The sequence below is a fragment of the Malus sylvestris genome, chromosome 9, assembly GCF_916048215.2.
Source record: "Malus sylvestris chromosome 9, drMalSylv7.2, whole genome shotgun sequence".
Lineage (NCBI taxonomy): Eukaryota > Viridiplantae > Streptophyta > Magnoliopsida > Rosales > Rosaceae > Malus > Malus sylvestris.
Window position 1 is genome coordinate 34,886,707 of NC_062268.1, and position 131,860 is coordinate 35,018,566.

Sequence of the window (131,860 nt, forward strand, 5' to 3'; positions counted from 1 at the left end):
AAAGAGAGCTTCTGAGGGTGAGAGGGCCCAGGAATTGGCCTCCTCTAATTATGAGGGTGAGGGGTTCTTTTATAGAATAAGGACTCCTCACTTATTACATATTTGCCCCTTCCTTTATCATATAATTACATTTAAGTCCCCCGAGTATTTGTATGAGATCTAAATACGAGGCCCTAAATATGGTATAAACAATACTTATCCATACTTGTGACCGGAGCAATCTAGCGAAGGTCACAAACTTAACACTTTCTGTTGTATCAAAGTCCTCACAGATTTTGTGCATCAATATTTGGCGCTGTCTGTGGGAACAACACTTATTCCCATTCTTTTCAGCTTTGTTAAGCTGGTTTCCACCATTCATACACTCTCTTTTGACCAGGCATCCCTTTCCAACATAGGGAGCGAAGGAAGCCACAGCACACAGAATGACATCCTTCTTACACCTAATGCGAAACAATGAAAGAATGAAGGAAAGAGGGTTGCTCTTCGAGCTAAAGTCGATGAGCTAGAATCTCAAAACAACAAGATAGCAATGAAGAATGAGGTAATGAGGAGCGAGCTAATCATCAAAACATTGATCAACATGAGACTTCCCTTAACCCAGCTGCTTCAACCCGAAGCAGGAGAAGTGGAGGAAGACACCTCCTTGCTGAAAGGTTGGAATGATCGAAAGCCGTATATCATGACTGTCGAGACTTTCTAAAGCAACGTCGAGAGAATCCCCTCCACATAAGCTCGAAGATCAATGACCCAAGGGTTTCTGAAAGACTCGGTCCCTTCCCACGTCCCAAGGTAGCTACCAATTTGGGGAAGGGGCAACAAGTCCTAGAGAAACATGAAGGTATAGGGGACTCAGAGATGTTTCGACAGACATACCTTGAAAGTCAGTACGGCAAGTTCTGGGAAAAATCACATGCTCTTGATCAAACATTCCTACTTCCAAGAGGAGATGGAGATTTACGAAAGAAAGCTCCAGTGGTACATGACTCCACTCAGGACCCTCTTGTCCTATAGCTTCTTAAGGAAGTAAACAAGTTAAAGGTTGAACGACAAGCTGAGATACCTGATTGGAACCAACCTAGGCCTGGCCCTCTTACAAGAAGGATCCTCGACACCCCCCTCAAAGCAAAGACAAAGCAGAAGCTTGGCTTGCAACTCTATACTGGAAATGAGGACCCGATTGAACACCTTAACCTCTTTGAGTATATCATGGCATACCAGATGCACACCGATGAAGAGCGATGTCTTCTCTTCCCCTTCACCCTCTCTGACGGAGCTCTAAACTGGTATTGCCATCTTCCACCTGAAACGGTAGACTCATTTGAGGAATTGAGGAAATTGTTTATTTCTCAACACATTTTCCAGACCGATCGCTTGCATTCTGCAGATGACTTGTACACTACAAGAGTATGCTGGTCGCTTCAGCCATGAGTATTCTCGTTGCGCTGAGGCAGATGACAAGATCGCCCTCAAGGCTTTCACGGCAGGCCTACGTGATTGTTTCTTCAAGTACATGATCAATGTCAACACTTGGAAGACTTACTCTGAGGTGATGGCACATGCTTACAACCATGCCTCCGCCGAGGCAATGACATATCAAGGGAAACCCCCCACAACCACCCCTTATCAGCAAGTAGGGAGTGGAAGCCAGATCCAACCAAATGAGAAGACCTCGACCTTCCAAACGGCAGCGGTGCCTCCCCCTGCCTTACTTAATACTTTGCCAAGTCAACAGACATATCAATCTCAGGGCAAAAGGAAAGATTTCCATCTTCACCAGTCTCATTTTAGTAAAAGGAGTAAGGGACACTACCGCGATAACCAAGGGTATCGCCACAATAATCCTTGACCCCAGGCAGTCAACACAGTGGGTCAAGCACATGTCAGGACAGCCCCTACCCCGAAGTATGAGGTATACACACCTTTAAATGCCACATGCGTGGCCATTTACCCCAGCATCGCACACCTGATACCGAAGCCAAAGCCGAGGCACCCGGATTACAAGTCCACGAAGAACATGGGCACGTTTTGTTGCTATCACAAGTATAACGGCCATGACGGCAAGAAGTGTATCACCCTTCGTGATCATATTGAAGCTTTGGCACGTGAAGGAAAAATTGATCAATTCCTCATTCACCTTCCAAGGGGTAGCCGTAACCAACGCCAGGTGAATGTGATATATTCCATAAGTGGTGGCACACCCATATCTAAATCTTCCAACAGGACCATGAAAAATAGTGAACGAGCTTTAAGGTCTGGCCACCAAGTGTTTCACGTGGAAAACATTAAGGGAGGCAAGTATCAAAAGCCTAACTAGGATCCAATATGTTTCTACCCTAATGAAGAAAGAGGTATCATCTACCATCACAACGACCCACTGATCGTGAAAGCTCACATAGCCAACTTTGAAGTACAATGAATCCTGGTAGACACGGGGGCTTCGGTCAATATCATGTTTGCTGAAGCTTTCAGGGCACTTAATGTAGCTGAACACTTGCTCGATCGCTCGATTTCCCCTCTAATAAGCTTCTCCGGTGATATCGTGCAACCTTTGGGGAGCATACACTTACCTTTCACCATTGGTACAGGCTCTTACACAGCTACCATTACCACTAACTTCCTGGTGGTTGATTGCCCAACGACATACAATGTCATCTTCGGACGCACATGCATAAATGATCTCAAGGCCATGGTATCCACACATATGTTGTTGATGAAATTTCCAACCCTCTATGGCAATGGTTACATCAAAGGAGATCAACTTAGTGCACGATCATGTTACAACACTTCGGTCAAGCAACATCACATGCCTGTGCCCAAGGAAACCCTTTCTATACATGACCAAGTCATAAAGACCAGCCCAGATGAAGCCAACTTGGATCTTCACGATGGCAACAGTCAACCCGACGATCCTCGAGATGACTCTTTCACCCAGTAAGCACAACCCGCTGAAGAGTTGGAGAAGGTCTCTATCTCAAAAGATTATCCGAATCGCATGGTGAAGATTAGTACCACCTTGTCACCACCTATTCGGTTGGCATTGATCTCTTTTTTGCAAGAGAACACTGAGGTCTTTGCCTGGTCAAACGAGGACATGCCAGACATCTCTCCCGATATAATCTGTCGTCGCTTAAGTATTGACTCCAAGACCAAGCCAGTGAGACATAATCGAAGATCTTATGACACTGAATGATAAGAGGTAATGAAGGCAGAAGTTGAAAAACTCAAAGGCATAGGCTTCGTCCGCGAAGTTAATTATCCAACGTGGGTAGCAAATGTTGTCCTTGTTAAGAAGAATTCGACCAAGGAAAGTCTCCTGCTCCAAAAGGTCTTGTGGAGAATGTGTGTCGATTATACCGACCTAAACAAAGGATGTCCGAAGGATAGCTTTCCTCTTCCTCTCAAAGACAGACTTATAGACTTTACGGCATGGTGTGAACTCCTGAGCTTTATGGATGCTTACTCAGGATACAACCAAATCTTTATGAACCCTTCGGACCAAGAACACACAGCCTTCACTACTGACAGGGGACTATATTGCTATAAAATCATGCCATTCGGCCTAAAGAATGCAGGATATACTTATCAGAGACTGCTCAATTCAATGTTCGCCGAACAGATTGGGAAGAGCATGGAAGTTTACATTGATGATATGCTAGTCAAGAGCAAACATGCTGACCAACACATCACCAACCTATCTGAAACTTTCACCATTCTGAAGAGGTATCGAATGAGGTTGAACCCCAACTAATGTGCCTTCAGCGTAGGCTCTGGCAAATTCTTAGGCTTCATGATAAACCAACGAGGCATTGAGACTAATCCCAAGAAGATCAAAGAAATCCTCGACATGAAGGAACCGGTAACTTCAAAAGACATCCAGAGCCTTACTGGCAAGGTGGCAGCCTTAACTAGGTTCATCTCTAAGGCCACAGACATATGTGCTCCTTTCTTTAAAGCACTTAAGGGAAGTAAGAAGTACATTACATAGACTGATGAATACGTTGAGGCATTCAAGAACCTTAAAGACTACATGAGTAAAGCCTTTTTGCTTTCCAAATATGAGGTTGGTGACACTCTCATTATCTATCTGTCGGTATCAGCTTCAGCAGTAAGTTCCGTTCTCATACGAAATGATGGTAATGTCGAACGGCCTGTCTACTACGCTAGCAAGGACTTACAAGATGTGGAGACACGATACTCCAACATTGAGAAATTGGCTCTAGCATTGGTCATGTCTGCTTGAAAACTTCGTCCTTACGTCCAAGCACACTTCATCATCGTGCTTACCAATCATCCTCTTCGACAGATACTCCAAAGTCCTGACACTTCTGGGTGAATGATCAAATGAGTGATAGCATTGGGTGAGTTTGACATCTCATACCAACTAAAGCCAGCTGAGAAGGGCCAAGCAGTGGCAGACTTCATCGCCGACTTCACATATCCTGTTGACATTGTTTGTACGCCTAAAGAAGTGGTTTCATTACCCTTGGAAGCTCAGAAAATAGAACAAACAGCCCCAGCATGGAGTCTATATGTTGATGGCTTGTCCAACCAACAAGGTTGTGGAGCTGGACTAGTCCTTACGACCCCTGACAAAGTGGCGATGGAGTATGCTCTTCGTTTCAAATTCAAGGCGTTAAACAATAAGGTCGAATATGAAGCCCTCCTAGCAGGCTTACGTTTGGCCAAACACCTTGGGGTTAAACGAATTGATATCTTCAGTGACTCCCAATTGGTGGTTAACCAAATCACCAACAACTTTGACGCTAAGGATAGCTCCTTGGCAGCATATCTAGCACAAACACAATTATTGCTCAAGCACTTCCATTACCAGATCACCCAAATTCCTCGAGTGGCAAACAATCATGCAAATGCTTTGGCTCGCCTTGCCTCAGCGGTAGAACACAAGATTGGGAGAAAAATTCAAGTCGAATTGTTGGCAGCACCAAGCACCATGGTTGCGGAAGTGTGCAACTTACAACAGGGGGATAGTTGGATTACCCTGATTTATAGATTTCTTGCTTATGGCACCTTTCCAAATGATAAAGTCCAAGCTAAGCAGATTCGATACAAGGCTACTCGTTACTTGATCATTAATGACCAACTATACAAGAGGGGTTTTAACCTACCATACCTAAGATGCCTTACGCCCGCAGAGGCGGAAACTGTCATTCGGGAAATACATGAAGGAGTTTGCGGAGTTCATGCTAGATCTCGATCCCTAGCACATAAGGCTTTTCGCCAAGGATATTACTGGCCAACACTCCACCAAGATGCCATCAGAATATCCCGCTCATGTGATAAGTGTCAATGCTACGTAACTATTCCTCACTCCCTTCCTGAGCCGCTTACTCCTATGATTAGCCCTTGGCCCTTCGCCCAATAAGGACTTGATTTGATCGGCTCAATGCCTGTAGGGAAGGGCAAGGTTCGCTATGCAATCGTTGCAGTTGACTACTTCACAAAGTGGGTCGAAGTAGAACCCTTAGCAACCATTATTGAGGTAAAAATAGAAGACTTCATATAGAAGAACATCCTTTGCAGATTCGGCATTCCCAATGCGATAGTCACTGACAATGGGCGACAGTTCGACAACAATAAGTTCAGGATGTTCTACTTTAAGTTCAACATCAACTTATGTTTTGCCTCCCCAACTCATCCCCAGTCTAATGAACAAGTTGAAGCCATCAACAAAATAATCAAGCGAACTTTGAAAACCAGCTTGGATAAAGCTAAAGGTTGTTGGCCAGAATTTGTACCCCAAGTTCTTTAGTCATACCGCACTTCGTATCGGACATCAACAAGAGAAACCCTATTCTCACTTGCCTTTGGTACAGAGGCAGTTGTCCTAGTTGAGCTTGAGCAAGCAACGTTTCGAGTCCAGAACTACGTGCAAAGCAAAAATGACAAACAACTTACCCTTAACTTAGATCTAGTCGAGGAACACAGAAACTAGGCTCACTTGAGGAATGTCGCGTACAAGCAGTGCATCTCCAACTACTATGACTCAAGGGTCAAACCTCGTTCTTTCAAAGTGAAGGACTGGGTATTGAAGAAAAGATTACTCTGCGACAGAGTCTCAAGTGAATGAACACTTAGTCCAAACTGGGATGGAAAGTTTGAAGTTGTTGGCATCAGTCGCCCTGACTCCTACAAGTTTAGAAGCTCCGATGGCAAGACCCTTGGCCATCCATGGAACGCTGATCATTTGAAGTACTATTACAAGTAAACTCACATTGTACAAGTGTTAAGCTTCAGCCGTTCAACATCCTATGTAACGAAGACTATTTGACATGAATTCAATAAAGAGGTGATTTAGACAACTCGGTCCTAATCCTCTTACATTCCTAGCAATGAAACACTCGGGTTCAAAGCTTTAACACAAAAGCTTCACCCATAAAAGCTTCACCAACAAAAGCTTCAACTCCAAAGCTTCACCAAGAAAGGCTTCATCAATGGAGGACAATTACAAATTCTCAAAAGCTTCACACTATCTTGATCAAGATAGTGTGAAGCAAATCAATTCATGGTACCCAATAAAATCTTCAACTCTAAAGCTTCATCTACAAAGCTTCAACTCCAAAGCTTCACCTACAAAAGCTTCAACACAAAAGCTTCACCCACAAAAGCTTCATCAATGGAGGACAACTACAAATTCTCAAAAGGTTCACACTATCTTGATCAAGATAGTGTGAAGCAAATCAATTCATGGTACCCAACAAAAGCTTCAACTCCAAAGCTTCATCTACAAAGCTTCAACTCCAAAGCTTCACCCACAAAAGCTTCAACACAAAAGCTTCAACACAAAAGCTTCAACTCCAAAGCTTCACCTACAAAAGCTTGACCCACAAAAGCTTGACCTACAAAAGTTTCACGTATAAAAGCTTCACCCACAAAAGCTTGACCCACAAAAGCTTGACCCACAAAAGCTTGACCCATAAAAGCTTGACATACAAAAACTTGACCTACAAAAGCTTTACCCACAAAAGCTTGACCCAAGACCCAAAAAAGCTTCACCTACAAAAGCTTCACCCACAAAAGCTTCACCTACAAAATTTCAACATAAAAGCTTCACATTATCTTGATCAAGATAGTGTGAAGCAAAATCAATTCATGGTGCCCAACAAAGCTTCAACCTCAAAGCTTCACCTGCAAAGCTTCACCTACAAAAGCTTCACACTATCTTGATCAAGATAGTGTGAAGCAAAATCAATTCATGGTGCCCAACAAAGCTTCAACCTCAAAGCTTCACCTACAAAGCTTTAATATATATATATATATATATATTTTTTTTTTCGAAAATTTGAAAATTCAAAAATTCAAAAAATCGAAAAAAAAAATTTCAAAAAAAAAAAAAAATTGCCTAGGCCTCCTCTTCTTTGGGCCTAACAACTTTCATAACAAATGTATGAAGAATGAGTTTTGGGCTACCATTTAAAAAGGAAATACCTCATTTGTCAACTCCCTCGACCGGAGACTTGAGGGACTCCTACCATATGCTACTGCACCTTGATACTCGGAAGTCTTACGACTACTCAGTGACTTGGATTTTTCAAGTCTCCAAACGAGAAGTTTTCCTCATTCGGGAAATTAAAGGAGCACTACCTCAACCTACATGCTTCACTCACAAAGCTTCAACATGCAAGCTTCAACAAAAGGAAAAATTTAAAGAACTTAGTGAAGAAGGCCTTGGTGTATTTAACACAATATGTTGAAATGAAGCAAAGCTTGTTTATTGATATCTTCGATAAGTTACAAATATGTACATATACATGAATCAAAATAAACAAACAAGAGGGAGCTTTCACAAAGGTTGCTCAGAAGAAGTCTCAGCAGTTGGCAAAGCCCCAGAAAGAAGAGGCACCAGAGGGTGATTATTCGGAGCCTCAGTACTAGGCAGAACCCCATAAGGAGGAGGCACCTAAGGTTGATCATTTGGAGCTTCATTACGTGGTACAGCCCCAGAAGACGAAGGCAATAAATGCCTTTGGAATAAACCCACAAACTTCTGATGATCAAATAAAATCTGACCATCAAATTCTTGCAGCTGGTCGAGCTTCCTCTTCATGTTTATAGCATATTCATGTGCGAGCCTATGCAACTGTTTATTCTCATGATTGAGCCATTTGATCTCTTGTTTGAGACTTATCACTTTAGCTGCCAATGATTCAACTTGGCGGGTTCGAGCAAATAAACGTTGGGCCATATTAGACACAGAACCTGCACACTGAACACTGAAAGCCAGAGAATCCTTAACAGCCAACTCATCAGACCGTTTGGAAAGTAGTCTCTTATCTTTGGGAGTGAGAAGGTTCCTGGCTACCACTGCAGCGGTCATATCATTCTTTATCACAGATTCCCCAACGGTAAGAGGACCAGTAAGGGATAAGAATGATGGGCGCCATATGTTGTCTTCACAAGGCATGGCTGCCTCTTCACCAAAGTTCAAGTCAAAACGACGGTCGGATGGGCCAGACATTCTCAGAAATGATGAAGGAGAAATGAGGTGCAATAAATCTCTGAAGTAAGGGGAAAATTCCTACAAGCAATAACTCTCTGAATGTACTTCTTGCACACAATTGGTGCTCTTATAAAAGAAAGGGCAACAGGGCCGTTGGTTCAAAAATTGAAGAGACACCCTCTCTGAATCTCGAGAGCCAAACTCCCAACAGGATTATTTTCTCAAAAATCGAAGAGACACTGCTCTCCGAATCTCGAGAGCCAGACTCCCAAAAAGATTGCTTTCTCAAAAATTGAAGAGGCACAGTTATCTGAATCTCGAAAGCCAGATCCCCGACAGGATTGCTTGTTCGAAAACCGAAGAGGCACCGTTCTCCGAACTTTGAGAGCCAGATTTCCTTGGATAAAGCTTATCTGCAATCTTCACACGCAACATCAGCTTTCCAGATACCACAGACCATTGTTTCAAAGTGCTCTGACAAAGTTAAAACACGCAACATCCCACTACATTGCTATGACCAAGAAGGGTAAAGGAATAACACTATTACTTGTTGTTAGGGAGACTCCTATATATGTCGACCTTCATCGTCCACAGCCAGGAAAACCTGCAATTAAAAAAAAATGCTCAACTTTTCTTCACATCCAAGAGGGCACTCTCAGCAAAGTCTCTCGAAATACTCATCTTCTTTTCCTCCCAATAATACCTCTATAAATAAGCCACACCAAAGCAAGAGTATCTCATATCATCAGGTTAAAAGCAAGAGTATCCTATATCATGCTTTTTCTCTGTCTTTTCTTTTGGCCTTATTCTTACCTGCAAGATAAGGAGAAAGAGAACAATCAGTCAGCACTTGGAATCAAGCTTCTAGTCAGGAATTGACTACCTGGAACCCCTTGCCTGATTACTTACCTGGCATTGCTCTCGAGTACTCATCTTCAACATCTTATGCTTCCAAAGAAGATACCACATTGCATGAAGAACAGATAGGGCAAGTGAAAAGGATACAAGGAAGCATGTGGAGACGAGCGTAACAGAACATGTGCTGATACATCCACTACTTTGTCAACAGCAAAAGTATCCCATATCATCAGGGTCGAACGTACTCTAGATTTGATGGACTTGTTTTGACCCTCAAATTCTTGAGTCGACCTTATACTTTGTAGGAAACTAGAAAACCCTCTAGCCCAGTTCAAGAATAAGCCTGTGGAAAGTTACTTCTTCAAAAGCAAAAGTATCTCATATCATCTCTTCTCCATTTGCTTCTCCTTATCCTTGTTGTTGTTTACGACACAAGAAGAAGGAGAACAATCAACTGGAAGTTGAAGTCAAACTTTCGATCTAGGTTGCTTGCTTGGAAGTCTGATTGCTTACCTTGTCTGTTACCTCATTCGGCAAATTTCCTAGCTCAGTGACTTGGGGGACTCCTACTATAGGGTTTGTATCGCACTTGATTAAACCTGAAACTACAAGTAAGCTTCAAGTGAAATTGATACATTACCTTGTGCATCTTCATCGGTTAAAGATACCACCCTTGGATGGAGGAAAAGTACTTCCAGAGAAGATACCACATCTACATATGAGACAAATAAGGTAAGTGAAAATGATACCACACTTTGGTACTTAGAAGTTTCGTGATTACTCAATAGCTTAGATCTTGCAAGTCCCCAACCAAGGAGCTTCCCTCACTCGGGAATTTAAAGGAGCACTGTTTGTACTATACTTGACCAATCCCGAAACTACTGAGCACCGGTCAACGTTATACTGTCAAGGACCTAGAAGAGTTTCCCTCCAACCAGGAGACCAATCACAACTCGACACGTGTTGACATTAGAAGCCAATCATAGCGCAACACGTGTCAACATTTGTTGATGCACAAAACCGGATGGTCTTGGAACAACGTAAATCCGACCGTGAATCTGCATAAAATGTAAATGACACAAGAGTTATCGTGGTTCACCCCAAGGTTTGGGCTACGTCCACACTGATTGTATTATATTTCTCTGTTGAAGAGGGAGAGAGAGCTTAGAGCTTAGGGGATGTGAGAAGGCTTTTCCCTTTGTGAGGGTGAGGAGGCCTTTTTATAGAATAAGGGCTCCTTCCCTAATTACATATTTGCCCATTCCTTTATTACATAATTATATTTAAGTCCCTCGAGTATTTATACGAGGTCTAAATACGAAGGCCCTAAATATGGTATAAACAGTAATCCCCCAAGTCTTCAGTCAAGAGAGTCTTTTGGCTGGAGACTTGAAATTCAGTCCATGTGTGGGCCGAAGTAACTAGATGTCGTCTTGAACTGGTACTTGATATGAGGCGGTGCTCAAAGTGAAATGATGCTCAACTATAAGTAGCACATGTTGCGAGGCTGCTCAGCTTGTGGCTTATGTTGCCTTGTTTGGCTCGGCTTGTGGCGTTTGAAGGTGAGGGAGTCCCTTTTATAGAATAAGGGATAATTCCTCAATACATAAGTGATGGGTTATGAGTGATGCTCGCGGCAAGGCGGCTGCTCAGCTGGCGGCGTTGCTCTCTAATGAAGGTGAGGGAGTCCCTTTTATAGAATAAGGGCTCGCTCCTCAATACATAAGTGATGGGTTAAGGGTGATGTTCGCGGCGAGGCGGTTGCTTAGCTGGCGGAGTTACTCTCTAATGAAGGTGAGGGAGTCCCTTTTATAAAATAAGGGCTCGCTCCTCAATACATAAGTGATGGGTTATGAATGATGCTCGCGGCGAGGCGGTTGCTCAGCTGGTGGCGTTGCTCTCTAATGAAGGTGAGGGAGTCCCTTTTATAGAATAAGGGCTTGCTCCTCAATACATAAATAATGGGCTAGAGTCCCCCAAGTATTTTTCATGAGGCCCAGTTGAGGCCCAATATATGGTACATAATGTAGTCCCCCAAGTCTTCGGTCAATAGAGTTTGTTGGCTGGAGACTTCAAATTGAATCCATGTATGGGCCGAAGTGGCGGTTGTTCGGAGGCGGTATTTGTATACCCTGTACTGAAGCTTTGTAGGTGAAGCTTTGCAAGTGAAGCTTTGAAGCTAGAGCTTTTGTAAATGAAACTTTTGAAGCTGATTGACATGAGTGATGCTCATGAATGTTTATGTTGATTGACATGAGTGATGCTCATGAATGTTTATGTTGATTGACATGAGTGATGCTCATGGATGTTGTCATGAGTGATGCTCATGAATGTTAACATGAGTGATGCTCATGAATGTTGACATGAATGATGGTCATGAATGTTTATGCTGATTGACATGAGTGATGCTCATGGATGTTGTCATGAGTGATGCTCATGAATGTTAACATGAGTGATGTTTATGAATGTTGACATGAATGATGGTCATGAATGTTTATGTATGATTGTCATGAGTGATGCTCATGAATGTTTATGTATAAATGACATGAGTAGTGCTCATGTATAATTTGGAGTACTAGGCGTACTTTTGATCACCTGGTTGGTGGCATGTAGAAGAGTAGGGGTTGTACATTTCATCACCTGGTTTGTGGTAATAGCGGCAGGTTGCCAAATAATTGTGGAGTACTGGGCGTACTTTTGGTCACCTGGTTGGTGATAATAGTGGCAGATTGCCGAATAATTGTTAAGTACTTAGCGTACTTGTGATCGCCTGGTTGGAGCTATTTTGGGCTTATGGGCCTTCGCCATCCACAACATGGCAGCCCATTTATTTATTTTTTATTATTATTACCCTCTGATGGGGTTTATACATATTACCCTCTGACAGGGTTTATACATATTACCCTCTGACAGGGTTTATACAGATGTCTCTAAAAGAGAAAATAAATTACATCATTCTGATGGGGTGTTTATTCCTTGCTTTTGCTTTATTTTTTTACTTTCTCTTTTCTCTAAAATGACAGCTGCTTTGGACAGCCTTTCCGACATCGCCCATTTGCTTTTCTCTGGCTTTTAAAAAAAAAAAAGGAACATGCATCCGTCGACAAAAGCAAAAGTATAATCTTTCTCTTTTAGCTTTTGCTTTTACTTTGCAGAGTGCAGATGGCACTAAGTTCTCTATTTCCTCCAATTGCAGCTGCGCACTCCTATCTGATTTACGGTCACGCCCCATGGTAGCCTAGGCTTGTAATGCCCAATCAGCGAGAACCCCTGCTCCCTCACCGCCGTGGATCCGCAGTCCCTGAACGAGATCGAGTCGCACGATAACAATTGCATCAGGACCGTTGACGCCTTCATCTTCCCAGTTGGACAGATCTTAGCCGTCTGGTTCACTGTCTCCTCCTTGTTCGCCCCGTTCGTGCAGATCAACATTTGGCGCCATTTTCTCTGTGCGGCCAAGATCATTAATGCCCACAAAGGTTGAAGAAGCTCTCAACCCAGCAGGAAGTGGGTTTTTTAGACTTTCAACAACTGGGTTATGTAGCCGTAGGTCATCCCTTTCTCTCATCTTTCTCACGGTGGAGGTTATGAGCTTTGTAGAAAACGTAGAAAATGGCAAAGCTGTTGGTGGAGTTGACCGGGGGGTATCCTGATCTGGTGGGGTGGGCTTCTAGAGGGAAGAGAGAGAAGGACGATGCGAGAGTCGGGTCGAGCCAAGGTGCTCCTGGACTAGGCGGCGATGAGGGAGTCGGGTCGGGCCAAGGTGCTCCGGTCCACGAGTTCGTACCAGAGGCGGCACTGCGAGAAACCATGACGAGAGATGGACGCGTGGAAGACCGGCGTGGCGATGGGAGGCTGCGACTGGGCGCCGACGGTCGTTTGAGAGTTGGAGATCAGGAGTGTCGGTGGGGCATCCATTGTTGGCTGTGAAGGGCATGACGATCAATGAGTCCCTTGAAGGCACAAACTTCACTCTCCCTCTGTACTATCCTATGGAAGTAGTGTGATGATGCCATCTCAACAGCCTTCTATAGTTTGATACAAATCAAGCTGCTTTTGTCTCTGTCGTTTTTTTTATTTTTATTTTTTCAACCCAGAGAAATGGGCTTTTCTGGTTTCCTGGGTTTTTTTTCTGGGAAAGCTTTGGGTTGTTGAGTTTTTGCAGATTCAAGGTGGGGATTGTGGTGAGGTTTCACGGTGGTGAGATGAAAAAATGAAAGATAACCGACATAGCTTTTTGTGTCGTTTCCCACAGACGGCGCCAAATGTTGATGCACAAAACCGGATGGTCTTGGAACAACGTAAATCCGACCGTGAATCTGCATAAAATGTAAATGACACAAGAGTTATCGTGGTTCACCCCAAGGTTTGGGCTACGTCCACACTGATTGTATTATATTTCTCTGTTGAAGAGGGAGAGAGAGCTTAGAGCTTAGGGGATGTGAGAAGGCTTTTCCCTTTGTGAGGGTGAGGAGGCCCTTTTATAGAATAAGGGCTCCTTCCCTAATTACATATTTGCCCCTTCCTTTATTACATAATTATATTTAAGTCCCTCGAGTATTTATACGAGGTCTAAATACGAAGGCCCTAAATATGGTATAAACAACATCAGAAGCCAATCACAACACGACATGTGTCAATGTCATAATGAAACTAGAAACTCTCTTCTATAAATAGAGATCATTCTCTCACAATATTTTCTAATGTCATTTGTACTAAATCATTCACTTGTACTCATTAAAGGAGAGCTTGAACCTATGTACTTGTGTAAACCCTTCACAATTAATGAGAAATCTTCTACTCCGTGGACGTAACCAATCTGAGTAAACCACGTACATCTTGTGTTTGCTTCCCTATCTCTATCAATTTACATACTTATCCATACTAGTTACCGGAGCAATCTAGCAAAGGTTACAAATTTAACACTTTCTGTTGTACCAAAGTCCTCACCGATTTTGTGCATCAACATCATTAAAATGAACAGTACCAAGAGCTTTTCATTAAAATTCCCTTTTACGAGGGGCAATTTTGTCCTCTCCATTTTGGGTGAGATGGGGGGTCATTGGGTAGGTATCATTTGTTGTCGTTCAATTAAGGTTTCGAGGAAGGTCTAAACAGAGAGAGAGAAATGGTGATGTAAGGAGAGCGAGGGGGAGGGGTAGGGGTCATCAACAAGGACTTGGATTGTCTATCCTCTCCATCCGATACCCTTTTCATCCCTTCCTATTTTTGTGGTCACGGTTAAGCCACGTCAACATTTTATATTGATTTTTTTATAAAAATAATAAGACAAAAAGCAATGGGAATATAAAATGTTGACTTGGCTTAACCGTGACTACATAAATATGAGGGGATGGGAAGAGTATAGGATGGGGGAGGGCAGACAATCTAGGTCCCATCAACAAACCCTTCTGAGAGTGATGTGTGCCAGATCTTAAGCTGCATGCCTCAAATCCAAAGATAAGTTCTTTTTTTAAATTGTATTCTTTAATGGTGCCTTAGATTTTCTAATTGTTTAGTATGTTAGTTCCGGTTTTGGGGGTTTTGTGATTTTATAGAGAAAGATGGATAGGGAGATAGAGATTGACAGAGAGGGGAGAAATCATGGCTGTGTGCATTTTTTGGGGTTAATTAATGGGTTGGTGCGCATGGTCAGTGAGGAGAGAGTGACAGAGGGGTGTATAGGAGGGTATGAGTTTTCAGTTTTTCCCTCTGATTCAATAGGTTATGCACTGTTTGAAAATTATTGTTTATTGTTTTGTTGGTTCTGTCTGATTTTTGGCTGTGGGATGATGCTCGCAGGTACCATAAAGCACAAAACCAGTTCTACTCAACACACACACACACACGTACACGCATGCACACACACACACACCCAGACACCTCCACAACTCACCACCCCACCTCCATTTCAGCTCAGCTCACCTTAGATTCCGGCCATCCAAATCAACCAGTTTTCCGACCCTTGAATGTCTTCAGGTACTTTTTTGTTCTTTTGGTTCCTTCTTTTGTTGCTTAAATTCATGTGATTAAAGTCTGGAAAAATACTATGAAAAAGATGCAACTTTTTTATGGTAAATGTGCTTAAAGATTGAACATGTTATTGAATATTAGCCATGTAGTTTGAATTGAATATGTGATTGAATATTAGGTATTTAGTTTGAATGGATTTGGAAATGTGGTTTATTGAGTTGGAATTTGGATATGTGCTAATTTGAATTGGATATGTTGAAACTTTATATTATTATCAAAGCAACAAACCGATCTGTGTATTTCCAGAATTGCATATAACAAAACATTTATAGCTTAAATGTTGGACAAGACAAAAAGTTATGCTTCTCAATTATCAAATTTTCATATCAAGTACCAAATGTTCAATGCATTGATGCTTGAAATATTAAATCTCTATATAACTAAAAGATATTGATAGAAATTGGTTTCTGTAATCAAGTTGTGCTCCTCCCCCTCAAAACATGTAAGGTTGAGGGTTTGATTAATAGGAGTGGAGACTCGGTTTTTGCCTCAAAATATACTCTCTTCTCTGTTGTGTGCTTGAATGCCTTGGATCTGTGACTCTGGATTGCTGAAAATTAGGTTCTTTGCACCCCAACTATGAATTTTAGCTTTTTTTTTTTTTCTACTTATTAATGCAATCACAGGATTATTTTGTTGATTTTTATACATATGGTTGTGGATGAAGGGTTTAGGTGCTCTTGAAGATGCCCACCCTGATTGTTTTTACACCAAGTGGTGATGGCAACCCAGGCATTCCAACTTGCCCAGGTACTTCAATCTTTTCAGTTTTTGGTAATTTTCGATTGCTGTTTGGTTGCTGAGAAAGAGAGGGAAAATAAGAGAAATCATTAAAATTAATATATATCATTTGTTTTTAGTCACATTGATTTTTATTGTGAGATATTATATGATTATAGTTTAGAATTACCTGTGGACTTGAATAATATTATCTAAAGCTCTCTCATTACTCAGTTGTATCTATATTTGTGTAGGTGAACTACAAACCTCAAATTTCCTATGTCTGTATATTTGCAGTCGCTTTTTCGTATAAATCTTCTCTTGCAAAGAAATTCAAAGGCCTCTAATTGTATTCAGGGACTATAACTGTAATTATACAATGTACATTATTATTTAAATATAAAAAGGTATAATTTATATATAAAGTCAATTTAAACTCTTTTTGCTTTGAGAAAGGAACGCGTAAGGGAGGTATGGGTATGGGTTTTTAGGGCCGGTTTCTAGGGAGGTGGTCTGGTGTCAGTGCCTTCACAGGATAGGGGTGTGATATGGGGGGAGGGAGGAGAGGGGGTTGGTTGCAGAGAGTGGGGGTGTAATTTGGGGGAGATAGGAGAGGGGGTTGGTTGCAGAGAGAAGGTGACGGCGAGTGCACGATTAGGGGACATAAAGAAAGTTGATTAGGTACAAGATTTGAGGGTAGGGTTGAGGGAATGAGTGTGTTGGCTGTAGAGAGATGGTGGGGTTGAGTTAGTATCTCTCCCTTTCTGTCGCTTCTCTCTTCCTCCATCTATGACATCTTTGTTTTGGGGTCAAAATATGTTCACCTTTACATAGAAATTTATTTATTTATTTGGGTTTTTGTAGCTGATGCATATTATGTTTTGTGTTTCTGGGTTTTATCACTAATTGTCAATTGGATTTTTTTGGTTTCAAAAATAGATGGAGGCATCGACTAATCAGCTGGTTGATCAGCAGATGCCAGTGTATAATCTTGCATCGAAGATTCTTTGTCGGGTTATCAATGTATCATTGAAGGTATTGTGGTGGCTGCTCTTATAAAGAAAACTAAGAATTCTGGATTTAATTGTTTAGCTGCTTCTTTTGTACTCAAGTTATTGGGCTTTGCGAGGAAATAATATGTTTCTTTCTGCTGAATTATAGGCTGAACCAGACACTAATGAAGTATTTTCACAAGTCACTTTACTTCCCAAATCAAATGTAAGTTGTTGGCTTGAGGATTCTGATTTATTGTGGGCGGGTAAAACTGATTATGGGTTGAGATTCTGATGGTTTGATGTTATAAATTTTAGCAAGATGAAAATGCAGTGGAGAAGGAAATAACATAGGGCGCGCGGCCTTAAACAGGAAAAGACTTTGGTTAGACAAAGCCAAATTAAGGAAGAGAATAGGTAGAGGCTAAAACATAATCAAGTGGAAATTTTAGGTACAAAATGTGGAGTGAGTCAAGAAATTATACAATGGTGTCCAACTGCTTTCCACCACTGCCACTTTAAAAGGCTTAGTTCTTTTTCCAAGTGAAGAAATAAAGTGGCACTTGAATCGTAGAAATATTAACATCTATATTTGAAAGGAAAAAAAACACACCAGCACACACTTGGAAATAGCTGGCAAACCTCACAATGTAAATGCATGCTTTAGTGATATTTATAATGAGGATATTTATATTAGCAAACCTCACTTATGCCCTGTACACATTGTATTGTTTAAGTAATGAAGAAAACTATTCTCACTGTCTCTAGCTATTCATTTATTATCTTCAATGATTTGGAAACCTGCTACTATAGTTTTCAGAATGGTTATGTCACACTTTGCTATTCTTCCTGTCAAAATGGGGAAGGTTTGCATGGTTGTCACTCCACCAAAAGGTTAGTGGGTTTCTCTGGATTTTCATTTTTCTCTATTGGGTTTCGATTAGTTCTTAAGTTTTTGCGTTTCTTGATTTGCTTTTTGCATTTGAACATAAATTTTTTATTTCCTCATGAATCTGATCTGCCTTTTTCAAAGATTTCTCTCGTTAGAACTTCAGTCTACAAGCTTTGTGTTTGGATTTTGTTGTTAAGCATAAAATTATATATATCAATGTATTAAAAGCGTGAGGAGTGGGCGAGGCATCCGAGGGATAGCCCCACCTAGCGTGAGGTGAAGCCTCACGGGACCTAAATTTTTTAATATATAACAGTAAACATACACATATATTTTTTTTTTAAAAAGAAGAAGATTATTAATCAATAATTGGTAGGGATAAAAGCACACCACAAAGTAGCCCACAAAATATCCTATTAATTTTCCTTATTAACACTAAAATTTGTCGATTGTAGCATATGAAAATAAGGGTCTTTCCCGCAGAAGATTGTTTTATCCAAATACTTAAAATGTCACAAAAACAGGGTGGCTGTCTCCACTGACCAGCCACCGAACAATAATTATTAGACTAACTTACACTTATCCAAATGCAACGAAATTTTATACACATAAACTAAACACACCAAGCTATGCTCACACAAATTTTTGGGATTTTTGGAGTTGATTAGCTATTTAAATTAAATCGGACAAAATAGGACCTCAACAAGTTTTAAATAATACCAATAGATTTTAATTCACAAGTTAAGAAAACGAGTTAGGGGAAATGCTATCCACCACCAAATAATCATGCAAACATGTTATGTTTCATTGAAATTCCTTTTATTTCCGGATGAAGATGCTCAAGTTGGCTTAATGTTAGAACACAACCTAGTACTCTTTCTTATGTAGTATGTTAAGAGAATGACGTTTTCTACTTAACTTAGTCCCTAGCATGCAATCTAGAATGACGTATTCATAGATTTAACAAGTAGAAATCATTAAGAATAAAAAGAGTTTGAGTCATCACAAGGCATCGTAAGTACTGGCGTTGTCTTACTTATCCTAGAAATCGGTTCACATGTTAACCACAATTAACAAGTGCTACTCTAGAACATATGTAGGTCCTCATTCAACAAGGGCAGGTAAACATATATTCATAGCATTAAAATCCTAGATATGCTCATTATGTATGCATCCATAGAAACACATAAAGAATTTATCAATGACATAAGTAGTGAAACAATTTTCATCCTTTCATAAAAGTCATTTAAACAAAATATCACAACAAACTTACAATCATATTCGGGGCTTTAAAACAGCCCCTAACTACTAAAAATTAGTTACACATTATTCTCAAATTAAACCAAAAGTAAAACATGGGTTTGAGAAGATAAAACCCTTTTCTTCTGTCGCTCTCTGCTGCTTCCGTCAGTCTCTCATTGCGCACCCTGCGCCTGCTATCCTCTCTTCTCTGCGTCTGCTGCTTGTCTTCCCTCTGCGTTCGCTTTTCTTTTTCACTCCCTGCACCTCTTTTTGTATTGCTCTCTGCTTCTTCTTTGTTATTTTTTTATTTTTTTATTTTTTCTTTTCTTTATTCCTTCTGTCTTCTTTGTCTGCCAGTCTGTTAGTCCACTCTCTCCTCTTTATTTCTTTGCAGTTTATTTTCTTTTATTTCTCTCTCAGTCCGTTTCTTTATTCCTCCACTTCCTTTCTTTATTCCTCCATCAGTCCCATGAGCATTCCACTTCTATTTTTTTTCTTTTGTTTTTCACTCAGTGCTCACCCATTGTCTCTCCACTCCCTTTGCCTTTCCTGCTGCTTGCGCACTCCACCTATATCCCCCTGCCGTGCTATCCCTCTCTCTATTTATTTATTTTTTTTTCTTTTCTCCATTTTTGCTTGAAATTAATCCTAAAACAAAATTAACTGCACATTAACACAAGGTAAAGTAAAATGCCACAATTTTAACACAAAAATATCACAAAGACTTTAGAAATGGATGGTATAAATGCATGAAATATATGAGTGATCAAATACCCCCAAACTTACATTTTTGCTAGTCCTCTAGCAAAACAAAACACAAAACAACACCACTCAACTAAGACTAGATTCAACAACTTAGTAGCCAACTTCTCAAACTCGATTTCAGAGATAAGTGCTAATCATGAAACAAACAACCAAGAAGTAAGTAACAAGAGCTCAAAACATCATCCAATAGTTAACCAAATTTCCTTCAAACAAAACGTTGAAAAGCCATGTGTGAGATAGCCATGTCAATGCAATTCCAAACTCCTTTAAATCATCATATGCAAACATGTGAGCTTCTCACAAGACATACACTCATTCACTCATAAGTTTTGGTTAATGTGTTTCACTCAAGTGATCTCATTGTACATGCCGCCATATGCTTGCTTGTCCACCTAACTCGCTATCAATATTTAAGTAATACCTTGGATCAATAGGACTTTATTACGGTTGTAATGGGGCTAAAGGTGATAGGCTAATGAAAGAAAGGATATGGAAATCAAAAATTTTGAGAAAGTACACTTTAGTAGTTTTCCAACACCTCAATATCACACCACCTCAAATTGAAAGCAAAATAATAAACTTCGAGCACCTGTTACTCCCCAAATTTAACTTCAAAAGGAAATTTATACTTTGCAGACATATTTTCAACAAATCAACACTCTCCACTTTTCATATATTTCTCTTTTTTTTTTCTTTTTTTTTTTCATTTACATTTTTTTTTTTTTAGTTTAATTCAAATGAAAGAAACAAATCTGCAAAAGCTACATCACCCATCAAATTCACATTTCATTGTAATACACATGCTCCATCCGTCTTTCTACATAAATGAAACCCCCAAAAGCATAACCCATGTAGTATTTTCTCAAAACAATACGGAATCGATTTTTGTGTATGGGCTCAACTCCAATATTGGAGCAAGGTAAAGAGATGTGGCTAACAAAGAAATGGCTTAGTTAAAAGCTCAATGAGCTACTACGGATAAACATAGCATATAAGGTAGGTATGAAAGGCTCAAACGATCCAAAGATGGCCTATATCACTTCCAAGTTATTACATGAATTGATTAATGAATCGAGTAGTATAAAGCAAGTTCTAGAGATACATCTACAGTGAGATCACACGCACAAGAAGGAATGAGATTGATGCATAATGGTTCAATCATGTATAGGCTCAAAAACTCACAAGGTTTACATAATCTCACATGATTCACATATGAAACGCTAAATCATGCTCAAGTTTCACATTGACAAGACTAGGCACATTTATTTTTCAAGTTGACTTCTGGAAATCACCGTTAACACAAAGACAACGAAAAGAACTTAGACTTCTTGAAAGTAAGAAGGAAATTAAAATCAAATCTCATCATTGAATTGAGAAGTAGCTACAAACAACAATAAAAATGCAAAAACTTTTTTTTTTTTTTTTTAAGTTTTTTTTTTAATAAATAAACTAACGAAATATATTTCCACCCCCAAACTTAATTATAGCATTGTCCCCAATGATAATGAAAGGAATTTTTGAACAATAAGACATAAAAATGGAAGGAAAGAAATATAAAATGAAATAAAGACACATAAAGAAAAGGAAAGAACACACCAATTTGTGTAGGCGAATCTCGGAGTCTGATTTGAAACCAAGGAACTCTGAATTGTGCAGTCTGCATTCTTCTCTGCTTGTTTCTTCTGCACGGCAGGCAGGTACGAGGTAAAGGTGTTGGTCTGTTTCTTTCTTCAATCTTTCCAAGTGCCCACCTCTTGCTTTCTTTCTCCTTGTCCCTAGCTGAGGATGAATTGGCAAATTGTCTCCACATGCTTCGAGGTATCATTTTCACTTCCCTTATGGTGCGGTAGACGAAGCGAAAGCATAAGATGATGAAGATGAGTACTCGAGAGCAAGGCTAGGTAAGCAATCAGGAAGGGGTTCCAGGCAGTCGGTTCTAGATCGGAAGATTGATACCAAGTGCTGGCTGATTGCTCTCTTTCTCCTTGTCCTAAAACAACGACAAGGAGAATGACAGGGAGAAAGCATGATATGAGATACTCTTGCTTTCAACCTTCATGATATGAAATACTTTTGCTTTGGATGGGTTGTTTGCAGAGGTACCCCAAGGAATAAGGAACACTGAGTGACTCGAGAGGGTTTGTTGGAAAAGCATTCTCGGAGATGATGGAAGGTTATGTATGTCTTCCTTGCCATGGAGGGTGAAGGTCGACATTTATAGGAAATAATAACCGGTACTATTCTTTTACTCTTGTCGGCAACCATTAGATGATGGAACAGTAAACTTCACATGTTTTCTACTTTATCAGAGATCTTCGACAGATTGCCCGTAATTGCCGCAAAGCAGACTCTGCATGTGACAGATGTTGACACGTCTGGACAAGCAGATGCCTCTCCGAAATCTGGAATTGCCTCTTCGAAATCTAAGCTCCGTCGAGTGCAGAGGTTGCATGTGACGAGTACGGACAAATCAGGAACAAAAGATGGCCCGTGATTTCTGAGCAAGCTCAGCTTTTGAGAAAGCTAGCGCCTCTTTGATTTTTTTAGTTGGCCTCTTCGATATCTGGAATTGCCTCTTCGATCTCTGAAATCCCATCGCGTGCTGCTTTTTATAGAAGTATGCAGGACGTTCAAAGCACACTTGAATTTCTGCCTGTAAAAACTCCCTATTTGCATTTCTACGATCTTGACTTGTTCGACCTCTTCTTTCTTTATCACCTCTGAAAAATATCTGGCCCTTCTGATCGTCATTTTGACTTGAACCTTGGTGAAGAGGTAGCTCCGCCTTCTCCAGACAACATATGGCGCCCATCCTTCATATCCCCTACTGGTCCCCTTACTGTTGGGGATTCGGTGATGAAGAATGATATGACAGCTGCGGTGGTGGCCAGGAACCTTGTCACTCCCAAAGATAACAGACTTCTTGCCAAACGGTCGGATGAGTTGGCTGTTAAGGAATCTCTGGCTCTCAGTGTGCAGTGTGCAGGTTCCGTGTCCAATATGGCCCAACGCCTATTTGCCTGAACCCGTCAAGTTGAATTATTAGCGGCTGAAGTGATGAGTCTAAAGCAAGAGATTAGAGGGCTTAAGCATGAAAATAAACAATTGCACAGGCTCGCACATAATTATGCTACAAACATGAAGAGGAAGATTGACCAAATGCAGGAATCTGATGGTCAGATTTTACTTGATCATCAGCGGTTTGTGGGTTTGTTCCAACAGCATTTGCCTTCGTCTTTTGGGGCTGTACCGCGTAGTGAAGCTCCAAATGATCAACCCCTGATGCCTCCTCCTTCTGGGACTCCGCCGACTGCTGAAACTTCTCCTAAGCAGCCTTTGTGAAGGCTCCCTCTTGTATTTATATGCTTAATGTTCATTTCGTTTTTATGAATGTAAAACTACCTTGCAAGAAGTTATGGTAGAGATTGCAAAATCATTACCTGTATAAAGGAACAAAAGTAGGACTTAAACACAAAAACCAGAAAACAAGAGAAAAACAGAACAAGAACATTTAAAATTATTCAAAATAAAGATGAAAGATAGAAAGCTTGGGTTGCCTCCCAAGAAGCACTTTCTTTAACGTCTTGCAGCCGGACGATGCCTCCAGTCACACTCCCCTAGGTTCCATGGCATGGAAGTGAACTTCGAATGGAAGGTGATACTTGAAGTGATCCGGCATTTGGACTAAAAACTTCCCCAATTTGCAGTGAAATCAAATGATGACCCCCAAACTATAATTCTGCAATCAACTCCAAGGGTGGACATAACCCAAATACAAAGAAAAGAAATAATTCAGTTTAGCACGCAAGAAAATTAAAAATGATAGAAAAAGGCAATGAATAGAAATATTGGGTTGCCTCCCAATAAGCGCTTGCTTTTACCTCCGCAGCCAGACGGTACCAAGAGTAATCATCCAAAGGGAACTGGTTCTTGGAGAGGTACAACCTCCACATCATGCTCCGCAAAAGACTCGTAATATGGCTTGAGTCTATGCCCATTCACTTTGAACATGTATCCGGTCTTTGCACTTTGGATTTCCACTGCACCATGAGGAAAAATATTTGTTATAACAAATGGACCAACCCATCGAGAACGAAGCTTACCTGGAAATAACCGAAGGCGAGAATTAAATAGAAGAACTTTCTGTCCAATGACAAAGCTCTTCCTTAAGATCATCTTGTCATGAAATGCCTTTGATTTCTCCTTGTATATTCGACTAGACTCGTATGCATCATTTCGGATTTCGTCTAACTCATTTAATTGAAGCTTCCTTTGCTTTCCGGCAACACTCATGTCCATGTTGTAGGCTTTGATCGCCCAATAAGCTTTGTGCTCTAACTTTACTGGAAGAAAGCATGGTTTCCCATAAATTAACCGAAATGGGGACATTCCAATAGGAGTCTTATAGGCAGTCCTATAAGCCCACAATGCATCGTTCAAGCGCATGCTCCAATCCTTCCTACTAGGACTCACAGTTTTCTCCAAAATTTGCTTCACCTCACGATTTGATACTTCTGCTTGACCGCTAGTTTACGGATGATAAGGTGTAGACACCTTATGTGTGACATTGTACTTCCTAAGCAACGCTTCAAATGTTCGATTGCAAAAATGACTCCTTCCATCACTAATGATTGCTCTAGGTATCCCAAATCTTGCAAAGATGTTACTCTTAATAAAATCTGAAACAACTTTTGAATCATTAGTTTTGGTGGCTTTTGCTTCCACCCATTTAGAAACATAATCCACAGCCAATAAAATGTAAAGAAAACCATTTGAAGATGGAAAATGTCCCATGAAATCAATGCCCCACACATCAAAGATCTCAACAACCAAAATAGGGGTTTGTGGCATTTGATTTCTTGGGCCCAAGTTACCTGTTCGTTGACAACGATCACATGTTGCACAAAACTCATACGCATCCTTAAACAAACTAGGCCAATAAAAACCATTCTCTAACACCTTCAGGGCTGTCCTCTTTGCTCCAAAATGGCCACCACATGCATAAGAATGACAAAAAGTTAGAATAAATTTAAACTCAGATTCAGGGACACACCTTCTAATCAATTGATCAGTGCAATATTTCCACAAATAAGGATCATCCCACTCGTAGTATTTGGCGGTTTTAACAAGCTTATCTTTTTGAGCACGTGTAAAATCATCCGGAATCTTTTTGATGACCTTATAATTGATAATATCTGCATACCAAGGGTCAGTAATCTTTAATGAAAACAGTTGCTCATCTAGAAAACTTTCACGTAAAGGGATGAGATCTTCCTCTGTGTTTGAATGCACAAGTCGGCTAAGATGATCTGCTACAACATTCTCACTCCCTTTCTTATCCTTGATCTCCAAGTCAAACTCTTGAAGCAGAAGTATCCATCGAATGAGTCGTGGTTTTGCATCTTTTTTTGTGAGTAAATACTTCAAAGCTGCATGGTCAGAAAACACAATAACTTTAGTCCCAATAAGATAAGATCTAAATTTTTCTAAAGCAAATACAACAGCGAGAAGCTCCTTCTCTGTTGTTGAATAATTCAACTATGCATCATTGAGTGTTTGAGATGCATAATAGATGACATGTGGCAATTTGTTGACACGCTGCCCTAGAACTGCACCAACAGCATAGTCTGTAGCATCACACATTAACTCAAAAGGTAAACTCCAATCGGGTGGCATGATTACAGGAGCCGTGGATAACAACTCCTTAAGCTTATTGAATGCTACCACACACTCTTCATTCATATCAAATGTTACATCCTTTTGAAGTAAACGACACAAGGGTCTAGAAATCATTGAGAAGTCCTTCATAAACCTACGGTAGAAACCTGCATGTCCAAGAAAAGAACGAATCTCCCTGACAGTAGTAGGGATGGGTAAAGAACTAACAAGTTCTACTTTAGATTTATCAACTTCAATTACCTTTTCAGATATGATATGCCCTAGAACTAATCCATGCGAAACCATGAAATGGCATTTTTCCCAATTTAACACTAGATTAGTTTCTTGACAACGTTTTAAAACTAGGGACAGATTATGTAGACATGTATCAAAAGAATCACCATAAACTGAAAAATCATCCATGAACACTTCAATTATTTTCTCAATCATATCAGAAAAGATACTTACCATACACCTCTGAAATGTGGCAGGGGCGTTGCACAGTCCAAACGGCATCCTCCGGTATGCAAATGTGCCAAATGGACATGTGAAAGTCGTCTTTTCTTGATCCTCCGGAGCAACTGCAATTTGATTATACCCAGAATAGCCATCAAGAAAACAATAATAAGAATGACCAGTTAGCCTTTCTAACATTTGATCAATGAATGGGAGTGGAAAGTGATCCTTGCGTGTGGTGCTATTTATCTTTCGATAGTCTGTACAGACTCTCCAACTATTTTGCACACGTGTAGGCATTAGCTCATTAGCTTCATTCTTAACAACTGTGACTCCAGATCGTTTAGGGACTACTTGAATAGGGCTTACCCACTTGCTATCCGAAATAGGATATATGATGCCAACATCAAGAAGTTTGATAACCTCTTTTTTTACGACTTCCATCATGAGTGGGTTTAAACGGCATTGAGCTTCCCTTGTTGGTTTTGCACCTTCCTCCAACAGAATCCTATGCATGCATGTAGCTGGATTTATACCTTTGATATCTGCAATGCTCCAAACTATGGCAGTTTTGTGATCCTTCAGTACCTGAATCAGTTTCTCCCCCTCTTCTGCTGTCAGTTGTGACGATATGATGACTGGTAATGTTTCATCCTCTCCCAAAAAATGCATACTTCAAATGTTCAGGAATTGGTTTAAGCTCCAATTTGGGTGCCTGAATCACATAATGAAGAGTTTTTTCGTTAGAAGTAGGAAGAGAAATAAAATAGGAAGAACACTTACCACGAATTGGTGAAAGAGACTCAAGAGAGGCCACTGTTTGGATTAATTCTTCTTCAATGTGCTCTGAATAATTAAAATTTCCATGTGTAATGCTATGCACTAATGCCTTCTCTAAATTATCTTGTCCCACGCCTTCATTAAAACAATCCTGCACAAAATAGTCAAATACATCAATAGACAAACAAGATTCTAATTCACTAGGATACCTCATAGCATTGAAGATTCTGAACTTGACGCTTTCCCCCTCAATTTCCATGGTTAAGGTACCATCGTAGACATCAATCTTCGTCTGTGCTGTTCTAAGGAATGGTCTTCCCAATATAAGAGGAAGTGCAATAGGCATAGGATCATGTTCCATCTCAAGAACAAAAAAGTCAGCGGGAAAAATGAGCTCATTCACTTGCACAAGTACATCCTCTAAAAGGCCTTTGGGATATCTATTTGAACGATCTGCCAACTGGATTACTACCTTTGTTTCCTTCAAGTCTCCAAGGTTCAATGACTCATACACTGAATATGGCATCAGATTGATGGATGCCCCCAAATCGCACAATGCTCTCCCAAACTCTTTGCCTCCAATTACACATGGAATGGTAAAGCTACCGGCAGCTTTCAACTTTGGTGGCAGCTTTCTCTGCAAAACAGCTGATACTTCCTCGCTTAATGCCACAGTTTCTTGATCATTGAATCTCCTCTTGTTCGTACAAAGCTCTTTAAGGAACTTTGCATACTTGGGCACTTGTTTTATGGCATCTAAAAGAGGTAAGTTCACTTGGACTTTCCGGAAAGTATCCAAGATTTCCTTATCAGTTTGCTCTTTCTTAGACTTCATAAACCTACGAGGAAAAGGAATAGGGACACATGAGTTAAATGAATTTTGAACTTCTTTACTTACCTTATCAGAATCTTTTTTGTTCAATTCTGTATCTTTAGGAGACTTTTCAGTTTCTGTTGAAGCCTCATCTTGCTTAAAAACTTCTTTTCCACTCCTTAAAGTCACAACATTCATCTGCTCCGCATTTGGATTCACCACGGTTTGGCTAGGCAACCTTCCTGGTTGGTGTTGTTGCCCCATTAAACTTGCTAACTGACTCATTTGGCGCTCAAGGTTTTCAATTGCTTTGTCTATTTTCTGTTAATGAGATTGAGTAGAGTTAGCTAAAGAAGCAATTAAATCCTCAAGAGACTTACTTGGAGTTTGTTGTTGTTGAGGCTGAAATGGTGCCTGCGGTCTTGCTTGAAAGAAGCCAAGCGGACGGTTATAGTTATTGGAAATAGATTGTTGTCCGTTGTCTTGATTGTTCCACTTTAAGTGTGGATGATCGCGCCATCCTGCATTATAGTTGTTGGAATATGGATCATACTTTTGCCTTTGTTGCCCTTGAAATCCTCCTAATGCATTAGCTTGCTCAAGACCACCTTGATCCATTGACGAAGGGAATATGTCCGTGGCATGTCCCATCATTGAACATACACCACACATCTATTTTGGAGCCACAATAACCTGTTGCACAAGATTAGTCAAGTTAGCTAATTGTAATTCAATACTAGAATTAGCACTTACCTCGTTAACTTTCTTAAAAGGTAGCTCATCTCTCCCTCCAAATTGTCGTGTATTGCCAACAATGTTCTTTAGCAATGCCTTAGCATTAGTAGGTGTCTTGTCCATGAATGCTCCGCCACTTGCTGCATCAAGCATTACACGATCAGTACCATACAATCCCTCATAAAAGTATTGTATAAGTAAATGCTCTGAAATCTGATGGTTAGGACAAGATGCAACCAAATGTGTGAACCGCTCATAGTAATCTCCAAATGGCTCTCCATGTTGTTGTCGGATTGCACATATGTCTTTCCTTATGCTTGCAGCTTTTGTGGCCGGAAAATATTGCTCCAAGAATGCTTGCTTCACCTGATGCCATGTGTTCATTGATCCCGAAGGTAAATTGTAAAGCCATTCCTTTGCCTTAGCTTCTAATGTAAATGGGAATACCCTCAACTTGACTTGCTCCTCATCCACATTTGTTGGTCTCATTCCTGAGCATACCACGTGAAACTCCATGAGATGCTTGTTGGCATCCTCTGTTGAGAAGCCATGGAACTTAGGCAAGTAGTGAATCATGCCGGACTTAAGCTCAAATCCTCCTTCTGCATTTGGATATGTGATGCACAATGGTTGTTGATCCGTATTTGGCATTGCCAACTCCCTCAATGTACGGTTATCAGCCATGCCTTCTTGTGGTTCCTCCTCCTCTTCCGAACTTAAATGTGGTGGAGAAGATGGTGGTAAAGACACCGATGCACACTTTTGTTTGATTTTTCTCTGAAGCTTTCGAAGTATTCGTTCAATCTCTGGATCGTAGGAAGCTAGATCAATGCTCTTAGACTTTCGAGTATGCATGTACTACAAAGAGTACCTGAAATAAAAACAAAAACACTAATTGGACAAGAAAAGAAAACAATAGAAAAATAAATAATTTAGAAATAACAATCCCCGGCGACACGGCGCCAAAATTTGGTAGGGATAAAAGCACACCACAAAGTAGCCCATAAATATCCTATTAATTTTCCTTATTAACACTAAAAATTTTCGATTGTAGCATATGAAAATAAGGGTCTTTCCCGCAGAAAATTGTTTTATCCAAATACTTAAAATGTCACAAAAACAGGGTGGCTGTCTCCACTGACCAGCCACCGAACAATAATTATTAGACTAACTTACACTTATCCAAATGCAACGAAATTTTATACACATAAACTAGACACACCAAGCTATGCTCACACAAATTGTTGGGATTTTTGGAGATGATTAACTATTTAAATTAAATCGGACAAAACAGGACCTCAACAAGTTTTAAATAATACCAATAGATTTTAATTCACAAGTTAAGAAAACGAGTTAGGGGAAATGCTATCCACCACCAAATAATCATGCAAACATGTTATGTTTCATTCAAATTCCTTTTCTTTCCGGATGAAGATGCTCAAGTTGGCTCAATGTTAGAACACAACCTATTACTCTTTCTTACGTAGTATGTTAAGAGAATGACGTTTTCTACTTAACTTAGTCCCTAGCATGCAATCTAGAATGGCGTGTTCATAGATTTAACAAGTAGAAATCATTAAGAATAAAAAGAGTTTGAGTCATCACAAGGCATCGTAAGTACTGGCGTCGTCTTACTTATCCTAGAAATCGGTTCACATGTTAACCACAATTAACAAGTGCTACTCTAGAACATATGTAGGTCCTCATTCAACAAGGGCAAGTAAACATATATTCATAGCATTAAAATCCTAGATATGCTCATTATGTATGCATCCATAGAAACACATAAAGAATTTATCAATGACATAAGTAGTGAAACAATTTTCATCCTTTCATAAAAGTCATTTAAACAAAATATCACAACAAACTTACAATCATATTCGGGGCTTCAAAACAACCCCTAACTACTAAAAATTAGTTGCACATTATTCTCAAATTAAACCAAAAGTAAAACATGGGTTTGAGAAGATAAAACCCTTTTCTTCTGTCGCTCTCTGCTGCTTCCGTCAGTCTCTCCTTGTGCACCCTACGCCTGCTGTCCTCTCTTCTCTGCGTCTGTTGCGTGTCTTCCCTCTGCGTTCGCTTTTCTTTTTCACTCCCTGCACCTCTTTTTGTATTGCTCTCTGCTTCTTCTTTGTTATTTTTTTATTTTTTTATTTTTTCTTTTCTTTATTCCTTCTGTCTTCTTTGTCTGCCAGTCTGTTAGTCCACTCTCTCCTCTTTATTTCTTTGCAGTTTATTTTCTTTTCTTTCTCTCTCAGTCCGTTTCTTTATTCCTCCACTTCCTTTCTTTATTCCTCCATCAGTCCCATGAGCATTCCACTTCTATTTTTTTTTCTTTTGTTTTTCACTCAGTGCTCACCCATTGTCTCTCCACTCCCTCTGCCTTTCCTGCTGCTTGCGCACTCCACCTATATCCCCCTGCCGTGCTATCCCTCTCTCTATTTATTTATTTTTTTTTTCTTTTCTCCATTTTTGCTTGAAATTAATCCTAAAACAAAATTAACTGCACATTAACACAAGGTAAGGTAAAATGCCACAATTTTAACACAAAAACATCACAAAGACTTTAGAAATGGATGGTATAAATGCATGAAATATATGAGTAATCAATAATCACCCTGAGCACACATATATTATAAATACATATACACACATATATATACATATATTATATATATATATATATATATATAATAGAGGATGAAAAGCACAATGAGCACATATATAACAATGTACGCAGAAAGCACACACATCCATTATATAAAAAAAAAATTAGAAAAAAAAAGGTAGAGAGATGATAGTGCAAGGAAGAGGTATGAGGCAGTTAAAATCCTAAATTTGGGTTTGGGAGTATAAAAAAAAAAAATCCCTTGAGGCACGCCTAGAAGGCTCCGGCGGCATCTTCCGCCGCCTTCCGCCCACTCCCTCAAAACAGAGGCGGCAACCCTCAAGCCCAGCCTCATAGGGCTCCTAGACGCTGATGTGAAAAATAACTAAACACACAAAATTAAACCCTCTTTTTATCAATTGTAGTAAAGTATGTAAGTAGGGATCGTTCTAGGCCGGGGATTAGGAGGGATTGCTAAATCACTTGGAAACTGACTTGAAAACGTAAAAACAAAGTTTAAAACACTAACTAGACTCAAAGAATGCAAAACTATACTTTAAAACACTAAAACAAACCAAAAGACTCAAAACAGCCCCTAAACACTCAAAACTACCTTAAACACACAATCTGGGCAGTTTTGGGACTCTAACACAAACTTGGACGAATTTTGATTTTCTAATGAACTAAAACACTTAAAAACATAATCTAAGACAAGTTCTAATTAATATGACTCAAAGAAATAAGATGGGGTTGATTTTGGACGAAAATAATTAAATTAAGATAAGAACAAAGTAAACAAATTCTTAGACAAATTTAAGTGAATCAAAACAGATTGTAAAATGAATTTGAATGAAACTTATGGATGGAAGGCTAGCTAGGAGGTTCTTCTCCACACATGTCACACTTGCATACAAAACAATTTCCAGTTGCTTTTCGATAAACTATGAATACTCAACACCCCAAATTAACCGTGAATTGCACTAATTAACCCTCAGTTTTTCCACAAGTTATTAGGTTGGATGATCGCATACGACAACCCAAAACATTTCCTACAAGTTCCCTACATGAATTGCATAATAGAGATACAACAAGAATCATTAAGTTCTATGAAAAACATAAGCATTGACGAGGCACTCGTTACTATGATTTGCATGAAACTTATGCCAAGAATTTACTTAACGTGATTGTGACTAGCAACCTTCACTACTTGTGAATATAAGTTCATAACGATTAGGTGAAACTCCCTTATATTTTAGCGTCAAATTCATGCATGAAAATTAAGCGTGCACTCTCAACCAACATACACAAATCAGTTTTTATACGAACGGATAAGTAAATTGAATTCACAACTTATGAATCACAACTGGATGTAATCAAATCATATTGCAAGCATGAACATAGTTTCGAATCACCCCCTAACTAAGAGGGGTTTAGTTCCTCATACTTACAAAGCAAAGATGCATAAATTTAGACATTAAAAACAAAGATAGAAAACACCTAGAAATGCTCCAACACTCCCAAGGCTTGGGCATAGGCACGGCACAAGATGTTCCTTCTCTTTCCTTCCTTGCAAGCAGCGGCACTAGAGGTTTTGGACGGTTTTGGGTGGTTTTTATGGTGTAAAATGGATGGGGAATGGTATGGAAAGGTTTAGGGTAAGTGTGGAGGAGTGTTTGAAGGTTGGAGGGTGGTGGAGAACCTCAGCAAAGAGGGTGGAAGAAGGTGGAGTGGCTGTTATGTTTTCTAGGCACTAGAATGGTGTTTTTGGGGTGTTTTGCTACCTAGGGTGAGTATGGACGAATTTCTGTGATGAATGGTGAATATGAGAGTGTGAACCTTTGGTCAATGGGTGTAAACATGTATTTATAGGCCCCAAAAACCTTAGAAAATCAGGTTAGGTTAAGGATGAAATGCATGGCAATTTGTGTATGTGGTGTGCAATGGTCCAAGGGTGAAAATGAAGTAATGATGCAAAGTGTGAAGGGTAAAATGGAGTGGTGTTGTAGCTAGGGAGCATGAATGATTGTGTACATTGCATAGAGATGGAAAGGGAGGTGAAAAGTGTCAACAAATGGGTCAAAGGTGCAACAACATGTGTTGCATATGGCATTGGATTCCAAATGTGAATGATGGAGCATCAATTGGTGCATGCAATGGATGTAAATGTTGTCTAAAATCTAATGAGTGAAGGGAACAAGAGGTATCAAGCAATTGAGTGTAATAATTAAATGAATTGAAGCATGAAATTAGAAATTATGTAGGGGACAAGAGTGATCAAGCATGGCATGGAATCCAAAGGGAATTCTATGTGGTTTGCATGGCAAGGAATGCAAGTTGGGGTGACAGATTTTTTGGCTGTTTTCTTCATCTTTGGACCATAATTCTTCATATTCTTGGCCTCTTTAGTTCTCAAATTCGTCCATCCACTTGGCCCATGCATTTGCTATCCATTCCAAGCTCGAAACATGCTCCAAAGGCCTCCAAAATGCATCTTCTTGCATACTTTGTCCATAAAATCTGAAAACACACGAAAATGACTTTAAACATTAAAATAACTAAGGAAACACGACATAAATGCACAAGAATAAGCCAACTAAGTCGCATAAATGTGCTCCTATCAGACGCGCTTTGAGGCGAGCCTTTTAAAACATTGATATATATATATATATATATATATATTCATTAAGTTTATATAATTACATGGGTGTTCTTTGAGTGCTATGTACATATATTTCCTAAAAGAAACTAATTTCTCACACTATTTTCTTATTCTGCACCTTTGTTGAATTTTTGTCCTTTAATTTTTTTATTCAATTCAAATGACCAAAATAAACACGAGTGTATATGGAGAATAATGAGTATGCGGAAATCAGTATCATTTGCTAAAATGTTTATCTTTATAGGTCATGGTATATATGAGTTTTTTTGTTGTTGCTTTTCTTGCCTTTGCACGTTCTGTTCTGAAATTTATAAATACATAGAATATTGTAATTGAAAGAGAAATAACTTTGGACCGAATTCTTCATACTCAATTTGACAGGAAGAAGGTTTTGAATCAAACAATTGGAAGACAAAAAGGTTATAATTGTTATGACTGGATTGAGCATGGTATGTTTAATTATGCAGATGACCATCTGTTTTACTTTGATTAATTTCTTTGGTCAGTGCATATCATAGATAATGTGTTTAATAAATGATGTAGAAACAGTGTCCGGCTTCAATACTACAAGTGTATTATCCGTTAGATTTGACTTTCACAATTATTAAATCTTTTAGTGTAAATCTGAACCGTTTATTTCCCGTATCATTCAATATTATTGAAGTATTTTCTGTAGAAACCTGCTGAAAAAAAATTGATGTAGAAACTTGTGAAAAGCTCAATGCGGGCATCTCAACTCAATTACTACAAACCCTATTCAAGGTGAAGGGTGTTGTATACTATGGAATTGCAGGAAATGCAGATCCCCAACTCGAAATTGGAAATGTCACCGTCCCTCAATTTTGGGCTCATACAGGCCTTTGGAATTGGCAAGTATAAAACACTAATTTTCTTTAGAAAATTGGCTTTTGTTTGGTAATCTTTTTTTAATCCCAGTTAATTGAATATCCAATTAATGGAAAAATGTATTCGTACCAAACCCGATTCCAATTGAATGTTTGGTGTATTTGTTCCAAATGACATTCGAATTGGATGATTGGTTTATTTGTTCCAAACCCCAATATAATAGTATTTGTATTTCTGCCCATTTATGGATGATTGTTGTAGCTGTTATGATTGTCAGGTTGTGTATGTTGGTTATTGCTTAACTAAGCAAATAAAGTCAACAAAAAAGTAGATGCTATGTTAGTGTATGTCAATGGGTAGTGTAGCTATGAAATATATGATTATATTGATCATGGATGATGAGTATAACAGAGTCCTAACTGAGCAATATATGTTAGTGACTCAGTGTAGATGCTAAATACTAATGGGTGAATAATGAATGTTCTGCTGAGTAGCATGTTATTACCAATCTTGGTAGATTTACAAAGCATATGAGAGAATTCGTATGAATTTTGCACTGGTGGCTGAAGAAAAATCAACAAGCTAAATTACTCATTTAACCATTTACATGCATTTGATCACAGATATTGAAAAACCTTAGAGTTAATCATCTGTAACAATAAATGTTAATTATTCAAGCTTGATTTCTTGGCAATGGCTTCCTTCGTTTACCTCCACAACGACGTCTCACTTCACATTCCCACTTCCTCCGGTCTCTCTTTCTCTTCTTATCTCTACTGAGTTTCTTTCAACCTGTCAATTTATCTAATTTATTCTTTGATGTGATATTTGGTGCATTTGATTTTGTTTTGTGAATGTCTTCCTGACTTTTCCGCTTTGGATTCAAATAATAAGTTCAATGGTTGTATATATAATAGAATACTGATTTGAGAACAAGGCAATTTAAAGCTTGAAAATTTGTATATTGTGCTAAGCTAACTACCTTTTTTCCCGGCTTTTTCGACTTTGAGCAATTGCAGTATTTTAGCCCAACTTGCTAAAATTTTTGTTTATTTTTAAACGAATTATGTATGAATTTACTTGGAAATGTTATATAAATTTGGTATAAACTTGAATAGAACTTATGTCTGCAGGTTGAATGTGTCCTTTGCCAACTATTTTTTGGTATAAGAAAAAGATTACATTATATACACACAATGCAATATGTTACCTATCTGTTTATGTATATGTTATATTAATACATATAATGTTACATGTTAAACAAAGCAATAGATGTGAAGCCAAAAGTGAGAATGGGAACGAAGAATCCATGCCAAAATCTTGCATTTGTTCAGAGTGGTCCTGATGGAACATGGAATCCATATCACCAAGTGTACTAATTCAAGGTTCATTGTTCAAATTCTTAAATTAAAATTAATTTTGTCTTGACTCCAGTTTCTTCATGCCTTTCTTAACTTCACATGCTTAGATATTGATAAAAGAGCTTCAGGAGGGTCATTACCAAACATCTACAAGTTTGTTAAGCCTTAGGCTTTTAGTTATCAAACTACAGGTAACTACAGATTAGTAGATGTTTAGTAATGACCCTTCTGAAATGATGGATATATTGTTGATATTATTGATCAATTGAGTATGCATGGGAACTTGAAGTAATCATTGCCATAAAAAGTAGAAGTGATGACTCACACCAGGAATCAGTTATCTCATCAGCAGCTTTATTTTTATCTAAGATCGAATTTGATACCTGTAGGTTTATATAGGTTAAATCGATTGTTAAGATGACAATTTAATCACTTTTCAACGTCCGATATCTCCATCTCCCTGTTCAAGATTTTTACTTACTTGAAATTAATAGATTCTAGACATTTCATTTAGCAAAATGAGCAGTGGATAGTGCTAACTCGTTTTTCTTACATTCACAACAATATGGGCACTTTTCTTGGCAATATAATGCTTTGCTTAAAATTAGAATGTGATTAAGTTGTATTGAATTTGTTCGATTAACCACTAGTCCATTTATAGTTCATTTAATATTTTGAATTAGTAAGCTAATGTGTTGTGTCCTTTACATTTCTTTATGCTATTGATATGGAAAACATCATCTATCTGTTCTATTTATCGCATGCCATAAGAATCAAAGTAAACTTGGCATCCCTTTTGTGTCCTTTTTTGTGTTGGCAGATGTCATCAGATAGGCAAAATCATATCGGTTACAAAGTGCAATGAATGCTACAAGTTACTAAGTTTCGCCATATGCCTTCATTGTGGCATTGCCCTCTCTAGGACAAGTAAGCATTCTAATTTTACTTTGTGGAATGATATTAAGTTGACTTATGGAATAATATAGAGTTGTGTCATGCATGAAAACTATGAATCTATTTCATCATGCATTTTTTAGTTAAACTACTATGTTTTTGTTCAATTGACTACAACTCATGCCGCAGTTTGCTTCACAAACCTCTACGGTTAGCTTCTATACAGTAAGTTGCAAGTTTGAGGATATCTCTACATCTTAATTTCTGCTATTTTTTATTGCTTCAAGTTTGTAATTTTACGTGCTACACTGCCACTTGATTTGAAAAATGTAAAACAAAATCCGTCCATGATTTACAAATTTGTATTCGATTTTTTATGTTTTTCTAGTGTAAGGCATATGTTGCACAAGTGAGGTATGTAGGCTGTAGGGCATATATTTTGCTGTCTTAACTGTAGGGGCAAAATATGTGTAAACTGCAGCTTGCTTCTATTTCTTCAGTTTCGTATGGAAACAAACCTTCTACTTATTTTTGCCTTTGAACCGTTGTGGTTACAAAACTAGCTACTTGAACAAGTCCTCAACACTCTCTATTTTTAATTACTTGTTGAAATGGCTGCCTACACTGCAGGACACATATTATGTGTGAACTAAATGTTTCTTCTGTTTCTTAAGGAAACAGAACTTTTTTGGAAATAATCTCTTTCTAATCAAAGACGTTCAGTTTCTTTCCACTCATTGTACAATGTATTTATATGCCAACTCACTTGAATGTATATAAAAGTAAAACTGTTTATCTTATCGATCTCATTCACTCATGTATCCCTTTGTTTGTTCATAATTGTGTTGAATTTATTCAACTTAAATGTATTTTATTCATCCGATTACGCTTGAAAGAGTTGGTTCCCACGACAACTCGCAGGCCTAATTTTTAGTTAAAATCTATTAAAATCCTCTCCAAATTTGACTGCTCCCTTAAAAAGACTGAAACCATTTGAATCCCTCCCCGAATTCACAACCTCAAGGAATAATGGTGATGGTGCCTCTTCCTCTGGTGAAACATCATCAACTGTCACCTCTATGCTCCAAGTCTTCCGCACCCTTATCCTAAAAAACTGGTAGCTGGGTTCCTCATTTTTCGGCGGAAGAACTTTCCAAATGCCCCAAACATCGAGAACGGTGATCCGAAGAAGACGAAGAATGCAAGCAGTGGCTTCGTTGGGAGGTTTATTTGGTGGGATTTTCAAAGGAAGCGACACTGGTGAGTCCACCAGGCAGCAGTATGCTCCCACTGTTGGAAATGTGTCCTAAAACCAATCATATGATGATACTTTACGGACATTTCACATGTTAAACTAATCTAGTTTAATATCAAGGGCAAAGATTATTGTTTGAGCCGTCTCATATAAATGTTATACGCTTAAACGATAAGTCCAAGGAATATGTGATTGGGAGAATGCGATCTAAAGAAGTTAGATTCATGAGACCATTCTTTCGTAGACACATCCTAAACGTTCCTGATCATAGGATTGCCAATTGGGCATTGACAGTCTGTTAAGATCAGTACGTGCTGTGTCTTCTCTTAGGGAGAGTGACTAGTCTCGAGTCATTGGTGTGTGTGACATCAAGACAAGTACGTAGGTGCTCAATAGAGAATGAGTTCACTGAACACAATCAACAAAGAGTTCTCATATTCATGTCACATGAGAACTCATGGTTGGGATAATGCAAAGTAGTCATTTGACCTGAGGCATCATAGTTGTCTTGTGGTTAGGTACTTGATCTTTGATTATGTCAAAGTCACCCCATCCGCAGGTGTCCACGGCATCGCCGGGGTTAAGCCACTTAGCCATGGAGGCAAGTGAATGCGCAACAAGGGATCTCTAACCTTCAAACCGTTTGGGGGAGAATACTCTATGATATGATTAAGAATCTCTGGCCAGAGTATGAATGAGATTTAGGAAGTCGTTCCAAATCACATTCAAGGTAATCATATAAGCACACGAATCACATTAGATAGTAGACATGAATAAACTATCAAACCAAACAATGTGGTCAAGAGTATTGTATTAGAGAAAAACCGTATTGCATTTGTAATCCTAAACTGAATAGGTTCTCCACCTCTTCTGATTAGCTTGGGTAACCATGATATGCTGCTAGGTGTCACTCATGGTTTGTGGAAGCCCTAAACGTATATAATCACTAAAGGGAGAATTGAAAGTAAGTTTCAATTCACAATCGATTTGAAATGGTTCTAATCGCCCACTGCCTCGGTAAAAGGAACCTAATGGATCGTACACCGTGTAAGGCATAGATTGAAGAAACAATGGAGATGAGTAAGAATAATTAAATGGTTTAATTATTTATGTCAAGGATTAATTAATATGTTAATTAATCAAACGAATCAAGTTCGTTAAAAGACCACGGGTTAGTTTTGGGCCTCAAGGCCCAATGGGCTTCGAACGTCAAGCCCATTGACTTAAGTTGTATGACAACTTAATGACAAATAATTCACAAAGGCCTTAAAAGCCCAATGAAACCCTATGGCCGGCCATTTTGTTAAATGAGTGGGTTTTGGACTTAATTACAAGTTTGCCACTCCAATGAATAAAGGTATAAATATGACTTTATAGCCAAAATTCATTTAGGGTTTTCTTTTGGGGAAAGGATGAGAACATAAGCTCTCCTTTATCTCTAAAGTGGCCGGCCTCCTTGGAGGGTTTAGCTAGCAATCCTACTACTCCAAGGTCACTCATTTCTTCTCCAATCTAACCTTGGTGAAAAGACTTAGAGGTTCTCAATTTTGGGAACTTGGAGAACCATTTCATCCATCCAAATCCATAGATCTAAGATGCAAGGAATGAAGGCCCTCTCTTTGGGTGATTAGCCTTTGCTTATGCAAAGAGGAATCTACAAAGGTATAATTTCTCAACTAACAAATGTTGTTTTAAGTTGAGTCAAGGTTCACCAATCTACTAGGCTTTGAATTTAATGGGTAATGTTTTGTTTTGAGTGCATGCAAGTATGATTCCGCCTTTAATTTGTTAATTGCATGCTATAGATGTTGCTCAAATGAACATGTTTTTCACAAAATAATCCTTCACCCACTGTGTCTGTCATCGATGGCTTGGAAGCTCAAATGTCTACGCTCTCCGATTTGGAGCTGAGGGAGAAGACACGCCTCTTTCAAGAACGCGCCAAACAGGGAGAGTCTTTGGATTCCCTTTTACCTGTCAGTATTATGTTCTTCCTTGAATTCTAACATTTTGGTTTTCTCTAACGTAGGAATTAAAACATTGGTTTTATGTTCTGGATTGTGCTTGTTGCTCAGTCCGAGGATGCTTCTCAGTCGTTGGTTTCCATTTTGTAGTTTCTGTTGTATATTTTGTTAGAGAATATTATAACTAAAGAAGCACTCCCATTCCAGGAAGCATTTGTCGTCATAAGGGAGGCTTCGAAGAGGGATTTAGGCCTTCATCCCTTTGATGTCCAACTCATAGGTAGATGTCCTCCACTCCCTTGCATACTATCTATCTGAATCCTGTCAGTTCGTCCTGTCAAAATAAATGAACATTTAATTTGGCGCCTTCTACGTGCGTGACATTTCATTTGTTATACTATTGTTGGTATTGGTTGAGATACTCAAATGGAAGAACACTTCTGCTTAGATCACCCATTGTCTCAACAGGAAGGACGCATTTGTTTTCTTCTGCTAGGTGCTTAAATATGCGTATTATGCCTTTACTTATCGGATCTTACTTTTTGATCATTTAGGTGGCATGGTTCTTCATAAGGGGGAAATAGCTGAAATGAGAACTGGAGAAGGAAAAACCCTTGTTGCTATCTTACCAGCATATTTGAATGCATTAATTGGAAAAGGAGTTTGTGTTGTTACTATCAATGATTATCTGGCCCGGCGAGATTGTGAGTGGGTTGGCCAGATTCCTCGTTTCCTTCGATTGAAGGTTGGCCTAATCCAATGTATGTCTCCTTCTTATACGTACCCTGTATTTCATTTCCTTCAATCTCTATTTCTATTATTTTCTATTTCTGTATTATTTTATTTAGTTGAGTATGTTTGTACTATAATTGACCAATCCCGAAACTACCAAGCACCGGTCAACGTTATACCGTCAAGGACCAAGAAGAGTTTCCCTCTAACTAGGAGGCCAATCACAGTGCAACATGTGTCAACACTAAGAGGCCAATCAGAGGGCGACACATGTCAACATCAAAGGCCAATCACAGCATGACACTTGTCAAGGCCAGAACAAAGCTAGAAACTCTCTTCTATAAAAGGGGATCATTCTCCCACAATAATCCCTAATGTCATTTGTACTAAATCATTTACTAGTACTCACTAAAGAAGAGCTTGAACCTATGTACTTGTGTAAATCCTTCACAATTAATGAGAACTCATCTACTCTGTGGACGTAGTCAATCTGGGCGTACATCTTGTGTTTGCTTCCCTGTCTCTATCCATTTACATACTTATTCACACTAGTGACTGGAGCAATCTAGCGAAGGTCACAAACTTGACACTTTCTGTTGTACCAAAGTTCTCACTGATTTTGTGCATCAACAGTTGGCGCCGTTTGTGGGAACGATACTTATTCCCATTCTCTTCAGCTTTGTCAAGCTGGTTTCCACCATTCGTACGCTCTGTTTTGACCAGGCATCCCTCTCCAACATAAGGAGCGAAGGAAGCCACAACCAGTGTTCTAAAAATCGGCCTAAGCGGCCGCCTAAACGCTTGCCGGTGGCCAACCGTCGGGATTAATGCAAAATCGGAAGAAAAATCAGGACAAGGATTATGCCGGTGCCAAGGCAGCCTGAGCGGCCCTTGGGCGACCTAGGCAGTCTGGGAATTTCAATTTTTTCTGTGTTCGAACTTGAGAAAGGATGAATGCTTCTGGTTTTTCTGGACTTCAAGCTTCTGGTGGTCTGTGTTCGCAAAAGAGGAAGAAGATGAGAGAATTAGTTTCTCTCTCTTCTTTCCACACCCACCCATGTGATCTTTTAAACTTTTTTATATATTTTTTTATATTTTTTTTTTGTCCATTCAAGTATGGATAGCTAGCCTTGACTTTTCTTAAAGAAAAAAGGTTGTCAGGCTATTAATCTTTTGTGGCATCAAGTGCTATGGATTTTTTGTAGATGGCGATGGAGCACTCATCTCTTCCTGGACAAAAGGCAACCTAGCTGCTATCTACAAAAAATTAATAGCCTGACAAAAAATTAATTTTTTTCTCATTAAAAAAACATTAATTGTCAGGTTATCAGTTCATAGCATCAAGTGCTATGGATTTTTTGGACTTGTTAGATACGCATTTTATTATTCTTTTACTATCTTATTTAGAGATTTCATATAAGTATAATTTTTTGTAAGTATCAGTATACATTTATTTACAAGATATATAAGAAATTTACCTAAATCCCCCTAGGCCCCCGCTTAGCCGCCTAGCGTTTTTTAGAACCTTGGCCACAACACATAGAATGACACTCATCTTGCACCTAGTGCGAAGCAACAAAAGAAGGAAGGAAAGAGGGTTGCTCTTCAAGCTAAAGTCGATGAGCTAGAAGCTCAGAACAACATGATAGCAATGAAGAATGAGGTCCTCCAGTAGCAATATGAGAAGCTCTCCGAGACGCTCCACGAAGTTAGGCATGCTCAAACAGACGAGCTTCTTGCCCCCGTGGAAGCTAACCATCAACTGGGTGCCCCCAACATGGAGGGTCACCTGCCTTCGACATAGATATCCTTGATAGGGAACGTGCTACCCATCGATGTGATAATCAACATGAGACTTCTCTCAACCCAGTTGCTTCAACCCGAAGTAGGAGAAGTGGAGGAAGACACCTCATTGCGGAAGGGGCGGAAGGATCGAAATCTGTTTATCGTGACTGTTGGGACTTCTTGAAGCAACGTCGAGAGAACTCCATCCACATAAGCTCAAAGATCAATGACCCAAGGGTTTCTAAGAGACTTGGTCCCCTACCACGGCCCAGGCCACCAATTTAGGGAAAGAGCAACAAGTCCTAGAGAAACACGAAGGTATAGGGGACTCAGAAATGTTCAGATAAATAAACCTTGGAAGTCAGTATGGCGAGTCCAGGGAAAAATCACATGCTCTTGATTAAACCTTCCTACTTCTAAGAGGAGATGGAGATTTACGAAAGAAAGCTCGAGTGGTACATGACTTCACTCAGGACCATCTTGTTCTATATCTCCTTAAGGAAGTAAACAAGTTGAAGGCCGAACAACAAGTTGAGATACCTGATTGGAACCAACCTAGGCCTGACCCTCTTACAAGGAGGATCCTCGACACCCCCTTCAAGCAAAGACAAAACAGAAGTTTGGCTTGCAACTCTATACTGGAAAGGAGGACCTGATTGAACACCTTAACCTCTTCGAGTTCACCATGGCATACCGGATGCACATCGACGAATAACGATGTCTTCTCTTCCCTTCTACCCTTTCTGGCAGAGCTTTAAACTGGTATTGTCATCTTCCACCCGAGACAGTAAACTCATTTCAGGAACTAAGGAAACTATTTGTCTCTCAACACATCTTCCAAATCGATTGCTTACATTTTGCAGATGACATGTACACCATTCGCTAGAAACCGGACAAGTCACTACGAGAGTATGCCGGTCGCTTCAGCCATGAGTATTCTCGCTGCGCTGAGGCAGATGATAAGACCGTCCTCAAAGCCTTCATGGTATGCCTACGTGATTGTTTCTTCAAGTACATGATCAATGCCAACACTTGGAAGACTTACTCTGAGGTGATGGCACATGCTTACAACCACGCCTCTGCCGAAGCAAGGACATACCAAGGGAACCCCCATATGGTTAACCCCTATCAACAAGTGGGAAGTAGAAGCCAAGTTCTACCAAGTGAGGAGATCTTGGCCATTCAAACACCCATTGCATCGTCTCCTGCCTCATTTAGCTACTCGCTAAGTCACCAAACATATTTGTCTCTTGGTAAGAGGAAGGATTTTTACTCTCAGCAAGCCCATTACCACAAGAGAGATAAAAGTTCGTATCAAGACAACTAGGGGTAAACGTACCGTTGAATATTATGACTATGGGGCCAAACCTCATTCTTTCAAAGTGAAGGACTAGGTATTGAAGGAAATGCTATTATAAGAAGGTATACACATTACAAATATTTTGACTTTCAACCGCTTGAGATCTTTTGTTACACAAGCCATTCAACAAATATTTAAAGAAGAGGGAATTCAGACAACTTCTTTTGAATCTTTTGTATTCCTAGCATTGGAATACGAAGATCAAGCTCTTTAGCCCTCTTGCATCTGTTTCAGACATTTCTCCTCTATAACAATGCAAACACTACAACTACGTAGAAAGCTTCGTACTCTTGATCAAGATTGTTCGAAGCAAATTCAATTTATATGGTTCATCCAAACCTTCGACTACTATAAGGTATGGCTTGCATCATACTCTCTTGCTCAATAGTGTGGAAGCAAAATTTGTATATGTTTTCTCTCCCACATTTTCAAATTTCTAGTTTTCCCAAAAAAAAAAAAAAAAAAGAAAGCTTCAACACAAAAGCTTTAACAAATGGAGGGCAATTACAAATGCCAAAAGCTTTATACATTCTTGATCAAGATAGTGTGAAGTATCAATTCATGGTATCCAACAAAGCTTCAACCTCAAAGCTTCACTTACAAAGCTTCAACACAAAAGCTTCACCAACAAAAGCTTCAACAAATGGAGGGCAACTACAAATGTCAAAAGCTTCACACATTCTTGATCAAGATAGTGTGAAGCAAAATCAATTTATGGTGTCAACAAAGCATCACCTACAAAGCTTCAACCTTCAAAGCTTCACACACTTTTGATCAAGATAGTGTGAAGCAAAATCAATTTATGGTGTCAACAAAGCTTCACCTACAAAGCTTCAACCTACAAAGCTTCAACCTTCAAAGCTTCACCTCAAAGCTTCACCTCAAAGCTTCTCCACAAAGCTTCAACCTTCAAAGCTTCACTACAAAGCTTCACCTACAAAGCTTCAACCTTCAAAGCTTCACTACAAAGCTTCACCTCAAAGCTTAACCACAAAGCTTCACCTACAAAACATCACCACAAAGCTTCACCTACAAAGCTTCAACAACGAAGCTTCACCTACAAAGCTTCAACCTCTAAAGCTTCACCTATAAAGCTTCACCACAAAGCTTCACCTACAAAACTTCACCACAAAGCTTCACCTATAAAGCTTCAACAACAAAGCTTCACTTACAAAGCTTCAACCTCCAAAGCTTCACCTACAAAGCTTCAACATCAAAGCTTCACCTACAAAGCTTCACCTTACAAAGCTTCATCTATAAAGCTTTAAAAAAAAAAAAATTTTGAAAATTCGAAAAAAAAAATTTTGAAAATTCGAAAAAAAAAATGAAAAAAAAAAAGGGCAATGGCCTCCCCTTCTTAGAGCCTAACAACTTTCATAACAAATATATATGAAAGATGAGTTTTGGGCTACCACTTAAAAAGGAAAATGGTAAAGTTTTGTTACTTTGGAAACTTGGCTACTAGCAAGACACCTCCTTCATCAACTCCCTTAACTGGAGACTTGGGAGACTCCTATCATATGTGATGCGAAAATTATCTTAACACACAAATTTAACTCTCTTTTGACAATTGTAGTACAAGTATAAGTAGGGATCGTTTTGGACCGGGGATTAGGAGGGCTTGCTAATAACCTCTAAACTGACTCAAAAACATAAAACTAAATTTAAAAACACTTAACAAGACTCACAAGACTCAAAGCAAACTTAAAATACTCAAAACAGCTTAAAACAACCAAATAAACTTAAACTAGACACTAGGAATGACTTTGGACGAAAATTGACTTTTACTTGAATCAAAACACTTAAGAACACAACTAAAACATATTTGAAACAAGAAACTAAAAGGGGGGTTTTGATTTGGATGAAGTTGAAACAAACAAACAAACAACAACAACAACAACAACAAAGCCTTTTCCCACTAAGTGGGTCGACTATATGAATCCTAGAACGCCATTGCGCAAGTTGAAACAAACAAACAAGTATGAAAAATTAGACAGATTGTAAAACAAATGTGAGAAATAAGATGATGGATGAGATAGCTAGAGGCTTTTTCTCCACACATGACATGTATGCAAATAACTCGATTTCCAGTTACTACTTCATTGAATTATGAACAACAATGCTCCAAATTAACCGTGACATCACTAGTTAACTCTCAGATTTTCCTTATTTTATTGGATTGGATGACATCATTCGACAACCCAAAACATTCTTCCAAAGTTCCCTACATGACATCATAATAGAGATACAATCAAAGATCATTACATTTAATGAAAATCGTAAGTATTGACAAAGCACTTGCAACTATAACATCATGTTACTCATGCTAGAATTAAACGTAACACGATCGTTTATAAGCGACTTCCACTACTTATGAATATAAGTTTGTAACGATTATGTGAAACTTTCTTATATTCTAGCATCGGATTTATCAATTAAGTGTCGACTCTTAATCAACATATACAAATAAGTTATCAATCAAATAGCCAATTGCACTTACGATTCAAGAGTTCATAACTGGAATTTATCAAATCATATTACACACATAATCATAGCTTTGAAATCACCCCTAGCCAAGAGGGGTTTAGCCACTCATATTCACAACAAAACAAAAGAAAATGAATTTAAACATTGGAAACAAAAGAAAGAAAACACCTAAACGCTCCAATGATCCAAGTTGGACAGCAAGCACGTCCAAGCACTTTCCTTCCCTTTGCTACGGCACAAGGTGTTGGTGAGTGTTTGAAGGTTTGTTTGTATGGAGGAATGGATGTGAAGAAGAATGGATGTGTTTGGAGGAAGGTTATGTTGAAATGGGAGTGAATGATCTAACAAAGTATGAACTAAATTTATGTTACACACACTTCCTTTTATAGAGGAAGTGCATGGCAATGGAGGGGAACATGGAATGGTGTAGCAATTGAGTGCAATGATTCAATGTAATGATGCAAGAATCTGAAATGATGGAGGGAACAAGGAATGGTGTAGCAATTGAGTGCAATGAGTGGTGTTTGAAATGATTTAAGGGTGAAAGTTAAGTGATGATGCAAAGCATGGGGGTAAAATGGAGTGGTGTTGCAGCTAGTGAACATGAATGATTGTGCACATGGTAGAGAAAGGAAAGGGAGGTGAAATGATGCAACAAATGAGTCAATGGAGGGAACATGGATGATGATGCACGACATAGGAATCCAAAGGGAGTGCAATGGTGGTGCACGACAATGATGGAAAGGTGAATGGTGGAGTGACACCCTTTTGTGGCTGAGCTCTTTGTTCGTTTTACATTAATTCTTTTTTCTCTTTAATACATTTCTAACCTCTTTAGTCTTCAATTTCGTCCATCCACCTTGCTCCATGCATGTGCTATTCATTCCAAGCCCAAAACTGCTCCAAAATGCACCAAAATGCATCTTATTGCTTCATAAGGTTTATGAACCTACAAACACACAAAAATAGCTTAAAATACATAATTAACTAAGAAATAACAACATAAATGCATGAGAACAAGCTAATTCAGTCGCATAAATATGCTCCTATCAATATGCTACTACACCTCGGTAATTGAAAGTTTCGCGACTACTCAGTGACTTGGATTTTTCAAGTTTCCAATCGAGAAGTTTTCCTCACTCAGGAAATTAAGGGAGTATTACCTCAACCTACATGCTTCACTCACAAAGCTTCAACATACAAACTTCAACAAAAGATAAAAAAATTCAAAGAACTTAGAGAATGAGGCCTTGGTGTATTTAACACAATATGTTGAAATGAAGTAAAGCTTATTTATTGATATCTCAAGTTACAAATATGTACATATACATGAATCAAAATAAACAAACAAGAGGAAGCCTTCACAAATGTTGCTCACGAAAAGTCTTAGCAGTGGGCAGAGCCCCAGAAAGAGAAGGCACCAGAGGGTGATCATTCAGAGTCTCAGTACTGGGTAGAACCCCAAAAGGATGAGGCACCAAAGGTTGATCATTTAGAGCTTCATTATATGGTACAGTCCCAGAAGACGAAGGCAATAAATGTCTTTAGAACAAACCCACAAACCTTAATAATCAAGTAAAATCTGACCATCAGATTCCTGCAACTGGTCAAACTTCCTCTTCATGTTTGTAGCATAGTCATGTGCGAGCCTGTGTAACTGTTTATTCTCATGCTTGAGCCCTCTGATCTTCTATTTGAGAGTTATTACTTAAGCCGCTAATGATTCAACTTGGCGGGTTCGAGCACATAGGCGTTGGGCCATTTTAGACACAGAACTTGCACACTAAACACTAAGAGCCACATAATCCTTAACAGCCAACTCATCAAGGTCGCCAAAGAGCAAAGCCTCGCCATACCACATCCCCTACTTTGTCTGCATCAAAAGTATCTCATATCATTAAGGTTGAACGAATTCTTGATTTGATGGACTTGTTTTGACCCTCAAATTCTTGAGTCGGCCTTATACTCTGGAGAAAACTAGAAAACCCTTCAGCCCAATTCAAAAATAAGTCTGTGGAAAGTTACTTCTTCAAAAGCAAAAGTATCTCATATCATCTATTCTCCTTTTTCTTCTCTTTATCCTTCTTATTGCCTGCAAGATAGGGAGAATGAGAACAATCAGCCAGAACTCGAAATCAAACTTCTGATCTGGGACTGATTGCTTGGAACTCTGATTGCTTACCTTGGCTGCCATCTCTTTCGGCGGATCTCTTCATTTAAAGACTTGGGGGACTCCTACTATAGGGTTTGTATCGCGCTTGACCAAGTTCGATACTACAAGTAAGCTTCAAGTGAAATTGATACATTACCTTGTGCATCTCCATCGGTTAAAGATACCACCCCTGGATGGAGGACAAGTACTTCCAGAGATGATGCCACATCTACCTATGAGACATATAAGGCAAGTGAAAACGATACCACACTTCGGTACTTAGAAGTTTCGTGATTACTCAGCGGCTTGGATCTTGCAAGTCCCCAACCGAGGAGCTTCCCTCACTCGGGAACTTAGGGGAGCACTGTTTGTACCATAGTTGACCAATCCCGAAACTATTGAGCACCGATCAACGTTATACTGTCAATGATCCATAAGAGTTTCCCTCCAACCAAGAGGCCAATCACAGTGTGACACGTGTCAACACCAAGAGACCAATCACTAGGCGACACGTGACAACATCAAAGGCCAATCACAGCATGACACGTGTCAAGGCCAGAACAAAACTAGAAATTCTCTTCTATAAATGGAGATCATTCTCCCACAATAATCTCTAATGTCATTTGTACTAAATCATTCACTAGTACTCACTAAAGGAGAGCTTAAACCTATGTACTTGTGTAATCCCTTCACAATTAATGAGAACTCCTCTACTCCGTGGACATAGCCAATCTGGGTGAACCACATACATCTTGTGTTTGCTTTTCAGTCTCTATCCATTTACATCCTTATCCACACTAGTGACCGGAGCAATCTAGTGAAGGTCACAAACTTGACACTTTCTATTGTATCAAAGTCCTCGTTGATTTTGTGCATCAACAACTTTTAATGACAATATTTCCTTGGCTTTAGATATTGCTACCTATTGAATGATTTGGCACCAGAGTTGCTGAGGAGCAATTGTTCAAGTTATGAAGATTTGCAGGAGTACCTTCGTCTTCGTGGTCGTGAAGCATATTTGCAGAAAAGGGTCGGTAAAAGAAGTTTTCATTAGAAGACGTTTGATCGGTTATTGAGAATTTTAAGATCTCAGCCCATTCAAAGGAATGTTTCATTATAATTAGAAGGGGCAATCTTCTGATAATTATGATTACGATTCTGCTAAAATGTGCTAACCATGAATGAATACTCTGACAAATATTTGTGCATGTTCTTTGTGTAATACTCGCCAAGATAATCGCGACTTGCTACTGACAAATGCTACTGTTGTGACCTTTTCTGAATGTAAATTTAATGCTGCCTATTGATAGACCAAGTCCTGCAAGTGATCTTTTGCTATTACTAATCTTGGCTTTGTAATCTAGGCTTGATATCAGTTTTCTGGAAGGCATAAAATTTTGATTATCAATGTTGTTGAACTGCGCATATCAGGATATTTTTTAGAGCAAAGCACCAGGCTTGACGAAGGATGCTGAAAGCTTCTTAGTTTTGAGCAATATTGATCGCCTGTGGAAGGAGCATTTACAAGCACTTAAGTTTGTTCAACAAGCAGTTGGTTTACGTGGATATGCTCGGTGGGATCCACTTATCGAATACAAGCTTGAAGGGTATAATCTTTTCTTGGAGATGATGGCACAGATTAGAAGAAATGTTATATATTCCATTTACCAGGTGTGTATCAAATTGTCAAGTAAAAACTTTTTCATAAGAAGCATGTTTGTCAAATATTCCTAGTATTCCAATTCTGGTTTTGTTTTTGGTGTTATTATTTGGCAGTTTCAGCCGGTGATGGTAAAGAAGGAGGACGACCAAAGAGAGGATAAGAATTCGGGAAAAGTTATCACAAATGATAGGAGTAATAATGACCCTGATCCGGTGAGCGCTGTCTGAGTCTTCAGCAGCTGCGACCCCCCAATCTAGTGCTTAACATCTACACGGGCATAAATGGTTATTTCTGGAGAAGATGAAAGGAAGGTGCGGAGAAATGGAAGCTTCATTCCATTGTGTTGATTGGTATATATATTACTGTACAATTGTTGCAAAGTAAAATTTGGAGAATAGGGTGTTAAATCTCCAAACGTGTTTTTTAAGAATAGGAAAAGGGGGAGGTGGTTCTGTCTACTGCATTACGAAAATTAGAACTAAAATTAGGAAATTTGTTGTAACACTTACCATGATCATAATTATAGAAAGGCTTTTTAGCCAAAATGCAAAATGGTTACTGAGATATGCATAACACATCACTTTGGTCCCTGAGATTGAAAATCAATAGAAATGGTCTCTGAGATTGTCCACCATCCATTATTTTGGTCATTCCGTTAAAATTTTCATTAAGTGCTCCGGAGCTCTTGGTCGAAAGTTTGGGCAGTTTTCAAAGCTTTATAACTCAATTGTTTCTTAACAAAATTCGACCCATAATATATCAAAATGAAGATAGGAAAGTGTAGAACAAAATTATAAGTATTTGGAAGCCCAACGGTTGCCGGAGATGATTGGAAAATAGCCTGAAAGGTGATTGGTCAATGGGAAAACTAGAAAACTGAGTAAATTTTAAACGTTCATAACTTCTTCAATACTCAACGAAGTGATTTAAAAAAAATCATACTTCTTGACGAGACAAAGAGAATGATACCTTTCGTGACGGCTAACTCGTCGTGGTTTGACCGGAAAACAGCTTGAAAACGGCTAACTCGATGACTAAGACAGCCATTTTCAAGTCGTTTTCCGGCCAAACAATGACGCGTTAACCTTCGAGAAATGTATCATTCTCTTCGTCTCGTCGAAAAGTATGATTTTTATTTTTGAATCACTCGATGTCGTTGAGAATTGAAGAAGTTATGAACGTTTAAAGTTTACCCAGTTTTCGACGAGTTTTCCAGTTTTCCTGCAGACCAGTCACATTTCAGGTTATTTTCCGGCCATCTCCGGCAACTATTGGGCTTCCAAATAGGTATAATCTTGTTTTACACTTTCTTATCTTCATTTTGATATATTATGGGTCGAATTTGATTAAGAAACAATTGAGTTACGATGCTTTGAAAATTGCCCAAACTTCCGGCCAAGAGCTTCGGGACACTTAACGAAGTTTTTAATGGAATGACTAAAATAATGGATGATGGACAATCTCAGGGGCATTTCTATTGATTTTCAATCTCAATTCAAGGACCATTTTGGATAAAAAGCTTTATAGAAATTACAAGATTACTGTATCTTTGTTCCTTTCATTGGGTTCTTCATAACAAGTTAACTGCATAATCAGGCATACATGGATACAATACAGTCACTGAAACAGAAACAGCACCTGCAACTGTTATCTTCAACATCTATACACAGAGGAGGCTCATCTCTGGACTTTTCCTTGTGTTGTGTTAAGCATTTGAGAAGAGTTGAGGCATTCACTTCCGACACCGAGTTGCATTGTATTACCACTAAGAATCTCCTCAAAAAGTAGATTGATGGCATTTCCTTTAGCCTGCAAAACAGAAGAACGTACAATTCAAAGGAAATGGCTTATGTTGGAGCACTGAATGCGTTTCTAAGGAAGTAGAACAAGGGCTACCTTAACTCCAATGGCAATGGCTGTTTTAAGTTTGAAAAGTTGACCCAATCTCAACGAAGCTCCCTTGTTATCTTTGAGAAAGATGATTGGGACCTTCCTTGAAAGAGCCAAGCTTGGCAGGTGCTTTGACAGCCATCGTGGATTGCAATCATATGCGATCACAACAGCCTGAAGCTCAATGCATGCTGCTTTACCTGCCAAGCTGCTTGCTCTTGCTGTTGGTGGCATGCGTTCAAGCACGCGAGTCACGTCATTCACCCCTATTGCGAATAGTTTCTACAAACATAATACAATTATTCAATTTTATGAATTATCAAACTTGTTCTAAGTAATATTATTTCTAGTTCTACTCGCAGTCGCAGTGTTGGAAGATGGCTCAACTTCAAATCTCTCTTCCCGTCAATTAAATAACGAAAAGAAAAAAGACACCTTATCAAACAGAAGATACACAAACCTTGAACCATATCTTTTCTGGTAATGACTTGCCATCCTCAAGTCTTGTTGACTCTATTCTTCTGTATTACAAAAAAAAAAAAAAAAAAAACATTAGACTAATGTTGTCGTTAATGATGACAAGTCTCACTCAAGTTTAAAGCTATTGACCTCTGAATTTGTTGGAGAAGACGATCGAGACGTTCCCCTTCATACAAGCTACATATTTAGCAGAGATTAAGTAAGTTGTTAACAATCGATATGTCGAAAATAATTGGAACTCAAAACGCATCAAATACTCAAAGGAGAAAGGAGGCACGTACTCTTGGTCTTGAGGGAGAAAGGCAGATTTGGAATGCCCTTGAGAGTTTTTGTTTCTGGGCGGCATGTTTACGCACACCGACTGCTCGACGAAAAACCTCAACCAGCCTAACCTACTTAAGGTTTTAGCAAAACGGGAAAGAAGGAAGAAAGGGTGGGTGCCCCAATAGAAGCGCCAAGCTTTAGGCCTACAGAAACAGATAAGAAAAGGCTTGTGGACTCGGAAGCCAAGCCCAAGATGCTACTAATAATAATTTGTTGTCCTGTCTCTCCTTCCTTATTTTTTTTTAATTATTTATTTTTTAAATTTTTTTTCTTTTTTTATAAAAAAACAATTGATGACAAGTCACGGTTATTCATTCTTTCTAAAGGCCGGGAAAACTCTCCTTTGTTTTAAGAAACTATTAATTGTTACTCTAAAAACATCTTTCATATTAATTTTGTTAAAAGAAAAAGAGTTTGTAACCTCATTTTTGAAGTGCATCGAACGGAACGGAAAAGATACAGATGGAAAACTGTGTATAAAGTCTTATTTGTTTATATGTATTTTGTTACAATTTAATATTTGTTATGACTCATATGAGAGTTGGAAAAAAATAAATGAATGGAAAATATGACATTGGTTTCGTTGGCAAATTTTTCAGGTCAAGTCAAAAGACTCAGGCTCTTGTTTCAGAAGAAAGGGAGAAAGAAACCCAAAACTAATAAAATTGAGGGAATTACAAAGGAAAAAGGAAGGAGAGTTGGATTTGGAGCAAGTAAAGAGTAATATTGACAAAACGGGGAAGAAAAGAAAAGGCATCCATCGGTAGCCACAATTACAATACTCGCTTTTTGTCGGTATCCAATGTCACATGATGACATGAATTGAAAAGTGCAATTGAGCAGATGAGCAGATATCCATGGAGATTTCAGTGATTTTCTTATTATCCTCTTAATTTTGGGTGGGGGTGGTGATCTCCTTCCTTCTTCTGCTCACAAGTCACAAGGAAAGGAAAGGCTGGGAAGCTGAAGCTGCTTGGATCATCTCCTTCCTTCCTTCATATGCTATGCTATGATGAGGACGACGACATCTTCTTCTTCTTCTTCCACTCTCACTGTCACTGTCAGTTCCTTAAGTCTTGTTTGATTAACTATAATTTTTTTTGAGAGAAACCATCAAATTCCGTCCTTTGGTTCGTTTGTGACTCACTTCAACATCAAATTATACCAATTCTTAGCATGCTAAATGCTCTCTTTATCGAGATTCATCTCAAAGTCAAAGTTACGTGTGTTCAGGTGGTGGACGTGCTTCTGCTACTTGCATTGCTAGGCGCTGCTGCTCCGTCGTCTGTCAAAGGCAGCCCAAAGTGCAGCAATCAGGCCAACTCTGGGGAAATTCGACCTCACAGTGTCGCCATCACTGAATTTGGCGCTGTAGGAGATGGGGTCACTCTCAACACAAAAGCCTTTCAGAATGCCGTCTTCTATCTCAACTCTTTCACACGCAAGGGTGGGGCCAAGCTTTTTGTCCCTGCTGGCCGCTGGTTGACAGGAAGCTTCCGTCTCATCAGTCATCTAACCCTCTGGTTGGATAAGGACGCTGTCATTCTTGGATCAACGGTAATCTTCCGCTCACCTTCTTTCCAATCAGTTCAACAAAAATTTGTGAATATGCTTGCATTTTGCAATACACACACACACATATACAAAGACAATGCAACCTGATTGGTTGATGCTAGCCCTCTCTCGGTACATTTGTCCGCAGCTTCGGCTCACTTTTGATTCATTTGTTGTAATTAAACTAAAACAGACTCCTCAGTATATTGTATTGTAGGAACGTGTCAATTTTGATAAAAGAAGTTGTATATTGATATTTGTGTAAGATTTACAAAGGACCAGAATACATAGATGGAAGAAAGTAGGAGAAATAAACAACTACAACCCTCTCCATACTTTAAGCCATACCTAACATCTCCATGAGAGGTTACAACAACAACAACAACAACAAAGCCTTTTCCCACTAAGTGGGGTCGGCTATATGAATCCTAGAACGCCATTGCGCTCGGTTTTGTGTCATGTCCTCCGTTAGATCCAAGTACTCAAGTCTTTTCTTAGGGTCTCTTCCAAAGTTTTCCTAGGTCTTCCTCTACCCCTTCGGCCCTGAACCTCTGTCCCGTAGTCACATTTTCGAACCGGAGCATCAGTAGGCCTTCTTTGCACATGTCCAAACCACCGGAACCGATTTTCTCTCATATTTCCTTCAATTTTGGCTACTCCTACTTTACCTCGGATATCCTCATTCCCAATCTTATCCTTTATCGTGTGCCCATACATCCCACGAAGCATCCTCATCTCCGCTACACCCATTTTGTGTACGTGTTGATGCTTCACCGCCAAACATTCTGTGCCATACAACATCGCTGGCCTTATTGCCGTCCTATAAAATTTTCCCTTGAGCTTCAGTGGCCTACGACGGTCACACAACACGCCGGATGCACTCTTACACTTCATCCATCCAGCTTGTATTCTATGGTTGAGATCTCCATCTAATTCTCCATTCTCTTGCAAGATAGATCCTAGGTAGCGAAAACGGTCACTTTTTGTGAGAGATTGAAAGGAAAAATAACTTTTAAATCTTTTGGTAAGTTGGTAGCCACAACCCTAACACTAGTGTCCATACTAAGCTTATTATAAGAATTCTGAAATGCTCTTAGTGAGAAATTGCCAAGTGTATTGTGCATTCAGGATAGCTTATTTATTGTGATCATTATTGGTTCATTGCTAGTCCCAAAAGTATACATTATCTTCAGTCTCCTTTCCAGATAAGAGTTGAACTCCAATTCCAATAGGGCACTGGTATCTGTTTTGACCTTGTGGCCATGTTAAAAATACTTTAGCTCATAATACTGAATAACTTCTTCTGTAATGTTTCAGAAATCCGATGATTGGCCAATTGTTGAACCATTACCATCGTACGGTCGAGGAAGGGAGTTGGCAGGAGGAAGACATCGAAGTCTCATCTATGGATGCGATTTGACAGACATTATCATAACAGGTTGGTAGTATTTGATGATGAATCGTCTCTGGTATACATACACTTTGTTTGATTTATAGATGTTGCTACTCTATCATGCAGGTGATAATGGTACCATTGATGGCCAAGGTAGCATCTGGTGGGATTGGTTCCATAGCAAAACCCTGAATTATACGAGGCCCCATTTGTTGGAATTGATAAACTCAACTGGGGTTGTCATCTCAAACTTGACCTTCCTAAATTCACCATTTTGGACCATTCACCCGGTATATTGCAGGTTAGTTTTATGATTTATCCACAAGGATTGAATATCATCTTTCTTCCTTGCTTGGTAGATTTCAAGTGTTTTGAGTATTATATGAATACTATGGAAAAGGGTAAAGATTCTATGAATTAGAGTGAGGAGTTGAGGCTATTTTTCTGATTGAACAGCCATGTAACTATCCAGAATCTGACAATCCTTGCTCCTCTCAAGTCTCCAAACACAGATGGGATTGATCCAGGTGAATAACCAGAATCTCCTTTTCATTATGAAGATAACATTTTCTTAGTTTAAGCAATTAGAAATGCGAATCACTAATGGTTGATTGTCATATAAATGTCAAAACTTGAAAAGTACTTGTAAAAGGCTATGGGGCGTTTTGTTTAACTTCTCGGTATAGACTCTAGAGCATGGAAAACATCATAGTTTTGCATGTGAAAACCGTATTATCCGTCATCGTTTCCTCATTCTCCCACTTGAAAATTTCTGAGTGTCAAAAAAGCACATAATATCACTTTCATTTCTGACCAACTGCATCAACTTTAATCTGCATTCTACCTTCATTTAGCAGCTGTAAACTACAAGCAAACAAATTTGTTCTTACCCATCCATTATAATGCATCCAGATTCTTCAGATAATGTGTGCATTGAAGACTGTTATATTAGCACTGGTGATGATCTGATTTCCATCAAAAGTGGGTGGGATGAGTATGGAATTTCATATGGTCGACCCAGTAGAAACATAATTATTCACAGGATTACCGGTAAAACTGAAACAAGCGCTGGAATTGCAATTGGAAGTGAGATGTCGGGAGGTGTGTCAGAAGTTCATGTAGAAGACCTTCACTTTTTCGGTTCTAAAACAGGTATCAGGATAAAGACCTCCCCAGGAAGGGGTGGTTATGTGAGAAATATATATATATCAAACATGAACTTGGATGGCGTAGGCATAGCTTTAAGGTTCACCAGTCAGTATGGGGAGCACCCAGATGAGTTTTACAACCCAAATGCCCTCCCTAAAGTAGAGAGAATTACTTTTAAAAATATCATAGGAGAGAATATCAAAACTGCTGGTCTCCTAGAGGGTTTAGAAGGTGAAAAATTTCTGAACATTTGCCTATCTAATATTACCCTTAACGTGAGCTCAAAATCTCCATGGAAATGCTCTTCTGTTCAAGGATATTCCGACCTAGTTTCTCCAGAAACTTGTGCGCCTCTCAAGAAGAATATCTCCCCACGGCATTATTCAGATTGTTACTCTCTATCTGATGACATATGGATTTCTTCCAGTAATCAAAACAGAGGTGCTCGGTGGCTATCTTGGTAGATTTAATGAAAGTCGCCTTCTGTGATTGCTGCAAATTTGATCCTTTCCATTTCCCAGTACATCATCCCACTGCACCGATGGAGAAAATAATGCCCGACATTAGATGTTAAGCGGAGTTGCCAATTTGTGGTTTGTGCCTTGGAAGATGGTACTGAAAAATTATATTTCTTGTAAATATGTGCAGAGTAACAATTAATAATTGAGTGCACTATTATTTCTTCTCTTTGCTTTTCAAGTAATACAGTGCACACTGCAGAAATTCGGAAAAAAAAAAAAAAACAAGTATCATGTTGCTGGGTCGAAAACCATCAGAAAACTCACATCATAGGAGTCTTCCAGCAATGATTTATGAACATTCTAATTTATAGTTAGCTTTCTTTTACTTCAATGAAGCATATAGTGTAACTTTAGCATAAAAAGAAAAATAAAACTGTTGACAGTTGCTTCCCGCACACAAGAGCGCAGCGATGTAGTGTTTAAAAGAATTACATCCAATGGCAACGGGAGGTATACTAATTTTAAGCGTGCATATACATTAATCTCCAAGAAAATCCACATAAGATATCGTGGGTATACACACACAGGTGGCGAATGATGCTTTCTCAAAGGCTGAGAATCAATTTCTATTTAACACAATCCTCCCTATCTCGGGGACGCCTCACTCCCATTCTTCTACGTAACAGAACATAGAACCTGCCTTGATATGTAGGTTTCCAGCTTCCTCGACACCTCCATCAAGTTCAATTCAAAGTTGTTTCGGTACTTGTGCTTTGGTGAGGGCACAGTGCCAGAGAACATAGTCAGTGAACCAGAAACCCGCCTTCTTGGGCTTGAAAACTTTCCGCCGGGTGACCCTGGCATCCACCCTTTGGATATGAGAAGTGTTAAGCCTGATCCTACAGCAGTGGTCGTGCCTTTATCTGTGCTCGTCATCAATGGTCGACATTTGGTCTCTAACGGTAATGGTTCAATGAATCCTCTTCTGTAGGCGGCTTCTGTTTCACAATCCATCCTCTGGCTTTCTCTGCTGTTATCGATGCTTTCTCTGTACTCAACTTCGTCAGCCTTCAGGGGTCAATGCTGACATGGAAGCCTTGTTTCTTAGTTGAGGTAAAAGGCTGAGGATCGCTATCAGTTCTTATGGACAGCCTTTGGTTGTTCTGAAACTTAGAATAGCAATTTATCCCATAAGTCATGCTGCAAATAGACTTGCATGCCTTCTGAAATCTGAAGATGCAAAACTAGGGAAGGCTGTATGTATATGCCGTGTAAGATATAGACTTTTCCTGAGTTGGACCTGTCCCTCGGCATATAAACCGAGATACTAATGAGGGAGCTGTCAATTAATGTAACTTACCAATAACAAAAGGAAAATCGTAAGGAGAATGAATGTGGTGTAGTTCTTTTTTCCGATGCAGTTGTTTAACCACTGGAAGAGAAGAACAATTGAATTTTATTTTCCGTTGTTTAACTACTGGAAGAGAAGAACAATTGAATTTTATTTTCAGTTTTGAATAACATATCCTAACTACTTGATATTTGAATTTCTAAATTGAATGAGAAGAAAAGGAATTGTAACAATTTCTCACCCGGCAGTAGTGGTCAAAGCTATCAACACAACGGTTGCAGGTCCTGCAGTGCTTGCCGTGTTTTTTCACCTGCAAAACAGAATTACAATTACTTGTGTAAATACAAATTATATGATGAGAGTGAGATATCTAAGCTCGGATTAGGATTAGGGATTTAATCCGTTACCTCAAAGTCGCAGAGTGCACAGAAAGAAATGTCGTCCCTTAAATCAGGAGAGACAGCTTCTTCTTTTATGAGGACAAAGGGAAACGGGAGCAAAGGATCCAACTGAGCGACGGTCTTCCATGGGATCTTCCTCTCCACCCTCCTAAAGAAGCTCACTACAATCTACCCGAGAAGGAAGCCGTACTTGAGCTTTGGAAGGCCTTTGCCACCTTGAGGTTTCTTCTTGTTCTTCTTCTTAAGGCTGGCTCTGTCAGTTGGGTCAGTGGCTGTGCACCTTATGAGGAGAAACATGACCGAAACAGCCTGAAATTGACATTTCAAATTTCAAAGAAAATTAATTCACTCGGATATGAGATGTCATGCTGATATGGATTGATAGAGAAGAGTGGAGTAGAGTAGAGTACCACAAAGGAAAAGACGGACTGTGATTTCGACGATTCTATTTCCGAGGAAAAATTCAAGGAATGTGTAGAAGACCACCACAAGAGAACTATAAACTGCAATTCCAACAATCTGCAATTCCCACATTTACATTTGGTTCGTAAATTAAATCAAAGGCTACCAATCACGGAATTACCAGTTAACAAATAAAACCAAAATATGAAATGAAACCAAGTGAGTCGGAGTTACCTGCAGAGATGGAAAGGGCGTTACCAGCCATGGCATCTCCTTTTCATTTCCAACAACACAGACAACACTAGGCTAGACTTAGACCTAGTTTGGGAGTGAGGTGCTTAAAAAAAACATCCATGAAAAAAAGTTGTGAGGGTTTTAGGTGTTTGGTAAACTGAAAAAAAATGGCTTATTTTGGAAGCTGCTGTGAGAATAAGCTGAAATCAAAGGAAAAAGCTGAAGCTGCTATTTGCAGCTTTGGAAAACTGGCTTTTTTTCAAAGCACACGGAGCACAGTGTTTCTTTAATGAAAATACCTACTATTAGACTGCTTTTTTTTTTTCCAAAAGCACTTTTACAAAAAAGTTTACCAAACACTCTGCTGATTTATTTCACAGCCGCTTATTCTCACAGCACAGCCGCTTATTTTCACAGCAACTTTTTTTCAAAGCACAGCAATACCAAACCAGCCCTTAGACTAAACTAGTTGCTTAATTGTCTTGCCACTTGCTCCTTCTCCGGACACAATACTAGTACTACTAACTAATATTTATTTCTTTCTTTTTTCTTATTCTTAATTATTTAAGAGCAAATTTAGAAGTTTACTGGAGAAAATTTTCTAGTTGGAAGTTAAAATAAGATAGTTGAGTCCAAATAAAACTTCCTTTTGAAATAAAGTGTTGGTATTTAGACAATCTTTCATCATTAATAAAACTTGAATAAAATAATAAAGATTGAAAATCAAAGAAACAGAGTGCAGAGAGCTTTGGAAACAGAGGGTTGATGCTTTTTCTTAAAACAAAGATCTTATATTTTCATTTAGATATTTCTGATATATATGGCTTAATACATAAGCTGACTGAAGTAATTGGGTCGACTGATAAAGAGAATGAGTCGACTGATAAAGGCAACAGTCAGCCCTTTTACACATAATCAATTTAAGTAAAGCATTAACTTTTAACACTTCCTCTTAATGCTTTGCTGCTTCACTCCCAAAAGTTCTCTTAGGTAGATGAATCTGTCATTTGGTAATGCCTTGGTGAAGATATCAGCAACTTGATCTTCTATCTTGCAGTAGAGCACATCCATTTCCTTGTCTTCCACAGCACCTCTGATGTAGTGATGCTTCAGAGCAATATGCTTTGATTTACCATGACAGACAGGATTCTTGCTCATGGCAATAGCTAACTTATTGTCACAAAGGATATGAGTTGCTGATTCTTGTTTCTCACCAAAATCTTGCATAATTCTTCTCAGCCACACTGCTTGAGAAGTTGCAATTGAAGCCGACACATACTCAACCTCTGCCGTTGATAGTGCAACTGATTTCTGTTTCTTAGATGCCCAAGAGAATACACCAGTCCCTAGTGTAAAAGTATAGCCAGATGTGCTCTTCAAGTCATCCACACTACCTCCCCAGTCACTATCGCAGAACCCATACAATTTTGGCTCAACATTCCTTTCATACATAATACCAAAGTCAAGTGTACCTTGTATGTATCTTAGGATACTCTTTGCAGCTCCATAGTGAATGCAAGTAGGCTTGTGCATAAATTTGGACAACAAGCTTGCAGCATACATAATATCAGGTCTAGTCGCTGTCAAATACAACAAACTCCCAACTAGGCTTCTATACACAGATTCATCAGCATCACCACTACCATCTTCTCTTTGAAACTTTTCATTCACAACTAGAGGTGTTGCAACAGGCTTACAACCAACCATTTTGAACTTTTCTAGAAGTGTTTTTGCATAGTTCTTTTGAGTAATAAAGATACCATCATTTGATTGAATGATACTAATTCCCAAAAAATAATGCAACATGCCTAGATCACTCATCTCATATTTCCTCATCATGTCATTCTTGAAATTCAAGATCATATTATGACTACTTCCAGTATAAACCAAATCATCAACATATAAGGAAACAATAAGGATATCTGAAATACCTTCTGTTTTGACATAGAGGGCAGGTTCATTCTCACTTCTTTGAAAACCTCTTTCATTGAAATATGAGTCGATCTCTCCACACCATGCTCTCGGAGCTTGTTTCAGGCCATAAAGTGCCTTCTTAAGCTTATACACCTTGTGCTCTTGTCCTTTAAGAACAAATCCTTGAGGTTGATCAACGAACACCTCTTCTTTTAGGACTCCATTTAGGAAAGCCTAAGAACAAATCCTTGAGGTTGATCAATGAACACCTCTTCTTTTAGGACTCCATTTAGGAAAGCCGACTTGACATCAAGTTGGTGTAGAAACCACCTCTTCTGAGCAACTACGGAAATAAGGCCTCTGATTGTTTCATGCCTAGCTACCGGTGCAAATGTTTCTTGGAAATCAATCCCAGGTTTCAGAGAATAACCTTTTGCTACCAATCTAGCTTTGTTCCTTTGAACGGAACCATCTTGATTGAGCTTAGTCTTATAAATCCACTTCACTCCAATGACGGAGTTGTCACAAGGTCTGTCCACTAGTTCCCATGTCTTGTTTTTCACAATGACATTGATCTCCTCTTGCATTGCAGCCTTTCAAGTCTTTTCTTTCACTGCATCATCAAAGTTTTCTAGTTCTTCAACACAAAAATTGCAGCTTTCATAGACTTCATTTAAGCTCCTTAACCAAACCGGCGTTGAACTTGGACTTAAAGGTGTAGGAGAGTGAACTTAAGGACTGTTTTCAGGTGATAATTGTGGAATTTCTGGCTCAATTTCTTCCTCATTTGGTTTATTTTCTTCTTCAATTCTAATTAGTGCAGATTCATCTCGGATGGTTGCTTGATTCCAATCCCACGAAGATTTCTCACTAAAAAGAACATCTCTACAAACCACAACTTTCTTCTTTTTTAAATTGTAGAGTCTGTACCCTTTTGTGTATGAAGCATAGCCTACGAAAATGCATCTTTCACTTGACTCATCAAGTTTTTGTCTTAGTTCTTTCGGAACATAAGAAAAGCAGATTGACCCAAACACTCTCAAATGATTCACGGAAGGCTTTCTTCCACTCCATGCCTCAAATGGTGTCTTATCTTCAACTGCCAATGTTGGATGCCTATTCATCAAGTAGACCGCTATATTAACTGCCTCACCCCACAAATATTGAGGTATTCCCTTGTCATGTAACATTGCCTTAGCCATTTCGACTATGGTTTTGTTTTTTCTCTCAGCTACTCCATTTTGTTGTGGAGTGTAGCTAACAGTAAGTTGTCTTTCCAAGCCAATATCTTGACAAAACTTATCAAATTCTGTGGATGTATACTCTCCTCCTCTGTCACTTCTAAGAACTTTGATTAGATAACCAGATTGTCGCTCAACCATAGCTTGAAACTTCTTGAAGATTGAGAACACTTCTGATTTCTGTCTTAGAAAGTATACCCAAGTCATTCTAAAATAATCATCCACAAAGATTAGGAAATACCTGTTTCCCACTTGAGTAGAGGTCTTCATGGGTCCGCAAACAACTGTATGAATCAATTCCAATGGAGCTTTTGCTCTCCAAGCTTTACCATGTGGAAATGAATCTCTATGATGTTTCCCAAGTGCACACCCTTCACAGATTTCTTCATTTTCTTGGATACTCGGCAACCCATGCACCATTTCTTTTTCTTGTAGCTTCTTAAGACTTTGAAAACTCAAGTGGCCAAGCCTTTTATGCCATAGCTTTGAATCTTCTTGCACTTCCATCTTGAATGCAGATTGAGTTGCATACTCAATTGTGAGAGGAAAGCTTCTACTCTTCCTCATCTCAATCTTAGCCAAGAGTTGTTAACGATTCCTCCTATCATATATCTTGCAAGTATTGTCTCCAAAATATAAGTAGTAGCCATGCTCAATGAGTTGTCCAAGACTTAGCAAATTTTGCTTCAAATCAGGAACTAACATGACATCCTTGATGAACATCTTTCCATTCTTCGTATGCACGGCAATAGTACCTCTTCCCAATGTATCGACTAGCTACCCATTTCCCATCTTCACTCGGGTTAGGTTTGTAGTGTCAACATTATGGAGAATGTTCTTATTTGCTGTCATATGATTGCTACAGCCGCTGTCCACAAACCAAACTTTAGCTTCTTCTTGGACGGTTGTATCATGACCAACATAAAACATATTGGTTTCTTCATTTTCTGCTTTGGTGTAGTGAGCAAACTGATTATCTTTGTAGGTACAATCCTTTTGCATATGCCTGAATCTGCTACACTTGTGGAATTTCACTTTTCTTTTGAACCAATATTCACCGGAATGAGCTTTGTCACAAATTTTGCACTTCGAAACATACAAACTCTTCTCAACCTTTTTCTTCTCTTCAAAATTACCTTTTCCTTCCCAAACTTTATTTTTGCCTTTCCAATTCTTGTTGGACTTGGCTTTGCTTGGACTTGAACTAGCTTGAGTTTTTGGATTCACTGTAAGTGTTTGGAAAGCATTTTCTACATCATTGTTGTCATGCCTAGATAATCTCTGAGCAAAACCTTTGAGAGAACCAATCAATTCTTCAACACTCAAAGTTGACAAATCCTTAGTCTCCTCTATGATTGAAACTATGTTGTCATACTTTCTTGGCAAGCTAATTGATACTTCTGAACTATTCTCTCATCAGACAAGATTTCACCATAGCTTTTCATTTGATTAATAATCTCAGACAATCTACTCAGGTAATCATCTAGCAATTCATCATCTTTCATTCTTATATACTCAAAATCTCTTCTCAAAGATTGGAGTTTGACAGTCCTTACCTTAGTAGAGCCTCTGTAGACTTTCTCCAACACATCACAAGCTGATTTGGCACTTGTCTCATTCGATATTCTCGGAAAAATTTCATGTGAGATAGCATTTTGGATGACCCCAAGAGCTTTTGCATCTCTCTTGATGCTTTCCTTCACTTCCTTTGTTTGAGCCTTTGTTAAAGCCACAGTACTTAGAGGTACAACATAGCCATCTTCAATCAAGCTCCACAAATCATGAGATACAAAAATTGTTCTCAACTTTGTCCTCCAGAAATCATAATTTTCTCCACTGAAGATAGGAGTTCGAATCTCACCACTGCTACTTGAACCAGCCATGAATTTGAAAAATTTTGATTCTAGGGTTTCACTTAGAATTTTCCCCCTTTTTGAGAATCAAAAAACGCCCCACTCTTTGATCAGATTGGCTCTGATACCATGTTGGTATTTAGACAATCTTTCATCATTAATAAACAACAACAACAAAGCCTTTTCCCACTAAGTGGGGTCGGCTATATGAATCCTAGAACGCCATTGCGCTCGGTTTTGTGTCATGTCCTCCGTTAGATCCAAGTACTCTAAGTCTTTTCTTAGAGTCTCTTCCAAAGTTTTCCTAGGTCTTCCTCTACCCCTTCGGCCCTGAACCTCTGTCCCGTAGTCACATCTTCGAACCGGAGCGTCATTCGGCCTTCTTTGCACATGTCCAAATCACCGGAGCCGATTTCCTCTCATCATTCCTACAATTTCGGCTACTCCTACTTTACCTCGGATATCCTCATTCCCAATCTTATCCTTTCTCGTGTGCCCACACATCCCACGAAGCATCCTCATCTCCGCTACACCCATTTTGTGTACGTGTTGATGCTTCACCGCCCAACATTCTGTGCCATACAACATCGCTGGCCTTATTGCCGTCCTATAAAATTTTCCCTTGAGCTTCAGTGGCCTACGACGGTCACACAACACGCCGGATGCATTCTTACACTTCATCCATCCAGCTCGTATTCTATGGTTGAGATCTCCATCTAATTCTCCGTTCTCTTGCAAGATAGATCCTAGGTAGCGAAAACGGTCGCTTTTTGTGATCTTCGCTAGATTGCTCCGGTCATTAGTGTGGATAAGTATATAAATGGATAGAGATAGGAAAGCAAACACAAGATGTACGTGGTTCACCCATATTGGCTACGTCCACGGAATAGAAGAGTTCTCATTAATTGTGAAGGGTTTACACAAGTACATAGGTTCAAGCTCTCCTTTAGTGAGTACAAGTGAATGATTTAGTACAAATGACATTAGGAAATATTGTGGGAGAATGATCTCGTAATCATGAAACTTCTAAGTATCGGAGTGTGGAGTCGCCTTGACTTGCCTTATCTGTCTCATAGGTAGATGTGGCATCTTCTCTGGAAGTACTCTTCCTCCATCCAGGGGTGGTATCTTTAACTGGTGGAGATGCACAAGGTAATGTATCAATTTCACTTGAAGCTTACTTGTAGTTTCAGGCTTGGTCAAGCGCGATACAAACCATGTAGTAGGAGTCCCCCAAGTCGCCGAGCTAGGGGGTTTGCTGAAAGAGGTGACAGACAAGGTAAGCAATCAGAGCTCCGACTGATTGTTCACCTTCTCCCCATCTTGCAGCAGCATGAAGGATAAAGAGAAGAAAAATGAGAAGAGATGATATGAGATACTTTTGCTTTTGAATAAGTAACTTTCCACAGGCTTATTCTTGAACTGAGCTGGAGGGTTTTCTGGTTTCCTCCAGAGTATAAGGCCGACTGAAGAATTTGAGGGTCAAAACAAGTCCATCAAATCTAGAGTACGTTCCACCCTGCTGATATGGGATACTTTTGCTTTTGACAGAGTAATGGATGTATCGGCACGTGTGCTGTTACGCTTGTCTCCACATGCTTCCTTGTATCCTTCGCACTTGCCCTATCTGTTCCTCAAGCAAATGTGGAATCTTCCTTGGAAACATAAGATGTTGAAGATGAGTACTCGAGAGCAATGCCAGGTAAGTAATCAGGTAAGGGGTTCCAGGCAGTCAGTTCCTGGCTGGAAGCTTGATTCCAAGTGCTAACTGATTGCTCTCTTTCTCCTTGTCTTACAGGTAAAAACAAGGCCAAAGGAAAAGACAGGGAAAAAGCATGATATGGGATACTCTTGCTTTTAACCCTGATGATATGAGATATTCTTGCTCTAGTATAGCTTGTTTGCAGAGGTATTATCAGGGGGAAAGAAAGCTAAATATTTCGAAAGGCTTCGTTGGGAGTGCCCTCTCAGATATGATGAAGGGTTGAGCATTTTTGCAGGTCTCCCTGTCCGTTGGGGATGGAGGTCGACATATATAGGAGTCTCCCTAACAAGTAGTAATGCTATTCCTTTACATGTTAGTGGAGCTGCTAGTTTCACATATTTTAACTCTGTCATAGCACTTTGAAAAAGTGGTCTGTGGTATCTGGCTCTCGAGATTCGGAGAACGATGCCTCTTAGTTTTTTGAGAAAGCAATCATGCTGGGGGTCTGGCTCTCGAGATTCGGAGAGCAGTGTCTCTTCGATTTTGAGGAAGTAATCATGTTGGGAGTCTGGCTCTCGAGATTCGGAGGGCGGTGCCTCTTCGATTTTGGAGCAAGCAATCTTGTTGGGAGTGTTGTCTCGAATGTGAGTAAAGGTTGGGCATGTTTGCTAGTCTACCTTGCCACGAAGCACAAAGGTTGACACATAGGGACTTTCCAATTATCCAGCAATGGTACTGTTCCTTTACCCTCTCTTCGATTTTGAGAAAGTAGTCATGTTGGGAGTCTGGCTCTCGAGATTCGGAGGACGGTGCCTCTTCGATTTTGGAGCAAGCAATCTTGTTGGGAGTGTTTTCTCGAATGTGAGTAAAGGTTGGGCATGTTTGCTAGTCTACCTTGCCACGAAGCACAGAGGTTGACACAGAGGGACTTTCCAATTATCCAGCAGTGGTACTGTTCCTTTACCCTTGTGGGTAATAATATGGTAGCTAGACCTTCAAAATTTATGTGTCTAAACTTTGTTAGTGCTGTTTCTTTGCTATTCTTTTACCTTTCTTGGTCAGAGCGATGTAGTGGGAGCTGCAAGCTTCACGTGCTCAACTTTGGCAGAGAACTTTGGCAAAGTTATCTGTGGTACCCATGAGCTATTGTTGCGTGTGGGAAGTGGGTGATTGAACAGTAAGATTCATGTGCTTTCTACTTCACCAAAAGTCTTCGACAGAATGCCCGTAATTTCTGCAAAGCTGAGTGTGCATGTGACAGGTGCTGACAAGGCTAGAAAAGTAGGTGCCTCTTCGATTTCTGAGATCGGCCCTCGTGGTCTCTGAGCAGCCCAGCTTTTGAGAAAGCGAGCGCCTCTTCGATTGATTCGGAGAACAATGCCTCATCGATTTTTGAGAAAGAAATCATGCTGGGGGTCTGGCTCTCGAAGATTCGGGCAGCAGTGTCTCTTCGATTTTTTAGAAAGTAATCATGTTGGGAGTCTGGCTCTCGAGATTCGGAGGGCGGTGCCTCTTCGATTTTGGAGCAAGCAATCTTGTTGGGAGTGTTTTCTCGAGTGTGAGTAAAGGTTGGGCATGTTTGCTAGTCTACCTTGCCACGAAGCACAGAGGTTGACACACAGGGACTTTCCAATTATCCAGCAATGGTACTGTTCCTTTACCCTCTCTTCGATTTTTAAGAAAGTAGTCATGTTGGGAGTCTGGCTCTCGAGATTCGGAGGACGGTGCCTCTTCGATTTTGGAGCAAGCAATCTTATTGGGAGTGTTTTCTCGAATGTGAGTAAAGGTTGGGCATGTTTGCTAGTCTACCTTGCCACGAAGCACAGAGGTTGACACACAGGGACTTTCCAATTATCCAGCAGTGGTACTGTTCCTTTACCCTTGTGGGTAATAATATGGTAGCTAGACCTTCAAAATTTATGGGTCTAAACTTTGTTAGTGCTGTTTCTTTGCTATTCTTTTACCCTTCTTGGTCAGAGCGATGTAGTGGGAGCTGCAAGCTTCACGTGCTCAACTTTGGCAGAGAACTTTGGCAAAGTTTTCTGTGGTACCCATGAGCTATTGTTGCGTGTGGGAAGTGAGTGATTGAACAGTAAGATTCATGTGTTTTCTACTTCCCCAAAAGTCTTCGACAGAATGCCCATAATTTCCGCAAAGCTGAGTGTGCGTGTGACAGGTGCTGACAAGGCTGGAAAAGTAGGTGCCTCTTCGATTTCTGAGATCGGCCCTCGTGGTCTCTGGGGAGCCCAGCTTTTGAGAAAGCGAGCGCCTCTTCGATTTCTGAGATCAGCCTTCGTGGTCTTTGAGCAGCCCAACTTTTGAGAAAGCAAACGCCTCTTCGATTTCTGAGATAACCCTCGTGATCTCTAAGCAGCCCAGCTTTTGAGAAAGCAAACGCCTCTTCGATTTCTGAAGCTCCGTCGAGTGCAGATTTTTATAAGGGCTGGCATTAAGTTCCAAAGCACACTTGAATCTCCACCAGTAGAAGCTTCATTCTTGCACTTCTAAGATCTTGATTTGTCCGACCTCTTCTCTCTTCAACACCTTTGAAAATGTTTGGCCCCTCCGACCGTCGTTTTGACTTGAACCTTGTTGAAGAGGCAGCCCCGCCTTCTCCAGACAACATATGGCGCCCATCCTTCGTCTCCCATACTGGTCCTCTTACCGTTGGGGATTCCGTGATGAAGAATGATATGGCCGCTGCGGTGGTGGCCAGGAACCTTCTCACTCCCAAAGATAACAGACTACTTTCCAAACGGTCTGATGAGTTAGCTGTTAAGGATTCGCTGGCTCTCAGTGTTCAGTGTGCAGGTTCTGTGTCTAATATGGCCCAACGCCTATTTGCTCAAACCCGCCAAGTTGAATCATTGGCGGCTGAAGTGATGAGTCTCAAACAGGAGATTAGAGGGCTCAAGCATGAGAATAAACAGTTGCACCGGCTCGCACATGACTATGCTACAAACATGAAGAGGAAGCTTGACCAGATGAAGGAAACTGATGGTCAAGTTTTACTTGATCATCAGAGATTTGTGGGTTTGTTCCAAAGGCATTTATTGCCTTCGTCTTCTGGGGCTGTACCGCGTAATGAAGCTCCAAATGATCAACCTCTGATGCCTCCTCCTTCTAGGGTTCTGTCCAGTACTGAGGCTCCAAATGATCCCCCTCCGGTGCCTTCTCTTTCTGGGGCTCTACCGACTGATGAGACTTCTCCTAAGCAACCTTTGTGAAGGCTCCCTCTTGTGTGTTTATTTTGACTCATGTATATGTACATATTTGTAGCTTATCGGGGATATCAATAAATAAGCTTTCCTTCATTTCAACGTATTGTGTTAAATACACTAAAGCCTTCTTCGCTAAGTTCTTTGAATTTTCTTTTGTTGAAGCTTGTATGTTGAAGCTTTCTGAGTGGAGCATGTAGGTTGGGGTAGTGTTCCCTTAATTTTCCGAGTGAGGAAAACTTCTCGGTTGGAGACTTGGAAAATCCAAGTCACTGAGTGGGATCGGCTATATAGATCTTAGAACGCCATTGTGCTCGATCATGTGTCATGTCCTTCGTTAGATCCAAGTACTCTAAGTCTTTTCTTAGAGTCTCTTCCAAAGTTTTCCTAGGTCTTCATCTACCCCTTCGGCCCTGAACCTCTGTCCCATAGTCGCATCTTCTAATCGGAGCGTCAGTAGGCCTTCTTTGCACATGTCCAAACCACCGTAACCGATTTTCTCTCATCTTTCCTTCAATTTCGGCTACTCCTACTTTACCCCGGATATCCTCATTCCTAATCTTATCCTTTCTCGTGTGCCCACACATCCAACGAAGCATCCTCATCTCCGCTACACCCATTTTGTGTACGTGTTGATGTTTCACCGCCCAACATTCTGTGCCATACAGCATCGCCGGCCTTATTGCCGTCCTATAAAATTTTCCCTTGAGCTTCAGTGGCATACGGCGGTCACATAACACGCTGGATGCACTCTTCCACTTCATCCATCCAGCTTGTATTCTATGGTTGAGATCTCCATCTAATTCTCCATTCTTTTGCAAGATAGATCCTAGGTAACGAAAACGGTCGCTCTTTGGTATTTCTTGATCTCCGATCCTCACCCCTAACTCGTTTTGGCCTCCATTTGCACTGAACTTGCACTCCATATATTCTGTCTTTGATCGGCTTAGGCGAAGACCTTTAGATTCCAACACTTCTCTCCAAAGGTTAAGCTTTGCATTTACCCCTTCCTGAGTTTCATCTATCAACACTATATCGTCTGCGAAAAGCATACACCAAGGAATATCATCTTGAATATGTCATGTTAACTCATCCATTACCAACGCAAAAAGGTAAGGACTTAAGGATGAGCCTTGATGTAATCCTACAGTTATGGGAAAGCTTTCGGTTTGTCCTTCATGAGTTCTTACGGCAGTCTTTGTTCCTTCATACATATCCTTTATAGCTTGGATATATGCTACTCGTACTCCTTTCTTCTCTAAAATCCTCCAAATAATGTCTCTTGGGACCCTATCATACGCTTTTTCCAAATCTATAAAGACCATGTGTAAATCCTTTTTCCCATCTCTATATCTTTCCATCAATCTTTGTAAGAGATAGATTGCCTCCATGGTTGAGCGCCCTGGCATGAACCCGAATTGGTTGTCCGAAACCCGTGTCTCTTGCCTCAATCTATGCTCAATGACTCTCTCCCAGAGCTTCATTGTATGACTCATTAGCTTAATACCCCTATAGTTCATGCAATTTTGTACGTCGCCCTTATTCTTGTAGATAGCACCAAAGTGCTCGTTCGCCACTCATTTGGCATCTTCTTCGTTTTCAAAATCCTATTGAAAAGGTCAGTGAGCCATGTTATACCTGTCTCTCCCAAAAGTTTCCACACTTCGATTGGTATATCGTCTGGGCCTATTGCTTTTTTATGCTTCATCTTCTTCAAAGCTACAACCACTTCTTCCTTCCGGATTCGACGATAAAAAGAGTAGTTTCTACACTCTTCTGAGTTACTCAACTCCCCTAAAGAAGCACTCATTTCATGTCCTTCATTGAAAAGATTATGAAAATAACCTCTCCATCTGTCTTTAACCGCGTTCTCTGTAGCAAGAACCTTTCCATCCTCATCCTTGATGCACCTCACTTGGTTTAGGTCCCTTGTCTTCTTTTCCCTTGCTCTAGATAGTTTATAGATATCCAACTCTCATTCTTTGGTATCTAGTCGTTTATACATATCGTCGTAAGCCGCTAACTTAGCTTCTCTGACAGCTTTCTTCGCCTCTTGCTTCGCTTTTCTATACCTTTCACCATTTTCATCGGTCCTCTCCTTGTATAAGGCTTTACAACATTCCTTCTTAGCCTTCACCTTTGTTTGTACCTCCTTATTCCACCACCAAGATTCCTTTTGGTGTGGGGCAAAGCCCTTGGACTCTCCTAATACCTCTTTTGTTACTTTTCGGATACAACTAGCCATGGAATCCCACATTTGGCTAGCTTCCCCCTCTCTATCCCACACACATTGGGTGATTACCTTCTCTTTGAAAATTGCTTGTTTTTCTTCTTTTAGATTCCACCATCTAGTCCTTGGGCACTTCCAAGTCTTGTTCTTTTGTCTTACTCTTTTGATATGTACATCCATCACCAACAAGCGATGTTGATTAGCCACGCTCTCTCCTGGTATAACTTTGCAATCCTTACAAGTTATACGATCCCCTTTCCTCATTAGAAGAAAATCTATTTGTGTTTTTGACGACCCACTCTTGTAGGTGATCACATGTTCTTCTCTCTTCTTAAAGAAGGTGTTGGCTAAGAAGAGATCATATGCCATTGCAAAATCCAAGATAGCTTCCCCATCCTCGTTTCTCTCCCCAAAACCATGGCCACCATGAAAACCTCCATAGTTGCCTGTCTCCCTGCCCACATGTCCATTTAAATCTCCTCCTATAAATAACTTCTCCGTCTGAGCAATTCCTTGCACCAAGTCTCCAAGATCTTCCCAAAATTTCTCCTTCGAACTCGTATCCAACCCTACTTGAGGTGCGTACGCACTAATCACATTGATAAGTTCTTGTCCTATTACAATCTTGATTGCCATGATTCTATCTCCTACCCTCTTGACATCTACAACATCTTGTACCAAGGTCTTGTCCACGATGATGCCAACACCGTTTCTCGTTCTATTTGTGCCCGAATACCAAAGTTTAAACCCTGAGTTTTCTAGATCCTTTGCCTTACTACCAACCCACTTAGTTTCTTGTAGGCACATAATATTTATCCTTCTCCTCACCATAACTTCCACTACTTCCATAGATTTTCCCGTTAAGGTTCCTATATTCCACGTTCCTAAACGCATTTTGCTCTCTTGAACTCTACCTTTCTGTCCTAGCTTCTTCACCCTCCCCCGTCTAATAGGATCAAAGTACTTCTTTTGTGTGTCCCGGGTAAAGTTGATAGGAGCATATGCTCCCAAACAACTTTGAGTGGAGTCATTCGAAAAGAAGTTTCTATGGCCCCCTTGCTCATTTAACACTGCATCCGGGTGCCGATGGAGATACAGCGACCCTTGCTCACTTATCACTGTGCTCGGGCCACACAGCGCGCCACTTACGGGTGACGCCCTAGCTTTAGCGCGATTTTGTTCTGGATTCATTTTCATAAGGATTCGACGTGATCATGGAGTGCCGGCTGTCGACTACCTGACGCCCTCCCCCTCCTCCTTTATCCGGGCTTGGGACCGGCCATGTAAGACATAGGCGGAGTTTTTCATTATTAATAAAACTTGATTAAAATGATAAAGATTGAAAATCAAAGAATCAGAGTGCAGAGAGCTTTGGAAACAGAGGGCTGATGCTTTTTCTTAAAATAGAGATCTTATATTTTCATTCAGATATTTCTGATATATATGGCTCAATACATAAGCCGACTGAAGTAATTGGGTCGACTGATAAAGAGAATGGGTCGACTGATATAGGCAATAGTCAGCCCTTTTACACATAATCAGTTTAAGTAAAGCATTAACTTTTAACATAAAGGACGATTGGATTTGGAATCTTTTTTATAGTATGGACCATAGAAGGATGCCTGAGTATTAGGAACTTGAAGAAGGAGAAGTCTGTAAGTTGTTTCAACAATTTCAATACCCACTCGGAGATTTTTTTCCATTGAGAGTTTGGGAGAAGGAGATGGCGGAGGAAAACGAGAACAGAGAGCAACATGCAGTTTCAATCACCCAACTCAAATCAAATTTTCTAAGAACGGTCTCAATAACAATCTAAAAGCAATAGGGCAGTGAACAAACAACTCATCCTCACTGTCACTTCCTCTTTCACACATTATGCACTGTTGGAGAGAAAAGACATTTAGTTTTCTCATATGAATCAAATCACAGATCTTGTTCGTGGCGAAGATTTCCCTGGAGAATGATCCTCAGACCTCAACACAGTTCTCCAAGGAATTGGCACTTTAGATGTGTAGTCAGGCTCTTACTTGTTGATGTGCTACAAGAAGAAGACAAAGTTAGTTCTGAAAAGTGTCTTTGTGGGGCCTGAGGTGTAGGCCTTGAGCCTTGCAATCAAAACTAACTAAGTGCTAGGCGTGTCACTGCTATCTCAATATAGCAAATGTAGAACAAGAGTGTTTTTAGTCGATTACTTGCGCTCCAAGTTACTCGGACTTCTTGTTATCAAAGGTACTCGGACTTCTTGTTATCAAAGGATTGTCGTGGATGGGTTAAGTCCACATTAAGTTCTTTTTCTTGCCTTGTAAATGAGGACTTTTAGTTCACAGTCTTGTATGTTCAAATGAAGGGAGTCCAGGCCCCTTTAAGCCGTTTGCTTAGTTCTCGATTGATTTTAATGATAACATATCCATTAAACTAACCAGATCCAGATGCAAATGGAACTCTTAAGATAGGAAAACTAATGGAAATAACTTGAATACATACTGGAGAATGCATTAAGTGATAGATCTACAAATTTAGAAAACAAACAAAGAGCGTCGGGCAAGATTTCACCTTGTCTGTCAAGGTTGAACCTCTTGCAATTACTTCTCTTTGAATTAAAAGGTGTTTATATGTTAAAAAAGGATGGCTGGTAAACAAGTTTACACAAGGGAATCAATACTACGCCACTAAAGGAGATATTAGAGCCTTAAACTAGGCAAAAGATAACTTGTCGCTAAAAATGACTGATTCTGGGTTGATTTCAGCTTTTGGATGCAAATCTGGCTTGAGATCAAAGTTTGTATGTTTATTTGTTTGATTGGTTGATTGTCTTTGTCTCTGGGTCCTCTTCCTCCTTTTATAGGCAATTTAGCTCGACTGCTGTGATTTTGCTCTTGCCTGAAAGCACTTGGAGGGTAGTGAGTCATCAGCTTTTACTTGGAATGCCACTAGAAAATGTTTTTTCACTGGTAGTAGGTTAGTCTTTATGACTTGTCACTTCAATGATAAGCACCTGGCTTGTATCTTGGCTGAGAAGGCTTCACTTTGCCTTTGGGCTTGGTGCTGTGCTTCGAGCAAGTCCCCTTTTAGTTGACATCCCTAGGCTTTCCTTCATTCAAATCAAATGTTCAAATATTAACCCAAACAGTGCCCCATTTAATCATTGTTGAGTTTACAACACAAGACGCTAATATGATTAAATAGCCATTGGTTAACTAAAACCCTTGCACTGTTGAACAACAAAAATATACAACATAAAAAAAATAGAGTCCATACAAATTGAGTCAGACTACAAGGCAAAACAAAGATGTAAACCAGCCCAAAAAGTTAAGAATGGGTTTTACATACAAACTAAATATCCATAAACAAATAAAAAAAATATAAATAAGGAAAATTTCCTACAAAAGGGGGAAGTAATAAATAGGTTCCCCCTTTCCTACAACAAAAAAAAACGTGGGGTCAATTAAGAGAGGTTAAGAGAGAGTGGCAGGAAGTCATGCCCTCCATCTTCCCCCCTCACGTAGCAAGCTCTAGAACTCTCCTATGATGCCTATAAATAGGCATCAGCTGCAACAAAAAAGGAGGACAAGAAAAAAAAAGGGAGACGCTGCAGAAATTGAAGCACACGGAGGACGAAAGAAAATGAGGGAGACTCTGCAGAAATTGAGACAAAATAGGAGAGCAACGAAGGAAAGGTACATAAACGTTGCAGAGATTGTGGGCCACTAAGAGAGATCAAACGAGAAGAGAAACAGAAGAATACAGAGGAAGGGTGGATGCCAAAAAGGAAAGGCAAGGACTCAAAAGGTATAAATCCATTATTTTTTTTTGGGTTAATCTTTCCTTTGTATTTCGTTGTTATTTCTTTGCTTTGTAGAAGAAGAAACACTCTGCTTTTTCATCCTCTCCCAAGTCACGACATCCATCTAGAAAATAAAGCCGTAGGCCTCTGGAAATCTGCCACCTTCCTTTCTCCATCAGTGAAGAAACTTGTAGCTCCATCACAGACGTTAAAAGGAAGCCCAAAAGGACGTTGCAGCCATGCAGTGACCTCTCTACCCATCAAGCTCTTCTATGCCGAGAAGAAAAGGGAGTGGTCCGTGCCGCTGAAGTTAGTTCCATGAATTTCTTCGGGGTGTTTTAAACCACCCCGTGAAGTTCCAATCAAATTTGAGTGATCGATGCTCTTCATCGTCCATTCTCGGTCCTAAGAAAGAAGTCGTCTACGACCCTCCATCTTCACCAGAAAGCAGAATGCGACTTCAAGTTTGGTCATCGATTACCGTACGTGTTTTGAGAGCTCGCATAAATCTGCTACAAGGGACTCTCTAGCTGCCTACCGTTCGACGAAGTTCGTCGCCTTCATAAGCAGAACCAAGCTTCAGGCACGGCTCTTTCACGAGAAATCCGTGGCATGAACGAAGACCACTAACTTTTTTTTCTCACACATTGATGTTGCTCTAAATACAAGGACATGTTGCTGCTTTAAAGTTGAAGACGTGCTGTTGCGTTTTTCTTATAAAAGTTTATCAAAGACTCTGAAGCTTGTATAAGGTCCATGAAGAACGAAAATACATCCATACAAACGGCAGATGGTGAAGAACGAAATAAATCGGGATGCCACGCACCTCGCGGCGAAGGAGGAAGAGTTTGGCATGCCGCCCGTTTTCGTCGAAAGTCAAAGATGGAGGGAGACAAGCAGCAGTGGCAAAGAAGTGGTGTATCATCCTTCCGTTCTCGCGGATAAACAAGCAACGGCAGAGGAATAAAATAATGCTGTTATCTTCCTCTTATGGGTCTTCACTACACTACATATTTGAATAAAAACTCTCAAAAGAATTCAAAAGACTTTAGAAGAGCTTCAGCCAACAAAAATAGAAGGTGCTTAAATGCCTTCTTCAGCCCAGGCGGCATGAATCCCACCAAGGAAAAAGTTACTACAAGAGGGAAATAAATAGATGTTTACTCCCACGTAAAGTTCTACGGGATTTGGAAAAGTTTCAAAAATTCACAGAGAAGAAAAAAAAAGTTTGCTGACAAGCTGACAAGACAAAGGAAAGCAAGGAAGAAAAAAATAGGCACCTCACGTGGAGAAGAATAGAGTTTGTTGGATTTGGAAGCTTCAAAGTTATAAAAAAAAAATGAATGAAGCTTGCTGTCAATCAAACAGGTTCAAAGTCCCGTGTTTAGATAGGGTTGAAAAGTTCAAAGAAGAAGGTAAAAAAGGAGGAGGAAGAAAATGAGACCCTGCAGAAAGTTAAGAGAGAAATTGAGAGATAACGGTGAAATACGGAAAGTAAAGAAGAACTAGGAGCAGGAAAAGCAACAAAGCATTCAAAGATTTCAGCAAAACATGTTGATTGAATTCAGCCCAATTCTAAAAAAAAGAAACACTTGCATGGGTGCCCAAAGAAATTTTGAGGTATGATTGGTATGAAGGAATAGCGCCCACCCATCGTGCCCAGCGATGCTTTGTATCAACGACACAAAGACGATAGCAGTCTTGGATGGACAAGAGCGCCACCGAGAATCTCTGCCCAACTTGCTGCTGCGACGCCGCCGATCACCACCATTTGCAGCAGCAACAAATCTGAACCTATAACGGATGAAGACAAAGGAAGCAACTAGTCCCCTTTGTCCGTGCTCACATATGCAGCAGCCCCTCAACGAACGCTCTCCAAAATCAGATCATCAAAGTTTCTACCAGTGATTGTAGCAGTTCGTCATGGGAGAACAAAAAATGGTCCTTGCCTATTAAAAAGTTCCGAAGATGGTGAACAAGAGAAATGATGAAGCAAGTGATAAACCTACAACGGAAGAACTAAGGGAAGCATCCCTATCATCATCGTCTCAGAGCCTAGAAGAAACTGAAGTTGAGGTCGACATTTAAAAAAAAGAAAGTTGCGCTCACGTATAAAGTGCATAAAAAAAATAATGCAAGTTTTGGCCCAAGTCTCCAGCATAAAAGAAGATTGCTTAAGTCATTGACGGAGAAGAACGGTGCATAAAAGAAACGCACAAGATCTTCTCAGAGCACCAGAGAAATGAAGAGCAATAAAAAATTAATTCTTATCCTCTGCAAAGGCATAAATCTCTGGCTAAGTCTGCATGTGACCAGCAAAAGTCCAAGTCTCTGCACAAAAGCTATGCTGCTGTCGAAAGAATGCAGAGATCAAGAAAGTAATTTTAAATATGAATCATATTTATTTAATAAACTAAAGGATGGGTGGAGACAGAGAGAAGGTGCAAGAGGATTTATGAGATCCAAATCCAGTGAAGAGGCCTGTTTAAGTTGAATTCAAAAGGAAAGAAAGAGCCAACAAGACTCTTATGCCTTTCTGTCTTTATTTTGCCGACTTATGTAGAATTCCATCTTCATGCCAATTCAAAACTCGGCCCCACAAATAAGAAAACAAAACTTACTTGCTGCAGAACAACTCTCCAAATTAAATGGGAAAGATCACGTGGAGATCAATGGAGCTATGGGATTTTATGTGGTCACAAAGGACAAAATTTCTTTATGGCAATCTAAATTGTGCCATCTCGAATTGGATCCCATTCTTCTCAAACTATTAAGGAATCAAACATGGCAAGATATACAATCTCAATTTGGGCCTTATAAAATATAAATTTGGGCCAAGATAAATGGGCAAGAGTCCAATAGCGTGATAGAGGTATATCAAGTCCAAGCAAAAAGAAAAGAGTATGAAGACGATGTCGACATCAAACTCGTGGATACAAATTACTCCAAATGTCGTGGACACAAGCCATCTCAAAGTACAAAACTTAATGGACTCACCACCTCAAATTGAACTCATGTCGTGTATTAAATATCAAATGGCATGAAGCCACTTCAAATAGCATGAAGCCGTATCAAATACCAAAATGGCACGAAGCCAAAGAAAAGTTTCAAAGGGCACGAAGCCGTATCAAGGTCTCAAATGGAACAAAGCCAAAGAAAAGTCTCAAATGGCATGAAGCCATATCAAATTTTCAAATGCTCCTCGCCCGTATGAGCTGAAACTGCATAAGGCACTATGCTCCTCGCCTGCATGAGCTAAGACTGCACAAGGCATCAAAACGCTCCAATGGCTTAAAGTCCTCGCCCGCACGAGCTGAAACTGCACAAGGCATCAAACCCCAAACACTATGAACTACGAGTGACTTGATCCCTCAAGAGGGTACGTAGGCAATCTAGGGTTCGACCTAGGTGCAGTCACAAAATCAAACGAACATCAAAATACTCAAGTTGCATTTTATTCGAATTGGAATCAAAGGGTATTTCTTTCCCAAAAGAAAGGTTGTAATTAATAGGCGCGTAGCCTAGAATGGGTCGAACTCGAATTAATAAAACACTCTTCGGAAAAAAAGAACAAGGGTGAAATTGTGTCGAGTGAATTATTTGTTTACATATTATGTACAATTTTTGCTCAGCATGCACTAACCTACGAATTCCATTGTTAATTAACCACTAACTATATAATCTGTTAATGCAAAAAATCAGTGAGGACTTTGGTACAACAGAAAGTGTTAAGTTTGTGACCTTCGCTAGATTGCTCCAGTCACTAGTATGGATAAGTATGTAAATGGATAGAGATAGGGAAGCAAACACAAGATGTACATGGTTCACCCAGATTGGCTACATCCACGGAGTAGATGAGTTCTCATTAATTGTGAAGGGTTTACACAAGTACATTGGTTCAAGCTCTCCTTTAGTGAGCACAAGTACATAGGTGCTCATCTTGATAAAGACAGTGTGAAGCAAAACCAATTTATGATGCCAACAAGAGCTTCATCAAAAGAGTTTAACCACAATTCTCAAAAGCTTCACACACTCTTGATCAAGACAGTGTGAAGCAAAAACCAATTTATGGTGCCAACAAGAGCTTCATCAATGGAGGGCAACCACAATTCTCAAAAGCTTCACACACTCTTGATCAAAACAGTGTGAAGCAAAACCAATTTATGGTGTCAACAAAAGCCTCATCAAATGAGTTCAACCACAATTCTCAAAAGTTTCACACACTATTGATAAAGACAGTGTGAAGCAAACCAATTTATAGTGCCAACAAAAGCTTCATCAATGAAGGGCAACTACAATTCGTAGAAAGCTTCACACACTCTTGATCAAGACTGTTCGAAGCAAATTCAATTTATATGGTTCATCCAAACCTTCGACTACTACAAGGTGTGGCTTGCATCACAACTTCTTGCTCAACAGCAAGGTATTAAATATCGATGATATCGGAAATATTGGTAGTCCAAAAACACGGAAATTTCGATGGAAATATCGGGATATTATTTATATCAATAAAAATTGAATAAAAACCACGGAAATTGTAAGAAAAACTTGGAAATTTTTATGGAAACTTTGCAGAATGTTTATTTAGTCAATTATCTATTAGTTTATCACAAAAAATTGGAAGGAAATGCATTGCATGATGGATTTAACTGATTTAAGTTGATTATATAGCGAGCTGACAAACATTGTAAGTGTAGAAAATATGTAATAATTAATGAAAGAAGTTTAAACACACCATAATCATTTATATATAATGAATTAGTACAATATTTTACACTTTATACATTGCATGGTAAGATACATGAGTGACTTAATACCACATAGAGTTCCTATGAGGTTCAAAATTTTGACTATCTTCATCATTTCTATGTGTAGAGTAAGTGTATTGTGAAGAGTAATCATCAAATGCTAAATCCCCAAAATAGTTTTGCATGTAATTGTTAACATGTCATCAATATGGATCCGAGATTGGTTGACGTTGTCTATAAGCAAAATCATTTGAAGATTGAGTCTTAGATTCTTTCCATGAGTCGCTCGATTCCATCTCAACAGGAATGGGATATGAAGAGCAGGGAAATGGTTGGTTATGAGTATAACCATAGTTACTACTTCCCACTCCAATAGAGTCCAAAGTTATAGATAACGAGTCATCTTCTTGACTTGACAAAGTCCCCTTGCCTCTTTCTCTACTAGTATAGTCCTTCCTTATGGCACCAATTCTTGGTCCTGCCCGCCTACTGCCATGGTCCTCATCTTATGTTGCATGCGTGAAGTTTGCCTCACCAGTAAAGGGACTCATAAATCCGGGAGGTGGTCCAACATAGTTTCCATATCCACCCTGCATGCGTAAAGCAAGGTGAATATATTGAAGAACAAACCTCACGATCACTGACACGTGGGCTAGATATTTTGAAAGCAAGTTTGGATTTGTTTTTTCTTCTCTCGGATAACACACACACACACACACACTCACACCCCACTTCCACACACACACACACGCACAGACCACTTCCTTCTCCCTCATTCCTCTCCTCATTCATCTCCGGTTCTCCCCCCATCTCCTCTCTACAAGTCTTCTTCCTAGAGTAGACAGATACACACACACCCCACTTCCCCGTGTTTCCCCCTTCCCCAATCCCTCGAACCTTCTCCCTCATTCATGTCTTTGTTTCTTCTCCCCCGGAGCATAGACCACCACACCCACACCCACAGAGCACCACAGTGGCGCACACTCTGGCGAGCACCGTCACCACCTGTGGACCGTTCCTCCTCCCTTTCTCACCTTCCGGCAACCACCATCAGGCAAGGGGATCCATCAAACGGTTTGATTCAAACCCAAGCAGGTTTTGGGATCCAGAGAAAATGGATTTTTCATTTCCGACGACGGAGGCGCAGATCTTGGGTCTAAGCCTAGATTGCAGAGAAAGATCTGGGCAGCTGCAACAACGCAGCCTCGGCTGCCTTTCCGACGATGGAGCGACGATGATTGTTTCGATAATATCGCGATATTTTGACGACAATTAGGGGGATACGTGGGAAAATATCGGTCTATTTGAAAAACGATAATATCAGCGATATTTCGTCAATATTATCGATATTTTAGTCATTGGTCCTATCCTTTCAATAGCTTCTTTCGTCGTCTTGCTATCTAGAAGTATAAACACAGTCGCTTTATTATCCCTATGTTTTTTTAGGACGGCCAGTGGAACAACTTGAAAGATTAACAGCACCACAGCCTTGCAAATCTCGACTTGGAGAGGGACATTATGTAATTCTACTGCATGGAAGACAACCCGACGGCCATGGTGGTGCACAAAAGCTTGAGAATTTCATCATTTATACTCCCAATTTCTCCTCTATTGGAGTCCGAGCATTCTATAAGCAATCTTGAGAGCAAGGCTGCTCCGAACAAGAGAGTCTCCTCCGCTTCGGATTTCAAGAATTCGACTATGATCCAGTTAACAATTTCAGGCCAGTTTTCTTGGAAGCCATTTTTAAAATCAAGTCTTGAACCATTCCCTTAAAAGTATCGTCAATGCAGCAGCAGCCTGCATCTGTAGATATACATTTTGCGAAAGAATTAACTGCTGAAAGAATTAACAATGCAGCAACAGCATGATACGCTTAAAAGATGTGTACATGAAGGCGGGGATACTCTGCAGTCACCATAGCTTGCACTAATACAAAGAAAAAAGAAGAGTATCAAAGAAATACTTTCCGAGTAAGATAGAGATGATACAAAAGCATATATGGCTGTCTTGTTATCTAATTAGCTTCAGTTCGTGTTGAATATAAATAATTGTTTTTGGTAGGTAGGGAGGACTTTCTCTACATGCTTAGGGGTAAATTGTTTGCCTTTTCTGGGAGTAGCTATTCCGAGGTTGGTTGAGAGGGTGAACATTGAATCTGTCGACATTAAAGGGGCACGGTTAGTATACTAGGAGTTTTGTTACTTGGCCCTAGTTAACTTAAGCTGAAAAATTATATGTAAAACTGTTTAAGCAGAACGAGTAGCCTACTATGGAAGAACACTGTATAATCATGAAAAGAGGTCAAGTAAAAAGTGCACAACTAAAGAAATTAATATACAAAAATTTGAATAAAATATATTGAGGAATTAAATGAATTCTTCTAACCCTATATTCCAAATACATCTAACTGGATTGTGAATTTGGAAATTTCTTAACTTTGAGCACTGGGAAGCTTACCTGGGCAAGTCAAGACTCGGCAGAATATGGATTTGCAGTTTCAAACTTTCTATGTCTCACAATCACAAACCTCGTGTTGTATGAATGATAATTCATGTCGATGAGATAAGAGAATTTCCAACGATGCAATTACAAACATATATAAAGCCCAATCCCGGCCCATTCAATTTTTTAGTTTGACTAAAATATAACTTGACAGACCACACATGAAAAGTTAGAGGTAAATATAACTTTTAATTTTAAATATGCTTCATAAAATTAGAATTTATATATGACTTTGATTTTGCATTTGACTCTAGAAGTCATATATAACTCTACATTTGCTTTAAAAAGTTAAATTGAACTGTTATTTGATGTGCATTAGGAATGATATAACATTTATATCCATAATTGATTTCAAAATTGACCTTATAACTTTAATTTTTAACTATTAGGTTAGAAAATTCTATGTAATGTACTTGCAAATTTTGAGAATCAATGTGTTGAACGAAATTAATTCATAACCATAAAACCAATAATGCATGATTGGAGAAATCACATATATTCAGAAAATAAGTAGGCGGCCCTCACTATCATCTAATTCACACACCGTTCCAAAAGTCATGTCTTTTCAATAATGATACTGCTATACTATTTGGTTTTATCAAGAAACCCTAATCATACGCACCTTTCATATCTGCTAACATATATTTGTTCATTCAATTTATGAAATTAAAACCTAATCAATATGATAAATTGGTGCTTTCCAAAAAAATAATGATAAATTGGTGTCAGTATTCAAATTCAATAATATAGGACTCAGTTGGTAGCTCCCTATAATTACCAACAAGGTTACAAATTAATAACTAGCTGTTAGGGAATGATTTTTTTCATTTTTTAATTCAAACGATATTATCTATACCAAGAGGGTCAGTGTGGACTAAGCCTCACACAATGGGCTGACAATAATATGGTTTAAATTCATCTTTGGTGGAATCGAACCTAAGACCTCTCACTTATAAATGAAGATAAATACCACTAAATCGTAATACTAAGTAGCCTTCACGTGGTTGGGTTGAACATTTTAAGAAAAATAGGAGAGAGAAAGAGTCGAAACACGCAAAGCAAGACAGCTATACTTACTTAAGGTCGTGAGGAATTCACAGAGCCGTTAGATTGTGTGAATGGCAAAAATTTGTTTCAAATTTGGTGGAAACGAGAATAAAATTGTCTCTCTCAACTTGAAGGTCATGATAGGATCTTAGGCCCACCCAGCACACATGGTCTACATACTAAACCCATTATACATCTAATACTCATTAGGCATGGCCCACTTTACATTTATTTTGGTTAATTAAATTTTTATATTTTTCTTTTTCTTATAAAATAAACGATTTGGATTTGGATTCTTTCTTTAATCACTCACACAAGTGTTACAAATGACAAACAATTTCCCCAAACCCAAAGGGAAAAGGCATGAAACTAAGAACTGGTGGCCCAATGGTAAATGGTAGATTGCGAGGCTTTCTTCAAACTAAAAAGTGAAGATCTCGGGTTCAAAACCCGTTGTTGGTGTGGAAGCTAGACTTGTGACCAAGGAGTGACTGAAATGCCTCTGTGAGTCTTCCCAACCCCCAAAAGGGATGGATAACTGTGGCTTGCCACTAGTTGTCCCCCTTTTAAATAAAATAAAATAAAGGGAAAATGCACGAAGAAATTTTGTGAGTTTTCTAGTCCTAGTATACCAAAACAAGGATAATTAAGGGCCTATTTGGTGTTCTACTTAAATCTATCTTTTTAAACTCAAAAACACTTTTTAAGTTTTACAACTGAAATATTTGGTTAATCTATTTTAAAAAAAAAACTGAATTCAAAACTAACTTGAAAATTAGCCTATTTTTGAAAAACACAAAAAGTGAATTTTAGAGTTTTTAAACTCTAAACCCACTACTTTTCTCTCTCATTTCACTCTCGATTTTTCTATATCTCTATCCTATCTTACTCTCTCTTGACCTCCAAATCTCTCTCGTATTTCTCTCTCCTCTCTGCTCTTTCTCTTCCCCTTCTCTCTTTGTTTTTTTTTTTGTCTTTTTTCAATTATTAAAATTTAAAAATAATTTTGAATTTCATACTAAACAAGTTTTTGAATCTTAAATGTTCTTGAGAAATGGTTTGAGAAATTATGAAAAACTTTTAATACGATACCAAATAGGCCATATAACCTACTGTCATTAATCTTAGCCGTTGTTTTTGTTTGAAAATGATTTCTCATGTTTTATTTGGTCAATGAGATATGGAGAGTACAACACTGAAGGGTGAGCAAACTCATCAGGAGGCTTTGAAAAAAAATTTATTTGAAGAATAGATTGATCTACTTCCCTTTACAGCTTCTCCCATTGCATTACGATTACATTATTGGTGAGAAAATGGCTTATTGACGATGACAACTTTCTCTTGTGTTCAGTTAATTACTTAGTTGCAGAATTCATTCATTCATTCTAGGGTAGGGTAAGGTAGGGTTTTTCTGTCAAAACTGGTGGCGGCCGCATCTTCATCGACAATGGCTTTGTTTCCAACTCCTATAGTAATCTTAATGATTTAGTTTTAGATTCAGATTCAGGAAGTACAAGGATGAGCAATTTATTATTATTGTCGTTGTTGTCGTTGTTGTTGTTGTTGTTGTTGTTGTTGTTGTTGTTGTTGTTGTTCTTATTATTGTTATTGTTATTATTGTTATTATTATTGTGTTGTTGTTGTTGTTGTTGTCGTTATTGTTATTATTATTGTGTTCATCTTCTTCTTCTTCTTCTTCTTACTCTTTTTTATTGTTATTATTATGATGATGATGATGATGTTGGTGTGAGGATTCGTTGTTTAATATTTGTGTAGATAATCACAAAAGGATTTGGTAAAGTGCAAGATGGTTTTCAAGTCTTGGCAATGGCATCAAATAACCTCCTATGTGTGGCTGCGGATATTTTGGTTGCAATTTCCAACTGTGGGTCTTTTCTATTGTACGATCCACTCTCGCGATAATATGTATCAGTTAATCTCTTTGTTCTACTTATATGATTATCCCTTATTTGGGGTGGATTGGGGATGTGACTTCTCTTACAAACTCAACGACTCTTCTAATGGGTTACTTCTGTTGTTCAACTCAACAATTTACTAGTGTTATGTGAGCAACCCCATCACCAAACAACATGATTTCATCCTGCTTCCTCTAGTCGAGTCCGAGGAGGTCGATTTCTGTGTTACCTTGGCTGATGACTCTATCAAGTCAGATCACTGCAAAGTTGTACGAATAGATTATTCCCATTCCCAACAACAACCAACCTCCATAACCACAACCACCCCAATGGACATATTCTCATCATATTCTAGATAGTGGGTTTGACATGGGTTGCAACTTGACCCCACTTTTGTTGAGGGCCTCAAAAGGTTCAAACTTTGCAGGAAGTTTTTCTCTTGCGTGAGGTGTTATACAACTTAGCTACTTTAAGGAAAATTTTATGCATTGATCTCGATATTGTTGAAGCTTGTGCTTTTCAACTTCTTCATTGTTTCGTCCTTAAGGAGGAGAACCATGAGGATGGTGATAAAACAATAGTGAGATATCTATTAAGGTGTCAATGGACCTTGTCTATTATGTAAAATGTGATGCTTAAAAAATTAATTTTTGGTCTTATAGTCATAAATGGACTCTCAAGTATAGTGTGTCTGGCATGGCGTTAAGAAGAAAGGTGTTCTTCACTTTGAGTGAAAGTATAATCACAACCATGATTCCCTCGTACTGTTTGAAATCAGTCCAAATCTCATGCCCTGCTCTTTAGAACTAGAAAGTTGATTGTTAGCTATGACTTCGAATGTAACGACCCGTCCCCAAATATTATGGTTCGAGGCAAATGTGTTGACTTTTGTTGACCGTCTTATCATGTCACATAAGATCCATTTCCTTGGCGTATTCTTGTAGTACTCATCATCACGAACGCGTGGGCGTAAATGGAATGTACTTTGGAGTTATAACGAATGAGTTATTAATAAACGAAGTTGAGGGCAAAATGGTCATTTGACCATAAATCTTAAAGGCTCCAGATTTTGTTAGAGCATCAATCTGGTGCCACGTGTATGGCTGTGATGGAAAGAAGATGAGAGAAAGGAAGGAGAAGCTGCCCAATCGGGGAAGAAAAAGGGAAAATGAACCAATGGGAAATGAGAGAAATAAAGGAAATGAGGGAAGGGAGGAACCAGCCATCCCCGACTTGGTGGGAACCATGGAATCTGATGCTTTTTCCGGCCAAATTTCGAAGAATTACGACGCAAAACCACCTAAGAAACACTTCATGGCGGTGATCCATCAATCCCGAAGCTAACTCCGTCAACCACCACCACTAATAGACTTCCCTCAACCCTAAGAACAAGGCCCAAGCATTGGATGAGGCGTTGGAGTTTGTTTAGGCATCGAATCGAGAGCACTCATTTCTAGGGTTTCCGGCAGATCTAGGCTTTTTTAGGCACTTTCCGACCGAATTGGACTTCTGCCCAGGTATGAAAGTTGTTCCTCTCATTGAGATCTACATTCTTGTAAAACTTAGGAACTTTTGGAGTTGTTAAATTTTCCAACGAGTTTGGGCTGCCGGCGACAACGCATGGGGGGAACCCGAGATCCCTCCTTAGGTTTTTCGACTTGCCGAATTCAAATCCGCAGTCCGTTTTCCCAAATTCTTACGTTTTAGTAAAGTTTTACTTAATGGTCCCTAATTGTGGTTAGGTGCATCGATGGAAAGTGATTTCATCCTCGTTAGCTCGAGCGCTTCCCAGGCAACAAAATATATGTGAGTGTACCCCTTCTAAACTTGCATTTTTTTATAAAATGTTAGGCTTGCATGCATTGCATATTTCATGGATGGAGCATGATTTATAATATGTTTTATGGATTTTCATACTTATGATTTATTTAAATTGCTTTTCCGGAATATTTATGATTTATCGAATTTATGTTTTACGAAAGGTTATGAAATATTGGGTTTACGTATACGAAAATCTATGGATTATGAATATGATTTATATTGCGGATTTCCGAATATGAGTTAGGACTCTTTGGATTTGCATATATAGAATTCTATGGATTTATGAATGTGAATTATTTTGGATTTATGAATGAGGCTTTGAGCTTGTTAACTCCGGATTTGATATGAGTTTAAGATATGTTTTCGGTACTTATCTAGTGGGTTATCATACAACACATCCACACAACATGGGTATGTAGATGTCTATGGCCATAGGACACAGTTAAGGATATCTATGTATATGTTTCTCCTCCAGCGTAACCTAGAGTCGTACAACTTCACCTTCGGGTGATGGGGTCTACCATGTTTCTTCAATAGCATAACCTAGTGTCATATATCTTCACATTCGGGTGATGGACATGAACTGCCTTTGGGCAAATGAGGAGTTGATGATATTGATGATATACCCCAAGCTTCACTAATCCAGGGCTAGTGTTGGTGTGTGATGTTATATATCCTCTTCTCCAGCGTAACTCGGAGTTGTACAGCTTTAACTTCTGGTAATGGACCATGGTTTCTTCATTAGCGTAGCCCAATGTTGTATAGCTTCACCTTCGGGTGATGGACAGGTACTGCCTTCGGGTGAATGAGAAGTTTATGATATTGATGATATACCCCCAGCTTCACTAGCTCAGGGCTAGTGTCGATGTGTGATGTTATATATCATCTTCTCCAACGTAACCTGGAGTCGTTCAACTTCACATTCGGGTGATTGACCATGGTCATAACCCAGTGTCGTACAACTTCACCTTTGGGTGATAGACAGGTACTGCCTTTGAGCCACTATGATACCCCTAGAGAGTACAATATGGTTGAGATTTACGGATTTGACTTCGGGCGGCAATAACACCATTATTGAGCATTGTTTTATGCGTACTTGTTTTACGAATAATTGCATGGCACACTATAGTTTTCAAAAAACTTACTATATGTAGTATTATATATGTTTTCAAAACAGGGGGTTAGTATGTTCAGAAAGAAATCGGTTTTCATATTATTAGTATTATTATAAACATTGGTTCACTCACCTTTTTTGTTTTTGCGCCCCCTCAGGAAAGATTCGAGGCATACAATCCTGGTTTCAGGGCACTTCCTCTTAGGCATCTTCAAGCCTCTTCGGTGTAGGTCACATTCCTCGATTCGTACCTTTCTATAATAATTCTTTTACTTTATTTTTTATTAGCTGTATGCTTTGAACACGTTTCTGCATTAACATCTTTCTTCTTAATAACCTATTTTAATTTGCATACATGTTTAAAGTGGCTTCGTCACCCTCGGTTGTCGGCCAGCACGTGCCTACCCCGATATTTGGGGATATCGAGGTTGGGGCGTGTCATCGAAAGTAGAAGAAAGTTTAAAATAACGTAGCATCGATAATATTAAATATTCCGAATAATCATAGTAATGGTCCTTGATGAGTTTTCGATTATGTAAGATGAGTGATATTGTCAAAAGCAAGTACTAACGAGTAAGTCTAATCTTTCTTGGTTTCAACCATCTTTTGTGCAAGATCACTAATTGCTTTCAAATTTTCAAACTCAATATTAGACATCATGTCCCAAATGTATTCTCAAGTTGTTCTTCGAGTAACTCAAGATCGTTCTCCGAAAAAATCACTTGGATAAAAATGGGCAAGGCTCAACAATATTTCTTTATCAAAAGCAAAGAAAGAATTACTTAGACTGAAACTTGCCACACAAAGAAGTAACTCAATATTCTTTTCAATAAATCGATCAATTAACTCAGGGAGTTGCTTATCAATGACATTGATGAATAAATCAACATGATAATGATGCAAGTTTGTGATGGGCTGAGCTTTTTGGTTTTATCTGCACAAGACTTATCTGACATAAATCATGTGTCATTATATAAGTAAAAGGAAGTTTTATTGTTCAAGTTTCTCACATAAATCTATTTGACCGCATAAATTAACATGTGTCTTCTTTTTTTTTCCTATGTTAACTTTGTTTGATAACCCTATTTTGCATAACTTTGACTGAAGAGCTATTTGAGAGGAAGGGTAACATGACATGAGATGAGGTGTTAAGAGTTTCTGAGACATAACAAGAAGTTTGATGTACATCCACTAAAAAGGTAGACTTCATGAAGATCTAAATTCATCAAATGTACTTGTAAAAGACAACGAATGAAGATATAATATTTTGAGATTGGTGAGTGTTTTTAAGTTTGTTTATTAGTAAATGTAAAAACTGGTGTGAACTTTTAAGAAATAATTTAACGCACCTGTTTATGCAACACGAAAGCTAATGGATGATTGTTTTCAAGGTAGGGAGATGGAAGAAGAGTTGAAAGGTCAGACATATGATGTGCCATAAGATAAAAGTAGGCTTCAAAACCAACATATTTAGCCTTGATATGATGCTCTTGAAGCTGATTATGCAACCAGAAACGTTTAAAAAAAAAAGGTAGCATTCTTTACGGCTTCAAGAAGGAATGAAACCTTTTTGAAAAAGTGAATGACCATCAATTTAAAAGGCTTGCAATGAAGCTTTTGGACAAAGATCTTGCTAAGAGGCCTTCATCGGCAAAGATTTTGGATGATATCACTGCGTAGAATGTATATGGATATAGTAGGATGGTGGTGATCGAGTTACTAACTATCACAGTCCGATGCCGATGAAGACATTCATGAACATAGTTGTTGCATTGTTGTATAATGCCAATCCACATACTCACTTACCCTTCATTCACTCCACATACTCACTCAATCTATTTAAGCATATTGTGAATGACAAATGAGTTTGTGGAGTTGCATATGGAAACACACAACAATTATGTCCATGTTTGTCCTCATCGACATCGGATTGTGAGAGTTGGAAGGTTTTGATCTCTACTATCAGACTATATCCATATACGTTCTAAAAGTAATATCATCCAATACCTCTATAGTTGAAAGCTTCTTTATAGGGTCTTGTCCAAAAGCTTTAGCACAAGGCTCTTAATCGATGATCAATCACTTTCTTAGGAAGTTTTCCTTTCTTCTTAAAGCCATAGAAAATGCTACAATTTTTAGAAATCGTCCTTGGTTGTTCATGCAGCTCTAAGAGCATCATACCAAGGCTGAACATGTCCTTTTTTAAGTCCACTTTATCTGCTGGCACATTATGTCTGACCTTTCAACTATTCTTCCATCTCATCATCCTCGAAACAATCACCCACCAACTTTTGTGCTGCATAAAAAAGTGCATAAAATTATTTCTCAAATGTTCTCACCAACTTTTACTTTTACTAATAAACAAACCAAAAACACTCATCAATTCCTAAATCTCCCATCTTCCATTTGTTGTCATCTACAAGTACATATGATGGATTCAGATACCTATGCGTTATACCTTCATGGAGGGTGTACAACCTTTTGTTATGTCTCAGAAAACACTCAATGCCTCATCCCATGTCATGTTACCCTTCCTCTCCAATATCTTTTCACTCGGCAAAACATGGTTAATAAAACAAAGTTAAGATTGAAAAAAAAAAAAAAAAAAAACATAACACATATCTTTAAGTAGTCTAAAGGTACATTTCACAACATTCTTGTACAATGTACAAGCAAGGACATTGTTGCTTCTCTTTGTCTTTGTTCTTATTTCCAGGTCCTTCGAGTGAAACTTACTTCCATCACCATCCATCTCCAAGACTTCTTCCGATTCAAGTTTTCTCAAGAGAAAAAGTCGAATCACTCCAAGAAGTGTAATATTGCACCACGTTTTGGTGTTTTAATCCCGATACAATGTCAATTTTGTTGTACATGTACATGGAATACCTTTTTAGTCAATAAAAAAAATACAATATCCTATAAAATACAAATAAATTTCAGTGTAAATTCTAAATTCTTGATTTCTTATCATTGGATGATCTGAAAATCCAAAGAATGAACTCTCCACCGTAATTATCTTGAACAACCCACCTCATCGAGAAGCATCCCAAGTTTTGCTTTACTAGACCTTGGTAAATATGGGTCAACCTTTTCAATCATAGAGTCATATAATGAGTGAGTAATATGTCATAACAAAATTTACGACACAATCAACTTCAAACATGTATCATTTTCATAGAACAATGAATCAACTTGGCTTGGCTGGTATCATAGACCTTGCCGTGTCGTGTCGATAAAAATCTCCTCCAATCTATTTACAAAGAAGTTAGAGAGAAGGCTATTGAATGCCCTTGCCAGCCCAATATCTGACCTTGGCTACCTCACATTCATTAGGAACTTAACTTTGTGCTTCTTATAGGTGTATATCACATATGCTTACTCAGATCAAACTTCACTGACTGTATCTATTGCAATTTGCCTACCTGCCTTGAGGTGCTATTGAGTTTTCATGGTATTTATGAAATTCATGTCATATTCCTTCAATATAAATACACAAACACTCTAGATCCAAGAGCAAAACAAACAAACAAACAAACAGAGTCATAATCAAGGGGACTAGATCCAAATTATTGTAAGTTATATATAATCAATAAAATCAAAGTCCACAAATTATCATATCAATCGTCTATGCATAACTCGTTGCAGCAAGCGTTGTCGAGGTTGATATGGACTCAAAAGTTAGCACTGGTTGTGATCATTGAGTCTAGAAAATGAAGCTAAGAACATGTTGTGACTTGGATAATTCCATCTTCTCCATCCCATCACATAATTGCATTTCACTAGGATAAAAAAAAAAAGGGTCTTCTATCTTTATATAAAAAGTATGAGTCCACATGCCCAATGAAGGAGTCTTTTTCTGTATCACGCTTGCATGTTATTTCCTCACTCAAAGACTTTGCTCCCTTGGAAACTTCTTGTGCTGGTGGAAATGGAGAGCCCACACTCTTCTAAGCATGATCCAGACCACAGAAAATCATCAAGCAAGCACGGAACATGAAGCAAGGAAAGTGATAACCAGGTAGAGCTATGTTCAACCGTGTCTCAATAACCAAGGATTGGAAATTTAGAATAAAGAAATGCATGTTAAATGTATCTATAATGGCATTAAGTTATTTTGGACTTTTGATTACATTGCATGTATATATTATGATGTTTTGGTTACACGCAAAGTTTACCACAAAGTAGATAAAGTAATTGCATAACTTTGATATTTTGGTAACACTTTGCAAGTCAATGCAAAGTATTACCAAATATTTTTTCAGTTTAAAAAAAATGAAAACAAAAATGAAAAATTGAAAACAAAATGGTTATCAAATGACTACCAAGAAAAACCTGAACAATAAAAAAATGGCACAAAAGAAATACGCTAAGAAGCCTAAGGTATGGATGACATGAGGTACTCCTAGTCCTAGCATAATGGCAGGTGTTTTACCAAATGCAATGGGTGCCTCAAAACAAAAGAGTTTAATAATACATATGAGAACCTTAAGTAAGATTAATCATTAATCCACCAATCGAAACAGGGATTGTCACATCCCGGCCCGGGGCGGACCACTTCCCCAGGCCCGCTTCACCACCGTAGCATGATATTGTCTGCCTTGGGCCCTGACCACACTCTCACAATTTTATTTCTGGGAACTTACGAGCAACTTTCTAGTGGGTCACCCATCCTGGGAGTGCTCTGGCCCCCTTCTCACTTAACTTCGGAATTCCTACGGAACCCAAAGCCAGTGACCTCCCAAAAGACCTTGTGCTAGGTAGAGATGGGAATATACATATAAGGCTTACAGGATTCACTCCCCCTAGGCGATGTGGGATGTTACAATCCACCCCCCTTAAGGGCCCGACATTCTCATCGGCACACTTCCGGCCAGGGATTGGCTCTGATACCATTTTATCACATCCCGCCCGAGGCGGACCACTTCCAGGGCCCGCTCCATCACCGTAGCACGATATTGTCCGCTTTGGGCCCTGACCACGCCTTCACGGTTTTGTTTCTGGGAACTCATGAGAAACTTCCTAGTGGGTCACCCATCCTGGGAGTGCTCTGGCCCCCTTCTCGCTTAATTTCGAAGTTCATACGGAACCCGAAGCCAGTGAGTTCCCAAAAGGCCTCGTGCTAGGTAGATATATGAATATACATATAAGGCTGACATGATTCACTCCCCCTGGGCGATGTGGGATGTTACAGGGATAGTCACGAGCTCTTTCCACTAATTAATCCCTGCATGCTGTATTTGAAGTTAGAAGTTATAACTCGATATATTCACTTGTAAATTTAGTGAGGAGATGTGCATGTGCGTGTGTGTGTGCATACACATACATTTTAGGAGAAATTAGGTTCTCATCCTTCATTTTGCTACTCTATTGATTAAAATCTTATTCCTTTTCAATTTTTTATCAAGGTCCTTGTGTATTAATAACATCATTAATTATTTCAATAATAAAATATTTTTAATTTCTAAATATATTCACTTAATGTTAAAAATGTTACAATTAGTATATTTATATTTATGACTAAATATTTTATCATATATTTTTAGTTTTAGTTTGTATCCATTTTTAATTTGTAATTCTTTTTTAACTTGTACCAATTTTCTTTTCAGTTTTAATTTGTACCCATATATTAATTTCTTTTTGTGCCCATATTTTTTTAAAGTTTATTTGTATTAGTAACCATATATTTTTTTTGTGTTTGTACTTTTTATTTTGCTAAATGTACCCATGCTAATTATATGTACCCATTCATGTAAAACTTTTTAATCTTAAAATGTACTCATTGTTAAATATACCAATTTGTTATATGTAAAATGTACCCTTTTTTTATATAAAATCTATTCAATTTTTTTCTAATCCATTTTTAAACTTATATGGGTACATTCTTTTTTCTTTGATTTTAAAATGTATCCATGTCAAGTTTAATCGAAGAAATTTACTAATGTTATTAAGCCTGATATCCTTTTTTTTTTGTGATTTTGAAGAATGTACCCATGTTTTGATACAATAAATGTTTTGGTTGATTTTGATGAATGTACCCATGTTTATATATATATACACACACACACACACACAATGGTATATTTATTTTTTAATATTTTTAATCCCACAAATTATGGTTTTTTTATTTAAAATATCATTTATATAAACAACTAAAATTTCTAATTTTTAATATAAAAAAAATATAGTAATGTACATAAAAATAAATTATCACATTAATTTCAGGGACCTCGATCAAAAATTAAAAACCAACAAGGTTTCAATCAAAGAATATTCATAACTAAGGACCACATCCAAAGTCTCCCTATATTTTATATAATATGCAAAGAGAGTGCTGACACTTCTAATTAGGTCGGTCAAATGAGTCGCGTTTGTTTGTTCGTGTCATATATGTTATCTTAACGGATCATATCGTGTCAAACCTGTTATCATAACGAATTCTTAATAGGTGACTTGATAACGATCTGATTCGTTGATGGATCGTGTTGTTTCGTCTCGGGTTAACGCGTCATATAAAAAATTGCCATGACTAGTGTCTAGAACTAACAAATGATATCTAATCGGGTTTTTAATGCGGGACCCGATAACGAACCGACTTGTTTCAAATTCTTAACTGGTGTCCCAATAACGACCCAGCTCGTATGATTCAACTCATAACAGATGGACCCAATGTGACAACTCGTCCTTAGTTCTATGATTTTATAAATTTTAAAAGTGTGAATCTATGAAAATGCCCTAGAGGTGAAGGTTTTGACTTTCATTGACCAACATGTAGTGAGATGTACGAAATATTCTTTTAGCATATTCCTAAAGTACTCGACAATACGGACTCGTAGGCGCAAGCAGAAGCGAATTTGGAGCTACGGTTAAAGTTTCACGGAGCTACGAACCCAAAAGTACTTTGAAGAAATCACTATCTTAATTATATTATATTATTTTATACTACTAAATTATTATGCCACATGTGTGTGGCTGAGAGGGGAATAGAATAGAATCGGGGATGAGGAGAAACAGTAGAAAATGATTGGGTAGAGCTGCCCAATCAAAGGAAGATAGAAGAGTTCTGGGAGAGAAATAAGGGAGGTGGGACGAGTTAGGGGATGAGAGAGGAAGAAGGAGAACGAATCAAGGAAGAAAGAAAAGAGGGAAATGAGGGAGATGAGATGCATGGGATCGGATCCCCGACCCGTTTTGGTTCGACCCAACCGGCGGCGTGCCAAGCTTCCCAACGCCATTCATGGATTTTCATGGCAAATCGAGCCAAATCACCACCTGGAAACAACTTCCTAGCCTACCTTCTACCAATTCCATCCTAAAATTCATGCAATTTGACCTTGGATTCGCAAGAAATGTACCAATCGGTGCGATGGCGTCTCGGTGGTGATCCACCATTTTCGAAGCTCACTCCATCGATTATCACCACCAAAACACATCCCTCCACCTCAAGAACAAAGCCCAATCAGTGGTTGAGGTGTCGGAGCATGTTTTGAGGTTGAATCGAAGCACACCCAATTCTAGGGTTCCGACGATTCGTGGGCAGTTTGAGGTGTTTCCTGGACAAATTGGACTTGGCCACAGGTATGAAACCTACTCCACTCACTGAGATTTATTTGCCTGTAAAATTTGATAATTTTTTGAAATAGTTGAATTTTCCTACGAGTCGGGGCAGCCGACCGCCACGTGCGACGACGCGTGGGCTAAGACCCCACCTGCCCTTTTTAGACTAATTTAGATACTCTGATTCCATACGTGAAGTTCGATTGATGGAATCTCATCGTATGACTATAGTTTGGATAAAGACCGCCCCTTAAACCTTAAATGAATCGACGATCCGACCGTTAGATCGTCACCAAACTTTAATACGTTATAGTACATAATATTTTAGGGTCATAGGAACTTGTGGATTGGGAATCTAAAGTATGGATCTTCCTGAATTGGATAAATAAAACGTTAACCACCATCAGAAATTGTGATTGGCGAAGATCCGACCGTCGGATCATGGTGAGACTTTAGTATGATGTTCTATGAGTATAATGAGGACCTAAGGAAGTTACGGATCTGAAATATGATGGGCGGATCTTCTGGATCGATTTACGTAGGGTTGTGGACCCTACCGACGGTTGATGTTGGTCAATGGGTCTCAAAATCATTCTAGAACGTCCTTGGGATGTGTTTTATGTAAGTTACGTGTTCTATCAATAAGAGTTCTGAGACATGACTGAATATTTGTTCTAGGTGACAATCGTTCGTGACGTCTCGATATTCGTGCTAAGGAGTCGTAGCGCAGCCCTCAGGTGAGTGGGTCTTTTCCTTTTTATCGTATATATATATATGATTGATAGTTCTACAAATGCTTTTAAATTAATTTATGCATTTGATGCCATGTCATAAATATTTATATATTCTAAAATACTATGATACAGTTGAGTTTTAGATTGCATCATGGCATATCCATATGCATATTACCTACATATAATTGTTGTGAATGCTTTGAAGTGCTAAGTTAAATGCGGGACGCGCAGGTAAGTTCAGGTGAGTTTATGGTGTTATTTGAAATGATTGAGTTATGGCATGACTATATTTGTATTTTATGCAACTTCGACACTGTCGTACAAGTTGCAATAATAGGCAACTCCGACACTGTCGTACAGGTTGCAATAGGCAACTTCGACACTGTCATAAAGGTTGCAATAGGCAACTCCAACACTGTCGTATAGGTTGCATTAGGCAACTCGGACTCATGTGTTATCATAGATTGATCTATGAGTCGTAGAGGTTGCATTAGGCAACTCCGACTCATGTGTCAGCATAGATTGATGAGCACCTAATTTTATTATGCTCCTGCCGATATGTAATGATTTGGAATATCTCTGGATTTACTGTTGATTTGTATTTGATTTCATACTTATACGTGGTATAATTTTCTGGAAACTATACAGATTTTACAGTGATGGGTTATAACATTTTAGAAAGTCTTTATTAAAACTTTATTTTCAGGCCTACTCACCCTTGTTTTTATTTCACCCCGCCAGGTTTTAATAGCTGAGTTTTCTTATCGACGAGGATTCGTGGCAAATCTTGGTATTGGAGATTACCTTCGATGGTATGATTCTCAATCCACTCTATTGTACTTTACTTATACTTTGATGTCACATGTGAAATGGGTTCATTCCTGCTCACAGCGCACTCTCATATTTAGGCACTTTTAGGTTTAAATTTATTCACATATTCCACATCATTACACTTTATGGCTTCGTCACATTCCAGGTGTTGGCCAACATAACTCGATTCGGAGTCCTAGTGGACAATCCGAGTCGGGATGTGTCACCCAAAACCTGCTATTTTTCTGTTATTTCGTGTCAAGTTAACAAGTCGTACACAAATTGTCAGAAGTACTTCCACTTGACAATTGGCTATATTATTAAGTCAACTATGCCAAAATACCTGCCCAACAAAGAAATATTCCCGCCCGTTAACTAGGCCTAGGCCATCACATACAAGGTTCTAAAAAAGTTAGGCGCTAGTCGGGCGGCGGACAAGGGCCTAGTGCCTAGGTGCCTAGGCAGATTTATGTAAATTTATTATATCTTGTAAATAAGTGCCTATTTACACTTAAAAAAACTATACTTATATGGATAATAAAAGAATGACAAAATGCAAAAATAGAAGTAGAAGAATACACGAAGTACATACATCCAACAAGTTCAATATTTAAAAAATAGTAAGCATATAATCATAATGAGGAGTATTTTTGGATGATAGACTAAATTCTTCTTGTTCATGATCCTTGCATTGGATTGGACATAGACTAAACTATTTAACGTCGTTGTATCTAATTTATTTCTTTTTTTTTGTATGTATCCCCTCACTACTACAAAATTATCTATAACTAGTGCTTCAAAAACCGACAAAAAAATGTATATTACTGTTGGATTTTAAGCAAAATCCGAAAGAAAATGGATGCAGTGGCGGATATAATAAGCGACAGAATTACCTACATTAGGAAATGAATTTTCCGACAAAAAATACTATAAAACCGACAGAAATCATGTCAGATATAACCGACAGGATATATATTTATAATAAATAAATAAGAGAATTTCTTTCGGATAAAACCGACAGAAAATCTAAAACCACCAGGAATTCTGTCTGATATAACCGACAGAGAATTTACCAAAAAGAATAAATAAAAGAATTCTTGTCGGATGAAACCGACAGAAAATATATTAATAATTAAAAAAAATACAAACAACCACTTTCTACGCAATAATCTCTTCTTACGAACTAAAGAGGAGGAACCAAAACACACATACAAATCACACCTCTAGTGTATTCATTCTACACAATAATCTCTTCTTACGAACTAAACTAAGCTTGAGCAATGAGGTAATATACATTGAAAATGAGAATAACCCAATAGCATAATTTCACGGTTCAATAGACTGCAAAGAAATCAATACAATGTTACCTTCGACACATGGCGGCAGAAGCTCCCCGATTTCAGTGCCCTCATCTCTCCGGATAATCGTGTTAACCGCTTCATTTGCTCTGTCCCATAACGTGTCGAGATTCATGTACTCAACCTTCAAAAAAACAAAGCAAAAAATGACCAACGAAACAACCAAAAAGAGCGAATGCAAAACCGAAAAGGAAACGAGAAAAACCTCAGAATTGGCTTTGGAATACATAATTTCCTCTGCTCTTAAAACCACCAAAGGCAGCTTCTTTTGCCACTCCTTGTTCTTCTTCGTTACGGAGCTGTGAACCTCATTGACGACCCTAATTAAACAGGTGGTGGGCGGTCAGCAAAATGTGAAAAAGCAAACACCTTTACCAAGAAATCCATGGAAACAAAGAGGACCCAGTGTCGGAAAATCTACTGAATGATGGAACCTCTTATAAGTCGGTGCCTATCGCTATGCCAAGCTCACCGGACACACTCATACGACCTCAAGCCCGGCCTAGGTATCTCGGTAGAGCAGCAGCAGGGCATATCGACAGATTCAAAACAGAGATTAAACCCCAGAGATTTTTGCCATAATACTCATCACAGATGGATTAGAACCCACACAACCAAGAGGGGAAAATAATTCATACCTGAGATGGAGTTTGAGAGAGCTGAAGCTCTCAACATTAATAGCAGAGCACACGTTGATGCATCGATGATACATGCAACGTTGCAGGTTGATTCCCCATGTCCCAAGGGTTCGAGGTTCAGATTTTTTAGGGTTGATTTGGTCAGAATTAAGAGGAATGGTGGGGGTTCATTCTCGGAGCTTAGAGAGAGAGTGTGTGTCAAGAGTTAGAGTTAGGTTTCAGAAAAATGAAGGAGATGAGTGGGGGCCGGATGTGGGTATAAGAAAATTGTCATTACTATCGGTTAAAACCGACAGAAAATTTTTTAAAATATAAACCGACAGAAAATTTTCATTCCTGTCGGTTATAACCGACAGAACAAAATGGCGGAAAAATTCACCCCCAAAATTCCCTCCCAAATTTTTAAATTCCCTCCCAAAATTTTAAATTCCCCCCATAATTTTGTTATGATTTTAAAAAATAAAATAATAATTGTTTGGTTTAATAAATAAATAAATAATATGTATTTAAGTAGAATAAGTTTTTAAAAATTAAATAAATAAAAAAAATTTTGGTCGAAAATAAATAATTGCTTGGTTTAATAGATAATAACCTATGTAAAATATGCAATGAAGAAACAAAAAGATAATTGTACAATGAAAAATGTCATCACACAAACTAAATATTGACTAATCAATATTTGAAAAACATAAATAAGAATGCAATGAATAAATTCGATCTTCAATTTAAAATATTTACACTAGTGGATACCACAAAATCTTATTTTATACTTAATGGAAGTATAGTATTAACTCTAAGTGTTTTTTTAATCTATCATTTTGACGTGATATGCCTTCTACGAAACTTTTTTCAATGATCAACCGTCAAACTTATTTGTACACACTCCGAGATTGTATACGTAAAAAATCATGAAAAACAAACATTCAGAGATTACGTAACGGAACAAAAGTTTTCGACGGTTATAAACGAAAAATCACAATTTAACGGCTATTTTAGCTCTGGTTTTGATGATTTTTTTTACAGCTACACTCCTCGACCCTATAAAAATGCAATGAACGAATTTGATAATCAATTTAAAATATTTACACTAGTTGATACCACAAAATCTTATTTTATACGTAATGGAAGTATAATATTAACTCTAAGTGTTTGTTTAATCTACCGTTTTGACGCAATATGCATTCTACCAAACTTTTTTCAACGATCCAATCGTCAAATTTATTTTTACACACTCCGAGATTGCATACGTAAAAAATTATAAAAAATAAACATTCAGAGATTACGTAACGGAACAAAAACTTTTGACGGTTATAAACGAAAGATCGCAATTTAACGGTTTATTTTAGCTCCGATTTTAATGATTTTTTACAGCTACACTCCTCGACCCTATAAGAATGTAATGAATAAATTTGATCTTCAATTTAAAATATTTACACTAGTGGATACCAGAAAATCTTATTTTATACTTAATGGAAGTCTAACATTAACTCTTAAGTGTTTATTTAATCTACCGTTTTGACGCGATACACATTCTATGAAACTTTTTTCAATGATCTAGCCGTCAAACTTTGTTTGCACACACTCTAAGATCGCATACCTAAAAAATCACAAAAAACAAACATTCAGAGATTAGGTAACAGAACAAAAGTTTTTTACGGTTATAAACGAAAAATCATAATTTAGCAGTTATTTTAGCCCCGATTTTGATGATTTTTTTACAGCTACACTCCTCGACCCTATAAGAATGCAATGAACAAATTTGATCTTCAATTTAAAATATTTACACTAATGGATACCACAAAATCTTATTTTATACTTAATGGAAGTATAATATTAACTCTAAGTGTTGGTTTAATCTATTGTTTTGATGTGATACGCATTATATGAAACGTTTTTCAATGATCCAACCGTCAAAATTATTTTTACACACTTCGAGATTGCATACGTAAAAAATCGTAAAAAACAAACATTCAGAGATTATGTAACGGAACAAAAGTTTTTTACGGTTATAAACCAAAAATCACAATTTAACGGTTTATTTTAGCTCCGATTTTAATGATTTTTTACAACTACACTCCTCGACCCTATAAGAATGCAATGAATAAATTTGATCTTCAATTTAAAATATTTACACTAGTGGATACCACAAAATCTTATTTTATACTTAATGGAAGTATAGCATTAACTCTTAAGTGTTTATTTAATATACCGTTTTGACTCGATACACATTCTACGAAATTTTTTTCAATGATCTAACCGTCAAACTTATTTGTACACACTCTGAGATCGCATACCTAAAAAATCACAAAAAACAAACATTCAGAGATTAGGTAACATAACAAAAGTTTTCGACGGTTATAAACGAAAAATCACAATTTAACGGTTATTTTAGCTCCAATTTTGATGATTTTTTACAGCTACACTCCTTGATCCTATAAGAATGCATTGAAAGAATTCGATCTTCAATTTAATATATTTACACTAGTGGATAATTTTTTATACTTAATGAAAGTATAACATTAACTCTTAAGTGTTTGTTAAATCTATCAATTTGATAGGATATGCATTTTACGAAACTAATTTCAACGATCCAACCGTCAAATATGTTTGTATATACTCAGAGATAGCATGTGTAAAAAATCGCAAAAAAAAAAAAACATTTAGAGATTAGGTAACGGAACCGTGAGTGAAAAAAAAAATATTTGAACCATTTATTTATTTATTTATAATTAATATAAGACTTTAAAATAATAAAATTGTCAATTTATGTCGGTTATAACCGCCAGAATACTAAAATAATAAGCGCTCGAAACTAAAATAATAAAATAGTCAATTTATGTCGGTTATAACTGCCACCATTAACTTAGAAACCACCAGAGTATGTTAAAAAGATTTAAAAAAAAAGAATTCAAAAATACTAAGGGTTATAATAATTTTATGGCGGTTAAATCCGCCAGGAATTTATGTCGGATATATCCGACAGAAATTAACTTTTTTCGGACACTAAATAAATTATGTGTCAGATATATTTTATCCGTCAGAATGGCTTAATAACCGCCACCATCGTCCGACACCCAAAGCTAATATTGTAGTAGTGCCTCAAAAGTTCTCCAATTCATTTCATAATTGGATGAACTTGTAGTCAATCCATCCTTTGCAAATTAGGTACACCATTTCCATAAGTATACCACCATGAAACTAAAAAATAAAAAAAGCACAAATAAAATAAAAAAACCAAATCCGCCTAGGACCGCCTAGGTGCTGCCTAGCTCCAAGCCAATTTTTCAAAACGATTTACCCTAAAGCCTAGGGTGATTTTTAGAAAATTAATCACATAAGACTTAAGTTTTGACCTCTAACTTTACTTGTCCTTTGCTTAAATGTAATCCCACTACATACCCAATAGGATCCTCTTCGTATCTTTTTTGTGAGGATCCTAGGGATTTGTGAATCGTGTTCGTTCATTGTATATCGTGCGGTCAGTGTTTATTAAGTATTGTTTGTGTTTAATTTTAAATAAAAATATTTAAAATGATTTCTGACCGTACGATGTACGATGAACGGATACGATTCACGGATTTCAGGGATCTTCACAAAGAGGATCTGGCGAGGTTCTGAATTCCATACCCAACAGGATCCTCTTCGGATCCTTTTGGTGAGGATCCGAATTCACTACATACCACTGACTCTTTCCTCTTCTTCCTTCGTTGTCTTTCCATTACAAAATTCAAAAAAGAAATTATAATTGTAAGAGTAATGTTAGGAAGACTAAATTTGTAGACTAAATTTTGTAAACTAAATGACATAGAAGTTGTTAATTGGATTATTACTTAATCGTTGATAAACGTGCTCATTTTTTATTGGTGACACCTCATTTGGTTTGCCAATTTAGTTTACAAATTTAGTCTCTCTAACTTTACTCTAATTATAATATGGCCAAGCCGGCACATTAATTCATATTATATATAAAATAGAAAACTTCATTTTAATCCTTGGCAAAGATGATTTTTTGATTAAAACCATAAGTAAGATCAAAATCTAATTTTAGTCCCTTGATACATTAATAACCTCATTTATTAATTATATTTTGATTTTTTAATTATTTATCTTTTTCTTTCTAATTTTTAATGTATTAATTTTATTTCATTATAATTTTTATTTTCATTTCATTCATCGTAATATATTTTGTTGTGAACATTTAGATAAACTAATTTTTGTAATACAATATATTTTGATGTACTTTATCTTCTTCATTTAGGTATATTAAATTCATTATAATACATTATGGTGCATACATTTAGGTACACACATTTCGATACATATATTTCGATACAAACATTTAGGTACATTAATTCAATATAATACATTTTCGGTACTAACATTTCAGTGCATACATTTCGGTACATACATTTAGGTACATTAATTTAATATTAATACATTTCGGTGCATATATTTAGGTACATACATTTCGGTACTAACATTTAAATATATTAGTTCAATATAATATATTTCGGTACTAATATTTAGGTACATTAATTGAGTCTTTCAAGTTTGAAGAATGTTAAATAAAATTAATAAATTAAAAAACTCTTTTTTGGTCAAAAAATAAATTAAAATTTGTGTATTAATAAATTTAAATATTTAATGGGAGACATTAAATAAAATGCACATTAATTATTTTGAATTAAGAGCACATTAGGGACTAAAATCAATATTTAATCTAACACCAGATTTTTTTTAAATTTTAATCTTCTTGAGGAATTAAAGTTCAAAAACCCCTAAGGCCTAGTTTGCTCATCTTCTGTACATTATATTTACATGTATGTACTCAAGCAAATTCACAGGGACATGCACCTTCACCTAAATCCTTAAGTCCTCATCCATGGCACTACTCTTCTTCAACTTGCCCTCTTCCTTCTTCCTCGTCTCATTCGCCTTCTTTTGCATTGCCATCAATCTTTTCTCCATTACTAATGCACCATCCGGAGCTGAGGCTGCTGGCGGCGATTGTCTTCCAGTTTCGTCTTTGATCACCAAACAGCTTTTCCACACCTTGTTTCTGCACAAGGATGACACCGCATGCCCTGCCAAAGACTTCTATACCTACCGCTCTTTCATCAACCCGGATTTGGCACCACCGTAAGTTTAACCATGCGCAAGCGTGAGATTGTTGCCTTTCTTGCTCAGATTTCTCACGAGACAACAGGTGGGCGGCCTACTGCCCCAGATGGACCATATGCATGGGGACTGTGCTTCAAAAAGGAAATCAGTCCCCAGAGCGACTACTGTGACTCCGAGCAAGTCCTACAAAGGAAGAGGCCCCATTCAACTATCTTGATAAGTTAACTTGATTCATCACATTCACAGTTATATATATAAAGATACAGTTAACTGCAGACAATTGTTAGTTTATATTGGCAGACAATGAACGGCATAGTCCAAATCCTCTAGTAATAAATTGGTTACGATATTGTATTGACAAGTAAATATTATAACGTTTTGACAAGTTGAAAATTTTAAAATTAATCTAACTTGGTAATTGATCATAGGAACTATAATTATGGACCTGCTGGCAAGGCGTTGGGGTTTGATGGGCTGAAGAATCCTGAAGTAGTGGCAAACAATTCCATGATAGCACTGAAAACGGCTCTATGGTTCTAGATGACCGAGCAAAAGCCGAAGCCTTCTTCTCATGACGTCATGGTTGGACTGTATGTACCCACAGAAGCTGACGTTGCGGCCAATCGGACTGTTGGATTTGGGCTGACGTTGCGGCCAATCGGACTGTTGGATTTGGGCTGGTGACTAACATCATCAACGGTGGACTAGAGTGTGGAATACCCAACGATGCACGAGTGAATGATTGGATTGGTTATTTCAAAAGATATGCTGGACTGCTTAATGTCGATACTAAACCCAACTTAGACTAGGAAAATCAAAAGTCATTCTAATTAATTGCATTTGGAATTTTCTTAGGACTGCTTAGTATCCTAGCTTGATGGATTTCTCTCCTCTATTTCTCTGAGAATCTTTTTCAGATTCGATGAAATTAAAATATGGTGTAATTAATCCTTCAATAATGGAGTCTTAATTATAAAAATAAGGATACCAATTTCTTTGGCCGATGCTATGCGTCCAACAGCAGACTCGTATTGCAGCAGCAGGGCACATAAAACGTGTCTGACGTATCTCCATGCCCATGCAAAATATAGTCCAATGAGGCTCACAATTAAGAAATGGTAAGACTTATAAATAGATAGGAAGAAACTGGATGGGGATTTGAACATGACATTAAGCGAGGGTGTTCCGTATCAAATTACACCAATTGCTAATTTGAATTGATCTGATAACATCGGTTGAGAATGGCAGCAAAATTAGCAAGTAATCAAGGAAGAGTCGTGACAAGCTAATGACTGGCGAGAGTTGTGACCAGATTTCACTAACCATGTTTAGCAAGCACTAGAGAGTCAGTAAATCAACTGAAAATGTCATCAACTAGTCATAATAATAAGGGTAAAAAATTGTTTACTACCATCATGTTTCGTGGTTTTCAACATTTAGTATATCAAGTTTTTTTCGTCTCAGAGTCATACCTAAAGGGTAAATTTTGAGACAGTTTCATACATCCGTTAGTCAAACTGTTAAGTCTCCGGTTAACTATGACGTGGCGCTCATGTGGACAATGACTAGGTGCCACGTGTCATCCACGTTGAAATTAAAAATAAATTATTTATAAAATAAATAAATAAATAATTATATATATATATATATATATAAACCTTCATCTTCTCCAGATTCGGAAGAAGAAGAAGAAGAAGAAGAAGAAGGAAGAAGGAGAAGAAGGGGAAGGAAGAAAGAGAAGGAGGAAGAAGAAAAAAAAAAGTTGTAGTCGGAAGAAGAAGAAGGGGAAGGAAGAAGGAGAAGGAGGAGAAGGAAGGAGAAGGAGGAGAAGGAAGAAGAAGGAAGGAGAAGAAAGGAGGAAGAAAAAAAAAGTTGCAGTCGGAGGAAGAAGAAAAGAAAAAAAAAAAAACCGATTCCACAACCCAGATTTGGAGAAAGAAGAAAAAGGAGGAAAAAGATAAAAAAAAAAAAAAAAACCTTCATCTTCCCCAAATTCGGAGGAAGAAGAAGAAGAAGGAAGAAGGAGAAGAAGGGGAAGGAAGAAGGAGGAAGAAGAATAAGAAAAAGGAGGAGGAAGAAGAATAAAAAAACCGAATCTGCAACCCAGATTCGTAGGAAGAAGTAAAAGAAGAAAAAAAAAAGACCCAACCCCCTGCAACCCAGAAGAAGAGAAGAAAAAAAAAAACCGAACCCCAGAAGAAGAAGAAGGAAAAAATAAAATAAATAAATGTGGACGACACGTAGCACCCAGTCATTGTCCACATGGGCGCCACGTCACAATTAACGGCAGATTTAACAGTTTGATTAACGGATGTATAAGACTGTCCCAAAATTTACACTTTAGGTATGACTCTGAGACAAAAAAAACTTGATGTACTAAATTTTGAAAACCACGAAACATAAGGGTAGTAAACAGTCTTTTACCCTAATAATAATGGACAAGGATTGTCTACCCTCCTACTTCCGTTGCCCTCCCATACCCTCATGTTTGTGTGGTTACGGTTAAACCACGTCAACATTTTATATTATTGTTTATTTTTATCTTATTATCTCTATAAAAAAATAATATAAAATGTTGACGTAACTTAACTGTGACCACACAAAACAGGAGGGCACATGAGAACATCAGAAGTGGAAGGGCAGCTTGTCCAATAATAATGACGGGAGAGGGAAAGAGCCAAAAGCCGCAAAGCAAAACGGCACTTACTTAAGTTGATGTGGAAACCTGAGAGCCGTTCGATTGTGTGAATGGCTAAAATTTGCTTACAAGTGCAGAGCTCTCAATCACTGGATTGTTAAAATTGTACCCCTCCCTCTCTCCGTCCCTCCCTTATCCGAGCTCGTCTCTGCTTTAGTTTTACCTCCAGACTAAACCGCCGCATGCTCAGCCTTGCCCTCTCCTCTCCTCTCTATCTTGTTCACTTCGTCTCCAAACTATCCAGTTATATCCAGGTGAGTCCCTTCACTGTAAAATTAATAGCTTCATCTTCTTAATCTCTGGATTATGTTATGTTTTTTCTTGTAATCATCAATCAAAATCAATCCTGTAAGTAATATTATACTAGAGAGCTCAACAAATGATGGAACTTAAGCTGTTTTTTTCTTCCACTAAGTCCCCTTCTTTGCCCTTGTTTCTCTCCTCCTCCTCTTGCACCAAACCTCCTTTTCTTCTTAAACCCAAGCAGTCTCTCAAAACCCCCCATTTCTCGCTCTCCCAAAAATCCCATTTCTGGGGCAGTAGTTTAGTTTTACACGAGAGAGATGCTGCTTGGGGTAACCTCTCCAAAACCACCCATGTCCCATTTGGCCCAATATGTGCTGCTGCTGCTGTCAAGAGAAGGAAGGAGCTTCCCTTTGACAACGTCATTCAAAAGGATAAGAAGCTGAAGCTGGTTCTCAAGATACGCAAGATTTTAGTCAGCCAACCTGATAGGGTTATGTCGCTTAGAGAGTTAGGTAGGTACAGGAGAGAATTGGGTCTGCAGAAAAAGCGCCGTTTCATTGCCCTTTTAAAGAAATTCCCGGCCGTGTTTGAGATTGTTGAAGAAGGGGTTTATTCCTTGCAATTTAAACTGACTCCCGAAGCCGAAAGGCTTTATTTTGACGAGTTGAAGGTTAGGAATGAGATGGAAGACTTGCTGGTGGTCAAGTTGAGGAAATTGTTGATGATGTCGTTGGATAAGCGGATTCTGTTGGAGAAGATTGCCCATTTGAGAAATGATTTAGGGCTTCCCCAGGAGTTTCGTGACACTATTTGTCACCGGTACCCGCAGTTCTTTAAAGTAGTTGCAACTGCGAGAGGTCCGGCATTAGAATTAACTCATTGGGACCCTGAACTTGCAGTCTCAGCAGCTGAGTTGTCTGAAGAGGAAAACCGGGTTAGAGAGATTGAAGAGAAGGATCTGATTATAGATAGGCCTATCAAGTTCAATAGACTAAAGCTGCCAAGGGGCCTCAATCTTTCAAAGGGTGAGATGAGGAGGATATGCCTGTTTAGAGACATACCTTATATATCCCCTTACTCTGATTTCTCGGGACTGAGATCAGGTACTATTGAGAAAGAGAAGCATGCTTGTGCGGTTGTTCATGAGATTTTGAGTCTTACTGTGGAGAAGAGAACTCTTGTGGATCACCTTACTCATTTTCGAGAAGAGTTTAAGTTCTCTCAACAGGTGAGAGGTATGCTGATAAGGCACCCTGATTTGTTTTACGTGTCCTTGAAAGGAGATAGAGATTCAGTTTTCCTTAGGGAAGCATATCGTGATTCTCAATTGATAGACAAGGATCGTTTGTTGATCATAAAGGAGAAGCTTCGATCTATTATTTCTGTTCCTCGGTTTCCTAGACAGGGTGCTCCAAGAACTGAGGCAGATGGTGCAGAAGGAAGTGATGAGGCAAACGATGGAACTCTTGAGGAAGGAGAGGAGTGGTCTGGGGATGATGATGAGTTCAATGATGACGAAGATGATGATGAAGATGATTGGAGTGATGAAGATGATGATACACCCCCAGATTTTGACGAAGATGGGAAAACACCGACTATTGGAGTGAGCAAACCAGTCAAACAGGAGGGCAGTTCGAGAGAGAATAATGGAAAAGTGCTTGTTCCAGTGTTGCCAGATGGTCAACCAAGGGAGCGCTGGTAAATTAATGAATCTGTGGACTCCGGTCTCAAATATATCCTGATAGGGTTCGTTATTTGTTTTTGGCCTGAAATACTATATATGTTTGATCCTGCTCAAAGGAGAACTCAAGGCCTCTACCATTTTCCTCTTACTCGAGGTTCAGAGAAGTTTTCTGTGGGAGACAAAGGCATCAACTTCAAGTGTTATATTCCTCTACTGTCTTCTGTAACAGAATCATATTATTTTTGTACTCTTTGGTTAAGATAAATGAATATTTTGTGGGAATGAAAAGTATCAGCCTGTTTCATATGATTTTTCATGCATCTTAGTAACCTGGGTGATGCTGATCTGTTTAGCCGTTTTCCAGATCTTCATCATACCGTCGTTAATGCAGTTCCTTACTTAAGGATTCAGAAACTACGAATCTACCTGGTAAGGATCAAAAGGAACATCTGGTGAGAAACAGTTGCTTTTTTTTTTTATAACCCCGATGACAATGATAACAAGTATAACAACCATGCTAAAGAACGATTGATCGTAAACAGGGAGGGAGACCTGAATTTGGTAAGTTGTGAATAATTTTGCATCTGCCTTTATCTGTAAGTTGTCCTCATTTTTGGGCAGCTGCTTCTGCAAATATGCCACTGATGAGACTATTACATACTGATTAAAAGTGTGCCTAACTGCATATATAAGCACATGCAGTATTGTTTTTATAGGACTCATCAACTTGCTGAAGAGTCTTCTTGTATTTTTTATTACATGCCTCATACGGTACCACTCCCAGGTCTAGTTTTGCTCAGACTATAGTTCTTCTGTACTTTTGAAACATCATTATCATACACAAAATCTCTCTCTCGTAAAGAGTGAAATTTGATAAACGATAGATGCATGCGGGTGTGGTCGACTGCTTGTAGCATTTCACTATAACAAATAGAGAGGCCACACTTGGCCTCAAATTAATTTCGTGATTCTTGTGTAATCATGATTCATGTGTTAGATTTCTGTGCACCATGTCACTACTGGACAGAGGTTCAGGGCCGAAGGGGTAGAGGAAGACCTAGGAAAACTTGGAAGAGACTCTAAGAAAAGACTTAGAGTACTTGGATCTAACGGAGGATATGACACAAAACCGAGCGCAATGGCGTTCTAGGATTCATATAGCCGACCCCACTTAGTGGGAAAAGGCTTTGTTGTTGTTGTTGTTGTTTTTATCACGAACGAGACCGATGCCGATGCCGAAAGTCCCAGGGAGGAAGGGAACATGAATATCTTTCTTTCTTAATTCTTACAGACCTAAACAAGAATTGACGAATTAAAAAACAAGGGAAAAGGGAAAAAGTGCATTTTCATGCTCGCCACCACCCCAACCCATGCCATCATAATAACAAGAAGGAATCGTTGCATCAATTTAGTTTTTTTCTTCTTTTGTATATAAAAAAAATATACAAATACATATATTACGAATTACCTGAGTTACAGCAACTTTATAATTTACTACATCAATTAATAATTCTTTTTTTTAAACACAATGTTTGTTAAATTAATATTTTAAAAATATAATATAATACGTTGAATAGTGTTTTGCCAACTCCTTGATCTCAACTAGAAGAAGTGCTTCAGTACAATAGGAATGTCATTGCAAGGGTATTTCAAACCAATCAAACATTGCTACGTGAAAGTTATAGTTCACGACAATGCAAGATAATTTAAGATACTGTCACAACGATATCTCAAAATAAGTTTGTCTTCTCAAGTATGCACACGCTGCCAAGGTGCCTAAAGCTAATGACAATAACAACTATAGTGTGATGATAAACCTGCACCTTGGAGGCGCCTAATGTTTAAAGGGGAGTGGCATACCCATCGAAGACTATGGCTGATGGTCCCCCTTCTCTAATCCTCCTAGCACCCATAGACTAAACAAATAATTATTCAAGTTTCTGGAATGGCGCCTGCCTCGTCATCAACGCAAAGAAAGAAATAAAGACAAGAATTTTCCAAGTGTGGGTGTGAGTAAGTAGATACTAGATAGAAGTAGAAGAGAGTAGGTGGACCAAAGCAAAAGTTATTACAACTCACAAGTCACAAGTACCAACTAAAACTAATAGACAAAATACAATACCAAAAAGGAGAAGGAACTCTATCTGCAAAGCCAGGCCGCCCGGGAAGTCCAAAGGAACATCTTAACTTCTACTTCCTAACATTGCACTTCTACAGGATGCATTGCAGAATCACCGTTAACTGAACTATTTGTAAGCATATTTTGATACAAAATTAGCCACCTCAGCCGCAACATCATAAGCACCCTCAACACATCGACCCAAGGCTACACCAGTGACATAGTTGCCGCCAAGAAACAACCCTTGGGTCCCAGTATCACTTAGACCGGCTTTTGCAGCATCAAGGACATCAAAATGACCAACCAAGAACTGTGGAATAGCTTGTGGCCATACTTTCACACCCAATACAAGCGGCTCCTTAGCATTATGGTTTAGGAGGACTTTTCTCAGATCTTGATCAACTGCTTCAACAAGCTTGCTCTCCGTCTGTCCGTGTTTTATTTTTTAGGAAAGAGTTAAAAGAAAGAAGAAAAAATCAAAGGCTTGGGAGCAAAAAAATGAGAATGTAAATTACATACCATGTGCGCTGTTCAAATAACGAGAATGTGATTTTAAATGTATATGCAAGTGCACATGGACACGAAGACAGACCAGAAGCAGCAATGGCACAATACCTTGGAAAACAAAGCCTGCTACCAAAGGACAAAACCCAAGTTTCTGCACACATGGCTGACTGGGACTTGTATGAAGATACAAGATTCATGCATGATTGCTTGACTAATCAAGTATATGAAATTATGGTAGGATTTAGGTTGACGCCCAAAATGAAAGGTTCACCGGATAGTTACTGAAGGTAATTACACAAAAGGAATCAGGATATTGGATAAAGTGGGGTCTTCTTTTAGGGTGCCATATATAAACTGAAGTACATTTTACGACCTCCATGACAGTTTATGAGAACCATCAATCCACTTAAATGCTATATCACCTGCCTTACCATCACATTCATGGATCTTTCCCACCACAAAATCATATATCATATGGCAATCGTCTTACCTCTGACAAAATTCCAGGATTGGTGGCACCTCCAATATAGTTCAAGAGCAGAACCCTTCCAGGTGGTGCACGATTAGGAAAGAGTGATGAGCTGTATATAGTTCCTGCAAAACCCAAGAAAACCCATGGAAAAAATCAGCAAGAAGTGGTGATCGCTGATGTCAAGCATAGTTATAGGCATAGATAATGAATTCCTAAACCAAATCGAATCTACCTAAAGTTTTCAGCCCTTGGCTACGAGGATGCAATTGACCAAAGCCCTTCAGTTCACCATCTATCAAGCAATCAGTCCGAATTGCTTCTTTTGGATATGAAATAGAAACTGCTGCAACTGGTGGGTAATAAAATTTTGATAGTGCATCTGCAGCAGCAACCTGCAAAAAAGAAACAAGACGAGAAACCCGTTGATTTGTCTTGTAAATCACCACTATTAGAAAAAATCCTTGACCAACCACCAACTGTAAATGCCTCAAAATCAAGATTAAACTGTCAAACAAGTGGCAGTAAAGATAACAAACATGTAGGACAGAAGCATACAGATAGAGGTCGCAATAAACCACTTGCTACGTAGGATGGAACAGTCATCACAACACTTTTGCTCAGAACTGAAACCAATCCTTCTGGTGTTTCGTAGGTCAAAGTGTACCCTCTATCCAATTTACTGATACTTGAAAGCTTCCAAGTTAATTTTACTTTGTTGCCCAACCTGCCAACACGATAGAATACAGTACAACCATCATAGCTGTGAAATACAACACGTGTGTTCTCTCCTTGCTAACAAAAAAGGATGACCATCCAACTAGAGTAAGAGTATTTATCCTTTGTTGAAAGAAAGTACCTTGTAGAAATTGCATCCGGCAACATACCAAGTCCCTTCCTAAAAGATCCAACTGTTTGGCCCTTTGGTTTCGGAAGACGCCTTTTGAAAAACTAAAATTAGGGCATTGATAATAAACTTTACAAGTTAAATCATAAAATAACTTCAAAGAAACAAATATATTATTACGGATCTCGAGGTGTCTTAGGGGCATGATTCCTCCCCTGGATTGCTTTAATGGCACCACCAATGATACTACCTCCATTTTGCTCTAGCTGCCAAACTTTTCCAAATGCTGCTTTCATACTCAGTTTTGAAGGATCACCCGCATAAACACCTGAATATGACAAAAGTTTCTAGGCAATTAAGAAATTACTATAACCAGCTGACCAAAAGCTACACCACTTTAAAAGCTTAACAAGCATATACAAATTAACTGAACAGCTTTTACAGGAAGGTTTATGTGGTTAGTTTGACAAGTATAATTCGCGTAGATAAGTGAGCATGGCTGAATAAATGAATATGGTTAAAATTCAGACCCGTGTAAAAATATGGCAGTTCAGTTAAAAGTGCCATTTAAAATTTGTGAAAGGTCACATTTCTGTGATGGACCATTTGATGTCACATGGTGCTTGCTTGCATAAATAACAAAAAGGAAGAAGTGCAATTCAACAGTGCAAACAATTCTTTTTCATTTCTGTTTGTGGTTAAAGTTTGAATGGGATATGCAACAATTAGGTAGGTTTGAGTCCGAACCCATCTTACGATCGCATTAGAAGGAAGAAGCAAATGAATATTGGAGTAACTAGAGAAATGCACGAGGAGAAGTTAATGATGTAGTCATAATTATTCAAAATTGGAGATGACCTGAACAAAAAGGCTCAATTAAGCGTTCAAAAACCTCATCGCCAAGATTACGACGAACAAACTCTTCAACCGATTCTTCGCGACCCTGTCACTTTTGTCAAAGATTATGTGAAATGAGCAGTACAGTTGAGGAATTGAGGAATAAGTGAGAACGGCAACATAATAAATGAAAAATAAAGTAAAAAGAAAGAGAACAAACTGGAGGAGGCGGAGAAGGGCGAATGCCAAGAGCACCAAAGGCAGCCCTGAGTTTGCCACCGATGCTCATCAAGTCAAAGAAAGGTATGTCAGCTGGGCTGGACGGCACGGGCCTCAACTTGCCATCCCACAACACGAACCTAGGTGCATTTGGATCCCCCAGAACCAGATCATCCTTCAAACCACAGTCCACCTACCAAACACAAGAAATACCCAACACACAAATCAATACACATACATTATACATACAGTCATTACTCATACAATTGGACGAAGAAACCTGAATGCCCCCCACTAGCTAAACATATACTAGCAGTCTAATCTAAGTTCTAATTCACTAATTTGCAATTAATTAATTCAATGTAAGTGTTAAATGTAAATGTAAATGCATGAACGAGAACGGTGCCAGAGCAGAAAAGAGAAGTAGAGGAGCAATACCATCATGGTGAGCATGGGATCGGACGGCTGAAAACTATTGGGGCCTTCTTCCCAGAGATAGCCGTCCTTCTCGACGGTGATTATGTTGCCACCCACACGGTCCCTGGCCTCCGTGACTATGACATTCGGGACGGTGTCGCCGTGCTTGGTAGCCAGCGCCTGAGCGATGCAGAGCCCACTGATTCCACCGCCCACCACCACGCAGTCAACAGAAACCGACTGTGTACCCTCTCCATTGATCCCCGAAGGAGATACGGTCGACTCTTTGGCCACCGAGCATCGCAACTTTAGGGAGGGGGAGGTTCTGTTTGGTTTAGAGTCCACCACATAAATGGAGGGAGGTCGGTGACAGTGAGGTGCAGAGAAGAAGAGAGGCTGAGTGGCCGCGATCTTGGCGGTGCTCATGGTGATTGGCTGGCAGTGACCACCACCGGCGTCGACTGAGATAAACAGAGGGCACCCAACCACCGTTTTCTTATCTTTACAACTTGAGTGTCCGAATCTTATTTTTGGCTTCGATGTATTTTTACGAATTGACATTTTATATATTATGGGAGCTGTTATTCGCATTTTTAAAATTTCAATTCACACTTTTTTTTATATTTCTGATTTATTTATTTTAATTCATTTAATTTGATTTCCAATTTTACCCTTGGATTGTTTTTAATGTGCCTAAAATTTTGAAAACCTCATTAAGTATAATTTTAATGATTAAAATAAATTGGTGGGAATGCTTGGATTTTGTACATATTTTTCTTTTCTTGAAGGCCTCATTAATCTTTTATTTGGAATTGATTTTGCTGACGAAAAAAATTGGAGGGATTTAACATCTTTATTTCTTCTTTTCAACAAAATAAAATTGTTGCTAAGGGCAACAAGTAATCCTTCTAAAATACGACATAATAGTTGTGGCTATCACAGTTCATATCTTGAATATCATAACAAGGAATAATCTCATGTTCTTTTTCTAGAATTTTAACCATATCAATGCAAAGTTAAATAATTTTAAACATAGCATCCAAACATACATGTATCAGCAATTGTCTCTACATCTCAAACCAAGCATGAAGCCTGTTTTCATTTCCTTGGTAATCAAACTCTAATCTTCAATTGCCTCCACATCTCAATCAAGCACACAAATATGTATCAACAAAGTGTAAAACCTGTATATCATAATAACATATACCAAAACAATTAGAAAATATATATAAATACATCCTATATATTCAAACTCACATTAAAATACTAATGATTAAAGGTGTAGTTTATTTGCAGACTTTAGTTATTACACATACAAGAGAAATTTCAATTGAGGGAACACAAATTAATTTCAAGTCCCAACCAAGATGAACATGATTTAAAGAGTAATTATAAAAGGAGAAATTGTTGTTACACATACAAGAGAAATTTCAATTGAGGGAACACAAATTAATTTCAAGTCCCAATCAAGATGAACATGATTTAAAGAGTAATAATAAAAAGAGAACTTACAAGTATGTCTTTGTTCAAAATCTGCAATCATGCACCTCTCTTGTTGAGTTTGCAGGTCCGACGGTTATGGCCAACACTATTACAAATGCTACATTTTCAGGATTTCTCAACTATCTTAAACGACGAAGGCTCACGTTGCGTAGAGTTAGATTCCTTTCTCTTCTTCGACTTTGATGGACGACCTTTATGAGCTTGAATAATAGGCTCAAGAATTAAAGGAAGAGAAGCACAAAGAAACTAGGATAGTTGCCTTTTGTTACCTTCTTTTTCAGAAATGGGCATTTTTTTGTACTTCGATTTAAAATCTGCGAAAAGATCACTTATTTCATCTCTATCACCATCCAAGATAACATCACAAACATCACTAAACGATCTTGTATCAATCCTCCGTTGCTCATTTACTTCCTTCAATTGCAATTCACTTCTCATTTCTCTAATCATATGTGCACAAGGAAGGCCCATTGTTTTAAAAAAAATGGCTTTTACATTGAAATAAAACATCAGTGGATTTTGCTAATCCATATTGCTTATGTAACTCATCCAGTGCAAACATAGATACATGAGTAACAAGTTCTTTAAAGAAGGGAATTCGAAGTCTATGTGACACATGAATCTTCTCACTTAAGAGTCAAACTTTGATTTCTTGAAATTGATTTTCAATAGCAAGACAAATCTTTTCTTACACCTCACGAAGGCCTCCAGTTGAAACTTGAAGATACTTTTTTAACATTGCATGTGCACCTTGTGCTCTTGAACTAACACGATTACCAAAGTGCATAACCTGCTCAGTCCATGCACTTACAAATTTTTCTTTGAAAGGTAGCCATGTAGCTGTAATATATTTAAGAATAGAATTATTGTACTTGTCCTTGTATTTTACTTCAAAACAATTCCAAGCTTTGTTGAATGATGATTCATCAAGATACTGTATTAAACTAGTCAAAGTGGATATGAAATTAACCCAATCATCTTCGTTTTCAAAATGAGATTTACAATTTGTAAGAATATTTTTCTCAATATGCCAGACACATAAAATATTTGTAGTTCTAGGGAAGACACTTTCTATAGCTTTCATCAACACCAATTCCCTATCTAATATAATCACTACTGGATGATTATCAATTCCCAGGAGTTTACTAAACATTGTTAGCGACCATACATAATCCTCTTCCTCCTCCTTTTGAATGAAGGCAAAACAAGAATAAAATGATGTGTTGAAACTTGAGACCCTAATGATATCCAACAATGGCATCTTGTACTTATTAGTCTTATAGGTGCAATCCATCACAAAAACATTTGAGTAGCTCTTAGTCAGTGCAATTGAAATGGGATGGGCAAAGAACAAATGGGTCAAATGACCATTCTGATCATACTCAATGTTATAAGTGAAACCACCTTGACCAAGTTCGTCCAACAAGGCTTGAACAACCATATGTCCTCCTAAACTTTGCTTCATAATCTGATACCTTTCATTATAGAAACTTTGAGAAATTGCTTGAAGATTAGGATTACTTTGACAAAGTGAAGAAGGAATCTAACAAGGTGGTATACCAGCCATAGTCATTTGTTTAATGCGAAAGATTTCGTCTTCTGAAAACCGACAACAATAGAGATGTCTAGACACGTCAGCTGAAGGATCATGGTTATGTGACAAATTTTTTATGTCCACCTTCCAAAATCCTTCTTGTTTCTTCTTTCCCCAAATTTCAAAAAGACAATTTATTAATTGAGATGTTGTTTTCCTTTTCTTGTTCTCTAACGAAAGATTGGTATTTCGATAATTACCACCTCTATCACAACCAATGATAACATATTTATCAACCTTCGATCTCCGAGTAACAGTTGCATACCCTTGCTTTAATGCAATTTCATGAACAATACCAAGGAGGTCTTCCCGACTTTTAAAGTTCTTTTCAGTCAAAGAGATCATTGTGTCATGTTCACTGATCTCTACTTGACTATATGAACCATTCATTTTAACACAATATACAGTAACTTACTAACAATGGAAGCTATCATACTAGTTAATAAAACAAAAGAAGTTGGTTGAATGAGAAGTCAATTGATAAGGGGGTAGAACTCATTGCATGAAAAGCAAATTAGGGTAAAAAAAAACAAGCATTCAAAGGGTAGTGTGGAGCCAAAAATATTCACAAGGCGACACGTGAATTTTTGGACAAAAAGGACAAAAATACCCTTGCACTACAACGAGGTTCCTATGCGCAAGCAGCGGGCAACCCTCTTTCAACCAAGACAGAAGTGCCCAAAATAGGTAACAATTCAAAGTCCATCTCATCAAATCCTTTCTACAAGGTAATTCCCAAACACATTCCTTTTAAATTATGTTAATTGGCTAATTAATGGGTTTATTACCTAATTAACCCATTAATTGTCAATTAAACCATCCATTATATCCAAATAACCACAAAATACATCCAATTCAACCCTAAAACACCACATGGCCGGCTATCCCCATTCAAAACCTAATCCATCACTTTTTCTACCTTTTTTCACCATTTCTTCCTTTTTATTAGTCCAATTAATTCCATAACCACAAAAATATTTCCTTTTATGTTTAATTAGCCAATTAATTGGCTAATTAAACCAAAATAAAACCTAAACCAACCTAGCCCTATAAATAGGCTCATATTTTCACCAAATATTCATTCCAACACTTTGGCAAAAATCCCAAAATTCTCCAAACACTCTTTCTCTCTAAATTCTAACTTTGGCATCGGAGGTTCTTCGGTCAAAGCCCCCCTCCATTCATCGTGGGCGCGTGAGGCTCTAGGCCTTAACCTAAGGTGTTAATTGTTTTGTAGGTGCAAAATTGTCCAAGATCAAGGAGGAAGAAATTTGCATCCACAAATTGGTGCTTTCATTGAAAGTTGAAATCCATACTCGTAGAAGACTCTCGCACAAAAAGGTTTTTTCTTTATTTTCTAGTCCATTTGAATATTTTTCATACGTTCTTATTATTAGAATTTTTTACGTGCAAAGGTTCTTTGATAAAACGTATAAGCAAAATATAATGGCTAGAAATTTAGAAAATTCCACAAGTGAAAATTCTAATGTTCAAGAAATGGGATTGCGGAGATCCGTGAGGCTAAAAGCGACAATAAGTGGAGCAGCACCACCACCACGAGTTTCCACCATGGGAACCACCACGGAGTAGCCACCCGTGGCGAGGTCCATGGTGCCTTCACCACGACTCGAGCCGTGCCATCCAAGGCTTACGGCACCAAGGCCACGGCCCAAGTTGTGCCATCTAAGTTTGCACGGGCCTAAGCTCAAGCCTCGCATTCGCATGCATCATATACTAAGCAGCCTGCTCCCGCCAAGCAACCTGCTCCCGCCAAGCAACCTGCTCTCGTAGCCCAGCCTGCTCCTGCCAAGCAACCTGCTCTCGTGACCCAGCCTGCTCCTGATGAGTAGCCCACTCCCGTGGTCCAGCCTGCTTCCGTCGAGCAGCCCACTCCCTTGGCCCAGCCTGCTTCCGTCGAGCAACCCACTCCCGTGGCCCAGCCTACTCCTGCCAAACAGCCTACTCTCGTGACCCAGCCTGCTCCCGAAGAGCAGCCCACTCCCGTGGTCCAGCCTGCTTCCGTCGAGCAGCCTACTCATGTGGCCCAGCCTGCTCCTGCTAAGCAGCCTGCTCTCGTGACCCAGCCTGCTCCCGACGAACAGCCTACTCCCGTGGTCCAACCTGCTTCCGTCGAGCAGCACACTCCCGTGGCCCAGCTTGCTCCCGTCGAGCAGCCCACTCTCACGGCCCAACCTGCTCCTGCCGAGCAACATGCTCTCGTGACCCAGCCTTCTCCCGACGAGCAGCTCACTTTAGTGGCCCAGCCAGCTCCAATCGAGCAGCCCACTCTCACGGCCCAGCCTGCTCCCGTGGTTTTCCAAGCAGCCCAAGTCGGCCCAAGACTATCTCAACCATTCGGACCTACCATCGAGCCGGGGGCATTCTCACCATACTTTTTCACGGATTTGACATTTCCCAACTCAAATCTCACGCCCGGAGTCTACCACCCTTCCATTGCCCAATGAGGCACATTCCTTCCAAGCTCTTCCAATCCAAATGGCGAACAACACTTGTCTCGACAAGTCATAGAGTTGACGAGCACCCTTGCACAACAGACAACCTTAGTGAATCAACTTTTGCAACGCATCGGGATCCAACGTGCCCTGGATAAGGTATCCCGAAGTAGGACAAGGGTAGACATACATTTCCAACAGTGTCCCGGCAAGCAGCCACTCGACCAGCCACGAGCAGAACGTTTAGGCAGTGTACATTCCCGTCTTAGCGCGCGGATGAGCATGCACTCTTGACTAGGCCCACGGATGAGCATACATTCACAGTTAGGGTCATACTCCGATAGTTAACATGAGCAACCTTCCGAACAAAGTGTCCATTCGTGGCTAAGCCCACAAGGAACATCATCCACCTCACATCAGACTTAAATTTTACCTTCAAACGCAAGCAGTCATCATCATGATGCACTATTCCGCCGAATCCAAACCGGCGACGATAAAGGCGTAGACCTTGGCAGATGCAAAGTTTTCTGACGAACGCAACAACTTGGCTTAATAACGCCCCGAAGGCAGCCGAGCACACTTTAGCCACACCTGCTCCCTCAATGGAGATTTCTGGCGTTTGCATGTCGATGACGCATCCAACTACGAAGGCTCGTGAGCAGCCGTGGTTCTTGCCACCCCAGACGTTTCAATGCTTAAACAGGCGATCACTCCAAGCTTCAAAGCATCTAACAACGAAGCAGAGTACGAAGCCCCACTAGCAGGCATTCGAATGACAAAAGACTTGGTGGTGAAAAAACTTTCCATTCATTCGGAGTCCTAGCTAATCACCAGTCAGACTACCAGGGGCAAAATCATGATGATCGTGGCAACCGACTACTTCACCAAATAAGTAGAAGCAAAGCCCATGACGATCATGGTTTAGACAGACATAGAGCGCTTCATATGAAGGAGTATCATTTGCCGATTTGGCATCCTTAATCCATCATCACCAACAACGGCCCGCAATTCGTGGGCAAAGATTTGGCGAAGTTCTTCCAAAAATATGGCATCAAGCAGCGCATGTCTACGCCAAGATATCCTCAAGGCAATAGGTGGGCCAAAGCATCCACTAAGATGATCCTCGACTGCCACAAGAAATCCCCTACCAATAAGAAAAGAAAATGGCCAGACGAACTCCAAGGATGTCTATGGGCATATCGCACAACCAAAAGACGAGCAACCGAAAAGAGATGGCCACAAGCTTAGATCTGGCAGAAGAGAGGCGCGAACAGACTATCACTCGCATTGCAGCCTACCAGCATCAGCTCCTCTCCAACTACAACAAAAGAGCCAAGATCCGGCAGTTCCAGCCTGGAGATCTGGTCATAAGAAAAATCTTCATCACTGCTAGCAGAAAAGGCTCTAAAAATATAGATCTCATCTGGGAAAGTCCGTACAAGATCAGCAAAGTAGGTGGCAAGAACAATTACACCCTCGCCACCATAAAACGACAAAAAGATCAAAAAACAGTGGAACGCCTACAATTTGAGGAAGTACCATGTGTGACCTCTCGCTACATCAAAACCCGAAGACTCAAGCAGCTCGACGGGCACTACCTCACCAGCCGAGGATTATCCAGTTGTTATGCAGTTCTTACCTTATATCTAAGTTCTCATTCATTTAACTTGTTTTTCAATAAGGAATTCAGAAGTAATCATGACTTGGCTTGGCTGCATGCTTACAACAACTGATCACTCCTGCATTTCAAAAAAAAGACCGCGCCATTCTTAGGGACTTACCGCAAGAATTGCACCCCCCGAGGGACCAACCATGCTCTCCAGTGCGAGAGGGTAAACTAATTGCTCTCCAACGCGAGAGGGTAAACCAATTCCCCGACACCACATGGGCCAGCTCTCTAAGAACGGGAGGATAAACTCTACACTCCGAATATCCAGACGTGGATGAGCCGGGCTGCCCTAGTATAACTAGATGCACGATGTCTTGCGCCGGGATTCCTAGAAGTAGCCACAATGGTCTTTTTCAAGGCTTATCTAACCGAAGGATTTTGGGTCTCTTGGCCTAATCCGTGGGGAACCGGGCCCTAGAGACGAAGAGGGCACATTACGCAGTACATCCGATGGACAGCTGCCATGGAATCCTAAAGCTGCTACCGAGTGCACTAAGGTAACCTACGGATTCTGGAAGACTGCCTACGGCTTGCCCTTCGAGCAGTAAAGCCGCACTCGACTTATACAATCGCATATTCTTGTGAAAGGTTAAACAAGCTAGCACGCATATACGAAGCTTTATCCACTGCCGACCTGCTACGTAGTCGATAAGCTTCACCTCTGCCAAGCGCGGAACAACCTACACCAAGTCCTAAAGTGTTGTGATACTTGCTACGCAACCTACGAAATTGGAGAAAGTCAAGGTTAACAGCCTAGTGGTTACGCGGACTTGTTTGCTTCTGTAAGTAAGGCATCCGGCTACCAACCCAATGGCTAACAACTTTGCAAAGTTCTACACCAACACCTACGGCTGCATAAGCTACACGAGCTTGTCTGCTTATAAAAAAAGTAGCATGCTTGCCACGGGTCTATCAAGTCTAAAGGTTAGGGCATGAACAAAAGAAGCAAAAATGAAGAAAAACTAAGGAAAACATGTTTATAAACGACTAGTAAAGGCCGAAGGAGTTCAAGTAAAACAAAAGCTACAAGGAAAAACAAAGAAAATCTTAAAGGCTACCTAGATAACTACACTTTAGCAGCCTGGACATCCCACGACTATTCGGTCGCCACACTTTCAGCAGCCGCGAAGCTCTTAGCAGCGGCATCACCCCCGATTGCTCTAGCCTGGGCACCAACTTCTCCAACTACTTCACCAATACCAACATGGACGTGCTGCAGCTCATCCACTTCTTTCTTCAAACTTTCGTTGATCTTCAGTACACCTTGAAGTTCCAACACTTGGGGTTCAAGCCTATCGACGATTCTCTTGAAGTGGATCAGTTGATTATAAGCAGCAATCAACTTTTCATCCTTTGCATAAGCAGCGAAAGAAGTCTTTGGTTTTTTCTCAGCCGGCATCTCTTGAGCAGGCAGGGAAGATCCATTTTCCCACCTTCACTTGCAGCAGGATCCACAACGATGATTGGACGAGCCAATGCATCCGTCTTGATCCTATTCACCTCTTATTTTGGGAGCAACCCACGTTTCTCCTAACGAAGAGAGTTAAAGTAGCCAACGCCATTCATGCTACCCAGCAGGGGAGTTCAACCCAACATTCCAGCAGTTCATGAGGCCCGCAACCTCTTCATTTCTCTCAATCACCTGCCTAGCTCGCGTCATGTCCAAAAGCCCAAAAAGACATGAGCCATGTGACTCGCCTAGCACTGCGCCACAACGCCACAGTCTGTGGCCCCAGCCATACAAGCTCCCATTGGTTCTAGCCAAGTCGAGCGGCTTAAAGCAGTGGTCCCTGCCACAATACCTCATCGGCCCATGCCGAGCCGACTCCTGGCCCATGCCAGCCGACGTGCCGCACCACCCCGACGGCTGCCCCAAGGTAGCACCATCCAAGAAGAAGACAAGGAAAATTAATTTTTTCTTACCTCAGTGCGGAACGAAAAAGACGAAGAAAGCAACGAAAGCCGGTCATTTGCACGGGCAAGATGTAGAAGATTCCTAGAGGAGGGGGAACAAATATCCTCTAAGCTATCTCTCTCTTGTAGGGTAGAATAAATCGCTCTCCAAAGTTGATTTAATAACCCACTTAAGGTGGACTTAAATAGGCTTTGAGAGAAATTTATTTCCCTTTCCTAGAAGGATCTAATTTCCTATTAAAGAGAGAATCTACATCAAAATAGGAAGCAGTCATAAGTTTCCTAAAGCAAGAAGATCTCTACACCTGCTGCCTTTTTCTGCGAGCAGCTCAACAGGTGTGGGGGCATTTGTGGAGCCAAAAATATTCACAAGGCGACACGTGAATTTTTGGACAAAAATGACAAAAATACCCTTGCAGTACAACGAGGTTCCTACGCGCATGCAGTGGGCATCCCTCTTTCAACCAAGACAGAAGTGCCCAAAATAGGTAACAATTCAAAGTCCATCTCATCAAATCCTTTCTACAAGGTAATTCCCAAACACATTCCTTTTAAATTATGTTAATTGGCTAATTAATGGGTTTATTACCTAATTAACCCATTAATTGTCAATTAAACCATCCATTGTATCCAAATAACCACAAAATACATCCAATTCAACCCTAAAACACCACATGGCCGGCTATCCCCATTCAAAACCTAATCCATCACTTTTTCTACCTTTTTTTCACCATTTCTTCCTTTTTATTAGTCCAATTAATTCCATAACCACAAAAATATTTCTTTTTATGTTTAATTAGCCAATTAATTGGCTAATTAAACCAAAATAAAACCTAAACCAACCTAGCCCTATAAAATAGGCTCATATTTTCACCAAATATTCATTCCAACACTTTGGCAAAAATCCCAAAATTCTCCAAACACTCTTTCTCTCTAAATTCTAACTTTGGCATCGGAGGTTCTTCGGCCAAAGCCCCCCCCCCATTCATCGTGGGTGCGTGAGGCTCTTGGCCTTAACCTAAGGTGTTAATTGTTTTGTAGGTGCAAAATTGTCCAAGATCAAGGAGGAAGAAATTTGCATCCACAGGTAGCAACAAAAAAACTTATTCACGAAATTGCATTGCACCAATAAATAAATTTGTCTACTAGAAAACCCCAATTCTAATCCATGAAATTGAATATCTAATTCATGTTATTGAGATTGAAATACAAATATGTTCAAACTCATAATGAAACACCTATAATACTAAAAATAATTAAACGAGTAAATAAAAAGAAAAAAAAAGTCATGAGAAGACATAACATGAAAATTTGATTCAAGAGAGTTAAAAGAATTACTCAAGTCTGACACTTTTTCCATTTCACCATTTTAAATTTCGTCAAAACTTTCCAGTAGTATCGGGTCCACATATTGTTGTTCATCCATGAATTACCCAAAAAATGAAGAATTTTGCTCAGACTAAGAGGGAAAAAGTCTGAGCATGAAGAAATGGCTGACTTGATAAAGTAGCCACCGATTCTGTATAGAGCTAGAGTCTTTTGCATATATGCTCAAACTCGAGAGTAAAAAATTACTTGCTTCTAGAGAACAAAAGGTCTTTACAACTCCCTATAAATATTTACCCATATTTATGTCATCATACTTAATGAGGTTTTCAAGATTGTAGACACTAAAAGTAATATAGGGGTAAAATCGGAAATCACATTAAAAGAATTAAAATAAATAAATAAAAAATATAGAATGAGTGTAGATTGAGATTTTGGGAGTGCCAATAACAGCTCCCTATATTATGTTATACAATGTTATAATACTATGCAATTGAGTTGCAACAATGCCCACCCATTTTTACTAGTTTTTCAATCACTTCATAACTGAAACATACATGACAAATGATTGTCATGTGAGTGACATCAAATGTGACATTTCATTCTAGTAAAATTTAGAGTTTGTCTCCTAACATTCAGGTTTAGTTTAAATTTAGTTCAAAAACTAAAAATCTATTAATTTAAGTATCTAAATTTTACAAAACTTGCACTTGATCATTGCCCTTAACTTACATAAAAAAGTCTATTAGTTTGACGGAGCTTCTAAAACCCTAAAGGTGTGTTTGTTTGGCATCACTAACCTTCATTTGACTGGATTGGACTAGTGATTAGTGAAGTCCTATGTTTGTTGCAGAGAGGGACTAAGTTTAATGGGACTCGTGAGGACTAGCACCTTCGCTAGAAGGTCTTAGCCAGTCCCCCCAAAAATGATAGGACTGTTAGTCCCGTCTTCTCCTTCGTTCGCCAACAGTAGCCTCACCAATAAATCCTCACCAGCAATAGCCTCTCATTCGTTCTCCTTTGTACTATGTCTTTTCTTTGCACCAACATTGTAACAACCCGTCCTGGATTTGATAAATTGGAAGGGTAATTTGGTAATTTCATTTTGGTTGTGGGATATTTGTTTTAAATGTTGCTTTATAGCCTTAATTGGTGTGCCTAAGAGGGCCCACCCTTTGATTTTGTCCCCCGGTCCATTACTCATTCTCTTTCTCCCTCTTCCTCTCCTCATGAGTCCTCTATTTCCTTCTCCTCTTCACACTCTCGGTGCTTTTTTTCTTCTCTGAAGACAACACACACACACACACACATACACGAACTGTCATCAACATCATAGCTAGATCGTCACTCCGTTTGCTCCCTCTTGTCCCTGTCAACTTTGCAACTGGGCTTACTCGATGAAACAACAACTTCCTTCAACGGCTTAACTCAGAACTTAACGAACCGATGTGAGTTTGTTACATTTAGGTTGTATCTTCATCTCTAGTGAGAGTTTCTGGGAACCTAAGTTTTTTTTTAGCTGAAAAACCTTAGGTTTTAACTCTGTTCATACGTGTTCTTCTCCTTTCTAGTTTTCCGGTGAAACCTGACGGCTTGCGAGCCAATTTTCGACCAACTCCGGCCACTACTTGGGAAGCTCCAAGGAAACCTAATCTACTATAATTTGTCTTTAATTTGGTGGGTAGATCGTAGGTTGTAGTCGAGGTTCGAGGTTGATTAAAGCTTAGGAAGCTCCGGCTTTCATCTTCATGAGAACTAGTCTGAAAATCGGGTCGACCCGACCTTATAGCCCTAAACCCAAACCCATAACCCTAGTCTGGCCCAAAGATTTGGGCCATGGAATCCAGCCCAATTTTCAAGCCCAAACTTAAAACCTTTTGGCCCAGCTTTCAACCCAACTACATAACCCAAACCTAAACACCAACCCAGAACCCAGGCCATGCGTGGGTCCATACGTAGGTGCACTTGAGCGCAGGTCTTGGCCAATGCGTGGAGCACACACGTCTCCACCAAAGGTACTATACTCCCCCGCCGTCCACCTCGGTGCCAGCAACTTTTTTGACGACCCAAAATGGCGAGTGGCAGCACGTGGCCGTCTGGGCCGCCACTTCGTGGCGGCGTGTGCGGTGGCACGTAAGGGTCCCGAGGTCCCCCCTTATGTTTTTTGACGTCTTGAATCCGTTTATGATGTCTATTTCCCGAAATTCAATTGTTATGATAAAGTTTCATTAATTGGACTATTTATGTGTTTAGGTGCATTTGTTTATGGCATTTTCATCCTCTCTTGTTTGCACGACTCTTTGCCAACAGTGTAAGGTGAGTGGACCCCTTCTAAAATGCATATTTTACTATTAGAAATGCATACATGAAAAGCATGATTTAATGGGCAGAATGGGCAGGTAATGTTCCTTTATATGAAGCGCTATATGTCTATCGAAGTTATGGTTATCATGGGCTTGCTTGCACCTCTTTGGTGAAAAGTCAGTTGCCATAATCATCATGCATCTACCCCTAGAAGGGGGTGACATTGGCCCTACCGTGTCGATTGCCCACTACATGAACGGCCTAGAATTCGTCTGTGGGTGTAGTTCGTTGGTAGGTAGTGCTGGTACCGGCGTTCCTTAACGTCTTGGTGCATTTTTGGTCATCAGTAGCCTGTGTTGAGAGCCTTCTACGCTAAAGAGCGACCTCTTAAGTAGTTTCACAAACGCATTCATGGATTGAGCTTAAAAACTTTAGGTTGTCGAGAGATGCTAGGCAACGGAGACGTGGTCCAGTGAAAGATCTTCGAATGAGCATGTCGTTCCACGTGTAGTAGTGTGCTGCTTTTGTTTGGAACTTTCTAGACTTCAATATGTCTGCAGGAAGTGTCTCATTGGACAAATAGTCTACAATAAGGTATTGCCAGATCAGAGTTGTACTAACTTGTAACACCTCGACTGCTGGTTCTATTTCTATACTCGGTTTTTCCCAAGTGCTCGACCGGAATAAAACGTCTGAATTGATGATCAAGGATGAAGCCTAGGCCTTGTTAGCGCATCTACGTAAGATTTTTCTTCTCGTGGAACCTTAGTGAAGGTGTAGGCGTGAAATGTTGTGAGCTACTATCACACCTTCTTGAGGTGCTGGGCCATCCTTGGATGTTTGGCTGCATACTCTTCAGTAGCTTGGCTAGTGATTAGTTGAGAATTGGAATGGATTGCGAGCTTTTTCATTACTAAGTCTTTTGCTTTGAATGCCTGCTGGTAAAGCCTTGTATTCAGCTCCGTTGTTGGATGTCTTAAAGTCTAGAGACCGCAGACATAATTATCGGTGCAATGGTGAGCTGCAGAGCTTGAGTCAGCGTGGTGGGGAGCCACGAAGTATGATTTTCACGGTTGAGAGCTATGGTGCAAGATAAATGCAATGAGCCGTGAAACTAGTGCTGTGTTACGCGTAACATGAGGTCGTGCTCTATTGTCGATAGTAGGGATGTGATGTCAGGTACATCTTCAAGTCCTTAAATGCTTCATCGCACTCATTATCTTGCTGCATCTTCTCAATTGTTTTGAAAAAGTTTACATCAAAGCAGTGGATCGCAACGGGAAATAATTGAGTGCGGCTAATCGCCTGGTCAAACTTTGATACTCTTTTCAGAGTAGTAGGGGACTTCATATCCAAGATTGCTCGTCGACCTCATATGTGCATTTAGCGGGGTTGGACTTCGTCTTGTACTCATTAAGGATGTTGAACGCCTCAGCCAAGTTGTTGATATGGTCAGACCACTACTTAGGGTCAAGCAAAATATGCTCGGCATCTTCTTGACCTACTTGCTATTATTGCTATTTAGTTGAGGTAGAGTCGTCTTTCTGTACCTCAGTAACCTTTACTAGGTAGAAAACTTCTTTTTTCCACTCATTCAAAACTTGTACAATGCATCGTCAGGATGCGGCCTATCTTAACTTGATCTTTCTGACTCTTCTTTCTAGGATGCGGAATCAGATTTTTTGGTAGTCGACAGAGGTTACTGCACCTAGTCTTACTAGCTAGTGCCGACCTAGAATCCCATTATACGAACATAAGTCACTAACTATTGTGAATGTCTATTTGAGGCCATTGGGGGAGTTTTCACGTCGATTGTTATTTTGCCAATAGCAGTCGATGTGTGACCATTGAATCCTGTGAGTAAATCTGTTCGGCATATCATCGTGTTTCCAAGCCCATCTGCGGAATGACTGAAAGTTAGAGTACTACGATGCCGTTGTCCATCATCATTCTATTAACTATGGCATAGGCTTGTTGAACAGATATAACCAAAACATTGTCGTGTGGGAAGCCTAAACCTTTAACATTTTGCTCGATGAAGCCGACGATAGGTTCAGGGTTGACGTCGGCTGCTGGTCTTGTGAGATCGATATGGCCTACTAGATTTTCCTTTTCTTAGACTTATTGGTGGCCTCCAAGTGCTCGGATTCAGTGAAGATGTCATTCATTCAAATCGTCTTGGCAGATGGCTCTTCGTCTGTGTCTATATTCCTCCTAGGCTGCGCAGCTGGTTTGTCTAGATATCTGTCACATTTACTATCCTTCAATAGTTTCTATAGGTAATCTTTCCAGGTATAGCAGTTATCGATCGTGTCACCGGGACCTTGGTGGAATGCGTAGTATTTGGTGCAATCCAACTTGAAAGTGTATCCCTTCGTCTATCTGGGCAGCTTGATCCAAGGTTTGCTCTTGAGGTTGCAGAGGACTTGGTGTAGTTCTTAGTGATCGAGGAACGGTCTCTGCACTTGGCTCCCTACTTGCTCGTGTCATTGAACTACTTTTTGTCTACCTTTTTCTGGGCTATTTCCGACTCCTTCTAAGGCTGCTTAGGTGTCTTGTTTGCTTATCGAACTTCGTCCTTAAGTGCATGATTCTCTGCCATAGTGAATTAGTTTACCAGAGTCAAATCTTCTTCCATGATAAGTTCGATGAATAGTAGGTGGTCTGCTAGTAGTCATTTCTAAAAGTTTGTGCTAGCAATCTAATCATTACAGCCGACTATCTTTACTTTCTCCGCCTTAAGCCTCTTCACATAGTCGCTAAACGACTCTTTTGGGTTTTTCTTGATGTTGAACAAGTGGTTGGACTTCTTTTTAATTGAGCGGTATGATGAGTATTCTTTAGTGAAAACCAAAGAAAGCTCGTTGAAACTCTGGATGGGCCATGATGGCAGGGTCTGGAACCAATTATGTGTTTCACCTTGTAGAGTGGTGGCAAATATTTTGCACATAAACGTGTCGTTGCTCCGATTAAAGATCATGGTGATGTGGTAGTGCCTTTTTGTACCTCTCCAGGTCTTCATCTCCCTTGAAAGAGGTGAAGTGTGGCATGTTAAACTTGTGTGGCAGCTCTATCTACTCGATCTTGTTTATGAAAGGTGACATGTTTATGGTGTTAACATCTAGTCGAAATGCCTCATCAATGGTTTCAATGCTTTGGAATTCGCACAGTCGCTCAGTTATGAGCCTCTTTACTTCCTTTTGAATTTACCTCTGTTGGGGGTAGTGGGGTTTCTGGCTCGTCTATGTTGTGACTGCGGTGCACGCGGTTCGTTCTTGGTAGGCGAGTAAGCTGCTCGTGGTTACGCTGAGAGCATGCTACCAGTTGAACCTAAGCAATATTGAGTGACTATTTATCTCCGTCCGTCATGCTACTTACTCCGATATGAGGTGGATGATGCTCCTTGCGGGCCTAGTCAGGAATGAACAATTCGCTTAGAAGGTTGTCCATGTTGGTTATCAAAGTGTGGCCTCAACTGTGAATGTATACTTGCCCGTGGGCCTAACCGGGAGTGCATGCTCATCCGTGCTCTAAGACAGGAGTCTACGTTATCTTGAGGGCCTAGACAAGAGTGTAAGTTGCCAGATTGCTCGGTTCGTGGTTGGTCGAATGGCTGCTTACCGGGACTCCGTTTGCCCTTGTCTTGCTTCGGGACACTTCGTTTGGGGCACGTTACATTTCAATGTGTTGTAAGAATTGATTCACCAAGGTTATTTGTTGCGCGATGGTGCTTGTCAACTCTAGGACCTGTTGAGACAAGTGTTGTTCATCATTTGGAGTGGAAGAGCTTGGACGGTATGCGTCTCCTTGAGTGGTGAAAGTGTAGAGGAATCCGGGTGTTAGATTTTAGTTGGGATCGATCAAATTTGTAGGAAAACAGGGTAATAATACCCCCGGTTCAAATGTCGATCCAGAAATCTGAAGTCAGA

At 39.1% G+C, this 131,860-nt stretch overlaps 7 protein-coding genes and 2 pseudogenes across 12 annotated transcripts; 6 read left to right on the forward strand and 3 right to left on the reverse strand.

Moving 5' to 3' along the window:
- The first annotated feature begins 16,735 nt into the window (after nucleotides 1-16,735).
- On the forward strand, nucleotides 16,736-34,763 carry LOC126582865 (auxin response factor 2B-like). Of its 3 annotated transcripts, XM_050247096.1 has the most exons (5): nucleotides 16,736-17,107; nucleotides 17,234-17,290; nucleotides 17,878-17,958; nucleotides 34,058-34,125; nucleotides 34,380-34,763. In XM_050247096.1, exons 1-4 carry the CDS (start codon nucleotides 17,012-17,014, stop codon nucleotides 34,100-34,102), a joined length of 279 nt encoding a protein of 92 aa, XP_050103053.1. In that variant the 5' UTR covers nucleotides 16,736-17,011; the 3' UTR covers nucleotides 34,103-34,125; nucleotides 34,380-34,763. The 3 variants fall into 3 exon arrangements, with proteins under 3 accessions (XP_050103053.1, XP_050103052.1, XP_050103051.1); XM_050247095.1 differs by lacking the exon at nucleotides 34,380-34,763 and having other exon boundaries at nucleotides 34,058-34,355; XM_050247094.1 differs by lacking the exons at nucleotides 16,736-17,107; nucleotides 17,234-17,290 and having other exon boundaries at nucleotides 17,341-17,958.
- Nucleotides 34,764-51,625: 16,862 nt separating this feature from the next.
- On the reverse strand, nucleotides 51,626-53,055 carry LOC126582864 (uncharacterized). The gene is made up of 5 exons (XM_050247093.1): nucleotides 52,827-53,055; nucleotides 52,675-52,722; nucleotides 52,526-52,586; nucleotides 52,072-52,347; nucleotides 51,626-51,984 (listed from the first exon to the last, which is right to left on the reverse strand). Exons 1-5 carry the CDS (start codon nucleotides 52,889-52,891, stop codon nucleotides 51,853-51,855), a joined length of 582 nt encoding a protein of 193 aa, XP_050103050.1. The 5' UTR covers nucleotides 52,892-53,055; the 3' UTR covers nucleotides 51,626-51,852.
- Nucleotides 53,056-53,456: 401 nt separating this feature from the next.
- LOC126582860 (probable polygalacturonase) lies at nucleotides 53,457-57,650 on the forward strand. The gene is made up of 6 exons (XM_050247088.1): nucleotides 53,457-53,929; nucleotides 54,103-54,426; nucleotides 55,741-55,861; nucleotides 55,943-56,117; nucleotides 56,273-56,343; nucleotides 56,729-57,650. The coding sequence occupies exons 1-6, from the start codon at nucleotides 53,879-53,881 to the stop codon at nucleotides 57,427-57,429; spliced, it is 1,443 nt and encodes a 480-aa protein (XP_050103045.1). The 5' UTR covers nucleotides 53,457-53,878; the 3' UTR covers nucleotides 57,430-57,650.
- Nucleotides 57,651-57,802: 152 nt separating this feature from the next.
- On the reverse strand, nucleotides 57,803-59,749 carry LOC126582862 (protein S-acyltransferase 18-like; annotated as a pseudogene).
- A 7,185-nt stretch (nucleotides 59,750-66,934) lies between these two features.
- LOC126582863 (uncharacterized) lies at nucleotides 66,935-69,765 on the forward strand. Of its 4 annotated transcripts, none has more exons than XR_007609605.1 (2): nucleotides 66,935-67,398; nucleotides 68,096-68,214. XR_007609605.1 is itself a non-coding variant. In XM_050247089.1 (2 exons), the coding sequence occupies exon 2, from the start codon at nucleotides 69,080-69,082 to the stop codon at nucleotides 69,752-69,754; it is 675 nt and encodes a 224-aa protein (XP_050103046.1). In that variant the 5' UTR covers nucleotides 66,955-67,398; nucleotides 68,314-69,079; the 3' UTR covers nucleotides 69,755-69,765. The 4 variants fall into 4 exon arrangements, 3 of the variants coding, with proteins under 3 accessions (XP_050103046.1, XP_050103049.1, XP_050103047.1); XM_050247089.1 differs by lacking the exon at nucleotides 68,096-68,214 and adding an exon at nucleotides 68,314-69,765 and having other exon boundaries at nucleotides 66,955-67,398; XM_050247092.1 differs by lacking the exon at nucleotides 68,096-68,214 and adding an exon at nucleotides 68,314-69,765 and having other exon boundaries at nucleotides 66,955-67,181.
- Nucleotides 69,766-82,294: 12,529 nt separating this feature from the next.
- Nucleotides 82,295-87,319, forward strand: LOC126634010 (uncharacterized; annotated as a pseudogene).
- Nucleotides 87,320-104,883: 17,564 nt separating this feature from the next.
- On the forward strand, nucleotides 104,884-105,955 carry LOC126582866 (chitinase 10). Its single transcript, XM_050247097.1, is given in 5 exon segments — nucleotides 104,884-105,121; nucleotides 105,124-105,295; nucleotides 105,297-105,340; nucleotides 105,553-105,730; nucleotides 105,766-105,955. Coding segments are annotated over 5 exon segments (819 nt in total). The 5' UTR covers nucleotides 104,884-104,886.
- A 1,970-nt stretch (nucleotides 105,956-107,925) lies between these two features.
- LOC126582859 (protein WHAT'S THIS FACTOR 1 homolog, chloroplastic) lies at nucleotides 107,926-110,041 on the forward strand. The gene has a single exon (XM_050247087.1). It carries the CDS (start codon nucleotides 108,203-108,205, stop codon nucleotides 109,769-109,771), a length of 1,569 nt encoding a protein of 522 aa, XP_050103044.1. The 5' UTR covers nucleotides 107,926-108,202; the 3' UTR covers nucleotides 109,772-110,041.
- A 1,761-nt stretch (nucleotides 110,042-111,802) lies between these two features.
- LOC126582858 (protoporphyrinogen oxidase 1, chloroplastic) lies at nucleotides 111,803-115,713 on the reverse strand. The gene is made up of 9 exons (XM_050247086.1): nucleotides 115,190-115,713; nucleotides 114,753-114,944; nucleotides 114,554-114,638; nucleotides 113,876-114,023; nucleotides 113,708-113,788; nucleotides 113,407-113,575; nucleotides 113,084-113,243; nucleotides 112,870-112,973; nucleotides 111,803-112,299 (listed from the first exon to the last, which is right to left on the reverse strand). Exons 1-9 carry the CDS (start codon nucleotides 115,592-115,594, stop codon nucleotides 112,000-112,002), a joined length of 1,644 nt encoding a protein of 547 aa, XP_050103043.1. The 5' UTR covers nucleotides 115,595-115,713; the 3' UTR covers nucleotides 111,803-111,999.
- Between the last annotated feature and the right edge of the window lie 16,147 nt (nucleotides 115,714-131,860).

Bases quoted from the DNA above. Each gene is read 5' to 3' on its own strand.
- LOC126582865 (XM_050247094.1), top strand. From the start codon at position 17,804: ATGAAGAAAACTATTCTCACTGTCTCTAGCTATTCATTTATTATCTTC. The intron at 17,959-34,057 runs GTTAGTGGGTTT...TCAATTTGACAG, and splicing joins GGTTGTCACTCCACCAAAAG to GAAGAAGGTTTTGAATCAAA. The intron at 34,126-34,379 runs GTATGTTTAATT...AAATTGATGTAG, and splicing joins TTATGACTGGATTGAGCATG to AAACTTGTGAAAAGCTCAAT.
- LOC126582864 (XM_050247093.1), bottom strand. From the start codon at position 52,891: ATGCCGCCCAGAAACAAAAACTCTCAAGGGCATTCCAAATCTGCCTTT. The intron at 52,723-52,826 runs GTACGTGCCTCC...CTAAATATGTAG, and splicing joins TTTCTCCCTCAAGACCAAGA to CTTGTATGAAGGGGAACGTC. The intron at 52,348-52,525 runs GTTTGTGTATCT...TTATGTTTGTAG, and splicing joins CAGAAAAGATATGGTTCAAG to AAACTATTCGCAATAGGGGT.
- LOC126582860 (XM_050247088.1), top strand. From the start codon at position 53,879: ATGATGAGGACGACGACATCTTCTTCTTCTTCTTCCACTCTCACTGTC. The intron at 53,930-54,102 runs GTCAGTTCCTTA...ACGTGTGTTCAG, and splicing joins CTTCCACTCTCACTGTCACT to GTGGTGGACGTGCTTCTGCT. The intron at 56,344-56,728 runs GTGAATAACCAG...TAATGCATCCAG, and splicing joins CACAGATGGGATTGATCCAG to ATTCTTCAGATAATGTGTGC.
- LOC126582863 (XM_050247089.1), top strand. From the start codon at position 69,080: ATGTTTGGCCCCTCCGACCGTCGTTTTGACTTGAACCTTGTTGAAGAG.
- LOC126582859 (XM_050247087.1), top strand. From the start codon at position 108,203: ATGATGGAACTTAAGCTGTTTTTTTCTTCCACTAAGTCCCCTTCTTTG.
- LOC126582858 (XM_050247086.1), bottom strand. From the start codon at position 115,594: ATGAGCACCGCCAAGATCGCGGCCACTCAGCCTCTCTTCTTCTCTGCA. The intron at 114,639-114,752 runs GTTTGTTCTCTT...CAAAAGTGACAG, and splicing joins GCCCTTCTCCGCCTCCTCCA to GGTCGCGAAGAATCGGTTGA. The intron at 112,300-112,869 runs GTAAGACGATTG...AAACACGGACAG, and splicing joins ATCCTGGAATTTTGTCAGAG to ACGGAGAGCAAGCTTGTTGA.